Genomic DNA, 144,179 nt, shown 5'->3' with positions numbered 1-144,179 from the left:
TCTGGGGATACGGTACCCTTTCTAACCTTTGTGCAATCACGTGCAATCCATACTGGGCCTAACACCGTCTGAGCCTGCCTCATGCTGTATAGACATATATTTTGAATGTGTACGCTATCCATACATGTTATCCGGTGATACGGTACCCTTTCTAACCTTTGTGCAATCACGTGCAATCCATACTGGGCCTAACACCGTCTGAGCCTGCCTCCTGAGACATATATTTTGAATGTGTACGCTATCCATACATGTTATCTGGGGATAAGGTACCCTTTCTAACATTTGTGCAGTCACGTGCAATCCATACTGGGCCTAACACCGTCTGAGCCTGCCTCATGCTGTATAGACATATATTTTGAATGTGTACGCTATCCATACATGTTATCCGGGGATACGGTACCCTTTCTAACCTTTGTGCAATCACGTGCAATCCATACTGGGCCTAACAACGTCTGAGCCTGCCTCCTGAGACATATATTTTGAATGTGTACACTATCAATACATGTTATCTGTGGATACGGTACCCTTTCTAACCTTTGTGCAATCACGTGCAATCCATACTGGGCCTAACACCGTCTGAGCCTGCCTCATGCTGTATAGACATATATTTTGAATGTGTACGCTATCCATACATGTTATCCGGGGATACGGTACCCTTTCTAACCTTTGTGCAATCACGTGCCATCCATACTGGGCCTAACACCGTCTGAGCCTGCCTCCTGAGACATATATTTTGAATGTGTACGCTATCCATACATGTTATCTGGGGATACGGTACCCTTTCTAACCTTTGTGCAATCACGTGCAATCCATACTGGGCCTAACACCGTCTGAGCCTGCCTCATGCTGTATAGACATATATTTTGAATGTGTACGCTATCCATACATGTTATCCGGTGATACGGTACCCTTTCTAACCTTTGTGCAATCACGTGCAATCCATACTGGGCCTAACACCGTCTGAGCCTGCCTCCTGAGACATATATTTTGAATGTGTACGCTATCCATACATGTTATCCAGGGATACGGTACCCTTTCTAACCTTTGTGCAATCACGTGCAATCCATACTGGGCCTAACACCGTCTGAGCCTGCCTCATGCTGTATAGACATATATTTTGAATGTGTACGCTATCCATACATGTTATCCGGGGATACGGTACCCTTTCTAACCTTTGTGCAATCACGTGCAATCCATACTGGGCCTAACACCGTCTGAGCCTGCCTCCTGAGACATATATTTTGAATGTGTACGCTATCCATACATGTTATCTGGGGATACGGTACCCTTTCTCACCTTTGTGCAATCACGTGTAATCCATACTGGGCGTGAGAACGGCTGGCGAGCTGTTAAGCAAGCTACAGCACCTGTCCAGACAAGTACAGGGATTCCCTAGCGAGGAGACTTATTTGATTGTTTTCAATGTTGGGACAGCAATTTTTGGGGAGCACTATACTCTGGAGAATGATAGATGGGGCCCACCATACACTGGAACATTCCAAAGGTGGACATCAGACACTGGAGCAGCATTTACAGGGCCCATTATACACTAGAGCATTAGAAATGGGGCCCATTATGTTTGGAGCATTATTTGGGCCCATAAGACAGTGGAGCTTCATCCATGGGGACCAACATATACTGTAGCATTATGTGGAGCTCATCATATACTGTTTCAAACATTATATGGGACCAATGATTCTGTATGGAGAAATAGATGGGCCTCGTCATGAGATGTAAAAAGTGAGGTATTTTTCATTGGACTATACCGCTATTTCTCTGCCGTATCGGAGCATGATGAGTTGTGGTATGTGTTAAAGGGGCGCTCTTTCGCCCAGGGCACATGAAAACCTGGAGCCAGCCCTCCCCCCCCACAGTTTGTAGCCAAATAACCCCCATTTTTCAGTGCGTAACTTGTATTATGAAGTTAATTAAGGTTGACAAGCTTAAGAAAGAAGAATTGATGCTTTTGGCATTCAAATGGGCACTGTTGGTGTGTTTCCTGTCCTCCTCTCACTGCCGACTTTTATTCCCCATTGACTTACATTGGGTTTCGTGTTTCGGTACGACCCCGACTTTTCCCTATAATCGGACGATCTTGCTCGACCCGACTTTTGGAAAAGTCGGGTTTCACGAAACGAAACGCGACCCTAAAAAACCAAAAGTCGCTCAACTCTATTTATAACTGAAGTAGAAACTGTTTATATGACTTTGCCAAAAAAATTCTAAGATTGACTTTATTCTTTAATTTAGCTGCAAAATTAATTTGACTTGTAATGTGCTGTAGGGAGAATAATGTTTATTTTCTATAGTCAAATGTTGACAGTATTATTCTGGCACTTTCTAATAGTATTATGTAAGCTTTATAGTGGTATTAGAACCCTGCAGAGTAATTTTGTGTTATTTTTCCTCTTATATTTTATTTTAATTTCCTATTCTGTGCACATTGGCATTACATGGATTAGTCTTTTCAATCTGCTACCTGAGCTATGCTCAGAATGTTTTGTTAATTACAGCTCTTTGTTTTTACAGTTATTAATCCATTTTTACATATTTTCTTCAAACACCATCTTTTGCTTTGTTGAGGAATAGCAATGATTGTGTTGTGCTCCAGCAGAATGTAATTTCCCAAGGTTAACAGGTTGAGATGAAATAAACTGGAAACCTTCCAGAAACATCTATCGGATCTTTCAGAATAGCTAACAACTGGAATAGTTTTGTCAACAACTTGAAAATTTAATCTTGGCCACTTGCAATCCTCATAGATGCCTATTAAGAAGGTTAGTCTTGTAACACTATGACCATCTGACAGAAATCTACTAGTTTTCCTAATAATACATTATTAAATAAATTGCATACAATGAAATAAACAAAAAAAATAAAATTAAGCAAAATTTTCTTACAGTGAGAAAAAAGTTGCATCACATAGCTCTTTATTCAGTGCGATAAAGTAAGATATTTATATCTAAAACTTAGCAGACAATCAACTGAATGTCAATGCCATATATACCTATACTAGCTGAAGAGCCCGGCGCTGCCCGGGCATAGTAACTAACTGTGGTTAGTTATAGCAAATTATAATTATCCTCCATCCCATAGTCCCGTGCTCATATACCCATCATACATATCCACGATCCCATAGGCCCGTGCCCATATACCCATCATACATATCCTCCATCCCATAGTCGAGTGCCCATATACCCATCACACATTCTCCATCCCATAGTCCCATGGCCATATACCCATCACACATCCTCCATCCCATAGTCCCATGCCCATATACCCATCACACATCCTCCATCCCATAGTCCCATGCCCATATACCCATCATACATATCCTCCATCCCATAGTCCCGTACCCATATACCCATCATACATATTCGCCATCCCATAGTCGAGTGCCCATATACCCATCACACATCCTTCATCTCATAGTCCCGTGCCCATATACCCGTCATGCATATCCTCCATCCCATAGTCCCGTGCCCATATACCCGTCATACATATCCTCCATCCCATAGTCCAGTGCCCATACACCCATCACACATCCTCCATTCCATAGTCCCGTGCCCATATACCCGTCATACATACCCTCCATCCCATAGTCCAGTGCCCATATACCCATCACACATCCTCCATCCCATAGTCAACCATTATGACATCATAATGAGCAGCGGGGCTTGCAACCTATGATGACATCAGCATCGCCATAGCAACCATTATGACATCATAATGAGGGGCGGGGTTTGTTACACACACTCTTTCCCCATTATGTAGATAGGGGCAAAATTGTTTGGTGAATTGGAATGCGCGGGGTTAAAATTTCACCACACAACATAGCCTAGGACACTCTCGGGTCCAGACGTGTGACTGTGCCAAATTTTGTGGCTGTAGGTGCGACGGTGCGGATGCCAATCCCGGACATACGTACATACATATACACACTTCAACTTTATATATTAGATTTATATGTACATGATATATACAGTTGTGTGAAAAATTGTTTACCCCCTTTCTGGTTTCCTATTCTTTTACATGTGTATCACACTTAAACGTTTCCGATCACCAAACAAATTTAAATATTAGACAAAGATAACACAATCTGCATTGTAACGGATTCAAATGGATTGTAATGAATATGAAAATGCTCACACAAGAATTGAATTTACTTAAATTGATTTACTTAATAAATGATAAGATTAAATAATAAACAGTTTAAACAATAAATACATATGAATGAGCTTACATTACATTATTCAGGCAGAAAAGTCCATCCATCTGTGTCCATCCCTCTCTCATCTCCATATCGTCTCTGTCACATCTCCCCTCTGTGCTCTGTGTGTGTCCCCCACCTGTTTGTCTGTGTGGGCTTTTATATGTATAAACTTCTTTGATGTCCCAAAGTATACTGCAGGCTAATACTGCCTCCAATTATGGTAAATATCTCCTGGGAAAGCTCTAGTAAACTAACTGTCATCTTTGGATGTCAAAGGTCCTTTTGTCCAGGTCATTTACAATCCTTTGGTTAGAAGATAGGTGTTAAGATAATGAAAAACAGTTATTTGCCCTCTTTGGACAGTTTGAACAAGTTATAATCTGACCTTCAGGAAAGGTTAGCAGAAGGATATACAGTATATATATATATATATATATATATATATATAATGTATATATATAGTTAAATAATTAATTGAAGTGTTGAAACCAGTAAAAATAACTTGTACTATACATTCCACCCCTGGTTTTCAATCACTTTAATTAATTATCCTGCCACTAAACTACACCATTTATCATTTATTGCATTGTTTATATATATATATATATATATATATATATTATTACTAGAGTTGAGCAATACCAGCCGATACTTGAAAATATCGGATCGGAATGGATCGGCCGATCTTAAAAAAAAGTATCGGTATCGCCGATTCCGATACCGGAAGTCCCATTCAAGTCTATGGGACTTCCGGTATCGGAATTAGAAATACCCTTTTTTTTCCCACGTACAGCCTTTCGAGGGTCTGTACGGGCCTTCCGGGGGTCGGTGCCGGCCTGCCGGGGGGCTGTGCCGGCCTGCCGGGTGTCTGTGCCGACTCCCCGGGGGTCTGTGCCGGCTCCGGGGGTCGGTGCCGGCCTGCCGGGGGGCTGTGCTGACTCCCCGGGGGTCTGTGCAGGCTCCGGTGGTCTGTGCCGGCCTGCCGGGGGGCTGTGCCGGCCTGCCGGGGGGCTGTGCAGGCTCCAGGGGTCTGTGCAGGCATCGTCCGATGGGACTACAAGTCCCATCGGGAGATGCCTGCTACCATGACGGTGATTGACACATTTGCCAATGATGGGACAGTAGTAGTCCCATCATCCGGCTAATGTGTTGAATGTAAAAAAAAAAAAATTACATACTACATAAATACATGCTACATACATACTACATACATGCTGCATACATGCTACATACTACATACATACTACATACATGCTACATGCTACATACATACTACATACATGATACATACTACATACATGCTACATACATACTACATACATGCTACATACATACTACATACATGCTACATACATACTATATACATGCTACATACATGCTACATACATGCTACATACTACATACATGCTACATACTACATGCATGCTACATACATGCTACATACTACATACATGCTACATACTACATGCATGCTACATACTACATACATGTTACATACATACTACATACATGCTACATACATGCTACATACATACTACATACATGCTACATACATGCTACATACATGCTACATACTACATACATGCTACATACATGCTACATACTACATACATGCTACATGCTACATACATGCTACATACATGCTACATACATGCTACATACTACATACATGCTACATACATGCTACATACTTCATACATGCTACATACATACTACATACATGCTACATACATACTACATACATGCTACATACATGCTATATACATGCTACATACATGCTACATACTACATACATGCTACATACATGCTACATACTACATACATGCTACATACTACATACATGCTACATACATACTACATGCATGCAACATACATATATACTGCATACAATACATTCATACAATACATACATATAGACATACAGTACATATAACATAGAGTACATACTTACCATCCCTTGTCACATTGTTCCCCGAAGCCATTGTCGTCTGAGGATTAAAAATTAAAATAACAAACCACAAATATACTCACCCTTGATCCGCAGAATTCCACGTATGTCCCATGACGATTTTGTGTGGAGAACAGCAGCATCAGCTGATGCTGCCGTTCTCTACGAGTGCCAGGAATCCACTGTAAAAAAAAGGCCCGAGTCTCACTTTATGGCAAAGTGCCATAAAGTGAGACTAGGGACTTTTTTTTACAGTGGCGGAGGAATACAGTGCGGAAGGATATCTACCTTCCGTCATTGGATTCCTGGCGCTCGTAGAGAACGGTAGCATCAGCTGATGCTGCTGTTCTCCACACAAAATCGTCGTGGGACATACGTGGAATTCTGCGGATCAAGGGTGAGTATATTTGTGGTTTGTTATTTTAATTTTTAATCCTCAGACGACAATGGCTTCGGGGAACAATGTGACAAGTGATGGTAAGTATGTACTCTATGTTATATGTACTGTATGTCTATATGCATGTATTGTATGAATGTATTGTATGTAGTATATATGTATGTTGCATGCATGTAGTATGTATGTAGCATGTATGTAGTATGTAGCATGTATGTAGTATGTAGCATGTATGTAGCATGTATGTAGCATGTATGTAGTATGTATGTAGCATGTATGTAGTATGTAGCATGTATGTAGCATGTATGTAGTATGTAGCATGTATGTAGTATGTATGTAGCATGTATGCAGTATGTAGCATGTATGTAGCATGTATGTAGCATGTATGTAGCATGTAGTATGTATGTAGCATGTATGTAGTATGTAATATGAATGTAGCATGTATGTAGCATGCATGTAGCATGTAGTATGTATGTAGTATGTATGTAGTATGTATGTAGCATGTATGTAGTATGTATGTAGCATGTATGTAGCATGTATGTAGTATGTATGTAGTATGTATGTAGCATGTATGTAGCATGTAGCATGTATGTAGCATGTATGTAGCATGTATGTAGTATGTAGCATGTATGTAGTATGTATGTAGCATGTATGTAGTATGTAGCATGTATGTAGCATGTATGTAGTATGTAGCATGTATGTAGTATGTATGTAGCATGTATGTATGTAGTACATTGGAAAATGTGTCAATCACCGTCATGGTAGCAGGCATCGCCCGATGGGACTTGTAGTCCCATCGGACGATGCCTGCACAGACCCCCGGAGCCTGCACAGCCCCCCGGCAGGCCGGCACCGACCCCCCGGAACCTGCACAGCCCCCCGGCAGGCCGGCACCGACCCCCCGGAGCCTGCACAGCCCCCCGGCAGGCCGGTACAGACCACCCGGAAGGCCCGAAGTGACAGCGCATCATGATGCGCACAAACCGCGCATCATGATGACGTCATTTCGGCAGCCAATCAGAGCCACAAAAGTGGCTCTGTTCAATTTGGGACTTCCGATTCCGGTATCCGATATAAAAAAAAATATCGGAATCGGTATCGGATTTCCGATACGGCAAATATCGGCCGATACCCGATACTTGCGGTATCGGAAAGCTCAACACTAATTATTACCAATAGAAAACTACTTTGGTAAAAAACAACATCCTGGGCTTAAAAAGGGAACAAACATAACAAAAATAGACATTGGACCAGCAGGTACTGAAATATCAAATGTCTTTGTAGAAATCTTCTTTCTTCGGATCTTCTTATACCACAATCCTATTGGGTCTCTGGTGCAGGGAAGCAATGGGAGTATTATGCCCTCATCAGCAATGCCTACTGCTAAGGTGACTTCACTACTTTCCCTTGTTATCAAAAGAACAGACTTTAAAGAGTAATCTGTCCCTGCCTTTTATGACATTAACCCCTCATTTCTCCAAAGCAATGGGTGAGGGGAGTGCAGGTGTCCATGGCTGAGCTTAAGAGTCCCTTCATCTTCTATTGCTTGAAATCTTCACGGCGTCAGTTTATATGCCATTTGGTTTCAGGCTTCTAGGGTTAGTTGTCCCCTCGCTTGTCATCAACTGACAGTTATGAAGATTCATCCTGGTGACGGTTCAGCAGCATCTGGGCTCAGTCTCAGTGCTCAATTGGACATCTTCAGTCTATGCACAAGACACAGCCTGCACTGTGGGAAAGTGAAATTCAAAATCATACTTGAAAAAGTTCCAAAGTCTTGGCAGAGCCAACTCAGTCCAAAACAACAGTCCAAGATAGAATAACTTGTTCAAGATAACTCAGCCCTGGCGGCTTGTTTTTCCACCCCTTGATCAAATGAATAAAACAAATTTACTGATAACTAGTAAATAAAATATATCATATATGCATGGACATATATATATGTGTACAGGTGTAGGTGAAAACTATACCAAGAATAAAAGATGGACATTAACAAACAAAAATTCACTGAAATCATTTATTTAACGTATACTTTCTTCAAAATCCAATATGCACGGCAGCTCCTAAAAAAAGTAAAAATGTGGAAAACTCAAAAAATAAAAGTCACTAAATTTAGGTAGATGGACTCCTGTTTCAGTACTGCAGAAATGAACTATTTACTGTGCACTGTAATTACAGGTTAATTAAATGGCCAAGAGTTTCTTCTTTCATTCCAGCAAACAAACAAAAGGTTTCACACCCCACACCCCAATCCAACATTTAGTGGACTGAAAAGAGAAAACAGTTCCTTTAAAAAGCAAGAATGCTAAACACAGTAGAACCAAAATTGAAATAATGAACTCATAAAAAATAAAAATAAAGATACCAAATAAAAAATAAAAATACCACATGGATTTTTTCTTTGGCTGTGAAGTAATTTAACAAAGGATAGCCATGACAAATACGCAAAGAACATACAGTGACAAAAAACAACATGTAGCACAAATAAGTCATTTATTTCTTTAGTCATCCCCCAGTATATCACCAGTCATCTAACACTAGTTCATTGTCTGTAATTTCACTCACTCTTTTCCTTGTATATTTCTCTCACATATCTTCCACTTACAGATTTATCTTACATCTGTTGTGGTCTTTTTCCTTTTAAAACATCAAGGTCTATTACAAACCCTCAAGTGAGAAATGCACATTTATGCATCACCAAGACCAAACCCAATTCATCATATATCAGCCAGCGAATACGTCGTAGTATGCTCACAGGAATATTTCTCTTCTTTAAAATCTATAGAATGAAAACAAACATAATTAGACATAAAAATGGCAAAACTGTTCAAACACAATTTTCAGTGATGTTCCACAACTTTTATCTTAAATCTGTCAATACATAGTCCATGAGGGAATCATGGCAGGGGGTGTTATTGGAGGAGTGTAAGGGGTGGTTACAGTAGGGGCTTTGTATGCCTCCATTAGGTGTCCCACCTCTATCTACCCCTTATCTCATTTGTCGCCACCCTCCTGGGCTTGGCGATTTGCAATTTAATTCTCCTCTTCAGATCTTGCCATCTCCCTGGATCACCCCAAGGGCTGTGGGATTACTCGGGACTGGGCCGGTGTCTTAAAGGGATGTGTTGCGGTGGTGGGGAACCGGTCTGTGGCCTTGGGTGTCCATGTAAAATAGGTGGAATGATGCTGAATAAAGTTTATAGGTAGATAATTCGTGACGCCACCTGTGGATTCTGGTCAGAAGGGAGGTGACCAGCGCTGCAGTGCAGATCCTCTGGGACAGATGGTATGATGCAGCAGAGATAGTAAAGCTCTCCGCAGGCAGAGCTGTAGTCCCAGGGCGGTAGTAGTAGATATTAAAGGCAAGCCCGGACGCCTGCCCCAAAGGGGCTACATGGAGGGCGCACATGACTAAGGAGGGATGCTAGGCCTGAGGGTTAGTGAAGGGTAAGGTGTAGTGCTTTTGTGTTTGTGGGGAAGGTGTGGGTTGGAGCTATGGGGCTTATGGTGCAATGTGAGTTGGCAGGGAGTGGTCAGTAGTGCTTTGTGCTTGTGGGGGAAGGTGTGGGTTGGAGCTATGGGGCTTATTGTGCAATGTGAGTTGGCAGGGAGTGGTCAGTAGTGGGATGGATATATAGGGCAGAACTGTGGGGGGATGGTCATTCCTTACCTTGCAGACGTCCGGAATCGTCAGCTCCTCACAACTGGGACTTCAGCTTGAATCTTTGGATCCAGAAGATGGAATACCTCGTGGCACAGATGAAGAGGATGATGGAGCAGCGTGGCCAGCAGTGGATGAAGGAACAGCTGCAGCGATGGTCTGGTGATGGCGATGGTGGAGAAGATGGGACCCCTCTGCCTCCGAAGCGGCAGCGACGATCACGGCCTCCTGAGCACCTCAGCCCAGAGTTAAGTTTGCAGCGGAGGATGAGCCCCATTAGCAGACCTGTTGCAGAAGACATCGCGGGGCCGGAGCCAGAAGTCGAGAAGCAGGCAGCAAGGTAACGGGGCGGTGAGTGACGTGGCCGGCCTCCCCTCCATTTCGGATCGCGTCACACAGTGGTGACGCGCACGTCGCGGCCACGTTACCCGGCGTGGTCACCTGACCCGGCGCGGTCATCGGCATCGGTGGACGGCTGTGACGTGACGCGGCAAGGAGCCCGGTGGCGAGGTGGTGTGTGACTTCACCGGCCTCATTTCCTTTCTCGCGGCGCTGGGGGGAAGCGGGCGGTGGCTCGGTCATGTGGCCACCCTTCAGCTGCCAGGGGCCACAGGTCATGTGGTCCGGCTTCGCGTTCCCCCGGCGTTGGGTGCCAGATTCAGGAGGTGTTGCCTGCGGCTGGAGCGCCAACCTCCCCCCCCTGTTTGAGGCTCCGAGCCAGTGACTTTTTGCCATGCGTTCCCGGACGGACAGTCGGTCTGGGTGCTGGCGCTGCGGCCCAGGAGGGCTGCAGTCGGCGTAGATCCATGGAGAAGATCGCAGTTGCGGTGCTCGACGCGGAGGACACGTGACGGCTGTTCTGTGGGGTTCCGCGGAGTCAGCCTAGTAAGTAAGGCTCACTTAAACCTTTATTAATGTCTAGATTATATTGGTTGGGAAGGGTGTTGCTACGTATGGTTTCGGGTGTTTGTCTGGGGGTTCGGAAAGATGCGCGGCTGGTCCATGTGGACAGCGTTCGAATCTGTGAGGGAATGGTTGCTTTGTGGTCCAGGAGGCTGTTTTGTGCACTTCATGAGTGTTGGGAGGTATTTTTTAATTTCATGCTAGTTTGCTTTTATGATAGTGGGTATATCTATAGGTGACAACATCATTTTATTTTGGTTAGTATAATTGTGCTTGCATTCTCTGGGTGTTTGTGTATGACTGGTGGTGATTCCATGGCGGTTTGTGAGTAATTCAGGTGGTGATACGGATATTGGCAGAGCGGTGGTGGATAGCCATATCCATGCCAGTTTTATGGTTTAGTGTTATAGGCATGGGGTCTTTGGGCTGGAGGATTATCGCCGCGCCAAGTATTTGATAAGGGTTTGATGGTAGTTCACTGATGTGGTGAGCTGTTTTATCGCCGCGCCTAGTATTTGATAAGGGTTGATGTTAGTTCATTGATGTGGCGAGCAGTTTTATCGCCGCGCCTAGTATTTGATAAGGGTTTGATGGTAGTTCACCGATGTGGTGAGCAGTTTTATCGCCGCGCCTAGTATTTGATAAGGGCTTGATGGTAGTTCACTGATGTGGTGAGCAGTTTTATCGCCGCGCCTAGTATTTGATAATGGTTGGATGGCAGTTCACTGACGTGGTGATCTGTTTGGGTAGTGCATCGGGCGGCTTAATCTTTCACGTTACAGTGGGGTGTGTTTCTATTGCTGGTCAGAGGTGAGGGGGTAGGTGGTCGAGTTTTCATTAGGGTGTGTTTTATTTATATGCCGGGTTCGGTTCTCCAATAGGGGCTTTGAGTGTACTAAGGGTTTTCATGTTCACTAGGGGCATTTTGGTTTGTTGCGGCAGACGTTCTGGTGAGGTCGAGATGCTTGGGACGGCAGATCTTTCGGGAACCTGCCTTTCTGGCAGCAATGGATGACCTTTCCCCCGGGGGGCTTGGAGTTGACCTTTTACCGGATTTGTTTTCCTGGTTAATTTCTGGGGGTACGTAGATATGGCGTGGAGCTGGGGTTATGGTTGGTCAATGTCCGGTTGTTGAGGTCCGTGGTTTGGTTTCTGTGTTGTAGTCGGGGATTATCTGGTATTAGGGATGGTGCAGTGCTTATTTTCTGTTCATGGTCCAACCTGGGACTACTATCTGGTATTAGGGAAGGTGGTGTGCTTATTTCTGTTCATGGTCCAACCCTTGACTACTTTGGGTTTCTTCATGCTCAGGGCGTTGTTGCGGTTATCATGTGTTTGGATAAGTCAAAGTGTTTGATTCACCTGGGGCCCTATGTCTAAGTCAGGTTAGGTTAACGAGTACATCGTGTCAGGTCGGGGGTCGTTATTAGGTTCCCGTGTATATCGCGCTGCTGTTTTGGGGGGTTGATTTTGGTTATTGAATACGTGGGGCTACGATCCACTGGGGGTTTTTGCATGATCTGCAGTCATATGGCGTTCTTACGGTAATTTGCTGGTTGTGGCTGCCCTGGGGCAGTTTTAACAACTTTTGTACGTAAGGACTGGTGGGTTCTCACTGCGGTTCTTTAGGGTTGCCGATTGAGCTTTTGGCAGACTGTATCGGGTGGTATTTGTTACAGCCGTTGATTGTAGCTACGTAGGAGTTTATTATACAGAGTGGATAGTTTTTCGTTACAATGGGCTAGGAGGTTTATTGTGGGTGCAGCTGGTCCTGCTTTGCCTTCTGGGTATACAGCTCTCCTTAGAGTCTTTTCTTTTTGGGTGCCCCCGGACGGGGGGGCCAGGGTGAAGTGTTGCGCGAGGATGATGCAACATTTGAGTTGGGTAACCCAGCGTGTGCTTTACTGGTCTCGGGGGTCCTGGTTGGTGAACGGTTTGTTTATCCAGCGGGTGTTGTTCCATTTGTCAGGAATTCTGTATAGAGCATGAGGCAGGACATGTTGTTTCGATGGCCGTGTGAATGGTCTCCCGCGTGGGTGTAGCCCGTCCGGCAATACATGGCTATGTCATTTATTCCGTTATGCGCACTTGTCAGGACCGGCTGGTATTATGGGGACACGGTTGTGGTGCAGCGCTGCTGCGGGGGAGGTGTACTTTTGGTAGTGGGTGAGCAGGTTGCAGCTATAACATTACTTTCATTAATGTCGGGCTGGTGGTACGCTGTGGCAGGGGAAGCTAGTGCGATGTGCATTGATTTTTAATGATTCTAAGGACCTGGTAATCATCTGGGGCTGTGCTCCGTTTGGGGGTGCTTTTTGCGGTGCTTTAAGGCTGAGTGGTGGACAAGCATCGGGCACCGGTGAGTGCAATGTTTTGACGGATGGCCCGGGTTTATGGTGTCTGGGGTTTTCGGGAGATGTGATGTGTGTCTGAGTTTTCCTGGACTTCAGGTGGTGTGGAGTCGCTTTTCTTTCTTTTGTGAGTAGTGTCGAATCCGCAGTTCAGCGGGGAATGGGTGCGGAGTACATCTTACTTTTGGTAAGAGGGTGGCAACAATAGTGTTGTGATTCTGGGTTCGAAGTGCACGGGTGATGCACACAATTAATTCGCTCCGGGTCGTGGTGATTACGGGGTGGATTGGTTTATGTTTTCTAGTTGGGTGGATATTTTAAGATAGATGCTATCACGCAGGGTTGACGGGACCAACAGCGTTTTGGTACTGCACGTGTGTGGTGGAGACTTGGTCGCTGGGGCGTCAAGGAGTTTGATCTGAGACATCGGGCCTGAATGCTCCTGCCTGGGAGCCATGCTCGTGTTGTTGTTCATGACTATATAGTGGGGCACGTTTTTCAAGAATCTGTCGGAGGTTGGGGAACCAGTGTAGGTTCTGTTGTTACGTCTATAATGGTTGGCTTTGATTATTATCAGGTGGAGTGCAATTTTCTGCCTGGGAGCCGTGCTCATGTTGGTGTCCATAGGGGCTCCTGTTTGGAATGACTACATAGTGGGTTTTACTGGGCACATTTTCAAGAATCTATCGGAGGTTTGGGGAACCAATGTAGGTTCTTTTGTTCACGGCAATAATGGTTGGCTTTGATTAATTATTAGGTGAAGTATAATTTTCGGAGGCGCCTGCAATGTTGCGGTCTCAACGAGGCAGAGGCGGCGGCTCAGGTTGGGGACTGGTCGCGCAGGCGGTGCATAGGATTGGACGATGCGGTTGGCTAGTTGCAGGTCTTGGGTGTGGCTGACCTTGTTGTACTGGTATTTTGGTGTAGGTTGGCATTGTGAGGTCTAATGGGGATCAGTTTCGATTGATTGGTCTTGGTACAGAAACATTGGTTACTCGAGCCGCAGAGTCGGCTCGGGTTGGGTTTTTGGTGGTGGTACTCGCACGTACAAGGTGTCATACGTGCTCGCGGTGGCGGAAAGGAGGGGGGGTATTTGAAGTCGGTGGATTGCACAAAGAGCGGGGGGGTGAACCCAGTGCAGGAGCGGGTTACCCCTGGTGGTGCAATGGTATACTTGGTTAAGGTGGGTCCCAGCTGTGCTGGGTCACAGCGGGACATGTTAACGTGGGACCCTGCTGTGCTCGGTCACAGCGGGGCATGTTAACGTGGGTCCCTGCTGGGCTGGGTCCCAGCAGGACATTGGTTGGGCAACACTCGGCTGGGTGTCCTCGAGCCGGTGTGGTGCGGCTGAGGGCACGTGGTGGAGCTGGTGTTGCAATCATGTACAATGGGTTTTGCAACACTCGGCTGGGTGTCCTCGAGCCGGTGTGGTGCGGCTGAGGGCACGTGGTGGAGCTGGTGTTGCAATCATGTACAATGGACTCTTCATTTACCCCCCCTCCTTTTGCTGGTGGTTATGTTTATGGAATATTTCTACATTTATGGATAAAATGTTATTGCTTGTTTGGTGTTAATAAACGGGGCTGCTGTGGCCTTTTACATCCAATGTCACGCAGTCGTGTCTTATTTAAGTTAAGAAGGGGTAAGTGTGGGTTTTGGGAGGGGTCATTACAGTGAAGCCGTCAGTCAGACTTTCCTAAGTCATGTAGATGATGTAGTGTTTAGACACAGAGATGTAGCATTGCTGAAGGGGTTGCAGGAAGGATTCAAGGAACACAACAGAGTGCAGTTTCTTTTTCCTTTTACTGAAGGTACAGTCCAGGATTCAGATCACAGATGGCACAGGAGTTGGTCAGCCTGGAAGCAACTTGGGAATCTCTCTATGCAAATGGTTGTGTAGTCTCCTTTCTAGCGCTAATCTGAAGTACTTGCAGCTATGAATTACACTCAAGTTCCTCTTTCTTGCTCTCATTAAGAACTCCACTCGCATGGCAGGCAGCTGTAGCCTTCTCTCTCTGGCTCACACACGTTGCTGCTGTGACTTCAAGTCTTAGGTGGGAGCAGAGCATTTACAACCTCTTGTTCCTCCGGTTTCTGCTGTGGGACCTTTAGTATCTACTCAGCCTTGGACGCCGGGGTCCGGTCAATGCGCTTCATCCTAGGGGTGAGCTTGACTTCAGCTCAGTCCCAGCTCGTCTCCACATGTCTACACTCTTCCCTCTCTCTGCACTAATTAACCAACTTCCTTCCTCCCGACCACAGAGAGCAGCTCCTCAGCAGTTTGGTTCAGAGCTCCCTCTGCTGGCCCAGAGTAGGAACTGTGCTGTGTGCTGGATTTACCTGATAGAGAGACCCTTTCATTGCTTCCAAGCATGATATCACACTCCCTAGGAGGGAGGTAATGCCACTGTAGTGACTGTACTCCTGGGGGCGCCACATTCCCCCTAGTGCAATTCAGCACTCCCGGACTGAAGAAACATAAGCAAACATGTAAACAAATGAACAATTACAACTGTTACAAATTTTCAAAAATGAAAAATTACAAAAACCATAGCTAAAAAATACTCCTTGTGACGATTAGTCCATGCGTCATTGTCCATGGTCCATTCCTGAGCAGTTGATAACTATATACAAGTATAGTATTGGCCACACATAGTCCTGTGGCCCAATTGTCCATCAAAAATAAAATAGGATTGTTCAAAAGTTCTTACAGAGTCACTGTAGGCACATAAGCTTGAAAAGTTGCATATTTACATTTCATATTTACATGTACTGTTTACATTTTCTATTTTCACTTTACTCTCTCTACCTAGCCGGGATCTCACCTTTTGTACTACGGGTAGATCTGCGTAGCATGGGTACTTCTAATGGCCTATTTAGGTTTAGTGGGCCTGTCATTGCTGTTGGAAAACTGGGAAGTAGCCATCTGCAAACTCTTAGACTCACTGTGGGAATGACAGATTCACCACTGGCAGGGCGAGGATTCTCTGGCTCCACTGCTGGTGTGACATCCGCTGACTGAACTTGCTGATTTTCAGGGTTGTCTTGAGTCTCTGCTACTTCAGTTGCAGTAGGTTGGGGAAAGATTAGGACAGGAACTAAGATGGCATGGTTCACTCTTGTCCAATTTGCAGGAAGATCTCCGAGTATAGTGCTGACCTTCTCTTCTTCCATTTGCTGAAGGTTGTTTTGCTCTTCCATCCTTTCCTTTAGTTGGTCAGGGCACAGTTTCAGATGATCCCTCGACACTGCTGATGAGGTTTATCCTCCATCCTTACTGATAAGGCACATCTTGGTGTTGTCAAAGTTTGATGGTAGGATGGTGTAGGGTTCAGCCTCCCATTGGTCATCCAATTTGTGCATCCTCCTTTTCCTCTTTAGGGACTGTTCTCCTGGTGACAAGGGAACTGCTGGTGCATGTTGATTGTAGTTCTTTTCCTGCTTTTGTCTTGACTGAGCTAGACTCTTTTCTACGCAGTCTTGTACTTTACGGTACTGTTGCTGCCGCTCTGTATCCCAGTCAGCATCTGGTGATGTTACCTCAGGTGTCAGGACTCCCATATCCAAATCAATAGGCAACTTGCCAGGCCTCGCTCTCATTAAGTAGGCTGGAGTGCAGTTGGTGGAATTTACAGGAATGTGATTATAGAGATCTACCAGATCCAGCAACTTCTCTGGCCACAGATTCCTTTCCTCCAAGGGCAAGGTCTTCAATAGGTCGATCACCACTTGATTCATCTTTTCACACATACCATTGGTCTGCGGAACACTTCTGCCTCAAAGGCTGGGCCTTGATCTGTAAGCACTCTCTCATGGTAACCATGTGGTCGACAAAAGTGTTGTTGGAATGCGCTGGATGCTGTTCTGGCTGTTTGGTCCTTGACAGGCATGACTACCAGGAATCTTGAGCAGTGGTCAATGATGGTAAGAGCATAAACATAGCCTGAACGGCTTGGGACCAGCTTCACATGGTCTAGGGCTACCAACTCGTGTGGCTGTTTGGTTATTATTGGCTGTAATGGAGCTCTCTGGCTGTTATGGTCCTTCCTGCTCAAGTTACATTGTCCACACTCCCGGCACCAATTTTCAATGGCTTTCCTCATACCAGTCCAGTAAAATCTCTCCCGGAGCAAGGCCTCCAACTTCTTCCATCCGAAGTGTCCTGCTCCATTGTGGTACGCTTCCAAGACCATTGATGCCTCCCTCTTTGGGACTACCACCTGCCAGACCAGCTCGTGAGTGCAGGCATTGATACTCCTCCGACACAGCTTTCCCTCATAGATGAACAGCCGGCCTCTTTCCTTCCACACCTGCTGGGTTTCTTCAGGAGCATCTGGACATGGGCGTCAGTCAGCTTGTGTCACTAGCTCCTTTACCAGGCAGACTGCGGGGTCGCTATCTTGCATTTCTGCCCACTTATGGTGAGGCAATGGATATAGGGTGGCCTCTTTCACTATATAGTGTATATTTTTCACTCCTTGGGCATGTTGGGCCGCAATTGGCCGGTGAAATGCAGGTAACTCTATTTCTTCGAGTGCTTCAGGATCTTCTCTCCCATCTGGTAGATTGGGCATTCTGGACAGTGCATCAGCATGGGCATTCTTGTGCCCCACTCGGTACTTGATGGTAAATTCATAGGTATACAGCCGGGCCATCCATCGCTGCTTCAGTGCACCTAGCTTTGCTGTTTCCAGGTGAGTCAGCGGGTTGTTGTCCATGAAGATGGTAAACTTGGCTGCAGCTAGGTAATGTTTGAATCATTCAGTCACAGCCCAGACTATGGCGAGGAACTCCAATTTAACGGAACTGTAGTTGTCAGGGTTCCTTTCAGTGGGACGAAGCTTCCTGCTGGCATAGGGGATCACTCTTTCTTTGCCATTCTATACCTGTGACAGTACCGCTCCCAGTCTCACGTTGCTGGCATTAGTATAAAGAACAAATGGTTGGTCATAATCTGGGTAGGCCAGAACTTCATCTCCTGTGAGAGCTATCTTCAATCGAGTGAAGGATCTTTCCAGTTCCTCATTCCATTCAAATGTAGGACTCTTCTTTCTGGCTTTCTTTGGCTGGCTCACTAGAAGATTTCGCATAGGGGTGGCTATCTCAGGTTTGATGAACCTTCGGTAGTAGCCTACCAACCAGAGGAATTGACATACCTCATGGAGGTTGCTGGGCTTCTGCCAGTCCCGGATGACAGTGACTTTGTCAGGATCCGGTGCCACACCTTCTGCGCTCACTACATGCCCGAGGTACTGCACCTTGGGCTTCAGGAGATGGCATTTGGATGGCTTCACCTTCAGGCCAAAGTTGACAAAGCTTCAAACACCTCAGCCAGGTGCTCCAAATGGTCTTCGTAGGTCTTGGAGAAAATAATGACTTTATCAAGATACAGCAGAACTGTCTCAAAGTTCTTGTGTCCAAGACAGCACTCCATTAACCGGTGAAACATCCCTGGGGCTGTGCAGAGCCCGAACGTAATTAAAATCACAGAGACCCATTGGTGTAGTAAATGCTGTTTTCTCTTTGTCTGCCTCTGCCACGGGAACCTGCCAATACCCACTAGTGAGATCCAAGGGGAAAAATAGTTAGCAGTTTTCAGTGCAGCTAATGACTCTTCAATTCTAGGTGATGGGCAGGCAACCTCATGTGTAATGCTGTTAATTTTCCTGTAATCAACACACATTCTTATGGTACCATCTTTCTTTTTCACAAAGACTATTGGAGCTGCCCAGGGGCTACAACTAGTTCTGATCACCCTAGCTTCCTTCATCTCCCGCAACATACTTTTGGCACATTGATATTGTGTTGGGGGTATAGGCCGGTACCTTTCTTTAATGGGTGGATGATCTCCAGTGGGGATATGGTGTTGGACCCCTTTTGCATTCTCAAAGTCTAGAGGGTGTTTGCTGAATACCTGCTCATACTCCTGAGACACTTGGTAAACCCCATTCTTTCGGTGTGAAGGGGTGGAGTCAGTTCCCACATGCAGCTGCTGACACCACTCCTCCAGCTGCTTTACAGAGCCATTGTCCTCCGCCTGGTCGGATGAGACCAAGGGCTCTGCTGCCTATATTGCGTTGCTACTGACAGTAAACAGCTTAGCAAATGTGGCATACCAAGGTATTGTGGCCTCCTCCTCCCCACAATTCAAGATGCTTACAGTTACTCTCCCCTTGTGGACATCAACTACCCCTCTGGCTGTCAGGACATGGGACCGGCTATCAGAGTACACTGGTTCTACCAGGGCTTGGTACTCCTTCCCTCTGAGGCCAATGGCTGCCCAACACCAAATTAACATTTCACCAATGGGGGGTATTGCAATGGGGAATGAATCACTCACTCTGACCCTGCCAATTTCTCTGCCAGATAGTTCTACCTGCTGTCTTTGCATCAGGACCTTGATCTCCTACTGCAGGACTCATTGTTCACTGGAACCAGCAGTCTCAGCTACCTGTTGCAACAAAACAATAACCTCGGCAAGACAATTTCCAATCACATAAGGTCATTATTGGGTTACATTCTTGTCGATCAATGTCTACAACTATCAGCCCTTGGTTTTTTAACTCTACTCGCCCCACCTTAATGGTAATCTCTTTCCATCCCACTTGCGGCAAAGACTGACCATTGCTGGCAACTACTGTCAGCTCATCACTTGGGCCGCAAGTTCATAGTCAGCCCAATACCTTTTGTAGAGAATATATGGCATAGTTGTCACCTGAGAACCAGTGTCCAGCAAAGCGTTCATGGGGATGCCGTCAATCACCACTGGGAGGACTGGTCGCCCTCCAACATACTTGGCTCCCCAATTCTTTGGGCCTGCTTGTTGTCCTACTCCTGGGGGTTGGCCCTCTGCCTCAGGGGTTGCTCGTTTAAATAGCAGAATCTTGCGATGTGGCCTGCTTTGCTGCAACGGCAGCAGATGGGACGTCCATTCTGGTCATAGCGATCATTGTACCTCCCTCTGAGCGGTGGGATCCTTTTCTTCCGTAGCCACGGGACATCCTCTGAACAGGAAGCAAACTGGATCTTCTCCTTTGAGGTCACTTGCATGGACTGCACAGTTTTGGCGAGTGCAGCCATATTTTTGGTCAGCTCTTGGACCTGAAGGCGTAGTTCTGCAGATGGATCACTATCTAGAGTCTGTGCATCAGTCTCCACAGGACTCTGAGGGAAAGATGCTGCCTCTTGGTGGTATGTAATTGCTGGGTGCCGGGCGGCTGACATTTGGTTCATGCAGCACCCGAATAGCCCTGTCTTTAAAGTCTGCAAAGCCCAGATCAGGGGTTTGTAGGGCAATGATACGCAGCTGTGTCCTGTGGGTGCTAGATAGAAGTCCCTCAATAAATTGTTCCTTTAACAGTCTGTCTCTATCTTTCACACTGTCTGGGTCAATATGTTTTATGGCCCTGCAGTTTAAGAGCATAGTCCCGTATACTGTCCTGCACCCTTTGTTTACACCCAAAGAATCTCATTTTTATTTCTGCTGCAGGTCGAGTGTCAAAGGTGCTCCTCAGCTTAGCCAGAACTTGCTTAACAGTCTCTTTATCAGTGTCCTGCCAGGACTTTACTTCTCTTTGCACTGCACCAGTTAGCTGCCCAATAAGGATGTTTACCTTTTGGCTTTCAGACAGAGGATATACGTCAAATAAACTGCACAGTCTTTCTTTAAAATCACTCAGGATATGTGACTCCCCCGAGTATTGCGGTAGCCAGGCCGTTCCTGGTATATATGGCATGGATAGCGGCATTATGGGCACTGCAGCGGCGGTCACTTGGTCTTGTTGCGCTCTGGGGGAGGCGCTGGCCGCTGGATTCTCCGGCGCTATTGAAGCCGCAGCTGCACTTGCCCCTGCATCTTGCGGCGCTCTGGGGGGTATGGTGGCATCTACTGCTACATGTTCTCCTGCCTCAGACATTCTCTTCCCCCCTAGTTAATGTCAACCAGGCTCCGAGTTCCACTGGCTTACCAGGTTGCAGCTCCGCTGGCTGGATGATTGGGGCATTCCAGAACTGCAGGCCTCTGCTCCTCACTTCCCATTCGCTGATATCTTCGCACGCAGCACTTCACTTTTTGCGCTCTCTCGCAGGCTCCACCCATGATTGAACGCCCCTTCAGCTTCCAGCGTGCGCGCCGTGTGGCGGGGTCATGGTGGAAATTGCACAATCAGTCTATGGTACACAATACAGTCTCTGCCACACAGGACCCGGTGGCACCGGGCTTCGTGATGCCAAAATGGATCACCCCCAGGGCTGTGCGATTACTCGGTATTGGGCCGGTGTCTTAAAGGGATTTGTCGCGGTGACCCGGTCCATGGCCTTGGGTGTCCATGTAAAATAGGTGGAATGAAGCTGAATAAAGTTTATAGGTAGATAATTCATGACGCCACCAGTGGATTCTGGTCAGAAGGGAGGTGACCAGCGCTGCAGTTCAGATCCTCTGGGACAGATGGTATGATGCAGCAGAGTTAGTAAAGCTCTCCGCAGGCAGAGCTGTAGTCCCAGGGCGGTAGTAGTAGATGTTAAGGTAGATGATGTAGTGTTTAGACACAGAGATGTAGCAGTGCTGAAGGGGTTGCAAGAAGGATTCAAGGGACACAACAGAGTGCAGTTTCTTTTACCTTTTACTGAAGGTACAGTCCAGGATTCAGATCACAGATGGTACAGGAGTTGGTCAGCCTGGAAGCAACTTGGGAATCTCTCTATGCAGATGGGTTGTGTAGTCTCCTTTCTAGTGCTAATCTGAAGTACTTGCAGTTATGAATTACACTTAAGTTCCTCTTTTTTGCTCTCACTTAGAACTCCACTCGCATGGCAGGCAGCTGTAGCTTTCTTTCTCTGGCTCACATACGTTGCTGCTGTGACTTCGAGTCTTAGGTGGGAACAAAGCTTTTACAGCCTCTTGTTCTTTCGGTTTCTGCTGTGGGACCTTTAGTATCCACACAGCCTCGGATGCCGGGGTCCGGTTAATGCGCTTCAGCCTAGGGGTGAGCTTGACTTCAGCTCAGTCCCAGCTTGTCTCCACATGTCTACACTCTTCCCTCTCTCTGCACTAATTAACTAACTTCCTTCCTCCCGACCACAGAGAGCAGCTCCTCAGCAGTTTAGTTCAGAGCTCCCTCTGCTGGCCCGGAGTAGGAACTGTGCTGTGTGCTGGATTTACCTGATAGAGAGACCCTTTCATTGCTTACAAGCATGACATCACACTCCATAGGAGGGAGGTAATGCCACTGTGGTGATCATACTCCTGGGGGCGCCACATCCTCAACAGGTCACTAGTAGAAATCCCATCTATCTCTTGGAATGGAACTCCACTAGCTATCAGGTCAGAAAACAACTCCTTCCTGCTCTTTCTAATTTGGGTATCATCTTCTTTTCTCTGTCCTTGATCTTCTCTCTCTACTGTACTATTTTTTGACACTTTTGCTCTCTCTAGAGCAGATAGCCGGGAGATTACATTGCATGCTGTGTAGACAGTAGTAGAATTTCCCATAAGTGCACTGAACATAGTGATCAATGGGGCTTTGTAAGCAGCTTGGGCACCTTCTACGAACTTAGTCTTCATCATTACTGTCAATATTGCAGCATCTGGTCCCTTCCAGTCCTCAACAACAGCAAAATGATCATTCAGATCTGGCAAAGGATTACGAGTTATACCACATATGCATGTGGTTTCTCTCAATCTCTGGACTTCGTCTGCAAGATACTCCCATCATGTTTGTGGAATTAATTCAATAGGAGAGTCATACACTTGTGCCACAGAATCCTTCACCAAAAGCAACAAAGATAAATTCTCTGCAGTGTACCTTGCACGTCTCATTTTTAGACGCCCCATAGGATCAATACAAATACTACCAATTCTTAATGCCTCTTGATTTTTCAAAAATATAGTATCGGACCCAAGATCCCGTAATCTGAGAATTCATGTTAACAAATGTTCTCCTGCTTGCTGCCTGTACCTGGTAGCTAATTCTGCTAGCTCTGCTGCTGTATTACTCCTAATTTCCTCTGTCATGGCGGCTTGTGGTCCAACAGCTGCATTTCCTGCATCCATCCTATCTCCACTATGCTGTGTGACTTCTCTCTTGGTCTTTCTTAACACAATTGGTCTGGCATGCCTTTCTACCTCATTTGTCGCGCAGTCAGAGCCATCCCATCCTAACAAATCTGACCATTTCTTATGTGCAATCATGGTTCTAATCTGTGCAGTACGAATATCTGACATTGGCTGCTTTCTCCTCCTGCGCCTATTCTTATTCACATTTTTCATTACATAAGCTTCAAAATTCCTTTGCACATTGTCATGCTGTTTCATTTTGTCTCTCAAGGCTGATTGCAAGCTAATCCTTTGCTCTAAACGCAAGTTATCAATATCCTCGTGCAAACTTTGAGGTGCCTGGACACATATCCTTCCAACTGCTGCTGCTGATTTCTGCTCTTTTGCATCATACCTTGAGAGATCAAATTTGGCAGCAAAATCCTGGGGATTTGATAAGTGCTGTCCCTCCAAATACTTATCACATTCTTTTGCCATTGGGGACCATTTTCCTGATAACACCCATTCTGGCAAGGGTCTGACACTGCTGCTCTCAACTGCTTTCCTATTCTTGACAAACTTATTCAATTTTGCAAATATTTTAATTCAAAGCAATCCCACTTCTGACACCAATTTTGTTTTGTAATGGATTCAAATGGATTGTAATAAAAAAGAAAATGCTCACACAAGATTTGAATTTACTTACGTTTATTTACTTAATAAATGATAAGATTAAATAATAAACAGTTTAAATAATAAATACATATGAATGAGCATACATTACATTATTCAGGTAGAAAAGTCCATCTGTGTCCATCCCTCTCTCATCTCCGTATCATCTCTGTCTGTCACATCTCCCCTCTGTTCTCTGTGTGTGTCCCCCACCTGTATGTCGGTGTGCTCTTTTATATGTATAAACTTCTTCGATGTCCCAAGGTATGTGTACTGGAAGCTAATACTACAATTAGGGTAAACATCTCCTGGGAAGGCTCAAGTAAACTAACTCTCATTTTGGATGTCAAAGGTCCTTTTGTCCATGCCATTTATATTCCTTTTGTTAGCAGATAGGTGTATATGGGCACGGGACTATGGAATGGCGGATATGTATGATGGGTATATGGGCACGAGACTATGAGATGGAGGATATGTATGATGGGTATATGGGCATGAGACTATGAGATGAAGGATGTGTGATGGGTATGAGACTATGGGATGGCGAATATGTATGATGGGTATATGGGCATGGGACTATGGGATGGAGGATGTGTGATGGGTATATGGGCATGGGACTATGGGATGGAGGATGTGTGATGGGTATATGGGCACTCGACTATGGGATGGAGAATATGTATGATGGGTATATGGGCACGGGCAGAAAGTGGTCATAGGGTATCATAAAGAAAGTGGACAAATCAATAAAAGTAAGTAATGAACGCGCTATGATGCGCGTTCATTGAATCCACAGCTGTATTGCATTTTACGAGTTATATGGTGCATAAATAAACTTACTTCTCCTCCGTCTCTCACACACTCTTCCTTACCAGAGGGCGGCGTGGTTCCCGGTGCTCTGAGTCATTAATATGCAGGTCTGCTTACATGTCATTTTTTCCTTTCTGCTTTCCTGGGCTATATCTTTACTTAGTATTCAGACTTTGTTTTCCTTCTTTATTTCTTAGAACATATAAGAGTGAAACATATGATCACACAGGTACATACTTTTATTGATTTGTCCACTTTCTTTATGATACCTTATGACCACTTTCAAATTTCTATATGCGCATATATTTACATATATAATGTGTTTCCCTTTTTTTAACAGAGTATTAGGATTTACTCATCGGATGGAATCATTATGTTTATGATGTTTATTCAATTTGTCTACTATTTTGATTTATTTTCTATGTAAACCATGTATTAAAATGATAAATTGTCTCCCAACATACTTTGTTAACTATATGTTATGGTTACTTTATTTCTTTATAGATAAAACCCTTGATAAAGGCTTGAAAGAGCCGAAACATTGAGGTTTCTGTATTGTCTTATGTTCCATGTTCCAACAAATAAATATTTTCTTGCAAAAGAAATGTTATGTATATAGGATGTGACATGTCCACCAGGGCTGAGGGGTACTCAGAACTGGGTCCGACAGTTCTTTGGGGAAGTCACAGGGCCGTGACCCCCGTGGCCCTGGCTGTGCCGTAAAATGGGGAATATATATATGGAGCTTATCTAATTAACAGAGGCCTGCCACTTGATAATGAGGAGGACGATTGGACATTGGGAGTTTCTGACTGGATTTAAGACAGCCGACTCCCTCTATCCCTGCTGGTGATTTTTTCCTGCCTCCTGAGGTCTTAGTTTCCAGCTCAGTACCTGCATGCTCAAGCTAAGTGTTCTTTTGCTATTTGTTCACATTTGATTTGGTTTTGTCTATTTCAGTATTGTGTGGTCAGCTAGCCCCGGCTGGGGCTGTGCTGAATTTCCATTCTTATGTTACTCTTTGTGCCAGTTTGGGTCATGGTTTGAACAGGGTTTTTGCCCTGCACTCACAGGGTTAAGTGTTCGTGGCCTCTTTCTGGATCTGGGAGGGGTATTTATACTCACTCTTTACCAGGGTTCTCTGTCAGCTATACTGTAGTTCTGGTGTGCCTGACCCCTGGTGTGCGTGTATCCTGCTTTGCTTGTTTGCTTCCTGTGTATGACTCGGTCTTCCCTCACTCTGTACTCCATCTCTCGTTTTGGTACTATTGTCTTTTCTGGCTCTGACCTCCTGGCTTGGCTATCGTTACTCCGTTACAGTTTGTCCCTATTGTACCGTCTATTGCCCGTTCTGGTTTTCTGATCTAGTGCTACATCCTGACTATCCATTCTGTCTAACCCTTTGGTACTGTATTGCTATCTTGTGCTTTGACCCCGGCTTCATCTGGTTTCTGTCTGTCTATTAGCCCCTTGGTAACATTGTCCTGTAGTTACCTTTCTAGAAGTTTCCCTGCAGCTCCTAGCTCTGTGGAGCTTAGGCCTTGCCCCCAGCAGTCACGTGCTTCAGGTCCTGATACTCTGAAGCATGCATCGTCACCGCTGCTGCCCTGCTCCACAGGTATCTTTGAGCACTGTTTTTGTACTCCGGACACACGCACTGGCTCAGTGAGCAAGTGCAGTGCGGGGTTCCTGACAGTTTTTTTTGTCCCTTATTAGATTGGCCTCTCTTTTCTCTGCTTTCAGAATATACCAGAGTGCTGATATAGTGGGCAAAGTCTAGTGACCTCAGTATTTTTTCTATCAGACGTGTTGGGCATTTTTTGCAGGGTTTTTGCGTGATTGCAGACAGTGTCTTTCCTTTCCTGACCTGTCTAGTTAGTTTGGGCCCCATCGTTTGCTCAGCCTATTTTCTTACCTGCGATTTTGTTTTCATCTTGTCTCACTGACAATATATGTTTGGGGGCTATCTATTCCTTTGGGGTCTGCTCTGGGGAATTTTAGATTTCCCCTTTCTTGCTTTAGGCTTATTTAGTTCTCCGGCTGTGTCGAGGTGTCTAGAATCATCGTAGGTACGTTCCACGGCTACTGCTAGTTGTGTGGATAGGATCAGGGGTCTGCAATCCACTTAGTTACCAACCTCTCTGATTTTCTGTGGCTTAGCTTGGTCTTGCTTTCCTTCTTGGTGACCCAATCATAACAGGTGTCGCTCCTTTGTGTCAGCTCCAGGCTCTGATTTGCTCCTGTGCCGCCAGGTATTAGACCTTGCTAGGAGACCTGCTGTCCCCTGACCTCCGGATTTAGCTGCCGGGACTTCAGTACCTGCAACCACGAACTCCTTTATCCGGTTCCTAGCGCTCAATTCTGGGGCGAGTTTAATCACAGCTCCACTCCCCAGGTTCTGCTCGGCTTCTCTCCTACTGACACCTGGTCAGGGGACCCCTCCTTGCTTCCAGGCATGACATTCCTCCCTGTGAAGGAGGCGATGCCACTTTGGCAACCGGACTCCTGGGGTGCCACATTCCCCCTAGTGAAATTCAGTACTCCCGTACTGAGGAAATATAAACATATTAACAAGTGAACAATCATTTTCAAGATTTCAAAAATAAAAATTACAAAAACCAAAGTGCAAAAATAGTCCTGTTGATGATTAGTCCATGCGTCATTGTCCATTGTTCATTCCTGAGCCAGGTTGGTAACTATTTACAAGTATTGTCCTGGTCACAATGAGTCCAGTGACCCAATCGTCCATTAAATCAAGTAAAATAGGATTGCTCAAAAGTTCTTACAGCGACTCTGTAGGCTCTCATATGCTTGATGGTTACGTACTTACATTACATATTTGTACAGGTTGTAGAACTCCTGGAACACTTCTGCTTCAAAGGCTGGGCCTTGGTTGGTAAGCACTTGTTAAGGGTAACCGTGCGTGCGACAAAAGTGTTTGTTGAAATGCTTTAGCTGCCGTCTTCGGCATCTGATCCTTCACTGGCACTACTACCTGGAACTGGGACTAGTGGTCTACTATGATGAAGGTGTAGACATAGCCTGACCAGCTTGGGGCCAGCTTCACGTGGTCCAAGGCTACCAGCTCAAGCGGTTGTTTGGTGACTATGGGCTGTAGGGGAGCCCTCTGGCTATCACCATCTATCCATCTCAGGTTGCATGGACCACATTCTCAACACTATTTCTCGATTGTTTTCCTCCTGCCAACCCAGTAGAATCGCTCATGTAGCAGGACTTCCGACTTCTTCCACCCCAAGTGTCCTGCTCCATCTTGGTACACTTCGGGACTACCACCTGCCAGACCAGTTTGTGGGTTCGGGAGTTGGCGCTTCTCCGACACAGCTTCCCCTCATAAATGAACAGCTTGCCCTTCTCCTTCCACAACTGTTGAGTCTCTTGTGGAGCATCTGGACCAGGGTGCAAATCAGCTTGTGTCAGCAATTCCTTTACTAGGCGGACTGCTGGATCTCTGTCCTACTTTTCTACCCATCCATGGTGAGGCAATGGGTTAATCGTTGCCTCTTGCATGGCATAGCGCTGTCCCTCATGCAGTGAGAACACTGGGCTGCACTGAGCCAGTGGAAGGCTGGTAACTCGATTTCTTAAAGGTCCTCCTGGTTTTCTCCCCCATCTGGCAAGTTGGGCATCCTAGACAACACATCAGCATTAGTGTTTTTATGCCCCATCTGGAAAACTCGTAGATGGACAGCCAAGCCATGCTGCTTCAATGCACCTAGCTTTGCCATTTCAAGGTGAGTCAGCAGATTATTATCCATATTAATGGTAAACTTTGCTGAAGCTAGATAGTGCTTGAAGCACTCTGTTACCACCCAGACTATGGCGAGAAACTCCAGTTTAAAGGAACTATAGTTGTCAGAGTTCCTTTCCATGGGACAAAGCTTCCTGCTCGCGTAGGCAATCACTCTCTATCTCTGCCTTGCTGTACCTGGGACAGCACTGCTCCCAATACCATATTGCTGTTGTCCTTATAGAGTATAAAGGGTTGGCCATACTTGGGGTAGGCCAGGACTTCGTCTCGCATAAGAGCCATCTTCAACCGAGTGAAGGATTCTTCTTCTCTTTTACTTCACTCAAACGGAGGACTTGGGTTCTTGGCCTTCTTCGACTGACCTATTAAGAGGTCCTGCATGGGTGTCACTATCTTTGTGAAACCCTTTATGAATCTCCTGTTGTAACCTACCAGCCCGAGGTACTGCCGCACTTCCTTGATAGTGGAAGGTCTTGGCCAGTCCTTGATCATGGTGACTTTTTCTGGGTCTGTTGCCACACCTTCGGCGCTTATCCTGTGACCTAGGTACTGCACCTTGGGCTTCAACATGTGGCACTTGGATGGCTTTACTTTCCGGCCGAAACCAGATAAGGCCTTGAAAACCTCGGCCAGGTGCTCCAGGTCGTCTTCGTATGTCTTTGAGTAGATGATGACATCGTCCAGATACAACAAAGCAGCATTCCATTAACCTCTGGAATGTTCCCGGTGCATTGCAGAGCCCGAATGGCATGCAGTTGAACTCGCAGAGGCCCATTGGTGTCGTAAACGCTGTCTTCTTTCGGCCTGCTTCTGCCACAGGAACCTGCAAATACCCACTGGTGAGATCTAAAGTGGAGAAATAGTTAGCGGATCTCAGTGCAGCTAATGATTCCTCAATTCTTGGTAATGGTAGGCATCTTTATGTGTAATGCGGTTAATCTGCCTATAGTCAACACACATCCTCATTGTACCATCTTTCTTTCTAACGAGGACTAATAGAGCTGCCCAGGGGCTACAACTATCTCTGATTACTCCAGCCTCCTTCATCTCCCATAACATACCCTTGACACATTGATAGTGAGCTGGGGTACAGGTCGGTACCTCTCTTTAATGGGCGGATGATCTCCGGTGGAGATATAGTGTAGGACCCCTTTTACCTGCCCAAAGTCTAGAGGGTGTTTGCTAAAGACCTGCTCATATTCCTGAATCACCCGGTAGACCCCATGCTTTTTGGTGCGATGGGATGGAGTCAGTACCTATGTGTAGCTTCTGACACCAATCCTCCAGCTGCCCCTCAGAGCCATTGTCCTCTGCCTGGTTAGACGGAAGCAAGAGTTCCATGACCTTTATTGCATTATTACTGACAGTGAACAGCTTAGCAAGGGTGGCATTCCAGGGTAAATGGACCTCTTTCTCACCACAATTCAGGGTGCATATCGGTACCCTCTCCTTGCGGACATCGACTACCTGTCTGGCTGGTAGGATGGTGAGTCTACTATCAGAGTACACGGGTACTACCAGGGCCTGGTAATCTTGACCACTGAGTCCTATTGCTGCCCGACACCAAATCAACATTTCACTCTAGGGGGTATTGCAATGGGGAATGGATCACTCACTCTGACACTGCCGACTTCTCCACCAGACAGTTCCACCTGTTGTCTCTGCATCAGGACTCTGATTTCCTTTTGCAGAACATGCTGCTGACTGGAACTGGCAGTATCTGCTACCTGTAGCATCAAAACAATAATTTCTCCAAGACAATTTTCTATTACCTTGGTGCCTAGAGTAATCATAGGATGGCATTCTTGTCTGTCAATATCAACTATAATCAAACCTTGTGTCTGCAGTTCTACTCGGCCAACTTTGATGGTCACCTCCTTATATCCAATCTGAGGCAAAGGCTGACCATTGCTCTCAAAGATGTTAAAGTGTTCATCTGGGCTGCGAGTAATGTCTGAATCAGCCCAATACCATTTAAAAATATGGCATCGTTGTCACCTGGGAGCTGGTGTCCAATAAAGCGCTCATCGGGATGCCATCAAGCACGACGGGCAGGACTGGCCATCCTCCCACGTACTTTTCTCGCCAGCTTTGTGGGCCCGGTTGTCTTACTCCTGGGGGTTGGCCCTCTGGCCCAGGAGTTGCTTGTTTAAATTACAGAATCTAGCAACGTGCCCCGCCTTGTTGCAGAGGCAACAGATGGGCCGTCCGTCCTGGTCTTAGCGATCGTTGTCTTTCCCTCTGGTCGGTGGGATTCTCCTCTGCTGTTGCCACGGGACGTCATCTAGACTGGAGCTTCTTCTTTGGGGACACTTGCATGGACTGCACGGTTTTGTTTAGTGCAGCCACACTTTTGGTCAACTCCTGTAGCTGGAGACGTAGGCATGCATAGGAGTCATTATCTAGGGTCTGTGCATCAGCTTTCGCGGGTGCTGGGGAAAAGAACGCCGCTTCTTGGTGGTATGTGATAGCTGGGCACTGGAGGGGTGCAGTGCCACTTGGGGTTGGTTCTTGTAACACCCGGATGGCCTGGGCTTTAAATCATGCAAAGTCCAGGTCAGGGTTTTGCATGACGACAATGCGCAGCTGTGTCCGGTAAGCAGTAGAAAGGAGCCCCTCAGTAAACTGCTCGGTTAGTAATCTGTCCTCGTCTCGCACACTGTCGGGGTCTACCAGTTTAATGGCCTGTAGCGCCTCTTGCAGGTTTAGAGCATAGTCCTGTACACTGTCCTGTGCCCTTTGTTTGCACCCGTAGAATTTCATTTTAATCTCCGCTGCTGTGTGAGTGTCAAAAGTATCCTTCAGCCTGGCCAGAATTTGCCTAACAGTTCTTTTGTCGTGTCCAGCTAGGACTTCACCTCCCTCTGGGCTGCTCCGGTTAGCTAGACGATAAGGATGCTGACTTTTTGACTCTCTGACAGGGGGCACACTTCGAATAGACTATGCAGTCTCTCTTTAAAGTCACTCAGGGTGCGGGACTCCCCTGAGTACTGAGGTAGCCAGGCTGCCCCTGGGATATATGGCATGGATAATGGCATTACAGTGGCTGCGGCCGCACCCGCCGCTGGATCCTCTCCTAGATTGGGCATCTCCTTCCCTCCTAGTGAACCGCGTCCAGGCTCTGGGTATCGTTACCGTAGTAAGCGTCTGCTCCACAGGTGGGATGGATTGAGCTCTCAGGGGTTTCCAAGTTGGGGCCTCCTGCTTTCTGCGCACCGTGTGGCGCACTAATCACGGCTATTATACAGTTCAATAGTCTATGGCACACAGTACTCGGGAATACCAGGCTACAAAATCCTGTTCATGACGCCAAAATGACACGCCCACTGGGGCCGTGGGGTATTCGGAACTGGGTCGGACAATTCTTTGGAGAAGTCACGGATCCGTGACCCGACTCCGTGGCCCTGGCTGTGCCGTAAAATGGGGAATATGTAAATATGTATATGGGATTTAACGTGACACCAACTCTGATGTTCGGCAACGGATGGCCGAAGCTGATAAAGGAGACCGTTGGAGCTGATGGTGAGGCAGCTGGGATGGTTATGCTCCCCACAGGTGGATCGGGGCCCCAGTACTACCGGTTCTGTTTATGTCAGGTTTCATGTACCTTGTGGTGCAGGACTCAAGGTGCAAGAGATCACTGGAAGACACAAGGGCTGTAGTTTTCTTATCCTTTACTTGATGGTTGATAGTACAGACCGGGGAACTGGTAACATGTTATATTGGAGAGCTGGGCAGCCTGGAAGCAATTTTGGATACACCTGGCCAGGTAGATATGGAGGCCTTCCTTCTGCGCTGTCTTCTCTTGTTCCTCGCTGCCTAACAGCTCATCTTCCTGCTGCTAACTGTCTCTATTTTATAAGCAAACCGTTGCCCGTATGGCAGGCAGCTCGAGCCTATCACATGTGTAGCTCCTTTGTGCCGGCTCCAGGCTCTGATATGCTGCTGTGCCACCGGGTATTAGATCGGGCCAAGAGACCTGCTGTCCCCTGCCCTCCAGATTTAGCTGCCAGGATTTCAGTACCCACGCAACTACAGACTCCGGTATCTGGTTCCTAGCGCTCAGCTCTGGGGTGAGTTTAATCACAGCTCCACTCCCCAGGTTCTGCTCGACTTCTTTCCTATTGACACCTGGTAAGGGGCCCCCCTTGCTTCCAGGTGTGACATTCCTCCCTGTGAGGGAGTCAATGCCACTGTGGCAACCGGACTCCTGTGGTGCCACAGATGCAACATATACAAATGAGGGTACTCATTCGAACCTCTCACACTGATAATGTGCCCTTATAGCCAAACATATTGATGGTACCACAGAATTCTAACGTGAATATCCAAAAAGTAACGCTACAGGACAACATATCAAAATAGAGCACAATGATGGCAACTATTGGAAATAAGACTCCGTATTGTGATGTTCATAATAACACCAAAACAAATTGTGCCATGCACATATTACCTGGGTTTGCGATGCTTCAAAAATAAATGCAGAGTGGCATGCCGTCTTTCTTAACCCCAATGCATGTTTCTCTCATGCTTCTTCCTGGGGACGTGACGTGAATAACAGTGAACTAATTTTCAATATCAGTAGCTCTTTAAAGAGCTTTTTGTAATTCTCCCTATACACTGCTGCTACTTCGTTTCCAGTTGTATTGTGCGCAAAACGGGGCTGGCAGGGATTAAATATATCCTATGATGATATAAGATGGTGCCAGCATTACTATGATTGGCAAGCCAGCCAAGTGTGTTCATTGGCTGCAAATAAAGCACCAAACATGCTGGGCAGGTCATTCAAATATACAGAGGCAAATAGAAAATTACTAGCCGAGTAACAAATACCCCAAATAGCGAACTATTCGTGTGAGTAACGAATAGTGCCAAATGTATTCGCTCATCACTAATTATGATCATGAATTCTGCCTAATTTTGGTGCATTTTATGACAAAGTCTGTGTAAAATGAGATTAATAATTGTTCCCCAATCAGCTCAGAAAAGATATGAACTGTTTGTGAAAAGATAACTAGGCCACAATTTATTATTAATTATTGTGGAAATATAGGTTATTCCCAACCGCTCACTTTTTCTTGCATATGTATTAACCTGCAAATCTAAATGAGGACCTATAGATCCTTTTATTATTCACCATTGCCCTGACTCATCAAAGCAATTTTGCTAGAATTATTGTGTAAATTGCATTGAAAAGACTCAAAATTTTGGAGCAACTCCAAAATTAGCATTGGGTATGCAGGCCGCATGCCGACGTAAGCGGAGCTGAATGGAGGAGGTGTGGCAGTTTGCGAAGCTTCACGGAGGAAGTCCGCATCCCTCCGCAGCTCTGCCATACGCTAGTGTGAAACTACCCTTATTCATAATGAGTTGTGGTATGACTTATGCCAGAAATTTTACTGGAAACGTTTTGATGCAGCTTTTGAGATGCTCCAGATACATGAAAAAGCACCCTAGTGAAAATTGAAAGGTACATTGAGGTTTTGTCTTTTTTGAGGACAATTTCTATTTGTGCATAATAATTTGGAAACTAAATTAAAAATGTAAATTTTCACATGTTAATTGTTTACTTTATGTGTTAAAGTGAGAATAATAACCAATCAGTGTTCAATATGACCATACATCTTTTTTTTATTAACAGTCTGTTGATAATGATCTTTATGGACAGCACCCACTCCAAGCAGTACATTGATGCTTGTGATGGAGCATTGTCCTGCATAAAAATCAAGGTTTTCTTGAAAGATGAAAACTTTTTCTTGTACCACTGCTTGATGAAAGTGTCTTCTAAAAACTGGCATTAGGTTTGGGAGTTGATTTGGAGCAAATCTTCAATTCAAACATGTCACACTAGCTCATCTTTAAAGGGAAACTGTCATGTAAAAAAATGCTATTAACCTGCAGATATGGAGTTAATCTGCAGGTTAATAGTGCTCTGAATCTGGCCAGCGTGCACACTTTGAACCTCACTAATGGTAGGAATTTTACTTTATTCGAATCTGCAGCTTTGGGCTTTCAGTCATAGGGTTGGGTCAGTGCAACTTTAGTCAGTAGTGGGTAAAGTAAAGTGAGTAGTGAACATAGTGAGAGGTGGCTGTAACTGTGCCCTGGCACAGACTGACAGCAGGATCAGCATCAGTGAAAGCATTATTTCTCACCAGTGGAAAAGAACAATGAAAATCTGATGAAACTCTGATTAAAATCACTTATAAAACTGTCCGTTTTTCTCGTATGTGAAAAACACTGACTTTTGAATAAGGCTTAAGACACTTCACAATTTTTGACTCAGGCTAGTTTCACACTAGCGTTCAGCAAAGCTGCAAAGGGCTGCGTACTTCCTCCTTTCTTCCTCCGTTAAGCCCCGCCCACTTCCGTACCTCTTCCATTTAGCTCCGCCTATGTCATCATGCATCCTGCGTACCTATCTTTAACAATGGGTACGCAGGCCATGCGAATGTATGCGGATGCCTGCGCATGCGTCATTTTAATGCTGCACTGAGCTGCGCCAAATGCAACTGTGGCACCCCTGAGGGTTCAGTCACCACAGAGGTACTGCATCTCCTCCTGAGGTGTGGTACCCCACCATCCAGGTAAGGTGGAGACACCTGACCACGCTCCAACACCTGCATCCCACACCACAAAGTAGTATAGCAAAACACCTTCGGCGGCTCCCTGCTTGGAGTGTAGCATAGCACCCCTTGGTGGCTACCTGCTTGGAACACGAAACGTGCTAGAAGGTGGGTGGAGTTTAGTTCACATAAGAGAGCAGGAAGAGTTGAGTCAGTCAGTCAGTCTTCCATTCAGTCAGTGAGTGAGGATGTAGAAGGACAGAGAGTGAGAAAGAAGATCCCCGGGAGAGGGATGGGAGAAGGAAGTGCTGCAGCAGGCCACAGTGATCTGGGTCTGCTGGCACAAGAAAGAGACAGAGAAAGGAAGCTTGATTCTTCATTGAGAAGAAGGATTTGTATGGAACATAAGGAGAATAGGAGGACTAAGGATCAGGGTTGGAAGAGAGAACCCTTCCCAAGTTCTAAGCGCAAGGCCGGGGTCCGGTCCCCGAGGTTGTACGGATACTAATGGTCCTACAGCAGTAACCGGAGGAATAGAAGTAGTGACCACTTTATTCCCACACAAGACTTGGGGGCACAACTGCAGCATATTAGTGAGCCGGGACTTAATAGCAAGGAGTCCCCGAAGCAGGCTACAGCTGTCTGCCGTACAAGTAGAGTTCATAGGAACATCTGACAGGAGGAACTCCAGTGTAACTCAGTACTAGGAGTACTTCACTCAAAGGCGCTATAAGAGGAGACGTTCAGAAAAAGCACATATGTTGGTGGAGTGTTGGAAAGGAGTACTTCATCTTGCCTGGAAGTTGGCTGAGCTCCTGACCCGGAGGACACGGCACAGATGCGGGCACCTGTACCTGCAACAGACTGTGAGTAAAGCTTTGGAACTACATTCCCTGGTGTCCTCCACTTATTCCTGTGCCAACCTGCCCAGCACTGCTACATCCCTTGCGCCTGACACTACACCATCCAAGTGTCACTTCACCTACACTGCCCTGGGACTACAGCCTTGCCTGTGGAGGGCTATAACATCACTGCTGCACCACACCATCTGTCCCAGAGGATCTGTCTGCAGCGTCGGCTTACATCTCTATTGCCGAACACCACAAGTGGTGTCACGAATCACTCTTCATAAGCACACTGAACATTTCCCTTTTACAATGGGCGCCCAGGGCCAGGGGCCGGGTCCCAGCTGCCGTGACATCTCCCATTGAAGCTCATTGGGCCCGGTACCGAGTACCCCACAGCCCTGGGTGTGAGGACGTCCCACAACATGTTGCATTTTGTTGCGGTTGGCGCAGCATCAAAACAATGCATGCGTAGGCAATCACTTTTTTTACTTTTCTTGATTAAAACAAGCTTCTAAATAATTGTGCACACAATTGAAAAAGGGTGTTGCATCTGTAGGCTTCACTTTCCCTCATTGCACATCACCTGATCAGCTTCATCCAGTAAGCATTCAAATTTACACAGATTGGAGTTTTAAAATCTGCATAAAAATGATGTGGTAAAAATACTCACTTGTCTAGCAATTGTGCACACAGTGTATGCATTTTTCCCATACCTAGTGTATGCGCACACTGCTAACCTACTGTGGAAAAGGCCTTAAAGCAAACCACAGTAATTAGAGGAAACTGTCATTTGCTTGGAGAATATATGCAAACTGTGCAGATGCTTCCTTTAGTTGGATTTGAAGCTGGGACCACGTGGCTATAAAGCAGTATTAAAAATAATTAATATTGTACAGTATTGTTTGCAGAATAGAAATGAGTGTATTGATATGCAGATTACTGCATTATAGTCAAATTTCCTGAAGTTCTACGGAAGTTCAAGATGAATTTGAACACTTTGAGATTCAATTTGCAAACAAAATACTTGCCCAGCACCATTTCCCACATTGCTGAATTTCCATGCAGCTGTGACATTTATAATACCTTGCACACTGGTGGTCAGTTATAGATCAGTGTTCCCACTGTATCAAAGTCTGGCTTAAGACTGGCAATTTGCACAGCAGAGTCGGCTTCCATCTCTACTCGGTACTAGCTGCGTACATATCATATTGAAATTGCTACTAATTTAGTTTTTAGGGTAAATTCAGCAAAGCCCGCAAATTTAAAATTCAAACTATCCGTTTATCTCTACTGCACAATCTTATATACTGCAAGACAAATACTACAGTCACCATCCTAGCCATAAAATATAAGAATTTCGTTATTTTATAGTTCTAACTGCCTCAAAGATTAATTCAAAGAGAAATAAAAAAGCAGCAATGGAAACTATTTTTTATCTAAGAAAAGTGGGTCTTGTTTTATAACCTAGTAGTGTGAGAATATAATATACAGAATTTCTGTTTCTAATGTCAAGTCTTCATCAATGTACTAGTGACATGTAATTAGCTTCCAGTAGATAGTACAGGCTTTGTAGACCTTACAATGTTCTTTTCATACTGTAAGGGTATTCTTCCCCTTTCTTACTTGCTTTACATGCATTCCACTTTCATGACTGCTGATCTTTAACCAAGCAGAATGGAATGGGGAAAATTTGTAAGTTCAATTACGCATTCTTCTTGAAAGATATGGTGGTAAAGCTTCAACAACATCAAGGAAACATTCAGTGTTGAAAGTTTCTAGGGATGTTAGTCTTGAAAATTGAATCTTGTGTGTGGGAGGACTGAGACAGGAAGGGTGATTGAGTGGCTAATAATAATGACAGTACTTTTTAGGTCAAGGCAGTACAAAACATGACTACTTTGTCATATACAGTTGTGTGAAAATGTGTTTGCCTCATTCCAGATTTCCTGTTCTTTTGTATGTTTGTCACACTTAAATGTTTCCGATCACCAAACATATGTAAATATTATACAAAGATAACACAAGTAAACACAAAATGCAATTTTTAAATGAGGGTCTTTATTATGAAAGGAAAAAGAAACCCAAACCTACAGGACCCTGTGTGAAAAGAGATTGGCCTTCCCCACCTTAAAAGAAAAATTATCTATGATTTACCACAGCTTTGTGAAGCTGAGTTCAAATTCCCTAGCTACACCCAGACGTGATTTTTGCCACACCTACTCTCAATCTAAAAATCTGTTATATAGGACCTGACTGGCGGAGTGATATATACTGTAAGGTAGCGCTCACTGAGTGCGTTGGGGGACACTCACTTGGCTGCGATATTGATGCACACAGAAACACTTTCACTTAAACAGTCTAGTGCAGTTTATTATGCCTTCATAAACCGCACTGTAAGCCATGTTATACTTCACATGCTTACACATAGTCCATAACATTGCATAGAACATGGCTTGTATACGCTGTCACTAAACACGCTGGACCTCTTTGTCCTGTTACCGTGGGTGACCGCACGCTGTAAACTTCATTAATGTCCATAGAATATCACAGGCACCAACAATTATATCCCCATGTCCGGTGTTACCTCACAGGAGCTCTGACTCTTTGTCAGTCCTCTTTCTCAGGGAAGCTGCCGAACTGGGATCAGCATCCTGGATAATGTCTTGCTCACTAGGTCACCTGACAGTCCAGATCCACAGACGGACAGTAGCTCCCCCATTGCAGTGCTGTCACTGTCTCTGCAAACACACAGGCCTCACCGGGCGCTATTCAGGGATCCGTCCCTACTCCCCAGGTCTCCCAACACACCAACCAACAGGTCCAGGGCATCAGCGGGTGCTATTCAGGACGTCCGTCTCCTCCTGAGACTGTCCAACACTCACACCTCACCAGGTCCAAGATCGCAGCACATGCTCCAGTGATCCGATCCTTCTAGCAGAATCTCCCAACACTGACCCTCCAGGACTTTGCACCCTGAGCCACTCAGGTACACACTCTCTCTCCATGTGACCAGACTTCAGGCACATTATATGGTCCATAACCACACCCACCATGAGGTATGGATCACATGGTTATGACCTCACTAAATGTCCTCATACACACACAGGCTTTACTTTGGGCATTCAGACACATGCCCCTGGGTGGTTTTGTAGGTGAGTGGTCCCACCCATCTCACCAAGTACCCTAGAAGCTTTCCCAATACACAGCAACAAACCCCCAGCAGTATTATCTGCTGATCAACACACGTTCAAGCTTCCATCACAAGGCACCCACCCTTGTGATACATATCGGCCATTTACAATCCTGCCGCTCACCATTTTCCCATCACAGTAAAGGAAACGCCTGCATGCATGTCCTGGGAAGCCCATACAGCGCCCCCTAGCTGTCATAGGGGTCACTGCATCACAATACCAAAATGACCCTCAAAAGCTAGACATCATGCCACAATCTAAAGAAATTCTAGAACAAATGAGAAACAAAGTAATTGAGATCTCTCAGTCTGAAAAAGGTTATAAAGCTATCTCTAAAGCTTTGGGACTCTAACAAACCACAGTGAGAGACATTATCCACATATGGTGAAAACATGGAACAATGGTGAACCTTCCCAGGAGTGGCCGCCCAACCAAAATTACCCCAACAGCGCAGCGATGACTCATTTAAGAAGTCTCAAAAGACCCAACAACAATATCCAAATAACTTCAGACCTCACTTACCTCAGTTAAGGTTAGTGTTCATAAGTCCACCATAAGAATGTGACTAGGCAAAAATGGCCCGCATGCAAGATTTCTAAGATGAAAATAACTGCTGAGGAGGAAACGCGTTGGGCTTCTTATATATCTATGTCTAATAAGTATTGATTTTTTTTTTTTTTTTGCTGACAGACCCATTATTGATTGCAACATGCATATTACCTGTATTGGTGGGGTGTGAAACTCTAGAGTCTATGGGGTATATCAGAGAACTTTTTATTGCTTCAACATGTGTCTTGATGGACTATTATGTACAGAACAATAACTGGCTGGCTATCATTTATTGCTGTACCATTGTTGTTTTTTCCACCTGGTGGATTTTTGACATTTGATTAATTATGAGTGCTTCTCTGTGCGCTGCTTTCTCTAGTTTGTGAGGCTATTGTCCTGGTCTTATCTATTTTGTATTTTTGTCTTATGATATTTGACTTCTGTGTAGATGTTTTTTCAGCATTTTTGTAAACTTTTTTTATGGTCTGTCTTTTTTGCAGCTTAAGCTTTTTTTACTACGAGATAATGTATGCTAGCTACATGAATAAGAATTTTTTACTTTGAGATAAGTCTACCCCATTGAGACCTACATTACGAGAGATAAGTTTACAGCACTTGTGCTCTTTTCTATTAAGAGACGTATCTTAGTATCCCCACTAGGGGTTAATTTTCTTTCGGGTGTAGATGTATGCCTGTGTTTTTTCTGTGTATCCTTCCGTGTTGTGTAGGGTGTGATAGGGTATTCTAGGGCTACCGACGTTGAGCGGGGGTGCCACATCATCAACTACTAGGGTGCCAACCTCTGCAGTCAGGAAGGGACTTATTAGGGCCGATTAGGGTAAGTATAGCTGCCCCTGGTATTTACTTAAATTGTGATTTACTGCTCTAGATCCTATAAGCTGGGATTGTCTACTGTTTTTAATCATTGAATTAAAAGGTAATTTTTAGGGGTCTTAATTACTGTGCTATCTTGGTGTTTTTTGATTTGGTTGATCTCAATATATTTTTTCTGAGGTTTAGTGCATTATACTACATGGAGGTCTATGGGGAGTGCATTATACTATATGGAGGCCTATGAGGCGTGCATTATACAATATGGAGACCTATGGGAGGAGCATTACACTGTATGGAGGCCTTTGGGGAGTGCATTATACCATATGGATGCCTATATGAAGTGCATTATACTATATGGAGGACTATGGGATTATTATACTGTATGGTGGCCTATGGGGAGTACATTATACTGTATGGAGACCTATGGGGAGTGCATTATACAATATAGAGGCCATTTAGGAATGCAGTATGCTATATGGAAGACTATTATGTGCATTATGCTATATGAAGGCTATATAGAGGGCCATAATACAGTGATGGACCAATCATACAGTGTGCGTATTACAGTGAGTGGGCTATCATACATTGTGGGAGCTAATATGGGGTCTTTGTAAAGTGTGGGGGCCATCATGAAGAATTGGAGCCATCAAACAATGTGGTGGCTACTAATGGTTCATTGTACTGTGTGGGGACATTATAATATATAGGGGAGCATCATACTGTGTAGAGAGGAGTTGTACAGGGTGATAGACTAGGAACATTATTAAATGTTAATCCAGCACGTATTGTTATAGGGACACTCTGGTTATTGTGACTTTCAAAGGAGTACACTGAGGGCATTATTGCTTTCTAGGGGGCAAAATGTGGGTTTTATTTTCTAGGGCACTTACACAGGGCATTAATATAATCTTGAGGTTTGTTTTACCATCTACAGGACACACAGTAGGTGCAGTAATAGGGACACATATGGCATCAGGGGCTCAGCATTGGGATATCAGCAGGATAAAGAGTTTGTACAGGCAGGGGATAAATGGGAATGGTGCCCAAAATGTGAGAAGTCAGATGTGTCTTTGTTGTGATCTATGCAGCTGGAAAAGTTGTCATGTTGTTCTAGGCCAGATGGAAAAGACGGGAAAAGTGAATGACTCCATCGGAATGAACGTCAGCTGTAAGCCACTATCTGAAACTGTACTGTGATCTCTTATATGTTCTGCAGGACTGGTAGCTACCACTATATGGTCACTACATGGCGGTATTATCTGTGTTTGTATAGAGATTTTTATTAGTAACAGCGTGGTCATCTGCTGAGGTTCTCCTACATCCACTAGTAGGGTGCGCCACCATATTTGTAATCAGTATTACATGGTTAGGGGCCCACTCAGAAGTTTTGGACCAAACCCTAGCTACACCTATGTATATAACATTATTAAAAAGATCTCATGAGGATGCTGCACTTACTTTGAAACGCTATGACAATTTTGCTACAGAATGGTTTCTGAAAGTTTTCCTCCTGGTAATATTTTTTTTTGGGATAGTTCTGTTTTTCATAAAAATATAGTGTTATTCTTGCAATAGACTATCCAGAGGAAGCATTCTTAGTCCAGTGATTGTAATTCGCAGAATAAAAAAATTCCCTCAACATACCATATTCTGAAGTACTTTACAATATGGATGGAGCATATACAAGCAAGATTAGACATTGCAGAAAAACACATACGGTAATTCTCAAGCTTACAATCTATAAGGACATAGAAGAGACATGAGAAGTAAAAATTGCTTTTCATGTGTGGTTCAGCCGTCAATATAAAAATAGGGTTATTTAAATAATGCTGCAAGAGCCGATCATCAGAAGTATACTAACCAAAAGAAAAAACCCTTAAAAAATAACCTTTATTAACTATCACTAAAATGTCACTAAATGCTTAAAACAGGAAAAAAGAGGGTATGAGGATATAGGCAGAAAGTCGCAAAATGTTGATATGACAGGAGGCTATCCAAATGGCCCTAATAAGCCCTAGATATCTGATACCCTACCCTACCTGGCAGCGGAGGTTGGCACCCTCTAGTTTTGAAAAGGCGCATCCGCTTGACTTCAGCTTCCCCTCGAAATCCCTTTTTATATATATTCTTTATGTATACTGTATATATGAAGATGACACAGATTAACTTAGACCCACAGGTGTGGATCAAGTACTTCTGTGAGCTAAGATATCTGTAATACTACTTTACAACATGGGAAGTTCCACCTATGCACAGATTTTTTTTAATCATAGATGAACAGATCAATAGTATCAGAAAGCCATGTAGTCATTGTTCCAAATGATAAATTCTCCCTACGCATATATTTTTGTATCATAGGTTAGACAATTCTAAAGTCTCATAAAGCCTGGACATATGTGATAGTTTTCAAAATGAAAAATTCCAATTTACCTACGTACTGTATATGATTTAACCAAACCTTCTAATATGAGTTCGCAGACTATGGTATCACTCATTGTCAGTAATTTTTCAATCAACATAGTAGAGCTAGTAAAGGTCTGCTGTGCTAAGGAGATTCGGACATAACCATATACATCACACTATTCATGCAATTTTGATTCTAGACTACCGAGTGCATAAGCATTCAAATCCACCTCAATCTCAATAGTAACCGAAACAATTATAAGGGGTGCTACTGCTGAGGGGAATCAGATACCAGTGTATGTAACAATTTGAATGCTAGAATGCATTGGCATTCAAATCCACCACAGTCTCAGCAGTAACAGAACAAAATCTAAGAAGCCCCAGAAGAAACCATTGAGTTCTTAAGAAAAAAAAATCCCTTGCCCCAAAGCATTTACCTTCCTTCTTTTCTAGGGAATTCATCAGGGGATCATACAATGAGGAGACTTTGATGGGTCCATAAGCAAATTTAGGGTCTCATTGATATCTGACAGATAGTCTCTGTGAAGGAAGAGTCGCGGGACAGTATCACTATTTATACAGGGGACCATGTTCAAAATTAACCACTCTGATTGCCAGAAGTGAGACTGCGTCCTGCAGAATCCATACTGCATTTCACCTCCATAGTGAGCCATAGGATTCATTACCATTGGACGTCTCTTCCGCACTGCCAGTGTGCCAGAGTCGCAGCATCATTTCGAGGCAGTGGAACACAAATGTGCTCTATCAAACTTCCCTTTATGGAATGCATAAGTTTGCGCTCCATTGTTAGAGCATCCTAAGTAACCACCATTTTAAAAACTAGGTGACGTCAAAGCTTATTGACTTCCAAGCTACAATGGTTCATAAATAGCTCAATCCATGCCAACGCGCTGTGTTGCATTTTTGGGTGCTGGCAAAATCATGCCAGCGCACGACCAGCGTACCCATCGCTAAATATAGGGTACACTGATCGTATGCAGCGTCATGCGATCAGAAGAGGAACAGACCGGAGGGGGTGCAGCCGGGGGCAGGGCTTAGCGGCGGCCCTGCGCTGCGCCCGAGAACGCTAGTGTGAAACTAGCCTTAGATTGCACACAGGTGGACTTCCTTTCACTAAGCATGTGACTTATGAAGGTAAGTGGTTGCATCTAGAGTTGAGCGAAACGGGTCGAAAAAATTCAAAAGTCGCCGACTTTTGGCAAAGTCGGGTTTCATGAAACGAGACCCGACCCTAGGATGAGGTCGGCCACGAGGTCGGCGACTTACTCGCCAAAGTCGCGTTTCAAAAGTTTGTTTTGCGCTCTTTTTCAGCCAATCAGGATCCACGGACACTGTGGGCAACGTGATGACATAGGCACGGGTCACCACCATCTTTCAGAAGGGCATGCAAGTGATTGGCTTGCTTTGGTGGGCGTCACAGGGGGTATAAAAGGGCGTGCACGCCGACCGCCATCTTACTTCTGCCGATCTTAGTATAGGGAGAGGTTGCTGCTGATTCTGTAGGGAGAGCGTTAGGCAGGGAAGAAGACAAAAAAACTGCTTCTGCTTCTAGCAATTTGACCTGCACAACACACCAGTCACTGTGTGTGCAGTGCAAGGGGAGGCTATATAGTGGTGTATCAGTGGTGTTGGTTGTTGGGCTGCCTTTTAAGGCTTCCTGACAGGCTGGCATTGCTGTTTACCCACTGCTCCGCAAACTGCTTTTTTAAAAGCAATCCCAATTTTTTTTTTTTTTGTCCTGCTGTAGAAGAAAAAAAAACTGCTTCTGCTCCTAGCAATTTGGCCTGCACAACACACCAGTCACTGTGTGTGCAGTGCAAGGGGAGGCTATATAGTGGTGTATCAGTGGTGTTGGTTGTTGGGCTGCCTTTTAAGGCTTCCTGACAGGCTGGCATTGCTGTTTACCCACTGCTCCGCAAACTGCTTTTTTAAAAGCAATCCAATCTCCCTTATCCTCTAGTCACTTTTGTCACAGCTGTGCCATCGAGCCTGTCACATAGCACTCAGATATTCATTGGGCCTCACACAATCCACAAGTGTCCACTGTCCACAAGTGTGCACAGAGATTCAAAATCTCCCTTATCCTCTCGTCACTTTGGTCACAGCTGTGCCATCGAGCCTGTCACATAGCGCTCAGATATTCATTGGGCCTCACACAATCCACAAGTGTCCAGTGTCCAAAAGTGTGCGCAGAGATTCAAAATCTCCCTTATCCTCTCGTCACTTTGGTCACAGCTGTGCCATCGAGCCTGTCACATAGCACTCAGATATCAGTGGGCCTCACACAATCCAAAAGTGTCCACTGTCCACAAGTGTGTGCAGAAATTCAAAATCTCCCTTATCCTCTAGTCACTTTTGTCACAGCTGTGCCATCGAGCCTGTCACATAGCGCTCAGATATCAGTGGGCCTCACACAATCCAAAAGTGTCCACTGTCCACAAGTGTCTGCAGAAATTCAAAATCTCCCCTGTCCTATAGACACCTTGTACCTTGTTTTACATTACTATATAGTTTGTTGGATTTTGTCTACATTTCTACCAAAAATGAGGAAGGCTGGTGGAAGAGGCCGTGGAATTGGGCGGGGGTTGGCAGCTGGTAATGATGGTGTTGGTGGTGGATCTGATGTTAGTGGCAAGAGCAAAATAGGACCGAATGCAGGAGGTGTTGAGCCTGCGTCATCGTCTGGCTACATAAGGCCTCGAACGCTTAGTTTTCTAGGAGTTGGCAAACCGCTTTTAAAGCCAGAGCATCAGGAAAAAGTTTTCTTACATTGCTGACTCAGCCTCCAGCTCTATCGCCTCCTCTTCTTCAGTTGTAAAAAGTAAAAGCACTGAGTCGTCATTGGAGGCTCATGTTCATGAACCACACCTTTCCTTGTGTCCTTCACCCCAACCAAGATTGAAGGATGACGCAGGCCATACTACTGATTACTCCATGGAGCTGTTTTCACATACCATGCCTGGATTATCAAGTGAAATGGTGAATTACCCAGGCCAAGATGAATCTGACATGGAGTGCACTGATGCACAGCCGCTGATGGATGATTCTGCTGGTACATTCACTCAGAGCACTACATTGTCCTCGCAGTGTACAGAGCCAGATTCTGACCCTGATGAGACTCAGGTGCCCCTTCCCGCACACTATACCACCATACACGGTGACACAGAGGAAGGTGCACATGACATAGAAGAGGAGGTGATGGATGACCCAGTTGTTGACCCAGATTGGCATCCATTGGGGGAAGAGGGTGCTGCTTCCAATAGCTCAGATGAGGAGCATCCACAGCAGACATCGACATCGCAACAGCTGTTATCTGGCAGGCCCGGAGCACTCCAAAGACAGGTTCCAAACATCAAAAGAGTTGCTGGACAGCTTGTCCAGAGAGTCAAAAGATCACAGCGTGCTAGGCCGCAAAATGTCTGCCAAAGTAGGAAGAGTGCAGTGTGGCACTTTTTTGAACAAAATCCTCATGATCAGGCCAAGGTTATCTGTAAGAAGTGCGCAAAGACCTTTAGCCGAGGGAAAAATCTGAAAAATTTGAATACCAATTGCATGCTTAGACATTTAACCAGCATGCACTTGCAAGCGTGGACACAACACCAAACCTCAAGTGCCACATGTGCAACTGATCACAATGAAGGTAGTCAGCAACGCTACATTGTTTCCCCCACTGTAAGCCCACCGGTTAGCACAGCAGCAAATGTTGAGGTGTCGTTGCAAGACCACAGCAGTCAGGGAATCCCACTGTTATATCAACGAAAGACTGATTCTAGGCCATCAGAAAGAACACCAACTCCATCACCATCATCAACCCTCTCTCAGTCCGCCCTGTCCACCGCTACTTCCACCATATGCAGCTCTCAAGTCCAGCTCACCCTCCCAGACACTATGAGTAGGTCAAGAAAGTACTCAGTCTCTCATCCGCGTACACTGGGTTTGAACGCCCACATTGCCAAACTAATCTCGTTTGAGATGATGCCCTTTCGGTTGGTGGAAAGCACAGCTTTCCGCAAACTCATGGCCTATGCAGTACCACGCTATGACCTACCCAGTCGCCACTTCTTCTCTCGCAAAGCCATCCCAGCCCTCCACCATCATGTGAAAGACCGGATTGTCCATGCACTCAAGCAGTCAGTGAGCGGAAAGGTGCACCTCACAACTGATGCATGGTCCAGTCGGCATGGCCAGGGCCGTTACGTGTCCATCACTGCGCACTGGGTTAATGTGGTGGATGCAGGGTCCACAGGGGACAGCGGTGGTGGGACAGTGCTGCCTAGCCCACGGTATAGAAAACAGTTGGCTGTAGGCGTTCGACCCTCCTCCTCCTCCTCCAGAAGCGAAAGCTCGTCCACAGAGCGCAGTCGTACGAGCACTCCATCTGCAGCTGCCACTGTTGCACACGATGTGTCCCACTATCGAGCAGCTAGTGGAAAGCGTCAGCAGGCTGTGTTGCAGATGATGTGTTTGGGCCACAGACACACCGCCGAGGTGCTGGCCGAGTACTTGAAGCGACAAACTGAGTCATGGCTGGGCAGTGTACATCTTGAGGCAGGCAAGGTAGTTAGTGATAACGGCCGTAATTTTGTGGCAGCCATAGCCCTTTCAAAACTCAGCCACATACCTTGCTTGGCTCACACCTTGAACCTGGTGGTGCAGTGCTTCCTCAAAAATTATCCGGAGTTAACAGCCCTGCTCCAGAAGGTGCGAAGACTGTGCGCGCACATCCGCCGGTCGCCTGTACACTCCGTTCGTATGCAGAAGCTGCAGCGATTGCTCCACCTTCCCAACCACCGCCTCATTATCGACATTGCAACAAGGTGGAACTCCACCCTGCACATGGTGGAGCGGCTGTGCGAGCAGAGGCAGGCCATAATGCATTTGTGGGAGGATACACGGCCAGGCACTTTGAGAGCAGACATGGAGTTGACAGGTGTGCAGTGGTCGAAGCTGAAAGACCTTTGTAAAGTCCTTCAGTGTTTTGAGGAATGCACACGGCTGGTAAGCGCAGACGACGCCATCCTAAGCATGAGCATCCCACTTATGCGTCTGCTCATGCAAACTTTGATGCACCTTAAGGAGCAGGCGTCTGCAGCCAATGTTGATGAGGAGGAAGAGGATTAGGGAATCCTTGATGACATTCAGCCATTGTCTGCTCAGGGACCTCTCCTGGACGAGGTGGAGGAAGAAGAGGAGGAGGAGGATGATGATGGGGATGATTACTTAGGGGAGGAGGATGCATCTCGTGGGGCAAGTGAAAATGTTGGCGTGGCAAGGTCTGGTACAGGGTTTGTGCGTGACTGGAGGGATGTGGATTTGCCAGAAAGTGCTCCTCCACCCAGCACTCGCAGTGCATCATTGACACCGGGAACATTGGCCCACATGTCAGATTATGCCTTGCGGATCCTAAAAAGGGACCCCCGCATTGCCAAAATGATGAACGATGATGACTACTGGTTGGCCAGCATCCTGGATCCACGCTATAAAGGCAAATTACAAAACATCATGCCACAGGAGAACCTTGACCTAATATTGGCTAATAAACAAGCAACTCTGGTAAATCGGTTGCTTGAGGCATTCCCAGCACACAGCAGCGGTGATGGTTCTCACACGAGCCGTACGGGCCGGGGGCAGCTTGGCAGAGGTGTTCGTGGTGCACACAGCAGAAGTGGCGTTGGAGACAGGGGTTTCATGACAATGTTGTGGACTGATTTTTCAAATACCGCTCACACAACTGGTAATACTGCATCGATGGAAAGTGACAGGAGACAGCAGTTGTCAACTATGGTAACAAACTACTTTTCCTCCCATATCGATGTTCTCCCACACAGGTCATTCCCCTTTGACTATTGGGCCGCTAAACTGGACACCTGGCCTGAATTGGCCCAATATGCCTTACAGGAGCTCGCTTGCCCAGCTGCAAGTGTGCTATCGGAAAGAGTCTTCAGTGCAGCTGGATCAATCATGACAGAAAAAAGGACCCGTCTGTCAACCCAAAATGTGGATGATCTAACCTTCATTAAAATGAACCACGCATAGGTTTCCAAGGATTTTGTCCCACCTTCCCCTGATGACACATAGGGTGACAGAAAAATGGCTTGCTTTGGTCCACCTCTTCCTGGTACTTCACCTATTTCACCTTTTGCATCAGCTGAATGTCCAACATCAACATATGCCACTTTCTAAAACTCCCTAACTGTGCTGCCTCCCCCCCCATGGCCGGGGTCACCACCTACCACACAACACCGTGCGAGTGCCGTTGCCCTGGACAGGTGGGTAGGCCGACTCTTGGGCGCGGGCACTGGCACAGGGTCCCTCATAGTGCAATCAAGTGTCTCTGACGGTGGTGGTGCACACCCGCCGTCAGACACACCGCTGTACTATGAGGGGCCCAGTGCCAGTACCGACGCCCACGAGTGGGCCCCCCTTGCTTGGGCAGGGCCCCAGCATTTGCAATCTTTAACTCTCCCTGCTCCTCCGCTGTGTAATCTGGGCCGTCAAATCCATACTGTGCCTGACACCGTCTGAGCCTGCCTCCTGAGACATATATTTTGAATGTGTACGCTATCCATACATGTTATCCAGGGATACGGTACCCTTTCTAACCTTTGTGCAATCACGTGCAATCCATACTGGGCCTAACACCGTCAGAGCCTGCCTCATGCTGTATAGACATATATTTTGAATGTGTACGCTATCCATACATGTTATCCGGGGATACGGTACCCTTTCTAACCTTTGTGCAATCACGTGCAATCCATACTGGGCCTAACACCGTCTGAGCCTGCCTCCTGAGACATATATTTTGAATGTGTACGCTATCCATACAAGTTATCCATGGATACGGTACCCTTTCTAACCTTTGTGCAATCACGTGCAATCCATACTGGGCCTAACACCGTCTGAGCCTGCCTCCTGAGACATATATTTTGAATGTGTACGCTATCCATGCATGTTATCCAGGGATACGGTACCCTTTCTAACCTTTGTGCAATCACGTGCAATCCATACTGGGCCTAACACCGTCTGAGCCTGCCTCCTGAGACATATATTTTGAATGTGTACGCTATCCATACATGTTATCCGGGGATACGGTACCCTTTCTAACCTTTGTGCAATCACGTGCAATCCATACTGGGCCTAACACCGTCTGAGCCTGCCTCCTGAGACATATATTTTGAATGTGTACGCTATCCATACATGTTATCCAGGGATACGGTACCCTTTCTAACCTTTGTGCAATCACGTGCAATCCATACTGGGCCTAACACCGTCTGAGCCTGCCTCATGCTGTATAGACATATATTTTGAATGTGTACGCTATCCATACATGTTATCTGGGGATACGGTACCCTTTCTCACCTTTGTGCTATCACGTGTAATCCATACTGGGCGTGAGAACGGCTGGCGAGCTGTTAAGCAAGCTACAGCACCTGTCCAGACAAGTACAGGGATTCCCTAGCGAGGAGACTTATTTGATTGTTTTCAATGTTGGGACAGCAATTTTTGGGGAGCACTATACTCTGGAGAATGATAGATGGGGCCCACCATACACTGGAACATTCCAAAGGTGGACATCAGACACTGGAGCAGCATTTACAGGGCCCATTATACACTAGAGCATTAGAAATGGGGCCCATTATGTTTGGAGCATTATTTGGGCCCATAAGACAGTGGAGCTTCATCCATGGGGACCAACATATACTGTAGCAATATGTGGAGCTCATCATATACTGTTTCAAACATTATATGGGACCAATGATTCTGTATGGAGAAATAGATGGGCCTCGTCATGAGATGTAAAAAGTGAGGTATTTTTCATTGTACTATACCGCTATTTCTCTGCCGTATCGGAGCATGATGAGTTGTGGTATGTGTTAAAGGGGCGCTCTTTCGCCCAGTGCACATGAAAACCTGGAGCCAGCCCTCCCCCCCCCCACAGTTTGTAGCCAAATAACCCCCATTTTTCAGTGCATAACTTGTATTATGAAGTTCATTAAGGTTGACAAGCTTAAGAAAGAAGAATTGATGCTTTTGGCATTCAAATGGGCACTGTAGGTGTGTTTCCTGTCCTCCTCTCACTGCCGACTTTTATTCCCCATTGACTTACATTGGGTTTCGTGTTTCGGGACGACACCGACTTTTCCCTATAATCGGACGATCTTGCTCGACCCAACTTTTGGAAAAGTCGGGTTTCACGAAACGAAACGCGACCCTAAAAAACCAAAAGTCGCTCAACTCTAGTTGCATCAGAAATTTTTAGGGGCTTCAATGCATAAGGGGTGAATACATATGCCCATGCCAATTTTTAGTTATTTGATCCCATAAATTTATTTTAAGCCTATATTTTTCTCACTTCACTTCACCAACTTAAACTATTTAGTGCTGATGTATCACACACAAATCAGATTACAAAGGTACCGTATTTAAACAGGTTGTAATGTAACAAAATAGGTAAAAAGCCAAGGGAGTTAAAAATTTCGCAAGCCACTGTTTATAATATAGCAATTATTAGAGATATTTGATTTTATATACTAGCTAGCTCTCAATCAGACTGTGCACATTTACCATTTCAAGATACACACTGATACTATTTAAGAATGTTAAATGTCATGCCATCTGTAGAAAACAGCGAAATTTTCTGTGGCGCCTGCAAATAGTTTGGATGAAAAGAATAATAAAATCTTTATTACCCAATTACCAGACAGCAGGCCAGAGACACAGAGAGATAAATGGATACTGCTAAGATCACACACAGAGTTCATGCCTGAGGAAACGTTGTGCACTTTTGCCATATCTCTTATGAAATGACTGTTTTCTGACTCATGTGATTTTACCACTTAATTTATTATTTTATGGTATAATTCTATTTTTATGTCTAGAACTTATAAAAAAATCTACGATCATGGTGAAGCAAAAAAAACTAAGAAGTGCAATATAAATAGATTGCATGTACTATTTTCTATAGGAAAACAGTTCAGTTCTTGAGGTGTTAAAAACCGTCATCCTTAAAAATGATACAGAAAACAGTATAGTTGCAACTTTATCAATGTGTTTCTTATGATGTACCATGGTATAATTTCTAACCTACCTTGCAAATGTCAACTGGAATTTAATTGGATGGTATGGATTGCTTGGATTGATTTTTTGTATGAAAATCAACTTTCCCATAAAAAAGAATAGATTACTCTAACACATGAGAGAAATCAATAATTGCAGACATTAAAAGTACATTTTGTGTAGTATAGTTTAAGATGCACTTCCTGTCACATTTTATTTGAGAGGAGTCTCAAACAGAATGTCACACCTCACAGGAGGCTGGGGCTGCACTCATTTCTTTGCAGGGTCTACTGCCCCTCCTTGAACAGGACTTCATCAGAGGTCAGCACTGCAGTTAGTTCAGTTTTTGCATTATCATCTTCTGAGGATATTCTGGATCTATGGTCATGGTAACAAATGCTGCCGGAGAGGTGGGCTCAGTTCCCGCACTCTGTTTCTATCTCTGCCTTATTTTTTATTTGTGAGAAAAGATGTCATCAGGGATTGAGTTATGAGCACATCCCCCTGTCAATGATTTGTTTGAGGGCAGTGCTAGAAAAAAATTGGGTGGCACTGGTGTCACACACACTACTTCTAAAGCCCCCGTTACACATAACGATGTCCCAGCGATCCCACCAACGATCCGACATGATGGGATCGCTGGGACATCGCTAGGCTGATCGCTGGTGAGCTGTCACAAGACAGCGCCAGCGATCAGGACGTTGGTTTCTAATGTAAACGTCAGGTATTCAGGAGCCGCAGCCCCTGGATACCCGCTGTTTACCTTGGAAACCAGAGTACACGCTGGTTTCCAAGGTAAACATCGGGTATCTAAGAGCCACGCGACTCCTGGATCCCAGCTGTTTACCTTGGAAACCAGCGTGTACGCCGGTTTCCAAGGTAAACAGCGGGTATTCAGGATACCCGATGTTTATATTAGAAACCAGCTTCCAGCGTCGCTGATCGCTGGTCTCTCGCTGCCACAAGCAGCGATGCGCACTGGCCAGCGGGAGACCAGCGATCGAAAACGGCCCTGGCCGATGCTGCACGATCAGCGATAACCATCAGGGGGACCGGTCGCTGATCCCTGTCACACACAGCGAGATCGCTGATGTGTCACAAAATCAGCGATCTCACTAGCGAGATCGCTGTGTGTGACGGGGCCTTAATAGTACCCCGACAAAATTTTTTTTCACAGTGAGAAAAAGTGGGGTAAGAAACTGTAGTAAGTGACTGCAGTGCTGCCTCCTGATGACTTCCTATTCCAAGAGGGGTGATAGACACTGCGGGGGAAGTGAGTGCAGCCCCAGCTTCCTGTGATTTACTGTTTGAGACTACTCTCAAATGAAATGTCACAGGAAGTGAAGCAAAAAACACATTTAAGGATTAGCTGGATAGAGAAAAGCATAGGGTATTTTACAATAAAGCTAATTACAACACCCCATTACATTATCAAATAATCTCTAAAGGCAGGTTTTCATGTAGATTTGTCCTGAGCAGCTCATTTACATAAGAAAAGCATGGATTTCACTGGAATAAGACAAAAGATCGCAGATGTCAAAGTTTCATTTTATTTAGCTTCCTATTACCTGCAGATTAAATGGAATCTGTCAGTGAAATTAAAGAGAATCTGTTAACAGGATTTTACACCTCAAAACTATTTACATATGCATGCAGCTCTTTCAAAGACAATTTTATCAATACATTTACAACTCTGGCAAAAGTTAAGAGCCCACTGCACAGTTTTATTAAAAACAGCTTCTCTACATGTCTGACAGCCATGCCAATGTCAGTTGAATTCCATCCAGAGTACACCTCATTCTACTTAATGTGCTTCTGATTAGGTGATCACCTGAACCAAATCTTATTTAACACAGGAAAGTATGAAAAACCCGGCTGTGGTGTTCACAATCCTCTTGCAGTAGGATAAGCTGGATGGAAAAACAAGTGCTAGTAATATCCCAAAAGTAATAGGAATGAAAAAATAATTTTTAACCATGCCAAAGGAGTTGAAAAGGAAAGTCTAGAATGAAGAAAAGAAGGGCTCAATTCTGACTTTACTAACAGAGGGATACAGTGAGTGTCATGTTGCCTCCATCCTTAAAATTTCTAAGACGGCAGTCCATTACAACAAAGTCAAGCAACAGACATTGGGGACAACAAAGCTGCAGACCGGCAGAGGGTGAAAACAACTCTTCACTGTCCGTGATGACCGTCGTCTTATTCGAATGTCACTCAGCAACCACAGGATGACATCAAGTGACCTACAAAAGGAATGGCAAATGGGAGCTGGGGTGAAGTGCACGGCTAGAACAGTTAGTAACAGGCTCCTAGAGGCAGGGCTCAAGTCATGTAAAGCTAGAAAAAAGCCTATAATCAATGAGAAGCAAAGGAGAGCAAGGCTGAAGTTTGCCAAAGACCATAAGGATTGGACAATAGAGGTCTGGGGTAAGGTAATCTTCTCTGATGAGTCTAATTTTCAGCTTTGCCCAACATCTGGTCATCTAATGGTTAGACGGAGACCTGGAGAGGCGTTCAAGCCACAGTGTCTTGCACCCACTGTGAAATTATGTGGAGGATCGGTGATGATCTGGGGATGCTTCAGCAAGGCAGGAATTGGGCAGGATAATCTTTGCGAAGGACATATGAATCAAGCCTCATGCAAGGTTATCCTGGAAAAACAGTTGATTCCTTCTGCTCAGGCAATGTTCCCCAATTCTGAGGACTGGTTTTTCCAGGAGCACAATGCACCATACTACACAGCTAGGTCAATCAATGTGTGAATGAAGGAACACCACATCAAATCCCTGTCATGGCCAGCCCAATCTGCAGACCTGAACCCCATTTGAAAACCTCTGGAATGTATTCAAGAGGAAGATAGATAGTCACAAGCCATCAAACAAAGAACTGCTTAAATCTTTGTACCAGGAGTGGCATAAGGTTACGCAAAAGCAGTGTGAAAGACTGGTGAAAAGCATGCCAAGACGCATGAAAGCTGTGAATTGCATACCTCCCAACTTATGAAGGGAAAGAGGGACAAAGGCTGCGGCGCACACAGTGCATCGCCGCAATTTTTAGGCCACGCCCTGACCACACCCATTTCACGACTAGTCACACCCATGTCCACGGCCTACCGCACCCATTTAGCACTGCTGATCACACTGACTGGTGCTGGGGCATAGTGGCTGGCATTATGGGCACAGTGGCTGGTACTGTGGGCACACTGACAGGTACTAAGGAAAAGAGAGAAAACAGAGAGAAAAAAGAAAATAGAGAAAGAAAGAAAGGCAAGAGAGAAAGAAAGAGCAGAGAGAAGAAAGGACAGAGAGAGAAAGAAAGAGGGGAAAGAAAGAACAGAGCGAAAGAAAGAACAGAAAGAGAGAAAGAAAGGAGAAAGAAAGAACAGAGAACAATAAAGAGGGGAAATAAAGAAAGAACAGAGAAAAAGAAAGAGAGTAAGAAAGAAAGAACAGAGAGAGAAAGAAAGAGTGGAACGAAAGAAATAGGGGAAAGAAAGAACAGAGAGAGAACAGATAGAAAGAACAGAAAGAGAGAGAAAAAAGGGAAAGAAAGAACAGAGAGAGAGAAAGAAAGAGGGGAAAGAAAGAACAGAGAGAGAAAGAAAGAGGGGAAAGAAAAAAAGAACAGAGGGAGAGCAAAAAAAAAGAAAGAGGGGAAAGAGAAAGAATAGAGAGAGAGAGAAAGAAAAAGAACGAAAGAGAAAATGAAAGAAAGAGAAAAAAAGAAAGAAAGAGGGGAAAGAAACAACAGAGCGATAGAGAGAAAGAAAGAGGGGAAGAAAGAACAGAGAGCGAAAGTGATAGAAAGAAAGAGAAAAAATATAAGAAAGAAAGAACAGAGAACAATAAAGAGGGGAAATAAAGAAAGAACAGAGAAAAAGAAAGAGAGTAAGAAAGAAAGAACAGAGAGAAAGAGAGTGGAACGAAAGAAATAGGGGAAAGAAAGAACAGAGAGAGAACAGATAGAAAGAACAGAAAGAGAGAGAAAAAAGGGAAAGAAAGAACAGAGAGAGAGAAAGAAAGAGGGGAGAGAAAGAACAGAGAGAGAAAGAAAGAGGGGACAGAAAAAAAGAACAGAGGGAGAGCAAAAAAAAGAAAGAGGGGAAAGAAAGAATAGAGAGAGAGAGAAAGAAAGAAAATGAAAGAAAGAGAAAAAAAAGAAAGAAAGAGGGGAAAGAAACAACAGAGCGATAGAGAGAAAGAAAGAGGGGAAGAAAGAACAGAGAGAGAAAGTGATAGAAAGAAAGAGAAAAAATGAAAGAAAGAAAGAGGGGAAAGAAAGAACAGAGAGAGAAAGAAAGAAGTAAAGAAAGAACAGAGAGAAAGAAAGTAAGAGGGGAAAGAAAGAACAGAGAGAGAGAAAAAGAAAGATTAGAGAGAGAAAGAAAGAACAGAGAGAGAACGAAAAAGAGAGAGAAAAAAAGAACAGAGAATGAGAAAGAAACAGAGAAAGAACAAAGAAAGAAAGAAGCAGAGAGGGAGAAATAAAGAAAGAAATAAAGAAAGATTCTTTAAAGATACTATAGCAGCCCGGCTCCCATTGTAATGCCCACCTGAGCCACTCGGTGCAGGACATATCATGATCCGCTCACATGGCCGGCATCTCTGATTCCAAGGCGATCCTGCTGTCTGCACTGTCGGAGGAGGACATGGGGATGTATCTGAAGCATTCCTGGTTCCGTCACATTCTCCTCATGAAATTACCTCATTTCCGGTCAGCTTCCAGCACATGACTTCCGGTGGAACATCATGTGCGAGTTTTAAAGTACTCCTCGGGGCTCCGCCGTGTACTCCTGTGTCCATGGGAAAAGCCCACTTTGTATGCCTCGTACACACTTGACTCCGCTCCGTACATCCAGTATACATATGGCTCCACTCTGTACACACACTGCTCTGCATACCTCATGCACACGCGGCTCTGCCTCCTACACCAAGTGCACACACGTCTCAGCTCCGTACACCTCGTACACGCGCGGCTCTGCTCCGTACACCTCGTACACGCGCGGCTCTGCTCCGTACACACGCGACTCTGCTCTGTATGCCCCGTACACACGTGGCTCCACTCCGTACGTACGCCCCGTACACACACAGCTCCGCTACGTACACCTCATACACATGTGGCTCCGTACACCTCATACATGCACGGCTCCGTTCCGTACACCTCGTACACGCGTGGCTCTGCTCCATACACATGCGACTCTGCTCTGTACGCCCCGTACACACGTGGCTCCGCTCCATACGTACGCCCGTACACACACGGCTCCGCTCCGTACACCTCATACACATGTGGCTCCGTACACCTCATACACGCACTGCTCCGCTCCGTACACCTCGTACACACGTGGCACCGCTCTATATACCTCGTACATGTGTTGTTCCACTCACCACGTACACACGCGGCTCCGCTACGTACACCTCGTACAAACGCGGCTCCGCTCCGTACACCTCGTACACACGCGGCTCCGCTCCATACACCTCGTACACACGCGGCTCCGCTCCCCACATCTCGTACACACACGGCTCCGCTCCCCACATCTCGTACACACACAGCTTCGCTCCCCACACCTCGTACATGCGCGGCTCCGCTCACCTCGTACACACACGGCTCCGCTACGTACACCTGTACAGAGTGCAGACAGACATGGAGGCCCCTGATCATGTGACCCCTGACTCGTCCCCTCTCACAGGTCATGTGCACACAGAACACACAGCCCAGTCACATCATTGCAGGCAGCGGTGGGTCTATCTGGGAGGGCGTGGATGGTGTCCGTGGATGGGTGGGCGTGGCAGCTCAGTGCAATGCTGGAAAAATAGCATCCCAGGTGGGACGCGGCGGGGGTGTCAGAAACTGGACTGTCCTGCGGGAATTGGGACGGTTGGGAGCTATGGTATTGTTTCTAAATGATTATGAACTTGTTTTCTTAGCATTATTTGAGGTCTGCAAGCACTGCATTTTTTTGTTATTTTGATCATTTCTCATTTTCTAAAGACAAATGTAAAATTTAGTGCTTGTAAATTAGAAGACATGTTGACAGTAGTTTATAGAATAAAAGAGCAATTTACAATTTTATTCAAAAATATACCTATGAAGAGAAAAATCAGACAAATTGCAATGGTCTCTTAATTTTTGCATTTTAACTGGTATGCGAATGAAGCTTTAGATCTAAAGGCTCTGTCATTCCAACTCTATTCTTCATACTGCGCTCCCCCTCCTGCTTTACTAACTGTTCCTTAGTCTGAAGTCACGAAGAAGAGAGGCCGTCAGTCATATAGGAGGAGGTAGCGCTCGGCTGGGAAAAGATCTGTAGTGACAGAAGCTTTAAATCTATAGCCTCATTTATATATCAATTCAAACAATGATTTCTGGAGGAATGAACTGGACATGTAAAAATATTGCTAGACTTGCCTTTGAAAGAGTTACAGGTTCATATCTATAGTTTAAGGGAGGAGATGAAATCCTGCTGACAGATTCTTCTTAAACTTCTTGGCTCTGTGACTTGCTATCTTATTGTGACAAGTTCTCAATAGAAAGATACTATAACAAAGTACATGTAGAAATGTTGGTTGGAGGGATGGGTGTTTGTGCTAATATTTATCTCCTGATTCCAGTAGATCATTAACCCTAAGTCAGTCACGCCTCCGGCACTCCCAAGATCAGGCGCAATGCGCCTGACAGGCACAGGTTATAAAACTGCCTGTAGTATTTAATTATCTCAAATGCAGGACCCTAAAAGTAACCAGTGACCATCCTAAGGATGTATTAAAGGAAATTACATGAAATCGGATGCCAAATTAAATTATCTAATAACCATAAACATTTTAAAGCAAAAAGTAACAAATTTCTCAACTACCGCCAAATAGCCTCCAGTTGTCATGACATAACTATTACTAAACATTAAAATTAGGAAAAAAAACTTAATGGTAATGCACTTAGGTACTACTTGATTACTACACTGTGTTCCAAATTATTATGCAAAACATATTTCCTCATATTTTCTCTAAATTACCTATATGAATTGCAGTCAGTGTTATTTTCCAGTCATCTAATATTCTAGTATAATTGTAATATTTTTGAACAAACTGCCTATGAAAACAGTATATTTATAAAAATAAGAAACACTCAAAATGCATGTTCCAAATTATTATGCACAGCAGAGTTTTCAACTTTTTTATTTTTATTTTCAACAAAAAAATGGTCAATTGTGAAATTATAAGCATTATCAGCTTATTACAAAATGAAATCAATCAGTTTTCAAGTCAAAACTTTATTCTAGGTGATGTTACATTTGTACATAGGACCCCTTGTTCGAAAGAAGCTTCTGAACTCTCTCGTCCATTGAATTTGTCAGTTTTTTGATGGTTTGTGCTTCAATTGTTTTGCATGTGAACAGAATACCCTCCCAGAGCTGTTGCTTAGATGTGAACTGCCTCCCGCCATCATAGACAATCCTTTTGATGATGCTCCAGAGGTTCTCAATAGGGTTGAGGTCAGGGGAAGATGGTGGCCACACCATAAGTTTGTCCTCTTTTTATGCCCATAGCAGCCAGAGATGCAGATGTGTTATTTGCAGCATGAGACGGTGCATTATCATGCATGAAAATGATCTTGCTGCGGAAAGCACAGTTCTTCCTGTTGAACCATGGCAGGAAGTGCTGTTTTAGAAACTCCACATAGATTATGGAGTTCATCTTTACCCCTTCAGGGATCCTAAAGGGGTCGACAATCTCTCTCCCCATGATTCCAGCCCAAAACATTACTCTACCTCCTCCTTGTTGGCGCCTTAGCCGTGTTTTCATGGGGTGTCCATCAACCAGCCATCCTCCACTCCATCCATCTGGACCATCGAGCATTGCACGGCACTCATCGGTGAACAAAACAGTTTGGAAGTCAGTCTTCATGTATCATTTGGCCTACTGGAGCCATTTCTGCTTGTGTGCAGTAGATAGAGGTGATCGACAGGATGGCTTACGCACAGCTGCAATCCTCTGAAGGACCCTGCATCTTGTTGGTCAGGGGATGTTGGAGGCACCAGCAGCTTCAAAAGCTTGTCTGCTGCTGTGACAAGGCATTTTTGCAGCTGCTCTTTTAACCTGACACCTGTTGGAAAGAGTCCTCAATTTTTCCTTATCAGCATGCACACGTGTGTGCTGGGAATCAGCTACATACTTCTTTATTGTGCGATGATCACGATGACGTGTCTTGGCAATGTTGAGTGTAGTCATGCCTTGACCTAAATACTCCACAATTTGTTGCTTCTCAGCAGCCGACACATCCTTTTTCTTTCCCATTTTGGCAAAAAATGTAGGCTGCTTAATAATGTGGAACAGCCTTCTTAAGTAGTCTTGCCTTTATTTGGACACACCTGCCAAACTAATTTGCACAGGTATGTGCAATTGCTTTCAGTGATATAAAGAGCCCTGACACACATCACCATCAATGAGTTTAAAAACAAACAAAAAAATTCTAACCTTATCACTCCTAAACTCTTTTTGCATAATAATTTGGAACACAGTTTAGTCACACAGATTCGGAGGTTACATGTTTAGCAGAAGAAATACAATTTCACTTAGAGAAGCAAGGCTGGCAGATCATATATGTATGGGAAATGCAGATTCGCCATGTGATATTTTTAGTATACATAATTTGACATCCTTCTGTCACCAATGGAGCAGGTAATGCATTTACGTCTTTTGGGAAAAGGTGGAAGTGGTGATTTTTGTTGATCATCTTTAAGATGAACTCTTTTCAGTCAGACTTCCTTGACGTAGCTCTCCAATAGCCAGTTTATTAGCTAATGTTTTCAGGTAAATTGTTCTACTTAGTGGTTCCAGTTGATTGCCGACATAAATCACTTTTGAATTGAAACCATCCACATTCAACATCGCAAAAAAGATGACCATTGGCCAGCGCTTGGTGTTTCGGCTAACACTGTAAGAGGCTTCTTGCGCCACTTGGTCTTTTTATCTTTGCCCAAATAGTAGGTGTTATCTGTATCTTTTTCTTCTGTATCAGTCTCCTCACCATCCTGCTCTGTTCCTGAATCACTTTTTTATTCTTCCACCTCATCTTGAGATTAAATGTCATTCTCTTCCCCTAAATCTTCACCCAGTGTGGGGTCTCCATCATCATCATTTAACAGCAGATTCTTAATTTCTTCACCATGAAGGGGATTAGATAAATCAAACATTTTACTTTATTTCAGCAGAGAATCTAAAGCATGAGAGAGAATATGTTAGGCCACAATGTGCTTTAGAGGCCACCCTCTTTTCTCTAATAAAATCCTACTTATTTCCACAAACTTTGCCTTATTTGTTCATAAAATAAGCTAAATAAACAATTGTGATGAATAAAAAGAGAAAATACTAACCATCAAATGTGAGACAAGTTCAGGCTCAGTGAGCCTGAAAGGACACAAAAGTTAGATTTGCTCTCCAGAAGGTCTGCTGCAACACTGTGAGATTAGGTTTCAAAGGGTATATAAAGACAGAAAAAACTGGGAGAGGGGAGATTTTCTGATAATTAGTAGAGACGAGCGAATATTTCAATGTTCGGTTCGGCTCACGAGCGCCGAATTTGCAATATTCGCAGAATTAATCGTCGATTTAATCGCTGAACTTAACCAAACATACACAGCACAAATGCCGGTGTTTCCCATGCTGTGTGACAGTGTGGGAAAGACTGTTTTAGTGCTTCTGATTGGTGGTAAATCATCCCCACCAGTCAGAGATCCGCAGTTCCCACACTGTCAAAAGGCTCAGCTGTGATCTGAGGTATAAAGCTTATCTCCAGTCACTGGTGTCAGCTGAAGGGGTTACTGCTCCCATCATCCGACACCTGCTGCCACTAAAAACAGGAGCAGTGGATTGGAGTATTCATCAGTCTCTTCTGCACTGTAAATAAATACCGTAATTAAAAAAAAAAACACCTGCATGGGTTCCCCTGTATTTTTGATAACCAACGAGGCAAAACTCTTAGCTAGAGGCTGCAATCCTCAGCTGTCAGCTTCAGCACGGTTGGTTATCAAGAATAGAAGGGTCCCCATGCTGTATTTTTAAATATTTAAAAAAATAATTTGCAAAAACCGGCTTGGGGATCTCCCTATTTTTGACAACCAGCTGTGCTAAAGCAAACAGCTGGGGAGCTGGTATTCTCATGCTGGTAAGGGGCCATGGATATTGGCCCCCCAGCCTAAAAATAGCAGCCTTCAGCTGCCCAGAAAAGGCACATCTATTAGACGTGCCTATTTTTGTGCTTTGCCTGGCTCTTCCCACTTATCCTGCAGCTGTGGCAAGTGGAGTTCATATTTGTGGGGTTCATATCACCTTTGTATTGTCTGGTGACATCAAGCCCACGGATTACTAATGGAGAAGTGTCTATAAGACACCTATCCATTACTAATCCTATAGTTACATGATAAATAAAGACACAGCCAGAATAAAGTCCTTTATTAGAAATAAGACTAAACACAGTTAAACACTGGGCTCCTTCGAGAGACAACCAAATGGCATCATGATCAGGATCCCACCTCCACTTTCCTTTGCCTAGAAAAGAGAAAATAAGTGCTTTAAGCTACAGTTACTAAAAGAAAGCTAATGGGGAAAATGTGTTATTGTTACTGAAAAAACTAAATGAGAAAACATGATTTAGAAAGTTAAAAAGGTGGACTGTTGTTTTAGCAACAAGAAGATGGACATCCCATCTTGGCAGTGTGCTGAAAAAGAGACCCAAAACTAGTTCATCCCACTGTGAGAAAAATGTCTGACAAAAAATGACAACCTATTTGCAAGTAAACTAATTGCAACGCTAAGGCTACTTTCACACATCAGGTTTTCGGCGTCAGGCGCGATCCGGCGTCGTGCCGGAACTCCGGATCCGGCAAATGTTTAGTAAAACATGATGTGACGGATCCGGTTTTCTGCCGGATCCGTCTTTTTCTTGACAGACAAAACCGGATCCGTCTCATCCGGTTCATCCGTTTTTCTATCCGTTTTTCGACGGATTACGCCGGATCCGGTTTTTAAAATTCACCCTTGTGGCCTTCCGAACGGGATTGGCTACTGGAAAACTATATATAGCATGTTCCTACAGCCCTTCTTTGACAGGTTGTAGAGGAGAAAGTGCAGGTTGGAGAGAAGAGCAAGTACTGGCGAAGATGGATGTTGTCATTGGAAATATTTTGAAGAATTTGGCGGATTTTACAGCGGAGGCAAATCGTTTGAGGGTGATTGTTCCGGAGAAGGAGAGAGCGAGACAGCAGCGCATCAGGCATCGTAGACGACGTTTGTGGATCCACCCCATCACAGCCAAGAGAATGACGCGTGGGGTCTATTCTACACTATGCATGGACCTTCGACGAAACCCGGATAAATTTTTTGGATATGTTAGGATGAAAATGGAGAATTTTGATTACTTGGTGGAGCGCATTGCACACCTCATAAGAAAAGCGGACACCTATTGCCGCTTCTCAGTTTCACCCGCAGAGCGTCTGATGGTGGCTTTAAGGTAAGCCACATTTATTGGATATGATCGCATCAGAGCACACTTTCACTGCAATCTTGTTGGTGGTAATTTGTATCTCCAAGTGTTATAGGTCAGTTTTGGTATGTAATGCTGTGATTTAAAACTAATTTATTGTTTGTTAATTCCCCACAGATTTCTTGCAACTGGAGAATCCCTTTCGTCACTGCATTTCCAGTACAGACTCGGGATTTCCACCATATCTGGAATTGTGAAGTACACATGCCGTGCACTGTGGGACTCCTTAGCTGAAGAGTTTTTACCAGAGCCCACAACAGAGAGGTGGATTGAAATTGCTGACAAGTTTCAACAGATATGTCAGTTTCCAAACTGCTTGGGCGCTGTGGACGGGAAACATATCCGCATTGTAAAGCCAGCTGGATCAGGATCGGAATATTTCAATTACAAGAAATATTTTTCAATTGTCCTCATGGCCATCGCTGACGCGGAATACAAATTTATTGCGGTTGATATTGGGGCCTATGGCCGCTCCAATGACTCTCAAGTTTTCAAACTGTCTGCCATGGGGCGTAAACTGTATGGAAACACCTTCCAGTTCCCACCACCTAGACCGCTGCCGCAAACATCTGGTCCACCTATGCCATTTGTCTGTGTAGGGGATGAAGCCTTCCAGCTGTCAGAACACCTTTTGAAACCGTACTCTAGCAGAGGATTGACAAGACCAAAACGCATTTTTAATTACCGCCTCACAAGAGCAAGAAGAATGGTTGAATGTACCTTTGGTATTCTGACAGCCAAATGGCGGGTCCTATTGACTGCGATCAACCTCAAGACAGAAACTGTGGACGAGGTGATCAAAGCGTGCGTGGTACTCCACAATTTTGTTATCTGCAAGGAACCCATTTCCATTGAGGACACCACTGAAGAAACCACCTTGCAAGATTACCATGACATTACCACTAGAAGTTCTGTGACGGTTTCAGTAATGAGGGACAATTTTGCACTATACTTTATGTCACCTCAAGGCAGAGTACACTGGCAGGATGACAGAGTGTGAAAGATTTGTGCCCTAACCAAACTTGTGTACCTTCTGTACCAACAGTATATACCTTTGCCAACCAAAGTTGGCTATCTTGTCATGGTCTCTATTTTTAGCTTTAGGCCACAGGTGTGTACCTGGTTGTGTTTTATGCAAAGTATTTCACCTTTTAACAAAAGTTGTGTACATTGTTAGGAAATCACCAACAATAAACACAACTTTTTAGGTGAAATACTTTGCTTCAAACACAACCAGGTACTGGTGAGGTTGCTGGTGCTGGGGAGGTTGCTGGTGCTGGGGAGGTGGATGGTGCTGGGGAGGTGGATGGTGCTGGGGAGGTGGATGGTGCTTGGGAGGTAGATGGTGCTGGGGAGGTGGATGGTGCTGGGGAGGTGGATGGTATGTAATAGGAGGGGGAGGATGGAAAGTGGCTGGAGGTGGATGGTATGTAATAGGAGGGGGAGGATGGAAAGTGGCTGGAGGGGGTGTAGATGTAATAGGAGGGGGAGGATGGAAAGTGGCTGGAGGGGGTGTAGATGTAATAGGAGGGGGAGGATGGAAAGTGGCTGGAGGGGGTGTAGATGTAATAGGAGGGGGAGGATGGAAAGTGGCTGGAGGGGGTGCAGGTGGAGGAACTACTGTGGTGGGAGGAGGAGGAGGTTGGGAGGTAACTTGCTGGAGAGCAGCGTGGCATGAATGCATTACATGCATCTGCTGGGCAGGAGAGAGCGTTTCCATGCGCTCCACAACAGACCTGAAAAAGGTGTGGTTTGGCGAAGATCTTGCTTCTGAATGCATGGTTTGCAGAAGTGTCTTCACCTCCAGAATGCTGGAGTTGATCTGCTGATAGCCTGCGGAGATTTGCTCTGACAAGACTTTTAGACAGTTCTGGAAAGATGCATTCAGATGCAAGAACTCTGGCGCATAAGTCTTTTCCTGACCCCTCTGCCGCTGCCGCCCAGTACCCGCAGGTGTACTAGAGGTGGCAGGGGTAGAAGGGTGGGGTAAAGGGAAAGCGATCTCCTCACCAGCAGCTTCATGTAATGTAGGCGGCTACGATGCTCCTGTGCTGGTGGATGGGACAGATGGGTCGAATGTGTGGGAAGGCTGGGAAGGTGCAGATGTACCGGGGCGGTCGAAGTGTCCCTCGGTGCCGGTCTCCTCAGGGATCGCCTCAGAAGGGTCCAATCGTGCCGGCTCCCGAGTGCTGCTCACCATGCTGTGGAATAAAGAGAAAAAAAAACAATTAAAATACTGACATGGTATGGCCCTGGCTGAAAAAAAAATTTACATCTAACATTTTTTTTCACATGTGGTGTGTAATATTTACCTTCTGGTGACCATTGTTTCCCGGAGGAACGACAGGGCTTCTGCGTACTTGTACTTGCTCCTGCGTCCTCCAGATCCACTCGGGGCCCGCATCTCTTTATTGAACTCCTTCTTGAAACGATCCCTCACAGACCGCCACCGATTCACAATTCTGTTCCCTGAAACGAGAAAGGAGTGGTTAGTATACAACATCAGTGTTTCCCAAACTCCAGTCCTCATGGTCCCCAGGGGTCATGTTTTCAGGATTTCCATAGTAAATAGAAATCCTGAACACATGATCCGTGGGGACCACGAGGACTGGAGTTCGGGAAACACTGGTTTAAATCAAGCAACCGGTACTGTATATACTTACGCTCTGTAATCTGGGCCCGAACATCGAGGTCCTCCCAGCGGCCCACAAGGAGCGAACAGATTTCCTCCCAGAGTCGTCGGGTAACGATCAGGTCAGCGTGGCGGCGGTCAGCCATATTCCAGAGCGGCTCCCTTTCTCTGACGAGATCGATGAGGCGGTCCACATCAATCCCTCCATCCTCAACGTCAGAGTCGGGAGCACGCTGTGAAGGCTGTTAAAGAAAAAGACAAAAATAACATAATTAGCCTCCACAAAAGAAATGAAATAAAAAGTGCAAAAAAACAAAGCAAAAATATTTATACTTACACGCTGGTGACCGCCGCGTTGCTGTCGCCGACGACCCTGGGAGGCACTGCGAGGACCTCTTGGCCAAGCACCAGATTGGGAAGACTAGAGAAGAAAACAAAAAAAGTTATGTCTTTGGATGTAGGCATTTGTTTGCTGTGTGTGGTCTGCAGAACATTGTTTTCTATGTGTTGTGTGTAGTGTGATGTTGTGTTTCTGCGTTTGATGCAAAAAACTTACCAATTGTGAGCCCACTCCAGGTGTCTGTCCACCCCTTCCTTCTTCTTCTGGGAGCTCCTCTTCATCTTGTGATTCCTGTTTTGAAATAAAAGGCCATGAATAGACATATATTACAGAGAAGATGGATTTTGGAAATAAAAACTTACCGTCAAACGCTGACGATGCGAGGGAGGGCTCCCAGAAGATGATGTGCTGTCTTCCTGGTGGCCACACTCCATGCCTGTGGGTGGTGTTCCAGCTGCTGCCATTGCTGCTGCTGCTGCTGCATCTATTGGGCGGCTGTTGAATAAAGAGAAACAAAGGGCCAATGAATATCTTGATATTCAATAGCCCTAGTTTGGAGGAATGGGTGATTTGATAATTACCGTCTCTCATCTGCTGCTGGACTCCCCTCCCGTTGTTCAGCATGCTGCTCCAATTGGGGTGGTGCTGATGGTGCTGCTGCAGATGTCTCCTGCCTTCTCCTGCGCCTGGTTGCTGTCTTGGGTGGCATGTTGGGTGTGGCTGTGGGTCCCACTGTCTTGCTTTTATATATGTCTTGTGGGCAGAGCTACTGAGCATGCTCAGACCAAAAAACCGGATCCGGCCGCCGGATCAGGCTTTCGCCGGACCGGCGCATTGCGGCGCTCATAGGCTTTCATTGTGTGAAAAAGCCGGACGCGCCGGATCCGGCGTGTCCGGCTTTTTCGCCGGAGACAAAAAACGTTACAGTAGACGTTTTTTCCAGACGCCGGATCGCGACACATTGCGACACATTGCCGGATCCGGCGAAAACCGGATGAAACGCATGGCCATCCGGCGCTATCCGGCGCAAATGCAAGTCAATGGGGGGGAAACCGGATCCGGCATTGCATTTCGCCGGATCCGGTTTCTGTCAAAACCGCCGGATCGCGCCTGACGGCGAAAACCTGATGTGTGAAAGAGGCCTAAGTATGCCTTCTGAATGGAGCAGTTAAATAAACAACACTGTTCTCTAAGGAAAACGCTATTGCTAAGTCGGAAGAGGAAGAACCAAGACCCATCATCATGGCTGCGTCCTTCACCCCAGAAGAAGCAGTACCAGACCATACTGAAGGGATTCTGGAGACCAAAACCAGTGCTCCACCTGATTTCTGGTACTTACAGCTGCCAGTGCCACTAGTCCTGTCCACAGTCCGGATGTTCTGCTTACCACATCAGGCCCAGAACTAGGTACAGACAAGGAGGGAAAGCCTCCACACCACCAGGGCGCACAACCCTGCAATGAAGTTCCATTTGATGCTGCAGCAGCACACTTCAGTCTGGATGTTACTCCGTAGCTTCCAGTGATCAACTACATCCCCGCCACCTCAGGGCAGACCCCAAAGCTAATAGCAGGGTATGCTGCCAGCTCAGGCACCAAACACAAACACAGTCAGTCCCACACCAGATTGAGTGAGATCATGTATATTTTGTATTATGAGGAACAAAAAAGTCTATGGCCTTCTGGCAAGAGTTTTGGTCCCTCTGTCTGAATTGGAATCCGAATGACATACAGAGGGCATCCACTACAACCACCAGCTCTGGTTTAATGGAAGTAACTAGTGAGTGGGCCAACAGTGAGTGGAAGGGCTCAGAATAGGAAGAGACTACTGCAACCCTACCACCAGGTTTACTGAAGCAGCAGTAGCTCCTACTGCTACTTCAGTAAACATAAGTCTACATAACCATATGGCTAGAATAAAGACTGATAAGATGTGGTAAAGACAAATCTAAGAAGAATATTATGTAAATAGGAGTCTCCCATGAAAAAATCTCTAAGGGGGATATAGATGGACACCAAATACAATAAGTAAGGAGAGGGAATAAACCAAAGATCATACAAGTCTAAATACTTCATCATAGAAACCCCATACATGAATACCGAGGACAAAAAGTCAGAGATATATAAGCTTGTCAAACCCTCTCACCATCCCCCACAGATTATACTTAATAGAATACCACTATGTTCGAACCACCATAGTAGGCATGCTCATAGACAGTCAAACCATAAAAAAGGTAAACAGCAGGGCATAAGTATGGCTCCTGTAAGCCCAACGCTTGTCGTCACTGCTGTGACTTCATCAGGGGCATAATGGGAGTGTAGAGAAGAAACTCACTGAGCATAGAAACAACCATATGAAGGAATATCTCCCCTCTTCCATTCAGACTACATTGGACCAACTAGTGTGAGATAACTGAGAAACATCTGCTACTGGAGTGAGTAACTCCAGGATTCTACAGAGCACGTAGGTCTATGGCTGTTGCAGGAGTACCCAGAAGTAGGGAAGAAAATTCATCCAGTAGTGGTTACTCATAGAGACGGTAGAATGTGACACGCAATGAAGATTAGTGAGGTTGTAACAAGTATGCTATTTAGGGATCGAGGCCCTGAAAGGGTGGAAGATACTTCTATAACATTAGTACTGGACACCAGCTTTAGAAACTGCAGGAATTAAGTGATATTGCTCCACATTTGTACCCATCTCTCTGCCTCTGCCTCCAAATGCTGCCTGTTAAAAGGAAATTTTGTCAATTGCACATGTTGTGTTGACTGTACCCCTGCTGGCTGTTAAACCTCTGGGCTGTGACACAAGTAAAAGTTTGTTTTACTGTTTATTGAGATCCCCTGGCTCGCTCACTCTCCTCCAATTCTCCCTCTCTCTTCCCTGTCTCCCTCTTCACTTACACCATGGGAAACGCTATCAACATCACAACACCTAGAGGGAACAGTTGGAAATGGTGTTTAACCCCAGCATACGCACAGTCATGTGCCTTCCTTTAGTTGTTCCCAAAGCACCAGGCATCAGACAAGGTCACCACCGAACATGTAACTAGGGACCTAGAGTATCCGACAAATGCCCGGCGAACTGGAGGAACTCCACCGCCCTGTGTGCAGGCGCGCGACAGTGTTCAATTCCGTTCACATCTGTAGGATGCAAACCAAACTGAATACAAAGAACTGTCAGTGTAATAGCTTTAATAGGCCAAATTCCTCTACAGCAAAATGACACCCCCTGCAAGGAAGCTCAGACCTCTGCCTGAGGCGAGATCCTCATTTTGCCTGATGGCAGAAGAGACACTGCCTCCATCAATATTACAACACACAAGGCTAAGGGCCGAAACACGTGTTGGGGAGGGCGGCTGTCCAGACCAGGTGCAGTGTAGCTTGCAAGTTATACTTTATACTTACCATATTCTTTGATGTCTAACGCTGTTTTCAGAAATTTTCCTGGTCCATGACATAAACTATGCATATAGTGACACCAATTGGTGCTATTGGGTATTATTCCCTTTATTCCTGTGGTATATCTATGCAGTGACACATATGGTGTTCACTATTTTTGCACTAATATTGCACTTTAATACCTATGTATTTTTTTGCACTTTATATACGTTTTCTTATTTGTATAATTATGATGTACACCTGTAGGGAATTGATTTACAATTTTTACTAATTTGTATGCACCTTACTTAAGAATATATTATTATTTTGGTTTTTAATTTTTTTTTTCACTGAGATATATATATATATATATATATATATATTTGTTAGCACCATTTACTGCAATAATATGCCCTTATGAAATGGATAGTACTGCTCTCTTATGTATATTTTTATATTACAAAACACTGATGCTTTGCTACTTTTAACATACCTCAAGTACCTTTATTTATAAAATAATAAAGTATATGTATTTTTACATTCAGGACTTATGGTCAATGTGTTCTTGTGTTTTGTGCTGTGTTCAGTGATTTGACTGTCCTAACAACTATAATTATATAGTCTGTGGGGTTATCAGCTGTAGATACCACTGGCTCTGCATATATCGCTGTGTGATTGCTGCTGCTGGTTGTCCCCTGTTTTCCTTTGTGTGGGGTTCTCCATCAATATTACCAAGCTGTCATTACATTCTTCAACCTACAATGATAATGAGATGAGTGGTCCAGTCTGCCAGAGCAGCACTAAAAATTATGAGCTGCAGACATAAGGAAACCTATTAATTGTTCTCCACTATGTAATGAGGGAACTGAACTATTTAAAGATATTTTATGGATAGTTAACAGAAATGTAATGAAACAAAAATGCCATAAACAGTGAACAATAGAAAAAATATAACCAATGTGTTGTTCTCTGACTGTACTGTAGATTCCCTTTAATATACTGTAGATGGTCCAGAAGGTACTATTTAATATTCTTTTGACTCATTTAAAAGAGATTAAGGCTTATTTTTTTTATAGCACAGCTATCATATTTGTCGGTACACAACAAATAGTAGCAGTTATTAGGATTGCTTTAACTGTTCCTTATTTTCCATAATAGAAGATAAAACTCATAGTTTTTCTGCTCTTCTTTCTTGTCAGAAGCCATCCACAACTTTCTGCCCTTCTAATTATAAAGTTTTGTGGTCTGCCCTTGCTTTTCTAACATCATACTGAGCAAAATCACAGGACAACACAGGAAGTTCTGACATGACCCACCCAACGTTTAGCATAAGGAATGTAAAACTGTCCTACTTGTCTAGGAAAGAAAATATCTATGTGCTATGCCTGTTTAAAATATGCATTAAAAATAATAATCATTATTTATATACAGTAGCGCCAACATATTCTGCAGCGCTTTACAGTTTAACAGTTTCAAACACAACAGTCATAAGTAGCAACGTTAACAATACAATAAATAGAGCAAAATAAGACAACCCTGCTCATGAGAGCTCACAATCTACAATGAGCTGGGGAAGACACAAAGTGCAGCTGTGCATTTACACTTTTCTCTGCAGGTCTCAACCTGCAGGTGTGGCGCCCCTGAGGGTTCAGTCGCCACAGAGGTACTGCACCTCCTCCTGAGGTGTGGTACCCCACTATCCAGGTAAGGTGAAGACACCTGACCACACTCCAACACTTACATCCCACACGCACACCAGTAGTGTAGCAGAGCAGCCTTTGTGGATCCCTGCTTGGAACACGAAGAGTGCTGGGAGGTGGGTGGAGCTTAGACGGCACAAGAGAGCGGGAGAATATTAGGAAATGGTCAGTTGGTGAGAGAAGATCCCCTGAGAGGGATGGAGTGAAGGAAGTGCTGCAGCAGACTCCTGTGACCTGGAGTTGCTGGCACAGGAAAGAGCCATAGAAAGCATGATTCTTCAGAAAGAAGATAGTTTAGTACGGAACTGTGCCTACTATCAGACTCTAGTTATGCCACTGTGTGGAGGTCATAGTATATAAGGGGGGACAGAGTGTAGTGTGGCGCCCCCAGGAGTACAGTCGCCACAGTGGCATTACCTTCCTCCTAGGGAGTGTGATGTCATGCTTGGAAGCAATAAAAGGTCTGTTAGGCGTTGGATTTCTGTCGCTGCACAGCGGTCTCCCATTCCTCTCCAGCCACAGAGGAGGTTGCTCAGCAAACTCGTCAGTCCAGGCACTCCGCCAAGACCAGCTCTGTGGGTTTGCTTGCTGCTGCCACCTCTGGCACAGCTATGTCAATACATGCTGCTCAGCAGCAAGATTCTCCAGGGACTAAGTCCCCATGTCGGGCCACTGAGCATGCCCGTGGAGTGATCTCCCATTGGAGATCGAAGGTCACATGCTCAGGTCCTGCTCCTGTTCAGATTGGCCCATCCGAGTAGCCAGGAAGGTCCCGTACGCTCGCGGTTATAAAAGGTTTGCATGGTCGCTCGGCCATGTGCTAGGATAAGACTGTATTTACAGACTATCTGGAGTGAGTGATGCATGCACACATGAATGTCTCTGGTGAATGACTCATTAAAAAACCTCTACCCTTGGTACACATGTGTTGTGCAGCCTAGCCTGCTAGCGCCCAAGCTTAGGCATAGGTAGGACAGAGGTTGAGTCAGGCATCAGTCCTCACCAGGGACTCGGCACGCTTTAGTGCACGTGCTCCATAGCCAGCATCTATAGCGGCGTTCGCGGCAGCAACATTGCGTGTTCAGTGGGCCTAGAAGGACTCTAACCCCGTGTCCTTGGGGTAGAGTTCTGTGGCCGTACACAGTGTTTTTTATTGGCCAGGCTCTGTGAGCTAAACAGGCTCCGGCATCTACGTTCAGCAGTTGTGCGGCTCTGTGCTTTAACAGAGTTCGCACCTGTTCACATTGCGTGACGTAACTCACGTGTGACTGGTTTCACACCGCTTAATTCTTCCACCATTACTTAGAAGAAGTGTACCACCTCTGCCCGGTGGACCCCGGGCTGCGAATGCACCTACTATTATTTTATAATTTGGTGCGTTCCGCCAGCCCTAACATTATCCTAGCGCCAGGGTCTGGCTAATAATGGCAGACGAGCAACGACTGCATAGATACATCCAGCAGCTTGAGGGTAGGTTGGCAGCACTAGAGCGTTCCACCTCAGCTGCAGATGTTACTTCGGTCGCTGTTCAAGCAGCTACAGAGGCTGTCACCCGTGTCTCCACGGCTAGTCCTGCCCCGACCTTGTCTCGTCTCCTGCTGCTCAAAAAGTTTGCGGGTGATAGTGCTTCATGCAGTGGTTTCGTGAGTCAGTGCTCCATTCACCTGGAGTTGCTGGCCACACGATTTCCCTCCGAGCGGGCCAAGGTGGGATTTATCATCTCCCTTCTGTTGGGCAGGCCCCTGGAGTGGGCCACCCCGCTGTGGGAGCGTGGGGATCCCCTGGTACAGAGTGTCACCCATTTTCTGGTCACTTTGAAGCAGGTGTTCCTGGGGCCTCGGGTCACGCACGACACCGCACTGCAGTTGCTGGCCCTAACCCAGGGTTCGTCTCTGGTCAGTCAGTATGCCATCCTCTTCAGAACTCTGGCCTCAGAGCTTGAGTGGCCGGATAAGGTTCTCATACCAAACTTCTGGAGAGGCCTGGCTGATCATGTCAAAGACGCCCTGGCCACCAGGGAGGTGCCCACCACCTTGGAGGAGCTCATTATGGTCTCCACCCGGATTAATATTCGCTTCACTGAGCGAGTGCTGGAGCGCTCCAAGTCCCGCCAACAATATAGATTGGCTCCAAACTTTGTTAGGCTGCTGGAACCCCTCAGTCAGCTGCCTGAGCCTCCAGAGGCAATGGAAGTGTCTTGCACGGGGTCCAGGGCCCGGTCCGCGTGGGTACCTTCAGTTTGCTTCCGTTGTCGGCAGACTGGGCACCTAGCTAACCAGTGCCCACAGCGCCCAGGAAACGCTCCCGTCTAGTGGTGATCGGAGGGGGCCTACTGGACACAGCAACTTTCTCCTCCAAGCTCCTGTTTAAAGTGGCGTTAGAATTTAATTCTTCCACTCTGGTGGTGGAGGTTTGTGTGGACTCTGGAGTGGAGGGCAATTTCATGTCATCTGCCTTCGCCCTACAACACGCAATCCCCCTGGTCCTGCTACCTAAGCCAGTCACTATCAGAGTGGTGAATGGTGCGACACTCCCGTCCCAAATCACCCACCAGTTGGCTCCACTGAGACTCTGAAAAATGAGGATGAATGAACTCATGGAGATCAACATCCAACACTGCGGAGACACCATCACATGTTTCTCAACGCAGTGATTCTAGAGCAATGCCCCCATCCCTTATGGGAAATATGCAAAAACATGCAAAACACAAGCCGCGGAGACACCATCACATGTTTCTCAACGCAAGCAATGACAAGCCAGGTCTTTCCCCGGGAAGGGACAACCACCTTTGCCAAATCATGGTATCCATCCACAGACAGCTGTTTCGGGGTATTGCCCCTCATCAGTGTGGAGTAGGAAACTGGCTAGTAGGAGCAATGCCTAGTAAACAATTGTGAAGAATGAAGATGAATGAACTCATGGAGATCAACATCCAACACTGCGGAGACACCATCACATGTTTCTCAATGCAAGCAATGACTAGCCAGGTCTTTCCCCGGGAAGGAACAACCACGGGAAGGGCAGTCTCCAATGACGGAAACCACCTATGCCAAAACATGGTAACCATCCACGGACAGCTGTTTCGGGGTATTGTCCCTCATCAGTGTGGAGTAGAAAACTGGCTAGTAGGAGCAATGCCTAGTAAAAGACTGTGAAAAATGAGGATGAATGAACTCATGGAGATACCATGTTTTGGCATAGGTGGTTTCCTTCATTGGAGACTGCCCTTCCCGTGGTTGTTCCTTCCCGGGGAAAGACCTGCTAGTCATTGCTTGCGTTGAGAAACATGTGATGGTGTCTCCGCGGCTTGTGTTTTGCATGTTTTTGCATATTTCACATAAGGGATTGGTGCATTGCTCTAGAATCACTGCGTTGAGAAACATGTGATGGTGTCTCCGCAGTGTTGGATGTTGATCTCCATGAGTTCATTCATCTTAGGAGTGATCTCCCATTGGAGATCGAAGGTCACATGTTCAGGTCCTGCTCCTGTTCGGATTGGCCCATCCGAGAAGCCAGGAAGGTCCCGTACGCTCGCGGCGATAAGACTGTATTTACAGACTATGTGGAGTGAGTGATGTATGCACGCATGAATGTCTCTGGTGAATGACTCATTAAGAAACCCCTACCCTTGGTACGCATGTGTTGTGCAGCATAGCCTGCTAGCACCCAGGCTTAGGCATATGTAGGACAGAGGTTGAGTCAGGCATCAGTCCTCACCAGGGACTCGGCACGCCTCAGTGCACGTGCTTCATAGCCAGAGTCTAAAGCGGCATTCGAGGCAGCAACGCCGCGTGTTCAGTCGGCCTAGAAGGACTCTAACCCCGTGTCCTTGGGGTAGAGTTCTGTGGCCGTACACTGTGCGTTCTTTTGGCCGTGCTCTGTGAGCTTAACAGGCTCCGGCATCTACGTTCAGCGTTTGTGCGGCTCTGTGCTTTAACAGAGTTCGCACCTGTTCACATTTGGTGACGTAACCCACGTGTGACTGGTTTCACACCGCCTAATTCTTCCGCCATTACTTAGCAGCAGTGTACCACCTCTGCACGGTGGACCCCGTGCTGCGAATGCACCTACTATTATTTTATAATTTGGTGCATTCCGCCAGCCCTAACAGGGTCTCTCTATCAGACAAATCCAGCACACACTATGCTTCCCACTCCAGGCCAGCAGGGGGAGCTCTGAACCCAAACTGCTGTGGAGCTGCTCTCTGTGGCCAGGAAAGGGAAGTTAGTTCAGTTCGTGTGGAGAGGGAAAAGAGTGTAGGTGGGGAGAGGTGAGCTGGGAGGATTGAGCCGAAGTTGGGCTCACTCCTAGCTGAAGCGCATTGTCCGGAGTCCGGTATCCGAGGTTGTATGGATGCTGATGATCCTGCAGCAAAAACCGGAGGAACAAGAGGCTGTAAATGTACTGTTCCCAACTAAGACTCTGAGTCACAGCAGCAACGTGTGTGAGCCAGAAAGAGGAGGCTACGGCTGTCTGCCATACGATGGGAGTTCTAAAAGAGAGCAAGCAAGAGGAACTTCAGTGTAACTCAGAACTGCAAGTGCCTCAGATAAGCGATAGAAAGGAGACTACACAACCCATCTGCATAGAGAGATTCCTAAGTTGCTTCCAGGCTGATCAACTCCTGTACAATCTGTAATCTGGATCCTGGACTGCATTTACAAAGCAAAGTGACATTGGCTTCTTCCTGCAACCCCTTCAGCACTGCTACATCTCTGTGCCTAACACTACACCATCTACCTCAACACCTACTATTACTGCCCTGGGACTACAGCTCTACCTGTGGGGAGCTATTACATCCCTGCTGCCTTATACCATTTGTCCCAGAGGATCTGCACCGCAGCGTCGGCTTAACACCTTCTTTGCCGAGTACCACAGGTGGCGTCACGCATCATTTACCCATAAACTTTATTCAGCTACATTTCACCCATTTTACATGGACGCCCAGGGCCACGGACCGGGCCACCGCGACACATCCCTCTGAGACATCGGCCCGGTACCGAGAAACCTCACAGCCCTGCGGGTGATCCAGTAGGTCATAGTATATTATAAGAGGTGACGAAGTGAAGGTCATAGTTAGAGATGAGCGACTTTGCTTTTTTATGGTCGAATCGGGTTTCATGAAACCCGACTTTCTCAAAAGTCGGGTCGAACGAAATCGCCCGACTATAGGGAAAAGTCGGAGGCTGACTGAAACACGAGACCCAATGCAAATCAATGGGGAAGCAAAGTCGGCAGGGAGTGGAGGACAGTAAACACACTTAGTGCCCATTTCAATGCCAAAAACATCAATTCTTATTACTGAAGCTTGTCAACCTTTACTTCATAATAATAGTTACGCATTGAAAACTGGGGGTTATTTGCCAAAAGTTTTGGGTGGGTAGGGCTGGCTCCAGGTTTTCGTGTACCCTGGGCCAAAGAGTGTCAGTGCGCACCTTTAACACATACCACAACCATGATGCTCCAATATGGCACAGAAATATAGGTATAGTACAATGACAAATACTTCACTGCTTACATAACATGACTGATCTATTTTAAATTGTACAATAGCTCAAAAAAAGGACAGTATATTACTCCATACAGTATTATAGCCACCACATTGTGCCATACAGAATAATGAGCCCCATATATTTCTCCATACAGAATAATTGGCCACATATAATATTCCATACAGTATATGATGAGCTCCACATAATGCTACAGTATATTATGGTCCCCATGGACGATGCTCCATTGTGTTATGGGCCCAAATAATGCTCCACATATAATGGACTCCATTTCTAATGCTCCAGTGTATAATGGGCCCCATAAATGCTGCTCCTGTGTCTGATGTCCCCAATCTGGAATGCTCCAGTATATGATGGGCCTCATGGATGATGCGCTAGTGTCTTATGGGCTCTAATAATGCTCCATATATAATGGGCCCCATTTCTAATGCTCCAGTGTATAAAGGGCCCCGTAAATCCTGCTCCAGTGTCCGATGTCCCCCATTTGGAATGCTCCAGTATATGATGGGCCTCATGGATGATGCTCCAGTGTCTTATGGGCCCTAATAATGCTCCATATATAATGGGCCCCATTTCTAATGCTCCAGTGTATCATGTGCCCCATAGATGCTGCTCCAGTGTTTGATCTGCCCTATTTGGAATGCTCCAGTATATGATGGGCCTCATGGATGATGCTCCAGTGGGCCCTAATAATGCTCCTGTCACAGCCCCGGTCCCCACTTGCCTCGCTGAGCGCACTTCCCGGCGTGCTCCGGCTCCCCGGCGCGTCCCCGTGCCCGGCCCGGCCTCCGGCTCCCTCGGCGTCGGGCACCTGCGCACTGCCTTACTCCTGGCGCGCAGCCTCCTGGGTAGAGTGACGCGCTGGCCCCGCCTCCAACATGGCAGCGCCCATCTCTACTTATGCTCGGCATCTGGACAGGTAAGACGCCTGTCTATCAAATGCGGTGACGCTGTCTCTTGGCGGTGTTCTCTGTGTTTCAGGCCCCTTCATCCTTGCCACTGCCTGCGCTGTGCTCTGTGTCTCTGGTTCCCTCGTCCTTGCCTCGCCCTGCGCTGTCTGTTATCTCCCCTTCTGTACTTTAGCCATACAGTGCCCCCCTTGGGTCCCTACACCTTCTCTGTCCTGCTCCTTCCGTCTTCTCATCCTACCCTCATACCTTCCCTGTTGTTTGCCTTGCTTCCCGCCTAGTGTATTATTTGTGCTTCCTATCTGTTGCAGCTTCTAGCCATTGTTGCCCTCCCTGTGCCCTGCCCAAGGTCTCTGTGTTCTCCTGTGCTTGACTGTACGGATACGTCTGTGCCTCCTTACCAGTCTATAGCCCCAGTCATCCCTTAGAATCGCAACAGCCGGAACCAATCCCCTGGGGGTCTGTCCCTAACGCTCCCTGTATAGGGGGTGGTTCTCACCTGGGCGCTCGCCCTCGGGGGCTCTGGAGCCGTGACCAGAGGGTCCACTTCCAGGTTTCTCTACGTTCCTCTTTGCAACAGCAAACCGTAACAGCATAGACAGGCCATGGACCCCGCTGGAGCCACGGCTGCCCAAAAAGAGTTAGTTTTCCTTCGGGAGAACCAGACGCGCATGATGTCCTTTATGGAAACTATGGACTCGCGTCTTTCCGCTCTCCAATCCTCTGATCCTGGTAATCCCACCCAGTTGGCTGGCTTACAACAAGTATTGGCTCAGCAGCGTGACACCCAGTCACATATCCTCAGCTACATGGCTTTGGTGGACGGTCGGTTGCTTTCTTTGCACTCGGCCGCCTCTGCTCCTGCTGCGGGTTCCCATCCTCCTCCGCGGTTGGCCAAACCACCCCGGTATAGCAGTGACGCCAAATTGTGCCAGGGTTTTATAAATTGAGCTGCTGCCCCAGCAGTACCCCACAGACCGAGCGAAAGTGACCTTCATCATTTCTCATCTGGAGGGGGACGCTTTGGCTTGGGTCAATCCCCTCTCGGAGCGTGATGACCCTGTAGTTACCCAGTTATCCATTTTTCTTGGTAAAAAAATGGTAAGAGAGGCCTTCCTGGGTATCTGTGATACCTCTCTACCCTTCACTTTGTCTGTCCTCTTGCATGTTGGTGGGAAGTGGGCTTCTCTAGTGGCATAAGTGGACTTGGGTGCCGCCGGGAATTTTATTAGGCTGGAGGAAGTTAAATTTTCTGTTCCCATGAGGGCCTTGGAGAATCCTCAAGTTCTCACCTCCGTAGATGGTCGACCCCTGCTAGAGACAGTTACTCTCGTCACTCATGAGGTAGAGTTGCAAGTAGCGGCTCTGCACAAGGAGAAAATTACGATTTATGTCTTAACAGGTATTTCCCATCTAATCCTGCTCGGTTTTCCTTGGCTGCGGCTCCACGAGCCCAACTTAGGTTGGCATAGCGGCAACGTCTTGCGCTGGGGGGAGTCTTGTCGGGCTCGGTGTCTGCTATCGGTGCATCCCGTAGGTACCCCTCGTTCTTCCCTTGTTCCCTCTGGATTGCCGTCGGCTTACTGTGACTTTTTGGATGTTTTTGACAAGAAAGAGGCTGAGACTCTTCCTCCGCACCGTCCCTATGACTGCCCCATTGAGCTCGCTCCAAGTGCCACTCCGCCTCGTGAAAGGATTTATCCTCTCTCCTCGGCAGAGACCCAAGCCATGTCTGAATACATCCAAGACAACCTGGCCAGAGGCTTCATTCGGAAGTCTTCGTCCCCTGCAGGAGCAGGCTTCTTTTCCGTAAAGAAGAAAGCTGGGTCGCTGCACCTGTGCATCGATTATCGTGGCCTGAATCGCATCACGGTGAAGAATAAATATCCACTGCCACTCATCTCTGAGCTTTTTGATCGCTTGAAGGGAGCACGTGTGTTTTCTAAGCTTGATCTACGAGGGTCTATAATCTGGTTTGCATACGCTCTGGGGATGAGTGGAAGACTGTGGTCAACACGCGAGACGGGCACTACGAGTATTTGGTTATGCCCTTTGGGCTTCTGCAATGCAACTGCAGTATTCCAGGAACTCGTTAATGATGTCTTTCGAGATCTCCTCTACTCCTGTGTCGTAGTCTACCTGGAAGACATCTTAGTCTTCTCCCCTGATCTGGCCACACATCGCCGAGACATTCGCCAAGTCCTCCAACGTCTCAGAGAGAACCACCTCTTTGCCAAGTTGGAGAAATGCCCCTTTGAGCAAACTTCATTGCCTTTTCTTGGTTACATCGTCTCGAACTCGGGGTTCGAGATGGATCCTGAGAAAGTCTCGGTAGTTCTCAATTGGCCACGTCCCCTCGGAGTTAAGGCAATTCAGCGGTTTTTTGGGTTTTGCCAATTATTATAAGCAATTTATCCCTCACGTCTCTTCATTGACGAAACCCATCTCGGCTCTTATCCGCAAAGGAGCCGATCCCAATCATTGGCCCTCTGATGCAGAAGCTGCCTTTGAGGCCCTGAAGCAAGAGTTTGCTAAGTCTCCTGTACTCCATCGCCCGGATGCCAGCAGGCCATTCATCCTTGAGGTTGACGCATCCTCGGTGGGAGCTGGAGCAGTTCTTCTGCAGAAATCCTCCTCTGGCCGTGCTCTCACCTGCGGATTCTTTTCTAAGGCCTTCTCCACTCCCGAAAGTAACTATGCCGTTGGAGATAGAGAACTCTTGGCCATAAAAATGGCTCTTGAAGAGTGGCGCCATCTTCTCGAGGGTGCCCTCCATCCGTTCATTTTTACGGATCTCAAAAATTTGGCCTCCCTTCAGTCCGCCCAAAGGCTCAACCCACGGCAGGCCAGATGGTCACTGTTTTTCGAACGCTTTGACTTCGAACTCCTCTTCTAAGAACATCTAGGCGGATGCCCTATTACAGTCATTCCTGTCAGTCGATAAGGAGGATGGTCCAGCCCATCTCATCGACCCCGCCAAGATCCTTACCATAGCCCCATTAAGCCCAGTCTCCTCACCATCTGGTAAGACCTTTGTTTGGAGTGGAGATAGACTAAAGGTTCTAAGTTGGAGTCACTCGTCAAAGTTTTGTGGACATTCTGGCGTTAAAAAGACTCTCTTGCTCATCTCCCGCCATTATTGGTGGCCTTCGCTTCGCAAAGACATCCAGGATTTCATCGCCTCCTGCCCTTCTTGTGCCCGGAACAAATTTCCTCGACACCCACCCTCGGGACTCCTACATCCGTTACCTGTGCCTGCCAACCCATGGACTCATATTGCTATGGATTTCATCACCGATTTGCCTCCTTCTTCTAGATGTACGGTTATATTGGTGGTCATGGATCGATTTTCCAAAATGGCCCACTACATCGCTCTACCTGGTCTGCCTACCGCTCCCGAGTTGGCGAAGATCTTTCTGCTTCACGTCTTTCACCTCCATGGTTTCCCTCAGCATATTGTCTCAGATCGAGGTGTCCAGTTTACCTCCCATTTTTGGTGAGCTCTCTGCGGATTGCTGAAGATAACTGAATTTTTCCTCATCCTATCACCCCCAGTCGAATGGTCAAGTCGAGCGGGTCAACCAGGCACTGACATCTTACCTTTGGCATTTTTCCAATGCTCATCAAGATGATTGGGTCTCTCTTCTTCCTTGGGCAGAATTCGCCTATAACAACCATCCAAGTGAAGCCTCCTCCAAATCTCCCTTTTTTGTTGTTTTTGGTCAACACCCAGGCATTCCCCTTCCTGTGTCCCCTACCTTGGGTTTACCAGCAGCGGACTCCTTGTCTGTGGACTTCTCTCAGATTTGGAGGGAGACCAAAGTAGCCCTTGAGAGTGCCAGCCTCAGAATGAAGCGGTATGCCGACAAAAAATGGCTAGACGCACCTCCGTATCACCCAGGGTATAGGGTTTTGTTAGCTTCTCGGCATATCAGGTTGAAAATCCCCTCCTACAAGTTAGGTCCACGTTACATTGGTCCCTTTGAGGTCTTAAGTCGCATCAACGACGTGGCCTACAAGCTGAGATTACCCGTCTCACTAAAGATTCCCAATACCTTTCATGTATCTCTCCTCAAACCGGCAGTATTTAACCACTTCCACTCAGCGCCTTCCCAAACCTCCCCACCTTGCAGTTCGGATAACATGTTTGAGGTACGGGATATATTGGTGATGAAGACAGTTAAAGGAAAAACTCTGTTTTTGGTTGATTGGAAGGTTTTCGGTCCTGAGGAGAGATCATGGGAACCCCAGGAGAATATTGATGCTCCTCGCATTATGAGACGGTTTCTCACCAGCGTTAGGAGGAGGGGGCGTAAAGGGGTAGTACTGTCATGGCCCCGGTCCCCACTTGCCTCGCTGTGCGCATCTCCCGGCGTGCTCCTGCTCCCCGGCGCATCCCCGTGCCCGGCCTCCGGCTCCCTCGGCGTCGGGCACCTGCGCACTGCTTTACTCCTGGCGCGCAGCCTCCTGGGTAGAGTGACGCTCTGGCCCCACCTCCAACATGGCGGCGCCCATCTCTACTTATGCTTGGCATCTGGACAGGTAAGACGCCTGTCTAACAAATGTGGTGACACTGTCTCTTGGCGGCGTTCTCTGTGTTTCAGGCCCCTTCATCCTTGTCACTGCCTGCGCTGTGCTCTGTGTCTCTGGTTCTCTCATCCTTGCCACGTCCTGCGCTGTCTCTGTTATCTCCCCTTCTGTACTTTAGCCATACCGTGCCCTCCTTGGGTCCCTACACCTTCTCTGTCCTGCTCCTTCCGTCTTCTCATCCTACCCTCATACCTTCCCTGTTTGCCTTGCTTCCCGCCTAGTGTATTATTTGTGCTTCCTTTGTATTGCAGCCTCCAGTCATTGTCGCCCTCGGCTCTCCGGTCCTGTGCCCTGCCCAAGGTCTCTGTGTTCTCCTGTGCTTGACTGTACGGATACGTCTGTGCCTCCTTACCAGTCTATAGCCCCAGTCGTCCCTTTGGTTCCAGCTGTCGCGGTTCTATCCCCTGGGGGTCTGTCCCTAACACTCCCTGTATAGGGGGTGATTCTCACCTGGGCGCTCGCCCTCAGGGCCTCTGGAGCCGTGACCCAGAGGGTCCACTTCCTGGTTTTCTCTACGTTCCTCTTTGCAACAGCAAACCGTAACAGCTCCATATATAATGGGCCCCATTTCTAATGCTCCAGTGTATCATGTGCCCCATAGATGCTGCTCCAGTGTCTGATCTGCCCCATTTAGAATGCTCCAGTATATGATGGGCGTCATGGATGATGCTCCAGTGTCAGACGTCTCCCATTTTGAATGCTCCAGTATAAGATGGGCCTCATTTTTAATTAACCCAGGCATGGTATTGTGAAAAGAGATCCATGGAGTAATCTGAAGTGTGTGCTGCCGCATCCTTCATTTTTGGTGTGGGTGAAGGACACAAGGAAAGTGGTTGCTCTTGACCAGAAGCCCACACTTACGACTCAGTGCTTGCATTTTTTTAAACTTCAGAAGAGGAGGCGATAGAGCTGGAGGCTGTTTCAGCAATGTAAGCCAAAAACAGTTCCTGATGCTCCGGCTTTAAAAGCAGTCTACCTACTCCCAGAAAACGGAGCCTTTCAGGCCTTCTAGAGCTACACCATGACGCAGGCTCAACACCTCCTGCCTTAGCTGCTATTGTGTTTTTGGCACTACCAGCAGTTGCACCACCAACACCATCAGTACCAGGTGGCCCCCCACACCCACGTCCTCTTCCACCATACTTCCTCATGTTTTAGAAAATTGACCCAAAATACCAGCAGATATATGGTACTGTATCGGAAGCGTACAGCTCTATACAGTCTAGGGATAACAGTAAATCTCCATATATATTTCATGAGTCATGCACAGACGCTCACAGGCTCAGTATGGATTACCCACTAAAATAAAAAGGTGAAAAAGGGTACAGTATCACCAGATACAAGTATATATAGTATAGTGTAAACATTCTGAATCTCCGTATACATTTCAGGAGGCAGACACAAACGCTCTCAGGCCTAGTATGGATTACACAAGAATATGAAAAGCTGTAAATGGGTAATGTAACATAAGCATACAGCTGTATACAGTGTTGGCCAAATTTGAAATCTCGGTATATATTTCCGGAGTCATCCTCAGACGCTCACTCAGTCTGGGTTTGACCATAATAAAAAATGTTGTAGAAAAGATACTGGATAACAAGATAGCAAGTATATACAGTATATTATAGGGTACAATTGAAATCTCCGTATACATACAGCATACGGCCAAAAGTACGGTTGTGGCCAAAAGTATTTAGCACTCAACTTAAAGATATTTGTAAGGCGGTTTATTGTAGTACACGAAAGAAGACGTTTCGGTCAATGTGACCTTCTTCAGTTACGTATGGTATATAGATTGTGTAGAGCTTATAGGCATCTATCAGAAAGGATGATGGTGCTTTAGGCATTGAGGAGAATGATCTCTGTAAGGTAATGAGCTTGTCAGTATATAGGAGAGGGGCAAACGTGCCTCCAGATGGCCGGTATGCTAGGTTCATAATTGTTGCTTTAAAGGTTTGGGAACCTAACCTTAGCACCATCTTGAGTTGTGCTCACGGTGTTCTTTCTATACGTGGCCAAAAGTATTGACACCCCTGCAATTTTGTCAGATAATACTCAGCTTCTTCCTGAAAATGATTGCAATCACAAATTATTTGAGATTATTATCTTCATTTAATTTGTCTTAAATGAAAAAACACTAAAGAGAATGAAGCAAAAAGCAAAACATTGATTATTTCACACAAAACTCCAAAAATGGGCCAGACAAAAGTATTGGCACCCTCAGCCTAATACTTGGTTGCACAACCTTTAGCCAAAATAACTGCGACCAACCGCTTCTGGTAACCATCAATGAGTTTCTTACAATGCACTGCTGGAATTTTAGACCATTCTTCTTTGGCAAACTGCTCCAGGTCCCTGATATTAAAATGGCAGTTTGGAGAAGGCACCCTTCTTAGATCTCTCCACAGGTGTTCTATGGGATTCAGGTCTAGACTCATTGCTGGCCACCTTAGAAGTCTCCAGTGCTTTCTCTCAAACCATTTTCTAGTGCTTTTTGAAGTGTGTTTTGGGTCATTGTCCTGCTGGAAGACCCATGACCTCTGAGGGAGACCCAGCTTTCTCACACTGGGCCCTACATTATGCTGCAAAATTTGTTCGGAGTCTTCAGACCTCATAATGCCATGCACATGGTCAAGCAGTCCAGTGGCAGCAAAGCAACCCCAAAACATCAGGGAACCTCCACCATGTTTGACTGTAGGGACCGTGTTTTTTTCTTTGAATGCCTCTTTTTTTCTCCTGTAAACTCTATGTTGATGCCTTTGCCCAAAAAGCTCTACTTTTGTCTCATCTGACCAGAGAACATTCTTCCAAACCGTTTTAGGCTTTTTCAGGTAAGTTTTGGCAAACTCCAGCCTGGCTTTTTTATGTCTCGGGGTAAGAAGTGGGGTCTTCCTGGGTCTCCTACCATACAGTCCCTTTTCATTCAGACGCCGACGTACAGTACGGGTTGACGCTGTTGTACCCTCGGACTGCAGGGCAGCTTGAACTTGTTTGGATGTTAGTCGAGGTTCTTTATCCAACATCCGCACAATCTTGCGTTGAAATCTCTTGTCAATTTTTCTTTTCCGTCCACATCTAGGGAGGTTAGCCACAGTGCCATGGGCTTTAAACTTCTTGATGACACTGTGCACGGTAGACACAGGAACAATCAGGTCTTTGGAGATGGACTTGTAGCCTTGAGATTGCTCATGCTTTCTCACAATTTGGTTTCTCAAGTCCTCAGACAGTTCTTTGGTCTTCTTTCTTTTCTCCATGCTCAATGTGGTACACACAAGGAGACAGGGCAGAGGTTGAGTCAACTTTAATCCATGTCAACTGGCTGCAAGTGTGATTTAGCTATTGCCAACACCTGTTAGGTGCCACAGGTAAGTTACAGGTGCTGTTAATTACACCTTATGACAGTGAGGCTGCCATGTACCATAAGAAGGACAGCCTGTGGCCATTTTTTTGTGCAGATATCACAGTACACAGCAGTTATTTTTCTGAAGGTAAAGCATAGGGTTTACTTAAGGCACAACATGGGTGATTATTCATATTCAGGCAACATTATAATGAAACTGTTATTTTTAAAGGGAACCTGTCATCAGGATTGTGCAGTTACCTACACACAGTGTCAGGTTGGTGCCGTTATACTGATTGTTGTGGTTGTTGTTTAATCTTTATTTTCACTTTTGAGTTAATGAAATTCTCATGCTTCAGGGCGGGTAAGGAGGGGGGTCTTCATGCCATATATAATGAATATATGTACATACTGAAAATAAAAAACCCTTCTGTAGGAAAGTACCAGCCGTGGCACCTGCGCTGCAGCATAATAACATGTGTAATGTGCAGTTAATAAATGTGCTTGATGTTTTCCTGAGGAGTATAAAAAAAATCCATTTTAAAATGGCGCCTGCCTTGCCTGTGCGGTAGCAGCTATCAGTTCATCTCTATTTACACCGATAGCTGCTACTGCACCATTTTAAAATGGATTATTTTTTATACTCCTAAAGAAAACATGGAGCGCAATTATTAACTGCACATTAAACATGGGATTATGCTGCAGCACAGGTGCCACCGCTGGCACTTGCCTGCAGTAGAGTTTTTTTAAGGAAGTACATATATTCATTATGCAAACTAGGGGGCAGGTCAATGAGAGATCAGTGACCGGTCAGAAGCCATACAGGTGAATACTTAATCAGAGCACCACATGAAGACCCCCCCACAGGCCACCCTGGAGCATGAGCATATCATTAGCTCAAAACTGAAAATAAAGTCTAAATAACAACCATAAGTCTGATTTAATCTGAATTGTTGTTCTTTACCTCACCATATCCTTTGCCTTTTATACTGTTTAAACCACTGTTTAAACCTTTACCTCCCTGCGTGGAGTATTCCCCTGTTAAATAAAACTGTTAACCCTTGCTTTGAATCCTGTCCGTCACTGCATCCCGCAACCTGCTCACACTTGGCATAGTCGGCAGGATGCAGTCTATGGTCGCAGAGGTGGCAGACCAAGTGATAAGGGGTGCCCCAAGTGCCAGTATACCACTGGAGACAATATTAAGTAACCTCCCAAAGTTTACAGGGAACAACATTCTGCTATGGAACTGGACTGAGGGGGTCAGGGGTATGTTGAGCATGCACCCCATGACCCCTACAATTGAGGCAGAGATTGCCCTGATGGCTCTGGACGTAGAAGCGAGGACCTTCGTTATGTTATGGCCTCCCATTGAGCGTGATACCTTTAACAAGGTGCTACAGATTCTAGAGGAGATGCACAGGGACCCTACAGATGAGAGTTTTTTCGCCGTGTCCAAAGGGAGGGGGAGCCCGTGACCCAATTCATGAATTCACTGCAGGAGATCCACGCTGCAACTGCTAAGCGAGAGGGCATATCCATAGGGCCCCCTGACATAGTGCTGCAAGACCAGCTACTGACAGGCTGTAGAGATGCGCTGCTAAAGCAAGCCTTGCATGAGCGGCTGCAAGCTAACCCGCGCATGGCTTTTTCAGAGATGGGGGCAGAAGTGCGCAAAAGAGAGCAGGAGCAGGGGGCTGCAGCCTTGGCGGGGATGGTCCGGAGCTGCGAGGTATCCACCCTGAACGATGAAGAGCCGAAGTGGTCCCACGGCGAACTACGGCAGGGAATGCAAAAAATGTGCGAAGAAATCGAGAGCCTGAGGGAAGCCATTGCTGCTGTCTTGGAGTCCAACGTCATACCCTGAGGTAACTCATGGCAAAAGATGAAAGAAGATAGAAGAGAGGTGCGGAGCATGAAAACAACTTCAGCAGCTCCAGAATTTAACCCCGTATTGTGGGGTGGTGAGCGAATGCAGAGGGGGAAAGCTTCCTGTAGAGGACGGTGATCCCGATCAAAGTGCCCACTAGACAGGTGCAGAAATGGGTATTGGATGTGTGGAAGACTGGGACACCTGTCCAGAAGTTGCCCTACCCAAGACAGCCGACGGTGAGGATCTGCTCACCCCTACGAAGGTCCTGCTAATTGGAGAGAATGCTACACTGGGATGGAATGGTACAGTGAGCAAAGGGGAACCCCACCCAGAGCAAGATAGAGCCACGACATCAGACGCCGAGAAGAAACGGAGAAGGTGTCGACTATCTATGGTGAGATGACTGCACTGCTCAGGAGTGTGGAGGCGATTCTGGTGAAACTCCAAATTGGATCCAAGGATGCCGTCTGCGAGGTTCAACCCGAAGGGGAAGAAGGGATGCCTGCCTGAGTAGTCCGCCGAAGTATTTCACTACCTTGCCTGCCACAAGTTACCGACAGAGAAGAAAAAGTGTCAAGTGTCCCTGAAATGCCCAGTTCCATGGTTCCAGATTGTGAAGAAGAAAAACCACTTGCTTTGTTCCCTGAAGATGATAGTTTTCTGCCCGCCAGCCCAAGGGATCCTGACCAAACAGAAGAGATGCTAAGTGTAGCTGAGATAGCTCCTCCTGCAGCCATTGATTGTGAAGAGGAGGAATTTCTTGACCCCCCCACATGTTGACCCAGAGGAGGAACAGATTCCTAAAATAGCTGCTTCATCGAATTCGAACGTATTCCCATCTCCTGCGATCCAACCTGACTCTACCACTCAACCTGAAGTTCTGAGTACTCCTAATGAGCAAAGACAAGAAGAGCTTCAAGGTACTCCGTGTGACCATGCTGGTGATTCGCCCCTGTGGAATGCACAGGACGATTTCTTTTGGCAGAATGTAGTGCAAGAGAGACAGAAATGGATGAGAGATCTGTGGGCATCTGTCCCACCTCCGAAGGAACAGGAAGAGTTCTCGCCCATGAAATGGCGAGCTAAAGGAGAGGGGGAGTGAAACGGGGATGACCACACCGCAGGTACCTGCTTGCTGGAACCGGAACTGTTGAGGCTGCATCCCCTGTTCCCGGGGGAGGAAGCATTAGTGAGCAGGACCAAACTCTTGAACTGGGGAGGCGGGGAAAGACAGAAGAAAAGTGCACACAGCAACGTGGAGATAAAAGGCAGAAGCACGCGTGGCAGGGGAGTTTGGCGCCAACGGAGAGCAGCATGCAGAGCAGTGAGAGGCGCGCTCTGCTTCTCTTTCCCCACCACAGAGTATCGGTGCTGCGACAGGCTGCATAGAGAGAGCCCCCGTCGCATGCAAAGGGACTGCTGCAGAAAAAAGCAAAGCCATGCACACAGAGCAGAGTCGAGCTGGCAATGCTGCAGCAGAGAGAAGGGATAGGTGTGCTGCAGCAGCCAGAGAGAGGAGTGCTCAGTTCTGGGAACACTAGCATTACAGCATTATGCAGGCCAGTGTCTGTGCAGCAGCGCTGTCACCAGCAGCGGGGACCAGAGAGGGAGAGGAGCATGCAGTGTGTGCGCGGTGACTATAGGGAAAAGGTGCAGTGTACTGGTGACTACCAGAGAGAAAGGCGCCGTACGCTCAGTGTCCATGAGTACTGCACATGTGCCACATAAGAGACCGCATACGGGATTGACACTTGCGCCCTGACGTTGCCAGTGAATATTTACCCAGGACTGTGGCCTGTACCCTTATCAGACACTCAGCAGGGGCCAGTGAGTGCTTCAGGCCCAGAGCATCCGTACAGCGTAGGCCCATGCCCAAGCACCACCACCGCTGACAGACTGTGAGGAGAGTCATGCAGGGGCCACTTCGGGCTCTGACAGTGCCATGGCCGGCGCTCCTCCTGCCACATCAGTATATGGACTAGTCTCAGCTGAAGGTACCGGAGACTGACCGCTGCCATCAGAAGGTGGGGCATTGATACCCACAGGACCTTCCTGGAAAAGACACCGTGCCAGCTATTGCCGGTGCTATTGAGTTCACAGCAGGAGCTACAGTTTGAGGAACTCCAGACACAAGTACAACCGACCTGCCCTTATATGAACCGTTGTTCTTTACCTCACCATATCCTTTGCCATTTATACTGTTTAATCCACTGTTTAACCCTTTATTTCTCTGCGTGGAGTATTCCCCTGTTAAATAAATCTGTTAACCCTTGCTCTGCCTCCTGTCCGTCACTGCATCCCGCAAACTGCTCACACTCAAAGCGCACTCTCTGTTGCCGACTCAGATTAGTAGTAATAAGATGACAAGAGAGAGGTGTCAGAATACTCGGTTGCAGAGATGCTCTGATGCTGACTCATTACTACTTATCTATGCAGTGCAGTGTCATTTTCCGCATTGAACAGCATGCAAGAACTGGCTCGACCAAATAAACAAAAGTCACTAGTGATGCTTCGGTTCAGAGAGGGGTCAAAAGTTATAGCAGTCACCACAGACTCTGACCCCTGATGACACTTTGTTTGAGTATCCCAGCATCTCAGTTATTGGGTTATAATCAAAATAAGGGTTTCTTGAGGATAACAGCTGGTGAATATGGCTAAGTTTATTATTTTAATACCATTTGTGATATGGGCAAGTTTTGACAAGTTAGAGGAACCCTTTAAATTCAAGACTCCTGGAATCTCAGTCACCTTCTTAAGAAATAGATCCTCTTGTGGATAACTTTTTGTTGTTTCTGCATCTTTTGGATATATTGGGAAATTGACATGAATTAAAAGCATCAGAGTTGTGTTTTTTCTGAATAGTGGCGGATGTTTGACTAGAAATTTTTGTCACCTATTCTGACCTTTCCTCTTGATAAATAGGACATTTATGACCTTTATTAAACCAGCTTCACTACCTTCAGTGACTATATAGTAACTTAACCCGAGCTCTAAAGATGAATTGCATCTCAGCATCTTTGCATCGTACTGTAGCTTTGAGCATCATGTTATATAACAGGCTTGTTTTTTTTTTTATAGAAATCCACCTGTTGTTATAATGCATGTTTAAAAGGTTCCATGCAGGTCTATAAAAAGGTTTAATACTATGGTTACTATGGATATTTGATTGCAACGTCATGTTATGATTTTATAAACCCTTTCTAATAGCTCAGGGCATATTTCAGATAACTGTTCTGTGTACGTTTGAAGTTAGACCATAGAGGGAAACAACAAATTGGTTTATTCCTGCATTTTTTCATCAGGTACATTAGCTCCTGTGCTCATTGTAGCCTGACAGCTGAATGACATGATGCGGAGAACAGCGCACCAATATGCAAATATGTAAATCTATAGTATTATATTTAGATTACAGATTTGTAGGCTTCCAATTATTTTTTTACTCATGTAAAATGTAACCAATTTTATGGGGTATTCTTAATTTGTGTACTCAGCAGTTCACAGCGTTGCAGTCTTCTTATTTCCTAGTTTCTGGCTGGACGGGCACTCTTCATTGAATGACAGTTCTGGTCAGCAGCAGAAATGTTGCATTAACATAACTTGTGCTGAGCTTTATATTTCTTATGTAAAACATTCAGCTACCAGTGGTTTATTCTGAAGTCTATAGCACATTTCAACAAAGACATGGCTCAGGAAAGTTAGAGCCATAATTAAGAGAACTGCTCTGGAAGCTGCCAATTGTGGGGGCTGCTGATTTTGCAAGATTTGAAACAGCAGTTTGTCGGGAGCTATAAGGTAGTTGCAGGGAGTTTAACAGATCACTGTAATATAGAACTCATTGTTGCTGAAAAAGCAAGAGTTAATTCCTCAACTGGAATGTAACTACTACTAGATGACTTCTCTGGCAGTCCTCCATGTTGGTGGTAAAGAAGATAATGGTTGCTGTATGTCCCAAGTGAAACAATTTTTTCTCCTGCAATGTTATTTCCTTTGTGTTTTAGGAAAAAAAAAATATATAGACATTTTTTACATTAAAGAAATTACAAAAAGGAAAATAGGCATATTCAAAATTTTAAGCACTCTTGGAGATTTGTGTGCTCAGATAACTAAGACTAAGGTTGCAGACCTTAATTAGCCCCTATTAGAGTTATGACTTAGAGTTAGGCCAGGTGTGCAAATTTCCCAGTTTTATAAAAACCCAATTCTAACCTTGTGCCAAAAAACAGCAGGCATTATTTTCCCTTAGCGGCTGCCTTGAACTCTGAAATGAAAATGGAGGAGGTCCCCAAAGCAAGAGAAGGTGATAAGAAAATAGCAAAGCATTTTCAAGCTTTCTTTCCTCAGTTCAAAATTCAACTGAGAAATGGCCGTTAACATGAACAGTGGAGGTCAAGATAAGGTTTGGAAGACCAAGCAAACTTTCAGTGAGAGCTGCACGTAAGATTGCTAGAAAAGCAAATCATAAACCCCGTTTGACTGCAAAAGACATTCAGAAAGATTTAGAAGACTCTTAAGTTGTATTACATTGTTATACTGTTTAGAGACAACTGTAAAAAATATGGCCTTCATGGAAAAGTCATTAGGGAAGAAAGGATTCAATGAAATTTCAACAAATTCTTGATGCAAACATAACACTATCTGTAAAAAAAAAGCTGAAGTTGAAAAGAGAATGATTTCTACAAATGGATAATGATTCTAAACACTTCTAAATCCACAACACCTATCTGACATTAGGCGTAATAATTTGTCCACGTACCCTGGACCTATTCGACCAGGGACAGATTATTACATCTGCGTGATTGCCTGGTGTGCGGCGATCGCCACCAGGTGTCAGCTGTTTCTGACAGACCACTCCCGGCACTTTACACCCTGAAATGCTGTGATTGAACGAGATTGCAGCATTTTGGGAACTGGCAGAGGGCTCACAGCCCCTCTGCCTTTGGACCAGAGACGGCGCGGCGTGACGCAGGGTCCCAATCGTAGACATGGTGACCCAATGTCATTATGACGATATCCAGGTCACCAGACCTAGAAAACGTGCTGGTCATATCCAGTGCATGATGAGCAAGTTTGTCTGTCAGTGCAGAGCTGACAGTTTCTACAGCATGGGGATGCAGCTAGATCCCCATGCTATAGAAGCGATGAGCCTGCAAAAAATGATAGTCCCATAGTGGGACAAAGTAAAAGAGTTAGAAAAAAGTTAAAAAAAATTAAATAATTGTAAGAATATATATTTTTTAAAAAATCAAAAATAAAAATATATCTCTAAATAAATATTTGAATGAAAAAAAATATAAACAATAAAAGTGCACATATTTATTATCACCACATCTGCAATGACCCGACCTATACAACTGTTCCACTAGATAACCCCATTAATGAACACCATAAAAAATATAAAAAAACTAGACAAAAAGAATGCTTTATCATCATACTGCCAAGCAAAAAGTGGAATAAAATGTGATCAAAAAGATGTATATAAATAAACATGGTACCGCTGAAAATATCTTGTCCCACAAAAAACAATCCACCATACTGTTCAATCAGCGAAAAAATAAAAAAAAGTTGCAGTTCTCAGAATAAAGTGATGCAAAAATAATTTTTTTTTTCTATAAAATAGTTTTTATTGCATAAAAGAGCCAAAACATGAAAAAATATATAAAGGTGTATTGCTGTAATCGTACTGACCTGAAGAATAAAACTGCTTTATCAATGTTACCACGGATGGAATGCAATATACTAAAGGAACAGAAAAGCGCAATAGGGTCTTATCCGAGTTGATATTAAAAGATTAAAAGAAATTCATTCACCTATTTGTAGGAGAGATCAAGCACATAGGATTCATGGTCAGCTGCTGCACGTCCAAAGGTCAAACCGAGTGACCGCTGATACATCAATTCTTATGGAAATAACTTATGGACTTCCATGCGCTGCTTGACAAAATACAGAATCCCACTTACGGTGAAAGATTAATCATTTATTCCCCACCCGTTTCGAAGTAACAACTTCTTCCTCAGGGGTTTGTCATGCCCTGAGGAAGAAGTTGTTACTTTGAAATGCGTTGGGACTAAATGATTAATCTTTCACCATAAGTAGGATTGTGATGAGCGTCAGCTTACGCTGAGTCGTTTTTCTTTGAATGAGTGGACACTCTGGGCCATTGCACCCACCCACCTTGGCCGAGCTGACCTAGTGAGGAACCACCCCCTATACAGGGAGTATCAGGGGCAAGACCAAGGGGGTGAGCCACCACGGCTGCTGGACCAGACGGCCGGCTCAGGAAGCAAGACAAGACAAGGCATTAGTTGAAGTAAACTTCATTCAGGAACGCTTCAGGGTACAACAGGTGCAAAGGTGAACACACAAAGCAAGATGTGTGCAAGGGCACGCCGAGGTCCAAGACAAGAGGAACTCTTCAAGGTAAAACAGGTGCAAAATGTGAACACACAGAATCCATATAGCAAGGTGCATGCCAGGGCACACCAAAGTCCAAGGCAGGGTGCGAGGAATCAGACTCCAGAAGGCTGGCAAGGGCTGACAGGGTCCAGGCATCAGAGTGTAGACATCTGGCTCCAGACCTCCGGCAGTAGTCAGCTGGCTTCAGGAATCCGGTAGACAAACTAGGAGACAAAACAGGGTGCGTGCAAGGAGAAACGCCAGGATCAGATTCACAGAATTCACAGAATGGAGACCTGCGCATGCCGAGGGGCATGCCAGGGACGGGTACAAGGACGTAGGCCTGCGCGTGCGAGGGCACGCCAGGGAGGAGTTCAAGGACAGTGGCCTGCGCGTGCGAGGGCACGCCAGGGACGGGTTCAATGGCATCGGAATCCGGGGTGCTGGCATCAACCGACAGGGTCCAGGAATCAGGCTAAGGACATCAGCTCTGGACATCAGGCCGCAGTTATCTAGGTCCGGCAGCGGTCGGCGAGTTACAGAATCCGGCAGGCAAACTAGGGTTCAGAGCAAAGCAAAAGAGGCAAAAGGCTTTGTGCAAGAGTAGCACGAAAAGGCACAGTGCGAGAACCAGCGTGCGGGCAAGGGAGCATGGAGATCACAGCTGGGAGCACCGGCAGGTGGTACCGACGATGGTATAAGCAAGCGGGCACGACTAGAGGCGGCACCGCTGCGGCCACGAAGCCGGAGACCACTATAGCACTGGACAGCGGGCACAGCTGAGGCACACAGGCGAGCACGGCTAGAGGCGGCACGGCTGAGGCACACCAGGCAGGCACAGGTGACCAGGCACGTGCACGGAGGCACGGAGCCACAAGGCAGGGCTAGGCAAAGATACAGGACAGAGACGCGTGCAGACAGCACGGCAAAGCCTAGTACAAAAAGTGCAAGAGCGCACGAAGTATCAGAGACAAGGCATAAAGTAGTAGACAGGACCCTGCACATGCAAAGGACATGCCAGGGGCAAAGTACAAGGCGAGGCCTGCGCATACCGAGGGGCACGCCAGGGACAGAGCACAGAACGGAGGCCTGCAAATGTAGACAGACACGTCAGGGACAGAGCCAGAGTCTAGCAGCGGAGTGTAGGCCGAAGCCCAGAGCCGGGCCAAGGGAAAACCTTGGGACTAGACAGGATACAGAGCGGAGGCCTGCACGTGTAGACAGACACGTCAGGGACAGGGTACAGAGCGAGGCCTGCACGTGTAGGAGACACGCCAGGGACAGGGTACAGAACGGAGCCTGCACGTGTAGGAGACACGCCAGGGACAGGGTACAGAGCGAGACCTGCACGTGTAAAGAGGCACGTCAGGGACAGGGACAGAGCGGACATAGCAAGAAGACATAGCGAGGACAAACAGAGTACGGAGGACAACACGAGACAAAGCACAAGACAAGAGACGGAATACGAGCATGGAGCGTGTGCAGAGACACATGACAGAGGAGAGTGCAAGGGCACAGAATAGAGGGAGCAACCCCACAGACCAAGCAGCCATGCAGAGAAGCAGCACAATACTCAGGCCCTGAGCATAGGAAGGGGCGGTCTGATATAGGGCATAGCACCACCACTTCCGGGTCAGGAACAGGGAAGAGCTTCCAGTTCAGATCCTCTAGGATCACAGAGCGCGGTCACATGATCAGGGCTTCAGACCTGCAGAGATGATTGCAAAACCAGACAGTGCAGGATCCTAGGAAAGGTCACATGATCAGGGCTTCAGACATGCAGAGACGATTGCAGAAGCGGACAGTGCAGGATTCTAGGAAAGGTCACATGATCAGGGTTTCAGACATGCAGAAACGATTGCAGAACCGGACAGTGCAAGCTGCTAGGAAAGGTGACATGATCAGGGTTTCTAGACATGCAGAGACGATTGCAGAACCAGACAGTGCAGGATCCTAGGAAAGGTCACATGATCAGGGTTTCAGACATGCAGAGACGAATGCAGAACCAGCCTATGCTGGAACATAGGAAGGACACATGATCAGAGATTCTAGAGCAGAAACGCAGGCATCCTGCAGCTCAACAGACATGAGGTGAGTGTGCACACTGCTCCAGGGAACATGCAGGATAGCAGACACGAGATGCGCGTGCACACCAATCCAGGGGTTCTTGAGGCAAAACAGACATGGCTGACATGACAGACATGGCGGACATGACAGGGATTCTGTATTTTGTCAAGCAGCGCATGGAAGTCCATAAATTATTTCCATAAGAATTGATGTACCATGGATGGAATGGCATAAACTCCTCCCCCCAAAAGAATTTCCTGAATTGCTGGTTTTTATTCATTATCCTAAAAATCGGAATAAAAAGCGATCATAAATGTCATGTGCCCCAAAAAGGTACCAATAAAAATGTCAACTCGTCACACAAAAAATAAGAGCCCACATGACTCTGTGGGCCAAAATCTGAAAAAATTATAACTCAAAATCTGGTGATGCAAAAACTATTTTTTGCAATAATAAGCGTCAGATGTACCTAAACCATATATTGCGTCCATGTTTGGCATTTCTGAAGCAATGATAGCCCCCCTAACTTACGGGTGCATGCCTCCAGAAGCATGGGTTGGGCATAATGTACTGGTGACTGCAACATACTGGTCACTACAGCATACTGGTCACAACATCATACTGGTCACGGCAGTTTGCAATTTTCACTCGGCAGCGATCATTGCTGCTTGTTTCTGGAAAATATCCATGGAGTCAAAATCATCACTACACTTGTAGATAAATTCCCCAAGGAGTATAATTTCCAAAATGAGGTCGCTTGAGAGGGGATTCTGCTCTTCTAGCAATTAGGGGCTCTGTATATGGAGTCCACAAACTGTCCTAGGGAAATCTGCGCTCCAGGAGGCAAATAGTTCTCCGCACCTTCCCAATCTCTTCGTATGGGTAAGTAGTACTGTACAACCACATATGGGGTATTGCCACGTTCAGGAGAAATTGTGGGACAAATTTTGCTGCTATTTTTACCTACTTCTTTTGTGAAAATGTAAATTCTGGGACTAAAACAAAAGTTTGGTGCTAAAAATGTTATTTTGTCTTCACTGCCCAATGGTATAAAATTCTGTGACACACCAATGGTGTCAATATGATCACTGCACCCCTAGATGAATTCATTGAGAGGTGTAGTTTGTAAAATGGGGTTACTTGGGGGGGAATCTGCTGTTCTGGCACCTCATGGGCTCTCCCAGTTGGTCATGGCACCTGCAAACCATAACAGTAAAATCTGGTGCTCCTTGCCTTCTGAGCTTTGCACTGTGCCTGAAAAATATTTCCAGATTATATGTAGGGTATTGGTGCACTCAGGAAAATATGGACCTCAGTTTGTTTTAAAAAAATTTCCTATTAGCCCTTAGAAAAATTAAAAACCTGGGGCTAAAACAAGATTTTAGTGGTAAAAATGTAATGTATTCTTTCTTCACCGCTCAGTCAGTGGTATAATACTCTGTGAGGCACATGTGATGTCACTATGATCACTGCACCACTAGATGAATTCATTGGAGAGTGTAGTTTGTAAAATGAGGTCAAATATAGGGGGTTTCTGTTGTTCTGGCACCTCAGGGGCTCTGCCAATGTGAAATGGCACCCTCAAACCATTCCAGCAAAATCTGAACTTCAATATGGAGCCTCTCCCTTCTGAGCTTTGCACTGTGACTCAAAGGTAGTATTTCCCCACGTATGGGGTATCAACATATTTTGGAGAAATTGAACAACAAATTGTATGGTGTAATTTCTCCTGCTAACCTTATGGAAATGCTAAATTTGGGGCTAAAATAACATTTTTGTGTGGAAAATGTGTTTTTACTATTTTCACGGCTCAATGTTATAAACTTCTGTGAAGCACCTGGGGGGTTCAAGGTGCTCACTATGCATCTAAATGCATTCCTTGAGGAGTCTAGTTTCCAAAAAGGGGTCATTTGTGGGGAATTTCCACTGTTTAGGCACATCAGGGGCTCTCCTGGAGCATGACATCCGCTTCCTGACATCCAGGAAATTTTACATTCAAAAAGTCAAATGACGCTCCTTCCCTTCCGAGCCCTGCCGTGCGCCCAAACAGTGGTTTTCTCCCTCATATTGGGTATCGGCATACTCAGGAGAAGTTGCACAACAAATTGTATGGGGCAATTTCTTCTGTTACCCTTATGAAACTGCAATATTTTGTGCTAAAAACATTAGTGGCGAAAATTTTATCTTTTTTACTTTTATGGTCAACGTTATAAACTTCTGGGAAGCACCTGAGGGTTCAATGTGCTCATTACACATCTAGATCAGTTCCATGAGGGGTCTAGTTTCCAAACTGATGACTCTTGTGGGGGATTTTCTCTGTTTAGCCACATCAGAGGCTCTCCAAACGTGACATGGTGTTGGCCAATTATTCCAGCAAATTTTGCATTCAAAAAGTCAAATGGTGATACGTCGCTTCTGAGCTCTGTCGTGCGCCCAAACAGTGGTTTTCTCCTTTGTGTGGGATATCTGCATGCTCAGGAGAAATTACACAGCAAATGTTGGGGTCTATTTTTTCTTGTTACCCTTGTCAAAATAAAAAAAATTTGGAACTGAATTAAATTCTTTGCGAAAAAAGTTATATCAATAAGAAAAACTTGATTCCAGCTCACCCAGTTGCGCAATGCTCACCCACCTGGGGTTCAGACACTTGCCTCACCCTGGCCTCCCATCAAGGACAATAGAAAAAATTGGAATCCAGCTCAACAGGACTGGATTTTTCTATTCTTGTTATTTTTCAAAAGAAAATACAGTGCGTACAAAAGAAAATTTTATTTCTATTATCCTAAAAAAGTTATATATTCCTTTTTTTTTCCACATTCCAAAAATTCCTGTGAAACACCTGAATGGTTAATAAACTTCTTTAATGTAGTTTTGAACACTTTGAGGGGTGCAGTTTTTAGAATGGTGTCAATTTTGGGTATCTTCTATCATATAGATCCCCCAAAAGTGACTTCAAATGTGAAGTGGTCCCTAAAAATATATGATGTTGTAAAAATGAGAAATTACTGGTCAACTTTTAACCCTTATAACTTCCTAACAAAAAAAATTGGTTCCAAAATTGTGCTGATGTGAAGAAGACATGTGGGAAATGTTACTTATTAAATATTTTGTGTGACATATCTCTGTGATTTAAGGGCATGAAAATTCAAATTTGGAAAAATGCAAAATTTTAACCAAATTTCCATTTTTTCTCAAATAAACCTAAGTCATATAAAAGCAATTTTACAACTATCAAAGGACAATACGTCATGAAAAACCATTCTCAGAATCATTGGGATATGTTGAAGCGTTCCATAGTTATTACTTCATAGGGGACAGTGGTCAGAATTGTAAAAATTGGCCTGGTCATTAACATGCAATTCACCTTCGAGGTAAAGGGGTTAAAAGGCACAAGCTGAAGGTTTTACAATGGCCCTCACAGTCCCCTGATCTAAACATTGAAAATCAAATTACAGGCTGATCCAACTTTAGTGGAATTGCCTCAAGGAAATGATAGTCAGCAGTGTGTGTGGCCTCCACGTGCCTGTATGACCTCTCTACAATGCCTGGGCATGGCCCTCATGAGGAGGCAGATCTTCTCCTGAGGGATCTCAACCAGGACCTGGATTAAAGTATCGACAACTCCTGGACAGTCCGTGGTGCATAGTGGCATTGGTGGATGGAACGAGACCTAATGTTCCAGATGGGCTAGATTGGATTTAGGTCTGATGAATGGGCAGACCAGTCCATAGTATCAATGCCTTCATCATGCAGGAACTACTGACACACTTTAAATACATGAGGCCTAACATTATCATGCATCAGAAGGAACCCAGGGCCTTGGGCACCTGGAAATTGTCTCACACTGGGTCTGAGGATCTCATCCTGGTACTTAGTGGCAGTCAGGGTACCTCTAGCTAACACATGGAGGCCCTCCAAAGAAATTCCTCCCCACACCATTACTGACCTGCTGACAAACTAATCATGCTGGAGGATGTTTCAGACAGCAGAGCATTCTCCACGGTGTATTCAGACTCCTTCACATCTGAAACATATGTGAACCTTCTTTCATCCTTGAAGAGCAAAGAGGACCAATTTCGAATCTGCCAATCAACTTTTGTGGGTTGTAGACACCATCTCATGCTACTGTACCTCTAGAAGTGAGAGCAATGACAAAATGCAAAAGTGACCAAAACAACAGCCAAAAGGATGAGAACAAAGAAATGGTCTGTGGTCACCACCTGTAGAACCACGCCTTCATAGGGGTTGCCTTGCTAATTGCTTATTATTTCTACCTGTTTTTTGTTCCATTTGCACAATTGCAGGAGAAATTGATTCACAATCAGTGTTGCTTCGTAACTGGTCAGGTTGATTTCACAGAAGTGAAATGTACTTGGAAAGTCACATTGTGTAGTTTAAATGTTCTCTTTATTTTTTTGAGCAGTGAATATATATTACTTAACCAAAATTAATCTTGATGTTCTGCCACAGCTCCAATATAGGGAACTTGATGTTTAGCAATTTAAATGGGTTTTCCCATTAACAAAGTGCACATTAATCAATTGATCTTGAAATAAAAATTTTTTCCTCAATTGGTTGTGTGTAAAAAAAAGTTCATTTGCTGAGATAATCTTATAAATGTGCCATGTGATGTACTGTGTAATGGCTGTGTCTGTCTTACTGTGCTAGAACATAGTCTGCACATACCACAGCTCCTGGGCAAGGGAGGAAGCAAAAGAGAGTATTGAGACAGAATAGAAAAAAGTTGATTCAGCTCACCCTTATAGTGATGTCCACACCGCACATGAGTAGTTCTATCCGAACAAGGAAGCGTCTCTGCTTGACGTCAGGTACTTGTGAAAAAAGAATGTATCCAGCTCCGGAGATAAAATCCAAAATCTTTATTGAAACAAATTAAAAGGTAATAAGCTGCTTAATAACCAGTGTATACTGGAGGAAGGAATGTCCTAGATAACTGGACGCGTTTCGAACACGTGTAGTGCTCTTAGTTCTCAGTATCTTTTGTGTCCTCCATTTGTCACATGCAGTGAGTATAGGATAGTGAAGGGTTGAAATGACTGCCAGAAGCCTAACAATTGCCACTGCAGAAGAAAGGGCCTGATGTGCTATGTATCAGTCAAACATTGACTGGTTATTTAATGCACTGTAGTAGAGTGTATTGATGGTGTTCTTGAGCTTGTACTCATCCTTCATCTTCCTCCAAAGACGGCGAATGGAGCTGATACCAAAAAGTTCTATTTTGGCCTCATCTGACCACATGACCTTCTCCCGTGACTCCTTTGGATCATCCAGATGGTCATTGGCAAACTTCAAATGTGCCTGGACATGTGCTAGTGTGAGCAGGGGGATCTTGCATGCATTACAGGATTTTAAATCCATGACGGCGCAGTGTGATACTAACGGTAATGTTTGAGACTGTGGTCTCAGCTCTCTTCAGGTCATTGACCAGGTCCTCCTGTGAAGTTCTGGACTGATTCCTGTCCTGTAGCTCATCTCAGCCTTGTGCAGGTCTACAGTTTTGTCCCTGCTGCCCTAGACAGCTCTTTGGTCTTGGAGAAGTTGGAGTGTTATTGAGTGTGTCGATATGTGTTTTTTTTTTTTTACAGGTAGCGAGTTCAAAAAGATGCAATTAATACAGGTAAGGAATGCAGAGTTGGAGGGCTACTTAAAGAAAAACTAACAGATCTGTGAGAGCCAGAATTCTTGCTGGTTTGCAGGTGATCAAATACTTATTTCATGCAAAAAAAAGTGCAATTTAATTATTTAAAAATTATACAATGTGATTTTTTTCATTTTTAGATTTAGATTCTGGCTCTCACAGTTGAAGTGAAGCTACGATAAAAATTACAGACCTCTCCGTTCTTTGCAGGTGGGAAAACTTGAAAAATCGTCAGTGTGTCAAATACTTATTTTCTCCACTATATATGATACAGAAATTGTTTTTTTTTTATTCCACCTCCCAAAAAATGTAATATGAAGAGGAATTAAAAAGTCTCATGTATCACACAATGGTGCCAGTGAACACTACATTTTATGGTCAAAACTATGAGCCCTCATAGAGCTTTGTTGACAGAAAATATACGGCACTCAGAATATTATTTTTTTTCAAACAGCGTATATTATACAAAAAGTAATAAAACATACATAAACCATCTAGATGGGAGTAATTTCTGCATTTGCACTGGCACTTTATATGACTCACTGCTATTTTTTAGTTTCCCCATTCCACTTTACTTCTCCGTTTTTTGGGACCATTTGCTTTACACCTGTATTAATTAACTATCCACAATGTCTTTTTTCATGTGATTTATGTAATTTATTCTGTTGGATTATATTACCTCTTCTTCATAAACTTTTTGATACATTTTGTTTGGGATTATTTTTGCTCCTTTCTCTTGTTCGTTTGTATTCTTAATTATGGGAGTTTCCTGTGCTAATGTAGCCCCCTTCACCACTGGGTATAGGGATTGATTATTGGTAATATGTGTTCTGCTCTAAGATTCCTGTTTTTACTACTACATTTTGGGATAGGATCTTGGAGATGGGAACATGCCTTTAAATTTAAATAATGGTGTGGGGTACCCCTTATTTGTTTTAATTTTAATAAGCTTATTAATAACATCTCCCAGCTGGTTATAAAAAGGGGGGAACAAAAAAATTGGATGCTACTTGATAAAAAATTCATTGTACTTGCGTAACACTCGCATGACACTTCTCCTACTCTTCAGGAGCAACATCAAAGTGATTTTATTTGCGTTGATGAGTGTGAGTCGTTAAACACTTTTTGTAAATGACCCTCATTGTGTTTTATCTAAAAATATTTTAAAGAAACATATAGAACTGAAGTGCTTAGCATAAATGGGTATACCCCATTGATATATAGTATGTTGATATAAATACTGTCCTCAGCATATATAAGTACACCCCATTTGAAAAGTAAGATTTTAATCAATATCTCACTGAATACTAGAGCAATTTGAAAATTTGACACCATCAATGAAATGTAGCTCCACTCAGGCAGACCCACATAAGGAAATTTGTACCCCCATATTTCACTGGAGGTAATAAGTATTTAGAAAAATGAATTTAGAAAAATGCATGGTGCCTACAGTAAAACATGGTGGCATAGGTGTCCTTATGTTGGGCTACATGAGTTTTGCTGTTATCGGGGAGCTGCATTTCATTTATGGTATCATGAATTCACAGATGTACTGCTACATATTGAAAGAGAAGAAGCTACCTTCACTCCAAGCCCTTGGTAGACATTGCACTATTCCAACATATCAGTGATCCAAAACACAAATTTGTTGTATTTCTGAAGAACAGACCGAAAATGATTCAGTTGCTAAACATGTCTCCTGATCTGAACCCAATAAAACACCTATGGGGAATTCTGAAGAGACAAGTTGAGCATCACTCTCCATCAAACATCCAGGCTCTAAAATCATTCTTGAAGAATGGAAAAAGATGTTGCAATATGTTACCAACTTGTTCATTCCATGGCTAGAAGACTTAGTTTTTTTATGTGAGGAATGTTCATTTATGTTTCAACTAATTTGAGTAAAACTAATGATTTTGTAATAAAAGTTATATTTGAGTGCATGAAAATCTTAGGAATCTAGGCAGTTTTTTCCTGTTTGATGTTATGAGGAATGAGGGAGACTCCATTTTGGATTTATTAATTCAGGCCCAATATATTGTCAAGAGATCTTCCTCCATTCCTAAAGTGGCTCACCTTGGGAGAAGTACACATATCCCAAAAAGAACAGACCTTTGGCCAAATGGCAAGATCATTAGAGGCCATGTGTTAATGAAGGCAAGAAGGTGCAGAGCTGGGCCCCCTGCTGTCTTTTGTGCAAGGCAGACAACATCAAAGGAAGCTCTAGATACTTGGGCACTGACACTTCGAGATAAATTATGAGACTACCGTGAATCTCAGGGTTAAGTCCAATATACCATCAGAACCCTGAGAGCCCTCCGCACACACCCCAGTGTCTCATATTTCTCTAGCTGTCCCAGATGTCGAGCTATCGAGACTGGCTCTTCAGAACCACTTAGCAACCCAATTTTGGACTCTCCATATCGGTCCAGCCCCAACTAACCCATTGAGACGTCAGTCGTCCTGTTTGGACCTCCCCCAAGGAATTTATGACCCATCCTAGATATTATGAAATATTTCAGCTATTAGGTCAAGAAAGGAGAATTCAGTCCAGCCCAGAGGGGCGGTGGCAAACATGGGAGGGGGTGAGCTAGGGGTTAAAAGCTAGCTACACACCTTTAGCCTTTGTCTTTGTTCTGCCATGGAAGCCACATCACATGTGGAGACGGACCAGAAACTAAGAAGGTGCTTGTGGATATGAGAGCTTCCCTTCATCCATATGTGATAAGAATCGGTAATGTGACACATACAGCTTACTGCTAACCCCAACCTGTACCCTACTTTTATCTGTACTTCTGGCTGTAATATCTGTATATTACTCAGCATCTATTTATAGAATCTAGTGAGCCTTTCGGCAATTAAAATATAAATTAATTTTGGGCTGGTCTTTGATCTCAAAACCCGATTTCCTACATCTGTGAGCCCAGGAAGTACTTATATGCTAGCTGGGGTTGGTTTCTGACCCGATATAAGCTTGTTAATGGACTGGGTTAATATCTAACGAGGAACTGGTGGCAGCATACTGCTCTGGTGTTATTGGGGAATCCTGGCAGTGACGGACTGGATGTTTATATATACAGTGCCTACAAGTAGCATTCTACCCCCTGCAGATTTAGCAGGTTTGATAAGACGCAAATAAGTTAGAGCCTTCAAACTTCCCACAAGAGCAGGATTTATTAACAGATGCATAAATCTTACAAACCAAAAAGTTATGTTGCTCAGTTAAATGTTAAAAAATTTTAAACATAAAAGTGTGGGTCAATTATTATTCAACCCCTAGGTTTAATATTTTGTGGAATAACCCTTGTTTGCAATTACAGCTAATAATCGTCTTTTATAAGACCTGATCATGCCGGCACAGGTCTCTGGAGGTATCTTGGCCCACTCCTCCATGCAGATCTTCTCCAAGTTATCTAGGTTCTTTGGGTGTCTCATGTGGACTTTAATCTTGAGCTCCTTCCACAAGTTTTCAATTGGGTTAAGGTCAGGAGACTGACTAGGCCACTCCAACACCTTGATTTTTTGCCTCTTGAACCAGGCCTTGGTTTTCTTGGCTGTGTGCTTTGGGTCGTTGTCTTGTTGGAAGATGAAATGACGACCCATCTTAAGATCCTTGATGGAGGAGTGGAGGTTCTTGGCCAAAATCTCCTGGTAGGCCGTGCTATCCATCTTTCCATGTATGCGGACCAGATGGCCAGGCCCCTTGGCTGAGAAACAGCCCCACAGCATGATGCTGCCACCACCATGCTTGACTGTAGGGATGGTATTCTTGGGGTCGTATGCAGTGCCATCCAGTCTCCAAACGTCTCGTGTGTGGTTGGCACCAAAGATCTTGATCTTGGTCTCATCAGACCAGAGAACGTTGAACCAGTCTGTCTCAGAGTCCTCCAAGTGATCATGAGCAAACTGTAGACAAGCCTTGACATGACACTTTGAAAGTAAAGGTACCTTACGGGTTCGTCTGGAACGGAGACCATTGCGGTGGAGTACGTTACTTATGGTATTGACTGAAACCAATGTCCCCACTGCCATGAGATCTTCCCGGAGCTCCTTCCTTGTTGTCCTTGGGTTAGCCTTGACTCTTCAGACAAGCCTGGCCTCGGCACGGGAGGAGACTTTCAAAGGCTGTCCAGGCCGTGGAAGGCTAACTGTAGTTCCATAAGCCTTCCACTTCCGGATGATGCTCCCAACAGTGGAGACAGGTAGGCCCAACTCCTTGGAAAGGGTTTTGTACCCCTTGCCAGCCTTGTGACCCTCCACGATCTTGTCTCTGATGGCCTTGGAATGCTCCTTTGTCTTTCCCATGTTGACCATGTATGAGTGCTGTTCACGAGTTTGGGGAGGGTCTTAAATAGTCAGAAAAGGCTGGAAAAAGAGATAATTAATCCAAACATGTGAAGCTCATTGTTCTTTGTGCCTGAAATACTTCTTAATACTTTAGGGGAACCAAACAGAATTCTGGTGGTTTGAGGGGTTGAATAATAAATGACCCTCTGAATAAACTTTTCACAATTTAAAAAAAAATGAAACAAAGAAATAACATTCTTTTTTGCTGCAGTGCATTTCACACTTCCAGGCTGATCTACAGTCCAAATGTCACAATGCCAAGTTAATTCCGAATGTGTAAACCTGCTAAATCTGCAGGGGGTTGAATACTACTTGTAGGCACTGTATATATATATATATATATATATATATATATATTTTCCCAGCCTGGGACTGGTGATATATACACCGCCCTCACTGCAGAGTGCCTCGATAACCAGTACGTGACAGGGCAGCCTCTCCGGCGCGGCTACTTATCCTAGGTGCAATTCTCTGACTGATCTGAGGGTAAGGGAGGTGCCAGAGAGATGCCACTGTGTGAGCTCCGTCACAGATTGGTGACGGCGGGATGATATCCGTATCCCCCTGGCTCTCTCTTGTTTGTTTTCATTACAGATGTTTTTAAAAAAGACACATAATTCTGTAATCATATTTTGGCAAGTTTAGAAGAGGTTGGATTCCTTCAAACACTGTAATTTAAAAAAAAACCTGAGTGTACTGCTGTAGGTTACATTCCATTATCTTTATTATTAATTGTTTCCATAAGTACAAGTCAACAAGCATGGATAAGCTCAGGTTTCACATATGTCAGGGACAATAAATCATTTTCTCTGCTTTGTGCTTAACACATACAGTTCATTTAGGGACTGTGAAATGTAACCAATACAACATTCAGAATTACATTCCTGATAATGCATGTTACCAATGGTACATTTACACTGACTTGGTCTGATTCTAATGCTAATGAGCCTTTGTTGAAGATAATTGTGCAATTTGAATGAGTTGTGAGACTGAACGATATGTCCAAAAACGTTTGTTCATCGTACTTTAAATCATTTATGCGAACGAAAAAATTCTGGTCTAATTTTGAAAAATTGCGTAATAATAGTGGAGATTGTTAACTTGTTCAACGATTTGACAAAAAGAAGAAGTTTCAGACTGTCCATACCTTACAAAACTTACTCCTCTCATTTTCCCCCCAGCGCAACAAACACACTAATCAAACAATTCAGAAGAAACAAATTTATTGGAGAGTGACCATTTAACAAACAACTCTCTTCTTTTATATAACACCCATTGTTGGAGGGGTAAGGTCGCAGCTCTCATATTAACCATCAGAAGATTGTGGGGCTATGTCACCGGACTCCCGGCACATGTTACCCAGTCTTGCTCTTTCGCCATCTCTGCGACTTTCATCATCAATTAAATAGAACACACCAAAACAAATCCATCCAGTAATCAAACAAATTGGAAGGGAGGGTGGGCCGCTCTCGATCCAATGGTCAAAGAGGCTGAGCGACCTCCGGTCCTCCAATTTATACCCCTGCTGGGAGAAAAAACCCGAACCGGAAGGGATCATTATCATCCAATCAGCGCATACCATGAGGTAAGCAACATAAACCCATCTGTTAACCCTTCAGACTCGCTCCAGGGGGGAAATTAGAGAAGGAACAGCCACCACCTTAACAATAGTTGTCCAGTCATTGGCCCCCCGCATATAAAGCCGGGTTCCCTCAGACTGTCCATACCTTACAAAACTTACTCCTCTCATTTTCCCCCCGACGCAACAAACACACTAATCAAACAATTCAGAAGAAACAAATTTATTGGAGAGTAACCATTTAACAAACAACTCTCTTCTTTTATATAACACCCATTGTTGGAGGGGTAAGGTCGCAGCTCTCATATTAGCCCCACAATCTTCTTATGGTTATGTCACCAGACTCCCGGCACATGTTACCCAGTCTTGCTCTTCCGCCACAGAGTAGCGACGACTCCACTGAGCTACGACCCCCCACCCAATGAAAACAACGCCTCCTCAATACGTCTCGCTATCCTGCCAGGAAAATATCCAGCTCAACATCCGTTAAATGCACCCCATCCGCACGCAAGAGCCTGACATTATTACCCTCTAACTGCCTATGCCTAACAACAAAACCCCGCTTAAAGTGCACAAAACGAGCTATACGTTGATTTACAACTCTACTTGCCCTTTCAATCCCAGCCCAGTCTCGAGCCCCACTCCACACCAGTCTGGGAATTATCTCAGACCAAACCATAACCAACTGAGTAAAAAGACCTGAAAAATTATCCATATCCGCCCGCATTAACGTTAGAAGCTCTGTCAGCTGTGTTGACCCCAAATCATTTCCCCCTGCATAAACTACTAGAATGATGGGCGAGGTCACTACTCTTGATATTTGCACTACTTCCAGAAGCATCTGCAACCACAACAATCCCTGAATACCTCTCCAATTCACTTCCACATTGCAAAAACCCAGAGACTTCCCACCAGGACGCAACTCTGCTCTCCGCTCAGCCCAAAAGACGTATGAATGTCCCAGGATCCATACACTTGGCCTGGAATGACCTAAAATGAAAAGAAAGTTACAATTACATAACACTTAACTTGCTATACAGTTAACAGTTCTGGTCTGATATATCTGAAAAAACACGCCGAACGCCACCTGCCTATCCTCATTATTTCTTCGTCTCTAAAACCCACGCAAGCTGCTTCTGTCACTGCGCCAATTCTGAACGAATGTGTGCCAAATTCACCCAGAGGGAGACCCAACAAGCCTAAAATACGACGCATCAACGCTGAGAACTGAAATCTGGTTAACGGGGACCCGTTCGCATGCGCAAAAAACAATGAACTATTATTAGGCCTAACCGCCAAATACCGTGTTACCAAATCAATCGGGCATACAGGGCCCGGAATAGAAAACAATGAAAACCTTAAACCGCAACCCATAGGATCCATTTTTGACCGCCGAATACGAATACGTACTCCCTCATTACACAAAATTACATCATTGTGTTTCAAACCACCAGGTCTTGAGACCGCCGCCATGCCTTTTTCATCATGATATCTGGGGCATCATAGAGTTTATCCGTTATCTGTGGTACTAAAGTCTTAGGCCTCCTGATGAACCATTACACCAGGGAAATGCATTGAGGCAACTTCCTATGGTAAGTAACCACCATGTGGTGCATGTTATATATGTTTTCATCTATTGGACTTTGATGTCCAAAATAAGGTTATTTACTATCAGCACCGCTTAAGGTGCATGTTTATTACTGCATGGGGTTACATTTATCATTAATTGTGGCAATATACATTTAGTACTTCTTTTTGATCACATTTTCTAATTTTTTGTAAAGTGGTCTATATTTGGGGCAATATATATTGCTCAATATTTTTAGGCTAAATAGCCTTTTTTCCATACTATCCCTTTAATGTGTATAAAGTATGAAATATCTTTTCCTATACAAAATGATTTTTCTGCATTTTTTCTTTATTTCCCTTCCTTCATCCCCTTCCTATTTGAATATTGTTTTCCCACCTTTCATCTAGGGTGAGATAGGGGAGATAGGGTGAGTCGACGTTGAGTGGGGGCGCCAAATAATCGTATCTTTTAGGGTGCCAACCTCCATGGTAAGGAAGGTGTGCAGATAGGTTATTGTAGTCCTTGTAGGGCTTTTTTCTGGTCTTCTAATTTTTGTGGATTTTGTTCCATTTTTTTTCACGGGAATAGGTGTTTTTTAATCTAAATTATTAATAAAGGTTTAGTTTTTTAAGGGAATACATGTACACAAAATTATGCTTATATTCCTTTGACTATTCAATAAGTTTGATATGTGTTGCAAACCACCAGGTACCCTGGCCGACGGGGCCACCAGCTCACTGACGCGCAAAGCCCCAAAAAAGGCCACAGCAAATGCCGCTGAGAGCATTGTTGCTTCAAAAGAAGAGCTGCAAACTGCATTTGTACCATCAATAATCCTGGCCAACAAAGAAAGCGAAATAGGCCGCCTTGCTTTACTCGTATACTCAATTTCTTCCAACCTTTTAAAGCGTGCTGCAAAATAAAAGATTTTGTAACATCCTCCCAGCCCTGAAGCTTAAAATGAAAAGCCAAACCTGTTAACTTATTTCTTGCAAGCGTTGCAGATGAACCATTGGCGTGCAAATGTTGAATATAGCCCAAAGTCGCCTATAACCTTACCTCGTTAGAAGAGCCCACCGGGAGATTTCCAACAAATTTTGACCAATCTTGCCAAGCCTTACCATATGCATTCCAAGTTGACGGAGCTACCAAAGCCCATACCAACGGCATTAGGAGATTTCCGGTATTTTCCAAAGGTATCCTGGGCACCACGCTCCTATCTGGCTGGCTGCTGGAGTGAGCTCCCGAAACTTCTGAAAATCAAAGTGTGACAATGAATCAGCCATGGCGTTTTCAATACCTGGCACATGCCGAGAGCGGAACCAAATATTCCAATGCAAACATTTTAATACAGGAACCGACTCAGCTTTATAACCGGAATGGAAGATGACGACAAATGAATAACCGCGTGAACCACACTTTCATTGTCGCTCCAAAAACAAATGCGAGAATTCCGCAACAGATCCCCCCATATATCCACAGCCACAACCAACGGAAAGAGCTCCAGCAGGGTAAGATTTTTTATCCACTCATTTTTTACCCATTTTCCTGGCCACCTATCCGCGCACCACTGGCTGCGAAAAATGACCCCAAAACCTGTAGAACCGGCCGCATCCGCAAACAATGATATCTCTTGACAAGACATTTCCTCATCTTGAAAACAAGTGCAAGCATTATATTCCAACAAAAAAAACTCCTCCAGACACTTAAATCTTCCAACAACGGAAGTCCCAACCGAACCCTGTGGTGAGGGAGCTTAACATCCCGTGTAGCCATAGCCAAATGTCAAGAAAAAATTCTGCCCATCGGCATTACCCTACATGCAAAAGCCAATAGACCCAAAAGCGATTGCATTTGAACCAGCGTAACTTTCTTTTGTGATAGGAAACCATCAATCAAATCCACTAACTTTAACATTTTTTCAATCGGTAAACGAAATACCATCTCCACCGTGTCAATCTCTATCCCTAAAAAAGAGAGACAAGAGACTGGGCCGACCATTTTTTCCTCATTTAGCGGGACTCTAAAACACTCATAAGCTCCCAAAACTTATCCAAAACTTTGACACAGACATCAGATTCAGCCGGTCCTAGAAACAAAAAATCATCCAAATAATGCGTGATCCATTGCGACCCAGACTCAACCTTCGTAACCCATTCCAAAAAACTGCTGAATAGCTCAAAATACCTACATGAAATAGCACAACCCATTGGAAGACAAGTGTCATAATAATATGCAGCATCCACAAAACAACCCAATAAATGATGGCAATCAGGATGAACGGGTAAAAGACGAAACGCAGACGCAATGTCCGACTTAGCCAATAGCACCCCGTGCCCTGCTTGGCGTACCAACTTTACCACCTTATCAAAAGACACATATACCACTGACGCCTCTTCAGCACTAATTCCGTCATTCACAGATGAACCTTTTGGGTGCGATAGATGATGGATCAGCCTAAACTCTCCTGGTTCTTTTTTGGGGACAATTCCTAAAGGTGAAACCCTGAGATTTGAAAATAGGGGCGAAACAAAAGGCCCCATCATACGACCTAATGACACTTCCTTCCTTATTTTTTGTGCCAAAACTAGCTGAAGCTCCCTGGCTGACTTTAAATTTGACGACAACGATGATAGATCAGAAAACTTGAATGGTATGAAAAAACCATACTTGAAACCCACTCTTAACTGCGCCGCTGCTACTTCATTGGGGTACCTGCTTAACCATGGCTCCATCGCAGTGATTTTCACTGGAGTCCTTGCTTTCCTGTTGCGGCGTTGCCCTAGCAACTGAACCTTTTGTGATACTTCTTGGGCATTTTGTGACTGCATGCGAACCACCACATGATGAGCACTCGTGCTTATACTTGCATAGTCCATAGAACCTGCAGTGACCGTCATTGAACAACCAACACGTTCCTGGCCTCTATATGGCGACTGGCCCCAAGCCAGGTTGTTGGCTAGGGGCCCTAGAATGAAAGAGCTGACTACTCTTCTGAGACATCATTAGCCTCAGCCAAGGATACGTAGCCTTTACACCCCAACCCAACTGCGGGTTAATGGCTGATCTTCGACGAAAATCCTCATCATATCTCCACCACGCATCTTATATGAGTTATAAATGGTATCCATGTATAGAAACAACTCCGAGCAACGCTCCGGATGCTTCTTGCCCATAACACAACCTAATACAAAAAAAGCTTGAAGCCAATTATTAATCGTTTTCGCAACTTTTTGTCGCCGCTCATACGGCCTATCCATCTGCCGCCTCTCGCAGTCAACTGTGTTTTGTTCTGGCGACACAAGTGACCAAATATCTACATAATCATTAGACCAAATTTTTTATATAGTCTCTTGTTCTAAATGAGAACCTAACGGAGCTATACCACAATAAAAAATATTTGCTCTCAATGATGGAGGAGGATGCTTGGACACCTTTTCTCCTAATAGCAATTTCGGGTTCAATACCAATTTTTTCCTTCCAAAATACTCCTTAAATATTCCATGGTCACAAATCTTTCCCCCAAGCCCCCCCAGGCTCCTGCATAAGTAAATTCACCACTCGATGCCTCAGGAACGGGAATTGCCGACTGACCTGCAACCTCTTCTTCCTCGCGCACTCTCCGCTGCTCCTGCCGGATCTGCTCTGCCTGACGAGTCGATGCCCAACTACTGCCTCGAGACCCCGATGAAGATGATGAATGATGACGTGAAGATCTTGAATGGCGACTGCACCTAGACCCAGATCTCCTCCTACGACGACTGTGATGACTATGACAGCTAAACGACCCTTTACAAGAGTCAGAGGAAGAGGACGAAGACCTTCCACGTCTCCTTTTTTCAACGCTCCTACGCCTCAATGTTTCAATGGAAATTTCCGTATTAGCTACACCTGCAGGAGCTAAACCCACCGAGGGGGCAGGCAAAACACCCTGCTGATGTGGGATACTCCATGCTTCCAAATAACTTGCAATGGCTGAATTTACTGCTATATCCACTAATGATAAACCTATTTGGGAATGATTCTGCATCGGGGACAGCATCACTCCATCTGCTTGTGAGGTACTGCCTGAACCCGCTGCAATTGAAGGTGCCACCATTGCTGGCGGGAGGGTGACGGCCTGTGAGGTAACGGCCATAGGGAGAAACAACTGCGGCTGTAAATTTTGCAGCACCTGTGATTGAACGGGCTGCACAGCTATTGTGTCCATCACTGACGGCATCATAGCCTCCTGCTGACTATTTATTCCTTGGCTCTTTTTACTAGCCATATTTTCTGTTACTTGTCCAGCACTTTGCTGCTGTGCAGCATTATATTGTCCCTCCTCCGCCCTATTATTCCTCACCTCCACACTGGCTGAGGAATTGGCGCTCTGATAACCCCCCATTGCTGCTGCTATTCTATTCCTCTTTGTTATCTCAGGGTCCGCTGCCTGTAATTCCACTCCCTCACTATGCCCGTTATCAGCTGCATGCTGCTGTGACGTCAGAACACCCTTCTGAACTGAGTGGTGAGACACAGGGCGGCCACGCTTTTTAATTTTCCCACCCCTTTTCTTCCTCTCCTTCTTGAGGGGCGGGACCACAGGCAAACCTCCCGTCCCTTCAGACACGGCCGTGCCGCGCGCGCGGCCGGGCTGAGCAGGCTCCAACGTTCCAGGGGATGGGACCCACGCCCCACCGCTGGCCACCCTCTGCTGTATTTGGCTGCAGTGACATTGCCACCGCCTCCTGCATTAATGCCGCTATCCAACCCAGGCCTATCCTTTCCTTAATCTCGGCCTCCCATGCCGCCATCCTTGCACACACCTCACAGTGGCACCTTCCGCTCTCGTTCCAAGGGTCAAATAGGCTGAGCGACCTCCGGCCCTCCAATTTATACCCCTTCTGGGAGAAAAAACCCGAACCGGAAGGGATCCTTATCATCCAATCAGCGCACACCATGAGGTTAGAAACAGAAACCCAGCTGTTAACCCTTCAGACTCGCTCCAGGGGGGAAAATAGAGAAGGAACAGCCACCACATTAACAATAGTTGTCCAGTCATTGGCCCCTGCATATAAAGCTGGGTTCCCTCAAATTCAAGTCCTAAATATGCTTGAAAGTTTTCCAAGGCAATAGTTCAGTACCAGTTAGTGCATTGGTATGAGTACATACTGGATTCTTAATTAGCGGAAAAAAATTGCTTAGCCAATTTGATGAAATATTTTCTTTACTCTATCAACCCAGATGTTTGTTCTGTACTTTATGAATTCATGAATTTGAAATACAAAGTATCACTAATAGGGTTTTAATGTTGAACTCACCCACATGTCAGATGATCTGTTTGGGTGAACACAGTGTACGATGCTCAATCTTACGATTTAATAATCGATATTCCTCAATTCCATTCATGATTGTTTTCCTAGATTGCATCGTTCATCATTTAAACTGTTATCTGCTCATGTAATTGAACCATTAGATTGGAATTTTAACAATTTTTTAAAGGGGACATGATAGTAGATTTATGCTGCTTGAATTACAACGATATTGCCTTCATGTATATTTAACTTAATAACGCCAAAACATTTAAGCGCCCGTCTCACATAGCGAGATCGCTGAAGCGTCACCGATTTTGTGACACAACAGCGACCTCACCAGCGATCTCGCTACATGTGACATGCAGCGTCAACCGCCCCCCGCTGGATTTCGCTCATCGTGCTCGAATGTCATGGGCCATTTTTTCATCATCGGTGTCCCGCTGGCCAGCATGCATCACTATGTTTGATGCCGATGAGCGACCTCGTTGGCAATGCAGAACTCCGGGACGCAGGCGGGAATCGTCAGAAAAGCTGCTGTGTGACAAGGTCCCATCGACCGCCGAGGTCGTTATACGGATCGCCGTATCGTTGCTGCATCTTTGAGGAGAGCTGCCTGTTTGGCAGCTTACTAGCAACCATGTAGTGATGCACCAGCGATCCTTACCAGGTCATATCACTGTCGGGATTGCTGGTGCGTCGCTATGTGAAACAGGACCCATAGGGTACCGTTACACCTAGCGACTCACCAGCGATCCCGACCAGCGATATGACGCGGTCAGGATCGCTGGTGCATCGCTAGGTGGTCGCTAGTGAGCTGCCACATAGGCAGATCTCACCAGCGACATCGTCGCTGGGGACGGGGATCGCTACTTACCTGTCAGACGCGGCGATCCTGCGTCCTCCCGCCCGGCTCCACGCGTCGCTCGTCGGCGCCACAGGAAGCGCCGCAGGAAGTGGCCGACGACGAATGGTCCAGGAGCTTCTCGCGCAATCAGCGATGAGCAGCGGGGGAGCGGGTCGGAGGTAAGTATCACATGCAGCGATATCGCTAACAATATCGCTGCTACGTCACAAAATCGGTGACTTTACAGCGATATTGCTAGCGATATTGCAGTGTGTAACGGGGGCATTAGAGAAGAAGTGCTTTGATAAACATGTCTGGGATTAAGCATTTCAGATAACTAGTCCAAGGCAAGTCCACATCGGCTTCTACACTCCTCGATTCACCAGACTTATAGGTCTCTAGTATGTACATACACATAGGCAGAGACATGTTAGTCTGGAGATTTTCTCTAAGAAGCCACAGCATTTCAGAGTAAAGTATAATTATCTTTTAACATCTAGGCCTGCAATAATAACAAGGGGGCATTCTCTGGATAGACATGTTATTGATATAGAAAAGATAACTAAATGGATTCAAAATTTTCAAAAACGTGATTTATTCAGAATCAAGTAAGAGCTCTACATTTCTAACATTTTCTTTTTAATCTAAGCGCATTGTATACAGCACATACTCATGAAGCTTGATTTTCTTTTCTTTGTTTAAAGTTCAGTCAGGGTTGCCAAAGTCTGTACCTTCTTGAACAGTCCTTAAAAGTAGGGCACTTTTTTCCATTGTTTGTAAGAACAATCTGATGAGCCAATGATTATTTTGCAGTTGCTTGTAATGATTACTTTGTAATTATCTGCATTTTTCATGTAACAGTAATTATGGCTAATATGTTCATGTTGGCATTCTGAGCTGTAGACATATTAAAATTATGACTTTTTGGGGAGATTGTGGTTTTCTAATATGCCAGTAAAAAATGGTGTTTTGGATAAATTGTCCAGAATAAAGAAAAAAATATGGTTGACAACTCTGGGCTTAAATACTTAAATAGGTATATTGATTTAAGATTACACTCTGGTTTACTGTGTTTCATGCTGTCAGTGTGTTTCACTGAAGAATTTCTATAGGTTTCTCTTCTAAGTGGTTACAGTTGTTTCCATAGGATCTGTCAAGAGAACTTACTGCATGTGTTGATTTTGTGTTTCCCTTTTGCCTGGCACCCTGGGTATTGCAAAGCTTTCAGTGAATGACCTGAGACCTTAAGCAAACATTCCAATCTTTAGTAAAGTATCAACACAAAGGTCTGATGATTTCTGCTCTTAATTTCTGCTCACCACCAGAGCCCCTGGGGATCACTCATCTTTTCTGATCATAAAAAAAAATCATTTTCTCTAGAATATAAAAATCATTGTATGAATTGCAGTAGAATAAAAGGGCTGTCCTTTTATATTTTCTACGACTTGAAAATACTGACTTTAAAAATAATTACTTTACGGATTTGTATCATGTTTGGAAGTTATTACCTATCCAGAAACCTCCGGCATCCCCTGTAGAGAATACATGGAGCAGAGATATATATGCTTGACCTTTGCTGTATTCAGATGTGGCTCTTCAGAAACTCAGGACTACAATATTTATAACCTATCTTTAAGATAAGCCATCAGTGTAAGATTGGTGGGAGTCTGATACCCAACATCCCAAAAGTTAGCTGTTATCTATCTCATACTGATCTGATATTGATGGACTTGTTTAGGGATGTGTCATCAATAACCTAGTCCTAGCCAAAACCTTTAAAATAAGGGGTGTTAATATCTATTTTACTTCTACTCTAGTGTAGTGGTGAGAATAATGGTTCCCTCGTTGGTGATCTTGATAAGTTGAAGTATTAAGCCCCCGTGACACTAAGCGAGATCGCTGCTGAATCACAAGTTTTGTGACGCAACAGTGATCTCACCAGTGATCTCGCTGTGTGTGACACGTATCAGCGACCGGCCCTCCCGCCGGGTATCACTGATCATGCTCTAATGTCCAGGGCATTTTTTTGATCTTTGGTCTCCCGCTGGCCAGCTGCATGTGGCAGCGGGAGACCATCGATCAGCGAGCTCCCAACAATGGGAGCTGGTATCCAAGGTAAACAGCAGGTAACTAAGCGTGCACCTCGCTTAGTTACCCGCTGTTTACTTTGGATACCAGCGTGCTCACGCTGGGAGCTGGTATCCAAGGTAAACAGAGGGTAACTAAGCACCGCGCGCTTAGTTACCCACTGATTACCTTGTTACCTGCTCCCAGCGTGAGCACGCTGGTATCCAAGGTAAACAGCGGGTAACTAAGCGATATGTGCGCTTGTTACCCACGTCATCGCTCACCAGCAATCATGTAGCGACACACTAGCGATCCTGACCAGGTCATATCGTTGTCGGGATCGCTGGTGTGTCGTTTAGTGTAACGGGACCCTTACTTTTTGATTCTCTAGCAGTCCAGGGCAATGGAGAAGTTAATTTGTGCTCAATTATTGAGCAATGGATGAGATAATGTCTACTTCCCATGAGGCTTAAAGTAGTGGAAAGATTTGGGCCACACTTCCATGTGGGGAAAAAAAACCAGTGGATTTTTGGCTGAATTTTTTTGTAGGAAAAATCTGCATTTTGTCCTTTAAGTAAAGTAGTTGTGATTCAATGAAAACTTATGCCCATTGTACATGAAAGGAGACTCAGAAACTCAGCATTTTTTAGTTCACAGTAACGGTGCTTTCACATTGCGTTTTGTCACATGTTCGTTGGTCCCATGGGGTTTTACGTCCCCACAAAACAGGATTTGGGTGTATGTGGTGATGGGGCCATAGACTATAATGGTGCCAACAGAGTGAGCTTATACTCTGACGTGCATCTTTTTTATGCATATCTACTACTCTGTCTAATACAGATGCATCTCACAAAATTAGAACATCATCAAAAAGTTAATTTATTTCAGTTCTTCAATACAAAAAGTGAAACTCACATATTATATAGATTCATTACAAGCAGAGTGATTTATTTCCAGTGTTTATTTCTGTTAATGTTGATGATTATGGCTTACAGCCAATGGAAACCCCAAAGTCATTATCTCAGTAAATTAGAATTCTTTTAATACCAGCTTGAAAAATTATTTTAAAACCCGAAATTTTGGCCTACTGAAATGTATGTTTAGTAAATGCACTCAATACTTGGTTGGGGCTCCTTTTGCATCAATTACTGCATCAATGCAGTGTGGCATGGAGACGATCAGCGTGCGGCACTGCTGAGGTATTATGGAAGCCCAGGTTGCTTTGAGAGCAGCCTTCAGCTTATCATTGCTGGGTCTGGTGTCTCTCATCTTCTTCTTTACAATACCCCATAGATTCTCTATGGGGTTAAGGTCAGGTGAGTTTGCCGGCCAATCAAGCACAGTGATACTGTTGTTTTTAAACCAGGTATTGGTACTTTTGGCAGTGTGGACAGGTGCCAAGTCCTGCTGGAGAATGAAATTTCCATCTCCAAAAAGCTTATCAGCAGAGGGAACATCACTTATTGTGGAAACTTCACACTAGACCTCAAGCAGCTTGGATTGTGTGCCTCTCCACACTTCCTTCACACTCTGGGACCTTGATTTCCAAGGTCTAGTGTGAAGTTTCAACAATCAGTAATGGTTTGGGGAGCAATGTCATCTGCTGGTGTAGGTCCACTGTGTTTTATCAAGACCAAAGTCAGCGCAGCCGTCTACCAGGAAATTTTAGAGCACTTCATGTTTCCCTCTGCCGACAATCTTTTTGGAGATGGAAATGCCATTCTCCAGCAGGACGTGGCACCTATCCACACTGTCAAAAGCACCAATTTCTGGTTTACAAATAACAGTATCACTGTGCTTAATTGGCCAGCAAACTCGCCTGACCTTAACCCCATAGAGAATCTATGGGGTATTGTCAAGAGGATGAGAGACACCAGACCCAACAATGCAGACGAGTTGAAGGCTGCTATCAAAGCAACCTGGGCTTCCATAACACCTCAGTAGTGCCACAGGCTGATCGCCTCCATGCAGTAATTGATGCAAAAGGAGCCATGAACAAGTATTGAGTGCATTTACTGATTATATATTTCAGAAGGCCAACATTTCAGCTTTTAAAATCATTTTTTCAAACTGGTGTTATAAAGTATTCTAATTTACTGAGATAATGACTTTTGGGTTGTCATTGGCTGTAAGCCATTATCATCAACATTAACAGAAATAAACACTGGAAATAGATCACTCTGTAATGTCTCTATATAATATATGAGTTTCACTTTTTGTATTGAAGAAATGAGATAAATTAACTTTTTGATGATATTCTAATTTTGTGAGATGCACCTGTAGGTCTGAATGTCCACCTACAGTAGGCGTATACATATGTAAATGATGCACACCAGAGCACACAATCTTTTTGCCAGCACCATTGTAGTCTATGGTCCAATCGGCACATAAACCAAAATCCTATCTTGCGGGGGGGGGGGGGGTTCAGACATAACACCCAGCGGAACCAACGAACATGTGATGAAATGCAATGTGAAAGCACCCTAATTGAGATTTAAGTACTGAATCAGCACTTAAAAAATGTAACAAACAATGTGTCTAATCCTCACAAAAAAAGGCAAAATTCTACTAAAAATGCAATAAGTAAACTAGATTACTATTTTTCTTATTTTGTCATAAGCTCCTACAGAAAACATACAGATAACCATCAGGTGAAAAAAAAACACGTGTGAACATGGCCTAATACTTGTTGTTTAGTGCTTTAAGATTAGGTTCACTCAGGTGTGTTTTTATTTTTGAAGTGATTTTCCAAAATTATGGTAATAATGTTTAGTTTTTGCTGTATTTTTTAAATCAACACAGCAAAAAGCAATTATGTTATTGCCCTTTTTCCAAAACTGCATATTTTGTTGCATAAATTTCTGCACTTTAAAATTGATTCATACAAATGGGATTGCTTCTGATGAATAGGACAGTTGTATGACATTCCACAGCAAAATCGATAGCAAATGCACAACGTGTGAACCTACCCTTTAGCTCCTTTCTTTCTTTCTTTCTTTCTTTCTTTCTTTCTTTCTTTCTCTCTTTCTTTCTTTCTTTCTTTCTTTCTTTCTTTCTTTCTTTCTCTCTTTCTTTCTTTCTTTCTCTCTTTCTCCAATAGTCTATCTCTTTAGCAAGAAGAAGCATATGTAGTATTGTTTGAAAATCATCATTTTGAAAAGGGATTGTCAGACGCATGATCTGAAGGGAAACTGTCATTTACAAAACCACTATTTACCTGCAGATATAATGTAGTTATAGCCTGCATGCATATACGCTGGCTTACACAAATATTCACCTCCTTGGCTTTTTACCTGTTTTGTTATATTAAAACCTGTTTTTAAATATTTTTGTAATCCGATTTGTGTGTGATGCATCAGCATGACATAGTCTAAGTTGGTGAAGTGAAGTGAGAAAAATATAGTCATACATTAAATTTATGTAATCAAGCAAATAAAATTTGGCATGTGCATATGTATTCACCCCTTTTGCTATGAAGCCCCTAATAATTTCTGGTGCAAGCAATTATCTTTATAAATCACATGATTAGTGAAAGGAAATCTACCTGTGTGCAATCTAAGTGTCACATGGTCTGTCAATATATACACACTTTTCTGAAATGACTCAGAGGCTGCAGTACCATTAAACGGAACCTGTCATCAGTTTTGGCCAATATAAATTACAGTCATCACCTTTCAGGGCTGATATACAGCATTCTATAATGCTGTATATCTGCCCCCAACCCAACCTGTAAGAGTAGAAAAATATCTTTTATTAAACTCACTTACCGGGCGGTCCAATCTGAGGGGTGTCGCTGGTCCTGGTCCGGCGCCTCCCATCTTCATGCGCTGCCGTCCTTCTTCTTGCTTAGTGTGGATGACGCGTCCCTACATCATCCACACAATCTCCTCGGCATTGCGCTCCTGCACAGGTGTACTTCTCTGCCCTGTTGAGGGTAGAGCAAATTACTACAGTGGCAGGCACTGAGCTGCTCTGAACTTTCCTGGCACCTGCGCACTGCAGTACTTTTCTCTGCCCTCAACAGGGCAGCGAAGTATGCCTGTGCAGGAGCGTGACACGAAGCAAGCAGGAGGGCGGCATCGCATGAAGATGGGAAGTGCCGGACCAAGAAGAGCAACACCCCTCGGACCTTGGACCGGACCACCCCGCAGGTGAGTAAAATGAAAGTTATTTTTCTTCTCTTACAGGTCGGGTTGGGGCAGATATACAGCATTATAGAATGCTGTATATCAGCCCTGAAAGTAGATAGCTGTAACTTATATCGGCCAAAACTGATGACAGGTTCCCTTTAAGCAAGAGGCACCACTAACGAAATAACACCATGAAGACCAAGAAGATCTCCAAACAAGTCAGGAACCAAGTTGTTGAGTAGTACAAATCAGAGTTGGGTTAAAAAAAATATCCCAATCTCTGATTGTCCCCTGGAGCACCATCAAATGCATTATTATTAAAAAGAAAGAACATGGTACCACAACAAACCTGGAAAGAGAGGGCCTGCCACCACAACTCTCAGCCCAGGCAAGAATGGCATTAATCAGAGAGGCAGCACAAAGATGAAAGGTAACCATGGAGTAGCTGCAGAGTTCCCAAGCAGAAACTGAAATATCTGTCCATTCCACCACAAAAAGCCGTACACTACATAAATGTCACCTTTATGAAAGTGTGGGTAGGAAATAGCTTTTGCTACACACAAAAATTGTAAGGCTCATTTTGAGTTTACCAAAAGACATGCGGGAAACTCCCCAAATGTATGGAGGAAGGTGCTATGGTCAGATAAGATTAAAATTGAACTTTTTAGCTAACAAGGTAAACGCTATGTCTGGCATGAAACCAACACAGCTCATAGCCCGAAGAACACCATCCCCACAATCGAACATGATGGGGCAGCTTCATGCTATAGGGATGTTTTTCATCAGCTGGTAAAATAGTCCAAGTCGAGGGGTAAATGGAATGTGTGAAATACAGGGATATTCTTGAGCAAAACCTGTTTCAGTCTGTTAGTGATTTGAGACTGAGACGGAGGTTCACCTTCCAACAAAACAATTACCAAAAGCATACTGCTAAAGCAACGCTCTAGTGGTTTAAGGGGGAAAGTGAAAATATTTTGGAGGGGCCTAGTCAAAGCCCAGACCTTATTCCAATTGAGAATCTGTGGTCAGACTTGAAGATTGTTGTTCACCAAGGGAAACCATATAACTTGAAGAAGCTGGAGCAGTTTTGCCTTGAGGAATGGGCAAAAATCCCAGTGGCAAGATGTGGAAACCTCATAGAGACATTTTCAAATCGACTCAAAGTTGTAAGTGCCACAAAAGGAGGCTTTACAAAGTACTGACGTTAGGGAGGTGAGTAGTTATGCACACTGAGGTTTTAAGTTATTATATCTTATTTCTTGCTTGCTTCACAATTAAAAAAAAACAAACGTTCACAGTTGTAGGCATGTTCCTTACATGAACTGATGCAAACCCTTTAAAAAACAATGAAATTCCAGGTTGTGAGGTAGCACAGCATGAAAATTTCTAAAAGTGTGCCGGTGTGTGCGAGGGGGTGGGTATGTTTAGTAGAACTGCAGCTACTGTCAATGATATTTTTTCCATGCACCACATCACAGGATCTGTTCTTACTTGGGACAAATTCCCACCAAGTTGGAAACAGATTCAGAAAAGCTAATGTATCGAAGGTCCTGGAGTATTCAATTCTTGATTGTGAATAAAGCAATAAAAGTGTAAGTAGCAACATTTGAGCCCACAATAGGCCTTTTGTAACTAGCTTGAGAAAGGCCTATTGTGGTCTGAAATGTTGCTGCTTAATCTTTTAATGCATTTTTTACAATTAAGAATTGAAACAATTAGGGCCCCGTCACACATAGCGACGCACCAGCGATCCCGACAACGATATGACCTTGTCAGGATCGCTGGTGTGTCGCTACATGATTGCTAGTGAGCTGCCAAACAGGCAGCTTCACCAGCGATCAGCACCAGCGACACGGGGGTAACAAGCGATGCACGTCGCTTAGTTACCCACTGTGTACCTTAGTTACTAGCGCGCTGGTGCAGGGAGCTGGTAACCAAGGTACACATCGGGTTTCTAAGCGGCGTGCGGCACTTAGAAACCTGATGTGTACCTTGGTTACCAGCTCCCTGCACCAGTGCGCTGGTAACTAAGGTACACATCGGGTTTCTAAGCGCTGCGCGCCACTTAGAAACCCTGTGTTTACCTTAGTTACCAGCGCCAGCTCGCTGATCGCTGGTCTCCCGCCTGTCACACGCAGCGATGCGTGCTGGCCAGCGGGAGACCAGCAATCAAAAAAATGTCCTGGCCATTCCAGGATGACCATCGATAACCGGCAGGGGGGCCGGTCGCTGGTCAGTGTCACACACAGCGATCTCGCTGGTGAGATCGCTGTTGCGTCACAAAACTTGTGACTCAGTAGCGATCTCACTAGCAAGATCGCTATGTGTGATGAGGGCTTTACTCCGGTGCCTTCCATACATTTGCTTTTCTAGAACAGTGGCTACTGGAAGAAAATAAACATATATTGTCCCTGCAGCCACAGCAAGTCAGTGGAGGATGTTGTTAGAGTTTGTGCATAAATTCAGTATTTGAAAATCTACTGCAAATACTAATGTGTATATAGATTTTGTAACAAATGTGCAGAAAAAATGGGAAAAAATGTGACAAATCTGCAACATGTGCACAAACCATTACAGTCATTATATAGTTAGCACCTTTTAATCAGTTTCCGGGCAAATAGACTGACTTGTTCTGTAGTTTGTGTACGCAGAGTCAGCTGTCAGAAAATACATCTGGATGTGATTACAGGTGTGCTCACTGTAGAGTTAGCGGTGACTGTAACAGCCACTTGACCGCCCTAATAACTTGAAGCGAGCGGCCACAGTAAGAATAGCACTACATTTTCTACCTGTAGCTGCTGCTTCCGTAAGTCTGACAGACAATAAAATGCTTCTTTTCTAGTAGATAATCATTATATCTGCAGTTAAATAGTGTTTTTGAGGTCACAGACTTCCTTCAAAACATAGCTAAAAATCATACATTTATTAAAAATGGATTGGGAAACTTGAAATCCATCTTTCCAAAATTTCATGATTTTAAATAGTACTGTATTATCACAGCAGACACATGATGTCTCAGACAGGATATGCAGTACACTCAACAACAGCAAGTCTTGAACCTCATTTCCTCCCTATAATTAGCATGTATATAATGAGATTTCCAACAACCAAATGATTCACAGATGGTAAGCATATTTTCTAAGAATTAGCAAATTTCTTTATAAATAGGGTTACCATCTGGTTTACAACCTTAAAGGTTCAGTCTTAATTTAACCATTTATTAACTAAGATGAAAAATATTTTAATTGCTAAAGGATATTTTAGCTTATATTTATTCATTTTTATTTAACCTAATCCCACAATGAAGAATGCAGTATGACTATATACTAAGAGGTAGTCCAATAATTTGGACTACTTTTTTCACACTCCTCACCCGGAGAGTGGAGGAAGAGGAGGAGTGGCTACTTGATGCAGCGCTTGCCTTCCATTCGAGCCACATGCACTTTCTGAGCCTCATCTACAAGGTGTACTGCTGTGCGGCTGCCAAAGAAAGAGAGTTGAGTAGACCTTCTAATTTGCCAATGAAACACAGTGCCTCGTGGTTTCACGACTATATTAAGCCTAGTGATTTTAAGTGGAAATCTGGCCTTCTGATTTACCACTGAAACACAGTTTTAGCACAAGCGATTTGGAGTAGCAAATGGGGCTTCTAGAGACAGCCACACAGTTTTTGCACAATCTACTTTGATGCCGGGAGATCAATTTCACACAGGACAGTATTTTATCTATTTCACTGACAAGTTCACTTTCAGCACTAGAGCAGTAGCGGCCTCTCTGCACTGTGGCACTGAGCAAATGGCGCCAGCAAAACAAGATGTCCGCTTTTTATATGGTCAGAGATATTTGAGATATTTGACTTCGGCAACCAATCACAGAAGACCTTGTGTAATGATGATGTGGATGATTTGTACACCTTGATTGGTTGCCGGAATCAACACACATAAAATTAAGTGAAAAAAAAAGTGAATGCCACTTGTAATCTCTTCAGACGCTCCTTTAACCTCTCCACACCCCCTCCCCTGATCAAATACATCCCCCTGTTCTCCCCGCTCATCATACAGCACCACTGTCCAAGCCAAAGTCATACAAAAGCATTGATGGAAACACAATGATTTACTGAACTGTGACTTTTCCCAACTTTGAGTAAAAATGCTTGTGAAAGTGAACACGATTCAGAATGTGCTATGTTTGTGCCGAATTTGAGATTGGCGAACATTTTCCGAACACATCCACTCATCTATAGTCGTAACCACGGATACCTAAGTTACTATTGTGAATCAGGAGAACTATCCTACATTCTAATTGGAGGTATTTACTAATAATATTATTATTACACCTACTACATATTTGGATATTATCTTGGCGATGGGAATACTCTTTTAAGTCTCATTTGGACATGCATGAAATATACTCTGCATATGTAACACAATATACAGTTTGACCACATCCTGACATGAATTTGACAGTCCCATGAGGCTGGTGAGTTCAGGTATGGAGACCCGTGGACAGTTCATACATCATAGTACATACACAGACTGCTTTGGATTTCCCTCATTATGGAAAAAGAGATTACTATAACAACCAAAAAGACATTATTGATAGAAAAAGAATAAAATATGTCCGCAGCGTCAAACCCGCAGCTTCCAGATGTTACAGCATAGTGGACGGATTTAAAGAAATCCCGTGCCCACTATGCGTGCACGGACACCTCTGGGTTCCGTATGGAGATGGACATGCCGCGTGTCTTTCCAGATCGCAGCATGTTTATTTATGTAGTGGAGATGCTCCTTCTCTGCTGGGTAAATTTCCCATACACTTTTATTAGATGCGGTAAAACTGCATTATCTTCTTAGTGACATGCATATTAAATGCAGGAACGCAGCTTACTATGCATGTGTACTAATTTACATAATAGCATACCTTGCTTCAGCCGGAAGTTCGCCTACACTGGAGTTCTCATGGTGAGCAGAGCTGATCACGTGAACTGCCATGCACTTGGCCGCTGGGAACGGGGCTATCTCCAGTCATTAGCCAAGTTCTCACGATCAGCTGACCGTGAGAACTGCAGCACAATTGACCACCGGAGACCGAGTTGTCTCCGGTGATCATCTTCAAGCTCTGATGTGTCTGGATGTCAGGCTGAGTGGTGGCATAATGCCACAGTTCAGCCAAAGGCATCCAGATGTAGCAAAGCTGGACTCATCGTGGGACAGTATGTATATCTTCTCGGTGGACAGGTAAAGATATTGTTGCTTTTCTATTTTAATTCTTTTCCAGGAGACAAGGGCGTCAGTGGAATAGGCGATGCAGCAAGTATGGTTTAATTAAGATCTATTAAAGTAGTCGGTGTCATAATTTCAATTAATGGACTTTATTCTGGCTGTGTCTTTATATACCATGTAACTATAGGATTAGTGATGAATAGGTGTCTTATAAACGGTTCTCCATTACTCAGCCATGGGGTTGATGTCACCTGACAATATAAAGGTGACATCAACCCACAAATGTGAACTGCACTTGCCACCGCTACAGGGCAAGTTGGAAGAGCCTGGTAAAGTGCCACAATTGGTGCATCTTTGGATGTGCCAATTGTGGAGCGGCTGCGGGATGCTATTTTTAGGCTGGTGAGGGCAAAAATTTATGGGCCTCGCCAGCGTGAGAATATAAGGCCGCCGCTGTCTGCTTTTTCCTTGGCTGGTTAACAAAATTAGGGGGACCCCACGCTATTTTTTTGAGGGGATCCCACTATTTTTGCATCTCCGCTACGTAAATAGACATGCTGCAGTCTGGAAAGACAATCCACATGTGCGTCTCCGCAAGGAAGTAACAGGCACCGATGCATGCATAATGGGTATGGGATTTCTTGAAATCCAATCCACTATGTTGTAACAGCTGGATGCTGCAGGTTGGACGCTGCGGATGTACGCAGAGTTCATCCCGCAGCGTTTACTGACTGTGTGCACATACCCCCAATATATCTACAAACAGGGAATCCCTTTTTTTTCCTTCCCAGAAGTCAACTTTCAATTAGCTTTATTTCAAGTGGCAAAAAGCCAGTAAAGCATGCAATGAAAAAAAGTATCAAAAACGCATGTAAAAACACATCAAAAACGCAAGTGACCTCAGATGCAGATTTGGTGCAGATATCACCTGCATCAAATCCTGAACAAATACTGAGCCATTCCTGATCTTGTGCACACACCCTTAGGGATTAATTAATAATAATTAAAAATGTGAACTGTTCTACTAGTTAAATTAGGTAACCTTTTGGCAAAATATTTCAGGTTTGTAATGGTTTGGGAACTGACAGTAATGCTTGGCCACTAATATTAGTGTCTATAAACTGTAGCATAGTAAAGTCCCTATATTCCTTATGCTAATGCAATTTTCAAAATATTAAGTTTTTTTTTTTAAAGTTAGATATATCTGTTATTGGGATCTTTATCTCCTCTCTCTTCTTTCCTGAAAACTTAAAGTGCATTTTACCACCGGCAGTTAAGGGTACATATTCCTCAGCATCGCTTTTTAACAGCGTTGAGAAATAAGGGTATAGTGCCCCCACAGCATCTGAAAATCTCCAGTATCACAGCAGAGCACCCACCGAGACCCGGGTACCCGGCAACAATAGGAAAATTTTCCTATTGGTTCCTTTTGATCACTGTGATAGACCCTATCGCAGTGATCAAAATAAAAAAATAGTAAATCAAATCCCCTTTGTCACACCTTTGCTAAGATAAAAATTATAAAATACATTTTTTTTAATTTTCTCCATTCTTTGCAGTTAGGGTTAGGATTGCAGTTAAGGTTGGGGCTAGGGTTATGTTAGGGTTATGGTTGCGTTAGGGTTAGGGTTCGGGTTGTGTTACGGTTGGAGTTAGGATTGGGATTTTTTAAAAGTAATAAAAAAATAATAATGACAATATGACTACCAGTGTTGAGAGCAAGTGCTCACTACTCTAGTTTGCATCTGGTGCTCTGGTATGCATGGAATATTGCTTATCCTTGCGTGTTTTTAGGGGGTATCTAACAGCCGTGAAACATGCGGGACAGGGAGTCAAGCATGTCACTCGATGGCACCTGATATAAACTGGAGTAGCAAGCACTTGCGCTCAACACAAATGACCACATATTCAATATGACAACGTAATGTTATCAAATACTGTGTCATACCTGTTGGTTCAAAATGCTCACTATACCATGGATAAAATACTTGAGTTTAGTCTAGTTTCCAAAATTGAGTCACTTGTGGGGGGTTTTCTCTGTTTAGGCACATCAAGGGCTCTTGAATCATGGCGCTCCTTCCCTTCTGAGCCCTGTTGTGCGCTCAAGCAGTAGACTTACCTCTCATATGAGGTATCAGCGTACTAAAATTACACAACTTTTGTGAGCCATTTTCTCTTGTTACCCTTGTGAAAATAAAAAAGTTTGGGTCTAATTTAATTTTTTTATGAAAAGAGTTAAATGTTCATTTTTTCTTTTCACATTGCTTCAGTTCTCGTCAAGAAACTGAAGAGTTAATAAACGTTTTGAATATTGTTTTGACCACCTTGAGGGGTGCAGCTTTGAGAATGGAGTCATTTTTGGGTATTTATGTCATTTAGACCCCTCAAAGTTACTTCAAATGTGAGGTGAGCCCTAGGAAAATGGTTTTGTAAATTTTGTTGGAAAAAATGAGAAATTACTGGTCATCCTTTAAACATTCTAACTTCCTAACTAAAAAAAATTATGTCTCCAAAATTGTGCTGATGTAAAGTAGACACACGGGAATTGTTATTTATGAGCTATTTTGTGTGACATAGCCCTCTGATTTAAGGGCACAAAAATTAAAATTTTGAAAATTTCTAAATTTTTCAAATTTTTGCAAAATTTCCATTTTTTTTATAAATAATCTCAAGTCATATCAAACAAATTTTACCACTATCAATACAGTGCAATATACAATATAGTATACAATATACACAACATACAATATAGCATGCAATATACAATATACACTCACTGGCCACTTTATTAGGTACACCATGCTAGTAAGGGGTTGGACCCCCTTTTGCCTTCAGAACTGCCTCAATTCTTCGTGGCAGAGATTCAACAAGGTGCTGGAAGCATTCCTCAGAGATTTTGGACCATATTGACATGATGGCATCACACAGTTGGCGCAGATTTGTCGGCTGCACATCCCTGATGCGAATCTCCCGTTCCACCACATCCCAAAGATGCTCTATTGGATTGAGATCTGGTGACTGAGGAGGCCATTTGAGTACAGTAAACTCATTGTCATGTTCAAGAAACCAATCTGAGATGATTCGAGCTTTATGACATGGCGCATTATCCTGCTGAAAGTAGCCATCAGATGTTGGGTACATTGTGGTCATAAAGGGATGGACATGGTCAGCAACAATACTCAGGTAGGCTGTGGCGTTGCAACGATGCTCAATTGGTACCAAGGGGCCCAAAGAGTGCCCAGAAAAAATTCCCCACACCATGACACCACCACCACCAGCCTGAACCGTTGATACAAGGCAGGATGGATCCATGCTTTCATGTTGTTTACGCCAAATTCTGACCCTACCATCCGAATGTCGCAGCAGAAATCGAGACTCATCAGACCAGGCAACGTTTTTCCAATCTTCTACTGTCCAATTTCGATGAGCTTGTGCAAATTGTAGCCTCAGTTTCCTGTTCTTAGCTGAGAGGAGTGGTACCCAGTGTGGTCTTCTGCTGCTGTAGCCCATCTGCCTCAAAGTTCGACGCACTGTGCGTTCAGAGATGCTCTTCTGCCTACCTTGGTTGTAACGGGTGGCAATTTGAGTCACTGTTGCCTTTCTATCAGCTCGAACCAGTCTGCCCATTCTCCTCTGACCTCTGGCATCAACATGGCATTTCCGGCCACAGAACTGCCGCTCACTGGATTTTTTTTCTTTTTCGGACCATTCTCTGTAAACCCTAGAGATGGTTGTGCGTGAAAATCCCAGTAGATCAGCAGTTTCTGAAATTCTCAGACCAGCCCTTCTGGCACCAACAATCATGCCACGTTCAAAGGCACTCAAATCACCTTTCTTCCCCATACTGATGCTCGGTTTGAACTGCAGGAGATTGTCTTGACCATGTCTACATGCCTAAATGCACTGAGTTGCCGCCATGTGATTGGCTGATTAGAAATTAAGTCTTAACACACAGTTGGACAGGTGTACCTAATAAAGTGGCCAGTGAGTGTATATACACAATATAACAATATAATATACAATATATATACAATATATACAGTATACAATATATACAATATAGTATACAATATAGTACAATATGTCACAAAAAAAGCAATATCACCAAATAAAGTGACACTGGTCATAATTGTAAAATTTGGCCTGGTCATTAAGGCCAAAATTGGCTTGGTCACTAAGGGGTTAAACTACCATTTGTCTCAGCAGTGATGCCAAGGTAGACATCACCAGTTAATTCAGGCCAGTAAGTGGTTGGCTAGTGCTTCAACAAGTATGTAATGCATAGACTGGTTTTTTTTCAAGGATTACCTGCCTTGACCACACTATAGTATGAAAATAGAAAACACCAAAAAGCGAATCATATGAAGTATAATCATCAACCAGATCAAATTAGATTTTACCTTACATAAATATTTTGAAAAACAGAGAGGAAATTTGTAGACTGGACAGAAAGGGAGAAGTCTGTCAGGATTTAATCTGGGTGGAATCAAGAAACAGTTATTACATGCAATCATGAGAATGAAAGGCGTTAACATTTTTATGAAAAAACAATTGCAGAAAATAATTTTATCACACAGCAATTACAAGGTACTAAAAGAATCATTCAAAGGTGTCCACAGCCTATAAAAATGTCAGCCTATTTTCATGCATCCATATAGTACAAAGGGTCAGCCAGAATGAAGATATCCACAATTAAATTGGGGTGGAGTATGATAATGTTTCAAAATGCATACTCTCTAATGTACTTTGTAAAAAATCAGCCTATAAAATAATAAAAATTTTGGCTGAACTTTACTTGGCAAATCTCATTTGTTGATGTAGTAAAACATTAATGTTGACGAAATGATACATTTCTTTTGTCTGTGTAATGGTAAATGTAGAAAATAATAGCAAGGACTGATAAGGAAATATCAGACTTATGGAAACTAAAGATATTTACATTGTTTCTGGCTGTAAGCCAATACTAGTCATATAAAATAGAAACATAAAATTTAGTTGACAGGGCACTCTGTATTAGCCTTTTACTCATCTGTCTGGATAGTGAAATGCTTTCCACCTAAACTTTTCTTTTAGAGGGTCAAGAGTATGAACGGAAAACATTTTTACTAGTTACTACAACCTACAGTATAAAGGACCCATACAATTGGGTAAGTCCAACAATACATTACATAATTTATTACAATATAATATTGTTTATTTGGAAATACAAAAAAGCACAACTTTAAAATAAGCTTTTATTCTGTGATAAATTGTGCAATGTAGTTTTGCATTAAGCCTATTGGTTAGGGATCTTTAAAACTAGTAGTCCTCTGAATTGGTTCCTTGTTTGGGTATTTTGTAAATCATACAGTAAGTGTTTATTCTTCACTAGTTGTAGTTCATAAGTAAAAGACAAAATATTAGCAGCAGGATAAAAGAAATCTGTCAGTAGGAACAACCCTCCTAAGGCCTCTTTCACACATCCGTATTTTACCATCAGTCAAAATCCGCCGTTTTGCAATAAAAAAATGGATCCGCCATTTTGCTTGGCGGATCCGTTTTTTTTCCCATTGAGTTGCATTACCGGCGGATCTTGCCATCTGTTGGATCCGTTTTTTTGCGGATCCGCCAAAATTTTGGTGTCTGCCGACATGCCTGAACGGACAATGCAATGTTTTTTCGGGCGGCCGGATCCGCATTTTACATTGCGCATGCCCGGAGGATTTGCCTCGGCCGCAAATTTAACCCTAAACTCTGTTCTGGCCGCTGAAAAAAATTCTCTCTCTCTCTCTCTCTCCCCCCCCAGGCAGCGGTTCCTTTAAAATTCTTCCTTCAACGGATCCGTTAAAACAACGGTCCGGTGTCAAACGTTGTGGTCAGTACAGGAACGGATCCATTGTCCGCCATTTTAGAGGATTTTAACTGACGAAAAAAACCGATGTGTGAAACAGGCCTAAGCCATCTACAAAGTAATGTAGATAATATGACACTGAATAAAATTTTACCTTGATATCTGTTATAAGTTATAAACCTAGCACTCAACTTTAGGATATTCAGAAGAATATTTATTGTAGTACGTAAAAAAACGTTTCGGTCAAATTTTGACCTTCTTCAGTTATGTACTGTACCAAATACATGGTAATAGGTATTAAACCTATTGTGAAGATTCATGTGCTCTTAATTGGGGTGATCCGTCCCACTGCCTGTTGTAGTATGCTTATAGAGGCCAGTAGATGAGGCAACATATGCTTGTATGCTGTTTACTGGGGCGATCCGTCCCACAGCCTTGTGTCAGCCAGTAGATGGGGCAGGACGTGCTTCCAGACACAGTATCCACTGCATGTCTATGTAGATCATATGACACTGAATAAAATGTTACCTTGATATCTGTGACCTGATGTCTTATTCCATGGAAATGCACATTTTTTTTCTTATATGAAAATGAGCTGTTCACGACTATGGTCCGGACACTGATCTGCATGAGAATCTGACTCCAGTGATTACTGAAAAAATGAGGGAGTTACCAGTGTGATGTGTAATGGTTACCAGTGTGATTTGTACTTGCCACTCTCTGCTCTCCTGATGAGAGCTGTGTGCGATTATACCTGACACATCTGCAGGATCCTCATACAGGAGTTAGTGTTGTAAAACAGTAGAGCTGCAGCAAATATGTTCTGTGTTAGGTACATGTCTCACACTGGCAATTGCCCTTTTAATAAAGGGAATCTATCTTCAGGTTTTTGAAACTTCATCAAAGAGCAACATAATGTACACAAAGAGACCATATATCACTAGGTTACTGACTGCAGCACAATCAGAGTTTTAATATGCAGCATAAAAAAGAGCTGAGAAAGCTGCACCCACCAACACAAATCTCTGTATGTACAGTTTACCGGCAGTCAGCTGTTTATTACAGGAAGGAACAGAGTAGGACAACTTAGCATGCACCAGATAGTCATAGCAATGATAATGTCATTTTATTTAGTTTCTTATGACTTGCGTGCCCATATAGATGGCTTAGGTGGATTGCCTCTACTGAAAGATGCCCCTTGTAATTAATGCTTAGTGTAAAAAAAAGTCTTACTCTCTTCCCACCCTCTTTTTTATTTTAAATCCCAACTAGTGATAAGCGAATTTGTTTGGAAAACGATGGTCAACCATAAACTCGGCATGAATACGGCGCATTCGGATTCGTGATCGGAAACCCGAACAAAATTTTATAAAATCAGTAAAAATCGGTAACGTTTTGTAAAAGTGCGGGAAAATATTTGCGTTTCCACAAAAATATTTTCAGCACTTTAGCAACGATAATGGTGGTGTATCATGAGCGTTTGGCACGTGTTTGATGAGGGGAGGGTGTTTTCAGAGCCCTGAGGTGCGGCGTTTTTGTAAGCACAGCAGTCATTTTTTTTCCCCTAACTTTATGTGTGCACATTGCGGCTAGACATTCAGGGCTCAGGAAACACCCACAATGTCCTGACACAACGACTGGTGTCATTGGCTGCTGAAATCACATGTCCATCTCCATATAAACAGCGGACATCTCGTATTATGTGCCATTTTGACACTGTAACAGCACAGAGTGGCTGCCACGTTGCCACTGTTAATAGCAAGATTTTAGCTAGTTAGTTAGGCGGTTGCATATCAGTCAGAGTGTAGCTAGATGGTGTCCAGTGTGGCTGTAATATTTACCTTCTGGAATTTTTTTTGGGGGAGGGCATTACTGAGTTTCACAAATAAAGCCAGCAGGGCACATGTCCTACAAGTGTGTTGTGCACTGCTTCTATTGTGCTACATGCACGAGTATAGCATTCTAAATAATATTTTTTCAATAGCTAAATGTGAAAAAGCCTGCTGTATCCCACCTTGTCATTTAGTGTTGTGGTCATATGAAACTGTCTGCAGACCTAAAGAACATTTAAAAAAAAAGTAAATTTTTTTCTTTTGCTAAATGTGAAACAGCCTGCCGTATTCCATGTTGTCATGTTGTGGCGGTGATATAAACCTGTCTGCAGACCTAAAGTGCATTAAAAAATTCTACTTTTTTTCTGTTTCTGAATGTGATACAGCTAGCCATATCCCACATTGTCATGTTGTGGCAGTGTTATGAACCTCTCTGCAGACCTAACGCACATTAAAGGAAAGTTCAAATTTTTCTCTGTTGCTGAATGTGATACAGCCCGCCATATCCCACATTGTCATTTTTTGGTTATGATTAGTGTTGAGCATTCCGATACCACAAGTATCGGGTATCGGCCAATATTAGCTGTATCGGAATTCCGATACTTAGTTCCGATACTGTTTTCATATCGAATACCGGAATCGGAAGTTCCCATAATGCTAGGAGCCCGCTCGATTTGATTCAGCCAGTGGGGATCCTCAGAAGTGTGGGCATATCCTGTTAGGCATGTAGGCATGTTAACTACTGGCATGGCTGTGATTGGCTGCTGAAATGATGTCATGATGCACTATAAAAAGCGCTGCATCCGCCATTTCTGGTCACTCTGCTGTGAATTCAGTTAGGGACAGGCTGCTGTTGAAGACTGTGAGGGACAGTTAGAAATAGTAGAAATAGCGATTCCACAAAACATATAGTGCTTAACCCAGGCTACATAAACCACCACTGTAGCTTGCTTTTCCCTAGCAGCACTGTTTTCACAGCTGTCTGCAAGGGCTGTGTGAGTGCAGACCCACGCTGTGTAGTGTGTCCTGCAGGCACGTCTGCTTGTAGGCCGGCCAGCGTGTGTCTCTGCCTCATACACATTTTTCTTTTATTGCTGCTTTTTTTTTCTCCTGTATAGTGTGCTTCCATACGTATCCATATACGTTGGTTGCAAACACTAAAGGAGTGGACAGCGGAGCCTTTCAGCAGCCTTTCAGTGCTATAGCCCATTTCTCTGCACTGTTTTTGGCTGTCTGATAGGTCTCTCTGTGTGTGAGTGCAGCTCACATTGCAGTGTGTTCTACAGCCACCGCTAGCTGTAGTCCGCTCAGCGTGCGTCACTGCCTCATACATAGTCCTTTTTTTGCAGCAAATTTAGCCAGATTTTTGCTCCTATATTAGTGTGCTTCCAACCGCATCCATTGTCATTGGTTGGTTGCAAACACTATATAGGATTAGATAGAGGAGCCTTTCTGCTGGCTTGTGCCCTTCAGGGCCAGCCAGACTAGTATCACCCTATTTTTTGGAGCCTCATCAATTGCATTGTAGGTTAGCTTCCTGCATTGTAATCGCTCCAAAAAGTTTGTGATACTATAGCTTTCAAACTTTGGTCACATCCTTTCCTTTCCCCCCACCCAAAAAAAAAAAAGGAAATAAAGTTCACCAAACACTCCACTTTACAGTTGTCTAGGCCACATTAGATCATATTAAAGTGTATTACACACACTCTTAGCCAAATTAGTGTTTCTTATACTGGTTAGCAGGTGTTCAGGAATAAGAACACTAAGCCACCCCTTTTTTACTTTTCTGCCTATCTTTATCAGTCTACCAAGATGAAGAAGGCAGGGAGTAAGGCACGTGGTCGTGGCCGTGGAGTTTCAGCAGGGAGAGGACGGGGGGATTCAGCAGGGAGAGGATGTGGGGATTCGGTATCTGCTGCGGCCACCAGTGACCCGGCATCCCCCACTTTTACCAGGCAACAGTCCTTCATGCGCAGCTTTGTAGGACCTCGCCGTACCCCACTGCTGCGTGACGAACAAATTGAAGCCGTTGTCGGATGGATGGCAGCTAACGCATCCACTTCAATGACTTCCGCATCCTCCCAAGGCCAGAGCACTGAAGAGCAACCATCTGTCTCTTCACCACCTGCCAAATTGCCCAGGCAGTCTGAGAGCCCTGGACAGGAGCCATCTCAATCTTTACTTCTGTTCTCAGAATCTGTTGGCTTGGAAAGAGGTGGCCAGCCAAGCAGCATTCTAGAGCGTGAAGAAGAGGGAGTATGCAGTGATGCGCAACTGCTTTGTCCATCTGAATCTGAAGAGGCGGGTGGGCCAGTGCCTATGGTCAGCACACCTCAGTATGCATCAGATGATGATGAGACTCAGTTGCCAATTTCTGGTGCGTACGGTGCTGGTGAGACAACCCAGGACCAGCCGGTGCTTGAAGAGGGGAGTGGAGATGATGAGGTCCTTGACCCATCATGGCGTCAGCCACAGGAAGGTGGTGGGAGAAGCTCTGAGGAAGAGATTCCCCGAACGGCCAAAAGAGGAGGGAGAGGGCGGGGGCAGACTTGGTTGCCTGTAGCCTCCACTTTGGCACCCATGAGGAGCAATCCTCTTCCAAAACACAAAACGGGCGCTCCCAGGACTTGCAGTGCGTGGTCTTTTTTTGACACAGTTGCAGATGACATTTGCTTTGTCAAATGCAAGCTGTGTCATCAGAAAGTGAAACGAGGGAAAAATGTGAGCAACCTCAATACCACAAATATGTGGAAACATGTGCGTACCAAGCACGAGGTGGAGTTACACAGACACACTGAAGATGTAGGCCAACCTTCAGCAGCACCTACCACCTCTTCATCTCGTGTTGGGGCCTCTTCCTCCAGCTCACACACAGCTGGTTCGGCTTCCTCACTGGAACGCCATGGAAGAACCACTGCCACTGTTGTCCAGAGACCCAGTGAAATTCCACCCACTGAACCACGTTCGCAGTCATCAGCACCCTCCCAGGCCACTCACCAGCAATCGGTAGCACAGGCATGGGAGAAAAAGCGGCCATACTCGGCAAACCATCCCCGAGCACTGGCTCTGAATGCCGTCATTGCCAAACTACTGGCCCTTGAGATGCTGTCATTCAGGCTAGTGGAGACTGACACATTCCGGAACTTTATGTCATTGGCAGTTCCACAATACAATGTGCCCAGCCGCTTTTATTTCAGCAGGCAAGCTGTCCCTGCCCTGCAAAAGCATGTGGAGGGAAAAATTAAAAATGCGCTACTAAATGCCGTCAGTAGCAAGGTCCACCTGACCACCGATTCGTGGACCAGTAGCCATGGACAGGGACGATACCTTTCCCTCACTGCCCATTGGGTCAATGTTGTGGAGCCGGGTACAGATCTGGAGAGTGGCTCTGTACGTATTCTGCCAACTCCAAGGATTGCAGGAATGCAGTCTGTACATATTGAGTCCTCCTCCTACTCTAGTTCCTCGGAATCAGCACTGCGTGAGCCTGTTAGGCAAGATATGAGCACAGGTGTGGCCAAACGTCAACAGGCCGTCCTTAAATTAATTTCTTTGGGGAATCAGAGCCACACAGCACAGGAGCTGTGGAATGCCATCAAGCAGGAGAGCGATGTGTGGTTTGTGCCAGCGAATCTCCAGCCAGGTTTGGTAGTGAGTGACAATGGCCGAAATCTAGTGGCAGCTCTGGGCCTAGGCAACCTCACTCACATACCATGTCTGGCACACGTGCTCAATTTGGTCGTGCAGAGCTTTCTGAGGGACTATCCGGATCTTGATGCACTGCTGCACAAGGTTCGCCTAGAGTGTGCTCACTTGCGGCGTTCCAGCATGGCAAGATCGCGCATTGCATCTCTGCAACGCCGATTCCGCCTGCCAGAACATCGCATCATATGTGACCTCCCCACCAGGTGGAATTCAACGTTATATATGTTGGAGCGGTTGTGTGAGCAGCAGGCAGCAGTAATGGAGTACCAGCTGCATCAGGCGCAAACAAGTCGCACTGTGCGCCGGACACACTTCACCACCACTGAGTGGGCCACTATGAGGGACAGCTGCCAAGTTTTGCGTGCCTTCGATGACTCCACGCGGATGGCCAGTGCAGATGATGCACTAATCAGCATGACTGTCCCCCTCATCTGTCTGCTTCAAAAAACCTTACAAGCACTAAGTGAGGAGGTTTTTGAAGAGGTCGAGGATGAGCAGTCAGAAATGCCATCTGCTTCTGGCAAGTCTGCGCAACGTGCTTCCACACAAAGGCCCAGGCAGGGGACACATAGTGAGGAGGATGACGAGGAGTCAATGGAGGAGGAACACATGTCTCCAGAGGAGGGAGGTACACAAGCCTCTAGTAGTCAGTGTGTACAGCGAGGGTGGGGTGATGCTGAGCAGGCAGAGATGCTGCCTCAAGCTGGGGACAGCGTTTCCGGTCCAGTTGGCAGTCTGCAGCACATGGTTGATTTCATGCTGCAGTGCTTGTTAAATGACCGCCACATCGCCAACATTCTCCACACGGCTGATTATTGGGTGTACACCCTCCTAGATCCTCGCTACCGGGACAACTTACAAAGCCTCATACCACAGTTGAACCGGTAGCGAAAAATGCGGGAGTACCAAGAAACACTTGTGCAGGCCATCATGTTCTCCATTCCCCCCACAAGTGTTGCTGGTAGTGCTTTTCAAAGCAGCCATGTGGGTAGAGGCAGTGGAGGAAGCTCTGCACAAAGAAGTAGCAGAGGCAGTGCCGCAGGACAAGGCAAGGCCAGTATGGCCCAAATGTTGAAAAGTTTTGTGGGACCACCACAAACGGCTACACCATCACAGATGGCTCCAGTCAGCAGGAGGCAACGTTTCCGTCAGATGGTGACAGACTACTTGTCGTGCCCTGTTAGTGTTCTCCCAGACGGCTCTTCCCCGTTCAAGTATTGGGTCTCTAAGCTGGATACATGGCCAGAGCTTAGCCAGTATGCATTGGAGGTGCTGGCTTGCCCTGCTGCCATTGTATTATCGGAACGTGTCTTTAGTGCTGCAGGTGGTGTGGTAACAGACCGTCGCACGCAACTATCCGCCGATAATGTTGACCGGCTTACTTTTGTGAAAATGAACAAGGCCTGGATCTCACCTGAATTTGCCAGTCCTCTTCCAGAATAAATAATTGGCTGGCAACAGGATCCAGGTCTCCTGTTGTGTTCATGTTTCTATGACCTGAACTTTATTTCCTGGGCTACAGCAACGCCCGTTGTTGGTCAGAAGTGCTGTCCGCACAGACAAAACACTCGCTCATGTGTAAGTGGGGTTCGGTAACGTCAGCTGATCCCCTGCTGTGTGTACGGCAAACTCTCCTGCTGCCTACAACTTCTGACTACCTTTGATTTAATATGTTCTCTGATTTGCCCTCTGTCTCCACTCTGTTTTGAGTATTTCCTCCGGCCTACAACACCGCCTGTTTCTGCTCTCAAGTGCTGTCTGCACAATCCACACTTGTTCCTGTGGTACCTGGGTCCTGTAACATCTGCTCATCTCCAGAGTTGAGCACGGCAATGTCTCCTGCTTTGTCTACATTCCCACTACTTGTAGTGGAAATGTGGACAGAGCAGGAGACATTGCCTGACTCACCTCTAGGGAGAAGCTGCTATTACAGAACCCCAGTAACACAGGAACAAGTGTGGGTTGTGCAGACGGCATTTCAGAGCAGCAACTGGCGTGGTTGGAAGCCAGCGGAAATACTCGAAACAGAGTGAAGACAGAGGCCTAATTGGAGTACGTTGACAGTTAGTAGTAGTCTAGAAACAATCGCAAACTGCCACCAAGTAGGCCTCGGCCTACTACCTGATTTTCCCTGGGTTCCGACACCGCCAGTTGGTGCTCAGAAGTGCTGTCCGCACAGACAAAACACTCGCTCATGTGTAAGTGGGGTTCGGTAACGTCAGCTGATCCCCTGCTGTGTGTATGGCAAAGTGTCCTGCTCCCTCCACAGTCAAACAACCTCAGATTTACACCTGGCTCCAAGTAGGCCTCGGCCTACTACCTCATTTTCCCTGGGCTCCGACAACGCCAGTTGGTGCTCGGAAGTGCTGTCCGCACAGACAAAACACTCGCTCATGTGTAAGTGGGGTTCGGTAACGTCAGCTGATCCCCTGCTGTGTGTACGGCAAACTCTCCTGCTGCTTACAACTTCTGACTACCTCTGATTTAATATGTTCTCTGATTTGCCCTCTGTCTCCACTCTGTTTCGAGTATTTCCTCCGGCCTACAACACCGCCTGTTTCTGCTCTCAAGTGCCGTCTGCACAATCCACACTTGATCCTGTGGTACCTGGGTCCTGTAACATCTGCTCATCTCCAGAGTTGAGCACGGCAATGTCTTCTGCTTTGTCTACATTCCCACTACTTGTAGTGGAAATGTGGACAGAGCAGGAGACATCGCCTGACTCACCTCTAGGGAGAAGCTGCAGTTACAGAACCCCAGTACACAGGAACAAGTGTGGGTTGTGCAGACGGCATTTCAGAGCAGCAACTGGCATGGTTGGAAGCCAGCGGAAATACTCGAAACAGAGTGAAGACAGAGGCCTATTTGGAGTACGTTGACAGTTAGTAGTAGTCTAGAAACAATCGCAAACTGCCACCAAGTAGGCCTCGGCCTACTACCTGATTTTCCCTGGGCTCCGACACCGCCAGTTGGTGCTCAGAAGTGCTGTCCGCACAGACAAAACACTCGCTCATGTGTAAGTGGGGTTCAGTAACTTCAGCTGATCCCCTGCTGTGTGTATGGCAAAGTGTCCTGCTCCCTCCACAGTCAAACAACCTCAGATTTACACCTGGCTCCAAGTAGGCCTCGGCCTACTACCTCATTTTCCCTGGGCTCCGACAACGCCAGTTGGTGCTCGGAAGTGCTGTCCACACAGAAAAACACACTCGTTCATGTGAAAGTGGGGTTCGGTAACGTCAGCTGATACCCTGCTGTGTGGCGGGCAAACTGCTGCTGCCTCCAAATTTTAGCTACTTCAGATTTAAACATTCTCTGATTTGGCCTCTGTCTCCACTCTGTCTCTAGTATTTCCCCTGACCTCCAACACCGCCAGTTCCTGCTCACAGTTGCCGTCCACGCATTCCACACGTGTTCCTGTGTTACTGGGGTTCTGTTACGTCAGCAGATCCCCCAATGTGTGTCCGCCACTGTCTCCTGCGCTGTCCACCTTCCCACTGCAAGTGGTGGGAATGTGGACAGAGCAGGAGACATTGGCAGACAAACATCAGGGGATCTGCTGACATTACAGAACAACAGTAACACAGGAACACGTGTGGATTGGGCAGACGGCTACTGTACGCATAAACTGGCGGTGTTGGTAGTCACGTGAAATCCTGGAAACAGAGTGGAGACAGATGCCTAATTGGAGCACGTTGACAGTCTGTTGTAGCCTACAAACAATGTAAAACTGCCACCAAGTAGGCCTCGGCCTGCACCCTGGTTCTCCCTGGGCTCCAACAACGCTAGTTGGTGCTCAGAAGTGCTGTCCACACAGAAAAACACACTCGTTCATGTGAAAGTGGGGGTCAGTAACGTCAGCTGATCCCCTGCTATGTGGAGGGCAAAGTGTCCTGCTCCCTCCAAAGTCAAAATACCTCTGCTTTACACCTCGCTCCTAGTAGGCCTCGGCCTGCACCATGATTGTCCCTGGGTTCCAACAACACTAGTTGGTGCTCGGAAGTGCTGTCCACACAGAAAAACACACTCGTTCATGTGAAAGTGGGGTTCGGTAACGTCAGCTGATCCCCTGCTGTGTGGAGGGCAAAGTGTCCTGCTCCCTCCAAAGTCAAAATACCTCACCTTTACACCTGGCTCCTAGTAGGCCTCGGCCTGCACCATGATTGTCCCTGGGCTCCAACACCGCCAGTTGGTGCTCGGAAGTGCTGTCCACACAGAAAAACACACTCGTTCATGTGAAAGTGGGGTTCAGTAACGTCAGCTGATCCCCTGCTGTGTGGAGGGCAAACTGCTGCTGCCTCCAAATTGTAACTACTTCAGATTTAAACATTCTCTGATTTGGCCTCTGTCTCTAGTATTTCCCCTGACGTCCAACACCGCCAGTTCCTGCTCACAGTTGCCGTCCACGCATTCCACACGTGTTCCTGTGTTACTGGGGTTCTGTAACGTCAGCAGATCCCCCAATATGTGTCCGCCACTGTCTCCTGCGCTGTCCACCTTCCCACTGCAAGTGGTGGGAATGTGGACAGAGCAGGAGACATTGGCAGACAAACATCAGGGGATCTGCTGACATTACAGAACACCAGTAACACAGGAACACGTGTGGATTGGGCAGACGGCTACTGTACGCATAAACTGGCGGTGTTGGTAGTCACGTGAAATCCTGGAAACAGAGTGGAGACAGATGCCTAATTGGAGCACGTTGACAGCCTGTTGTAGCCTACAAACAATGTAAAACTGCCACCAAGTAGGCCTCGGCCTGCACCCTGGTTCTCCCTGGGCTCCAACAACGCTAGTTGGTGCTCAGAAGTGCTGTCCAAACAGAAAAACACACTCGTTCATGTGAAAGTGGGGGTCAGTAACGTCAGCTGATCCCCTGCTATGTGGAGGGCAAAGTGTCCTGCTCCCTCCAAAGTCAAAATACCTCTGCTTTACACCTCGCTCCTAGTAGGCCTTGGCCTGCTCCATGATTGTCCCTGGGCTCCAACACAGCCAGTTGGTGCTCGGAAGTGCTGTCCACACAGAAAAACACACTCGTTCATGTGAAAGTGGGGTTCAGTAACGTCAGCTGATCCCCTGCTGTGTGGAGGGCAAACTGCTGCTGCCTCCAAATTGTAACTACTTCAGATTTAAACATTCTCTGATTTGGCCTCTGTCTCCACTCTGTCTCTAGTATTTCCCCTGACCTCCAACACCGCCAGTTCCTGCTCACAGTTGCCGTCCACGCATTCCACACGTGTTCCTGTGTTACTGGGGTTCTGTAACGTCAGCACATCCCCCAATATGTGTCCGCCACTGTCTCCTGCGCTGTCCACCTTCCCACTGCAAGCGGTGGGAATGTGGACAGAGTAGGAGACAGTGGCAGACACACATCAGGGGATCTGCTGACATTACAGAATCCCAGTAACACAGCAACACGTGTGGATTGGGCAGACGGCTGCTGTACGCATAAACTGGCGGTGTTGTTGGTCACGTGAAATCCTGGAAACAGAGTGGAGACAGATGCCTAATTGGAGCACGTTGACAGTCTGTTGTAGCCTACAAACAATGTAAAACTGCCACCAAGTAGGCCTCGGCCTGCACCCTGGTTCTCCCTGGGCTCCAACAACGCTA

Source organism: Dendrobates tinctorius, unplaced genomic scaffold (assembly GCF_039654945.1).
Source record: "Dendrobates tinctorius isolate UK_male_01 unplaced genomic scaffold, ASM3965494v1 ptg000046l, whole genome shotgun sequence".
Taxonomy (NCBI): Eukaryota; Metazoa; Chordata; class Amphibia; order Anura; family Dendrobatidae; genus Dendrobates; species Dendrobates tinctorius.
This window is presented reverse-complemented; position numbering follows the sequence as displayed.